The 144,179-nt window shown below is 33.0% G+C and overlaps 2 protein-coding genes, 2 long non-coding RNA genes and 4 other non-coding genes across 15 annotated transcripts; 5 read left to right on the plus strand and 3 right to left on the minus strand.

Moving 5' to 3' along the window:
* The first annotated feature begins 7,412 nt into the window (after positions 1-7,412).
* On the plus strand, positions 7,413-9,221 carry RFeSP (Rieske iron-sulfur protein). Of its 2 annotated transcripts, none has more exons than XM_075296603.1 (4): positions 7,413-7,541; positions 7,617-7,816; positions 8,123-8,511; positions 8,575-9,221. In XM_075296603.1, the coding sequence occupies exons 2-4, from the start codon at positions 7,645-7,647 to the stop codon at positions 8,791-8,793; spliced, it is 780 nt and encodes a 259-aa protein (XP_075152718.1). In that variant the 5' UTR covers positions 7,413-7,541; positions 7,617-7,644; the 3' UTR covers positions 8,794-9,221. The 2 variants fall into 2 exon arrangements, with proteins under 2 accessions (XP_075152718.1, XP_075152719.1); XM_075296604.1 differs by having other exon boundaries at positions 7,617-7,738.
* Positions 9,222-12,247: 3,026 nt separating this feature from the next.
* Positions 12,248-12,747, plus strand: LOC142224214 (uncharacterized). The gene is made up of 2 exons (XR_012719073.1): positions 12,248-12,476; positions 12,534-12,747. It is a non-coding gene; the product is annotated as an uncharacterized LOC142224214 (long non-coding RNA).
* A 2,509-nt stretch (positions 12,748-15,256) lies between these two features.
* On the minus strand, positions 15,257-15,610 carry LOC142224215 (uncharacterized). The gene is made up of 2 exons (XR_012719074.1): positions 15,513-15,610; positions 15,257-15,445 (listed from the first exon to the last, which is right to left on the minus strand). It is a non-coding gene; the product is annotated as an uncharacterized LOC142224215 (long non-coding RNA).
* A 7,928-nt stretch (positions 15,611-23,538) lies between these two features.
* Hydr2 (abhydrolase domain-containing protein 2) lies at positions 23,539-101,704 on the plus strand. 7 transcript variants are annotated; one of them, XM_075296607.1, is made up of 7 exons: positions 23,539-24,042; positions 24,436-24,701; positions 84,262-84,431; positions 88,413-88,580; positions 88,698-88,884; positions 88,976-89,325; positions 101,067-101,704. In XM_075296607.1, the coding sequence occupies exons 2-7, from the start codon at positions 24,547-24,549 to the stop codon at positions 101,246-101,248; spliced, it is 1,212 nt and encodes a 403-aa protein (XP_075152722.1). In that variant the 5' UTR covers positions 23,539-24,042; positions 24,436-24,546; the 3' UTR covers positions 101,249-101,704. The 7 variants fall into 7 exon arrangements, with proteins under 7 accessions (XP_075152722.1, XP_075152723.1, XP_075152721.1 ...); XM_075296608.1 differs by having other exon boundaries at positions 24,461-24,701; XM_075296606.1 differs by having other exon boundaries at positions 23,539-23,887.
* On the plus strand, positions 93,092-93,173 carry TRNAS-AGA (transfer RNA serine (anticodon AGA)). The gene has a single exon. It is a non-coding gene; the product is annotated as a tRNA-Ser (tRNA).
* Positions 93,654-93,735, plus strand: TRNAS-AGA (transfer RNA serine (anticodon AGA)). Its single transcript has one exon. It is a non-coding gene; the product is annotated as a tRNA-Ser (tRNA).
* Positions 101,705-119,653: 17,949 nt separating the features above from the next.
* On the minus strand, positions 119,654-119,735 carry TRNAS-AGA (transfer RNA serine (anticodon AGA)). Its single transcript has one exon. It is a non-coding gene; the product is annotated as a tRNA-Ser (tRNA).
* A 4,753-nt stretch (positions 119,736-124,488) lies between these two features.
* Positions 124,489-124,570, minus strand: TRNAS-AGA (transfer RNA serine (anticodon AGA)). Its single transcript has one exon. It is a non-coding gene; the product is annotated as a tRNA-Ser (tRNA).
* Between the last annotated feature and the right edge of the window lie 19,609 nt (positions 124,571-144,179).

Raw genomic sequence — 144,179 nt, forward strand, 5'->3', positions numbered from 1 at the left:
GTCACATTATTCGCGATTGCAAAATAATTTTTACTCATAAGTTATTCAGTCAATTACTTAAATTAAAAATGTTTTATATATAAAATATAAATATAAAATAAATGTTTTATATATAAATATTTAACACACAGATTTGAGAGATATTTATAGTCAAACCCTTTTTATGTGTTTCTTTGAAAACAGATTGACTACAAATATAAATCATGCCACAAAAACAGCATGTTTTGAGAGGTACTTGAATTCAAACCGATTTCGTACATATTTCATTGAAAATTTGTTGGCTTCTATTTTTTAATGCATTACATATTTGCCACCCTGCCGATATGTAATGCCACAAAGTAATTTTTTATACCCTAAACCACATAGTGGTCAGGATATCCGCCAAAAAATGTGCCTACCAGAAATATTGACCTCATAAAATATATACCCATCGACTCAGAATCTCCTCCTGAGTAGATCTAGCCTTTGCTGTCCGTTCTTCTGTCCATGTATTTTTTATTCGTAGGATTCCGATCGAAATAATTAACCGAGTTTGGTACAAGTTTCTGTTATTTTTTATACCCTAAACCACATAGTGGTGAGGATATCCGCCAAAAAATGTGCCTACCAGAAATATTGACCTCATAAAATATATACCCATCGACTCAGAATCACCTTCTGAGTACATCTAGCCCTTGCTGACCGTTCTTCTGTCCATGTATTTGTTAATCGCAGAATTCTGATCGCAAATATTAACCAATTTTGGTACATGTTTCTGTGTCACAATGGACTAAATAGTCAAAGTGAAGCAGAATCTAATCTGGCTGCCACATTAACCTATGTCACAAGGATAAACGCTGTTGAATTTGCAAAACATTGATTCAAATTTAGATATAGCTCCTATATGTATGTACCGCTCGATTTCGATAAATGGGGTCAGATTGCACTCCTTCATCAAATTTGGCAACATCAAATTTGGCAAAACGCAATCACCCGTAATCACCACCCTTCAATCAAGGCTGTGGAGTCGGAGTCTGAAGATTTTGCTGGAGTCGGAGTCGTAAAAATTTTGCTCGACTCCGACTCTGGCTAAACTAATTTTTTTTAAAACGCCTCACATTTTGTAATTAAAAAAGTTTTTATGCAAATTAGTTTCGATTGCGTTCTTCATTCGATCATGAAAAGCAACTTCCAATTACGGAATGTAATTGGATATATCCTAGAATGTTAGACTACCACCACCATAAAAATTTATTTAAAATATTTCAAACAATCGATTTTATTTTTTATATACCTATATACATATGTCGAATATTGGCAGAAAATTTTTTCAAAAATTTATTTCTATAGAAAATTTTATCAAAATTTTATTTCTATAGAAAATTTTGTCAAAATTTTATTTCTATAGAAAATTTTTTCAAAATTTTATCTCTATAGAAAATTTTGTCAAAATTTCTATTTCTATAGAAAAATTTGTCAAAATTTATTTAACAGGTTGGCTGATAAGTACCCGGTCTAACAAAGAAAAACACATTTTTTTATCAAAATTCGTTTTTATTATTCAACATAGTTCCCTTCAAGAGCGATACAACGATTATAATGACCTTCCAATTTTTTGATACCATTTTGGTGGTACTCCTTCGTTTTTGTTTCAAAATAGGCCTCAGTTTCGGTGATCACCTCTTCATTGCAGCCAAATTTTTTCCCTGCGAGCATCCTTTTGAGGTCTGAGAACAAGAAAAAGTTGCTGGGGGCCAGATCTGAAGAATACGGTGGGTGGGGAAGCAATTCGAAGCCCAATTCATGAATTTTTGCCACCGTTCTCAATGACTAGTGGCACGGTGCGTTGTCTTGGTGGAACAACACTTTTTTCTTCTTCATATGGGGCCGTTTTGCCGCGATTTCGACCTTCAAACGCTCCAATAACGTCATATAATAGTCACTGTTGATGGTTTTTCCCTTCTCAAGATAATCGATAAAAATTATTCCATGCGCATCCCAAAAAACAGAGGCCATTACTTTGCCAGCGGACTTTTGAGTCTTTCGAAGACGGTTCACCGGTCGCCGTCCACTCAGCCGACTATTGGACTCAGGAGTGTAGTGATGGAGCCATGTTTCATCCATTGTCACATATCGACGGAAAAACTCGGGTGTATTACGAGTTAACAGCTGCAAACACCGCTCAGAATCATCAACACGTTGTTGTTTTTGGTCAAATGTGAGCTCGCGCGGCACCCATTTTGCACAGAGCTTCCGCATATCCAAATATTGATGACCAACACGTTCCTTTGAAATCTTTAAGGCCTCTGCTATCTCGATCAACTTCATTTTACGGTCATTCAAAATCATTTTGTTTTTTTTTATGTTTTCGTCGATAACCACCTTTTTCGAGCGTCCACAGCGTTCACCGTCCTCCGTGCTCATTTCACCACGCTTCAATTTTGCATACCAATCAATTATTGTTGATTTCCCTGGGACAGAGTCCGGAAACTCATTATCAAGCCAAGTTTTTGCTTCCACCGTATTTTTCCCCTTCAGAAAACAGTATTTTATCAAAACACGAAATTCCTTTTTTCCATTTTTTTCACAATAACAAAAGTTGCTTCACAAAAGACGCTCTATCTCACCCAATAATGGACTTACAGACGTCAAATTTTGACACGAATCATTTGAAGGTTGGTACTATATAAAAATAATATGCATTTAATACTAGTGACGCCATCTATGTGTCAGACGGGGACTTATCAGCCAACCTGTTATTTCTATAGAAAATTTTGCAAAATTGTATTTCTATAGAAAATTTTTTTAAAAAGTTTATTTCTATAAAAATTTTGTCAAAAATTTATTTCTATAGATATTTTGGTCGAAATTTTATTTCAATAGAAAATTTTGTCAAAATTTTATAGAAATAAATTTTCTCATTTTCTTGCGGACATAGGTCCGCAATTTTTTTTTAATGCGTCAAATTGTATATGCATTTAAAGAAAAGGAAACAAGGATCCGCCAAATATACTGAACCCACTATGCTAAAATTTTGCAAAAAAAAAATTAATTGTGTGGCCCATATCTCGCAAACTATAAAAAATATTTGCACATGCAGGGACATTTTTTTGAGGAATTCACAAGTACTATCCATCAAAGAAAAAATCATCGAAATCGATTTATGACAGCTAAAACAAAATTCCATACCCTCGAGGTGACCAATTTCAACGCCTACAAGTCAGTCCGTGGACTCACTAGAGACTCGGAAACTTAGATTAAAACATCTTAGCTTTCACACATAGAAAAATTTATGTTGAGATCTTTATCCGTTCAAAAGCTACAGAATTATCTAAAAACAAGTAGTAAAGTGGTAGCTACCGTGGTGCAATGGTTAGCACGCCCGTCTTGCATACACAAGGTCGTGGGTTCGATTCCTGCTTCGAACGAACACCAAAAAGTTTTTCAGTGGTGGATTATCCCACCTCAGTAATGCTGGTGACATTTCTGAGGGTTTCAAAGCTTCTCTAAGTGGTTTCATTGCAATGTGGAACGCCGTTCGGACTCGGTTATAAAAAGGAGGTCCCTTGTCATTGAGCTTAACATGGAATCGGGCAGCAAGCAGTGATAAGAGAGAAGTTCACCAATGTGGTATCACAATGGACTGAATAGTCTAAGTGAGCCTGATACATCGGGCTGCCACCTAACCTAACCTAACCTAAGTAGTAAAATAGAAAGTCAGGCGAGGCCGACTACATCATACCCTAAACCACCACTACTAAATTAGTAGTCATTGTTTGTATCAATGGTATAGGTTTGGCAGATAAACCGCATTTCCACATTTCAGACCATTAAGCGGTACATGTTTATGGAAGTTTTAATATAATCTAAACAGAAATGTCTGATATTAGGAGCTATAGTTGATTCTGCACCTACGGAGTTAGTATGCCACTAATATTGATTCCATCATTAAAAAAAGAGGAAAACGCTCAATTAGTGTGGGTAATAAAGGGTGATACGGTCAAAATTTGGTCAAGGGAAAACGCGTGTAAATCGGTGAAATCGTTTATTTAAAAAATCAAATTAAATTTCTTTTTCAAGTTCAATTAGTATAAAATTCGGGAAAAATATTCAGTTAGGCTTTCGCTTTTCCAAATCCGAATTGCCGGGCCTCACGCTTGACACCTGCCATCAGATTTTGTACAGCCACCTTGTCCACCTTCTTCGCCGCAGAAAGCCAGTTTGCCTTGAACTGCTGCTCGTCCTTAGCAGTTTTTTTGGTCTTCTTTAGGTTCCGCCTGACAATAGCCCAGTATTTCTCAATTGGGCGGAGCTCTGGCGTGTTGGGAGGGTTCTTGTCCTTGAGAACCACCTGCACGTTGTTGGCGGCGTACCACTCCATGGCCTTTTTACCGTAATGACAAGATGCCAAATCCTGCCAAAACAGTACGGAACAACCGTGTTTCTTCAGGAAAGGCAGCAGACTCTCTTTCACGTAAATTTCTTGGTTGACAGTCCCGGAAGCTACGAAAATGCTGCTTTTCAAGCCACAGGTACAGATGGCTTGCCAAACCAGATATTTCTTTGCGAACTTTGACAGTTTTATGTGCTTGAAAATATCTGCTACCTTTCCCCTTCCTTTTGCCGTATAAAACTCCTGTCCCGGAAGCTGCTTGTAGTCGGCTTTGACGTAGGTTTCGTCGTCCATTACCACGCAGTCAAACTTCGTCAGCATCGTCGTGTACAGCCTCCGGGATCGCGCTTTGGCCGTCGTATTTTGTTTATCATCGCGATTTGGAGTCACTACCTTCTTGTAAGTCGATAGTCCGGCTCGTTTTTTGGCTCGATGCACGCTTGTAGATGATACACCCAGCTTATTTTCGGCATCTCGGAGAGAGAGGTTAGGGTTTCGCTTGAAACTACCGGCAACTCTCTTTGTCGTCTCAGCGGCTTCCGGTTTTCGATTTCCCCCCGATCCAGACTTCCTGGCTGTCGACAAACGTTCCCCAAACACTTTAATTACATTTGTAACGGTTGATTTGGCAACTTTTAGCGATTTTGCCAGCTTTGCGTGCGAGTAGCTCGGATTTTCGCGATGCGCGAGCAAAATTTTGATACGCTGCTCTTCTTGCTTGGACGGCATTTTGACAACTGAAGAGTGAATTCCAAAATCAAAATAGGAGCAACATTCTACACACACACACCTTCAAAATGAGGGGTGTTCAGGTTTTTTAAATGCAAAATTGAAAGAAATACGTCAAGTTTATATTGACCAAATTTTGACCGTATCACCCTTTACTTCAAAATTTGAGTAACATATTAACCAATGTTAGAGTAGAGTAGAGTAAGAGTTAGAGTATTATGGTCAAATTTGGGCAAATCGAGCGATGCATATATATGGGTGCTATATCTAAATCTGAGCCAATTTGGATGATAATTTGCAGGTTTGGTTGATACCACTGAAGGTTACCTTTTGCTAAAGAAGAGATTATGGTCAAATTTGGGCGAATCGAGCGATGCATATATATGGGAGCTATATCTAAATCTGAACCGATTTGGATGATATTTTGCAGGTTTGGTTGATACCACTGAAGGTTACCTTTTGCTAAATTTGTTTAAGATCGGTTAATAAAAAAGACAATTATGGCCAGAAATGAAGTTATTAGGAATAAATTTTTCAAAAACGGTCGATACATATATATGGGAGCTATATCTAAATCTGAACCGATCTCGATGATATTTTGCACATATTGCTATTACTACAAATGATTTTAGTAAGTCAAGTTTGAGTAAGTTCGGTTAATAAATAAGGGTGTTATGACCAAATTTTGGAAAATCGGACGATACATATATATGCTATAGCTAATTCTGAACCGATCTCGACATGCAGACTTGAAGAGTGATAAAAAATATTATATTGTGCCAAATTTGAAAAAACAAATATTATATTGTGCCAATTTTGACGACGATCGGTGAGTAATAAAGCGCAACGTGACCTCATTTGTCGAAATCGGGCGATACATATATATGGGAGCTATATCTAAATGTGATCCGATTTCTTCCAAATTCAATAGCGTTCGTCCTTATGCTAAAAAAACAGTCTGTACCAAATTTCATCGAAATCGGTTAATAATTGCGACCTGAATCCCGCGAACAAGAAATACATGGACAGACGTATGTACGGACACCATACACTAGATCGGCTCAGGAGGTGATTCAGAGTCGATCGGTATATATTTTATGGAATACATGGACAGACGTATGTACGGACACCAAGCACTAGATCGGCTCAGGAGGTGATTCTGAGTCGATCGGTATATATTTTATGGGGTCTAAAATCAATATTTCTATGTGGTTTAGGGTATAAAAAGAATCGATATAAAACTCCTGTGTGTCAGACGAGCGGTTTAGAAATGATAGTAATCTGAACTTTGTTTCAATACATATCAACCACCCGGTATGCGTAGTTGTGATGGTCAATGCTTTTATACTATTTAATAAATTTGCAATTACATTGGTAACGCAACGGAATATTGATTTATGATCATTTTTATAACGTATTTTTCAGTCCATTTCCTGGAGTTGCGATACTCTTTTTTTCGAACGGCCCCAACGACCAGTTTCCCGCACTTTCTCAGTATCGTAGGGACAACATACATACCATAAACATCGATAATTAAATTAATATCAATTAAATGATAAAGTGAATAAAAATCAAAGCACATCTTACGGGTAGACTGATGTACTGATGCATTATGAAAGTCAATGAAGGTGATTCCCAAATATCCCTTTATCCTAATCCTAGATATCAATTCTGAGCATGGAGTATCACAACTAACTAACCTATACATCATCATAGAGCTCAACATACAATCTAGAAGTGTAAGGGGGAAAATCAGAGTAACTGTTCCAATGAAAATAACTCAAAGAAAAACAAGAACTTCTTCTGCACTGAATCAGCCAAAAAATTCACCGATTGTTGGTCCACTAGAGAAAAAAAAAACAAAAACGTTATTGGAAACCGCCAACGACCCTTGAGAAGAAAAAATTGGTGAATCCAATTCTATATCATAGCAATGGGCAATTGAAAACAACTTTAACACCATTAATTTCCAAACAAACCAATGCTTCCTATGACTCTGACAATTAATCCGCATAGAATTTTCACTTTGTTACCGGTATTGGAAATGCTGTACTCACCATATACTAAATTCGCACTTCGCACACAACACACAATTTCACAATATAAGTCTGAAACGAAGTATTCGATTAACTCCCCACCACACCCACGTATCATATAATTCATGCAATTATTATTCTTTCTTTTAATAAGTTTTGTTTTTTAAAGGAAAGTGGCACACTAAAAAGCTCAATTTTCCTACCAAAATTCAAAATTATAAAGGCTCCATCATATTTTCCATTTATTGGTGCTGCCAAATTTTTCAATTAAATGTCATGAGTCGATTATCAGACTCGATAACTGTGTAATCGATAAATCCTCCAAACATATGTTCGTGTGTATGTGAGAGAGCAAAAAACTGAGCTGTCAACTGTCAAGTGGGCAAAAGTACGGTTGGGAAAAGGTGAGAGTCGTCACGAATGTAGTTTTTTCGAAATCGCCAGAATATTAGAAAATTAATTATTTACATTATTTTTAGATAATCTAAATTAAATAAAGCGGAAAGAATGATTAACTCAGTGTCGCGTGCTTATTTGCGTGCCAGCAGCCATGCTGTTCCCAATGGTTTGAAACCAGCAGCCGTCCTCAGTGCGGCTCAGGGTAAGAGAGTTGTGGTGCCCAGCAAATCGGAAAAGAATGCTCCTTGCGGCCACACCAGAGCCTCAACATCACTACAATGTGAATATTTTGTTACTAACCAGTGTAGAGAACATTGTTAGAAAAAAAATGCAAAACTAAAACGGGCAAAATTCGTTGGAAAATTAGTTACAAGTTTGCAATTTTTTCTCCAATTATGTAATTTTTTGAGGTTATGAAATTGAGGCAAGAAAACGACTGTATTTACTCCAGTGTTATGACAACAACGGTCGGGAAATTCAAAAACAGCTGTTTTCTTGTGGAACAAAACCTGGAAAATCCATGAAATTGTTTTATGTGATTTCAAATATTGATGACTTTGTTAATGTTTTCATTTTTTTCTTTTAGCTGTTCACCAGGTCCGTATGGCCCATACCGATTTGCAAGTTCCCGACTTTTCCGCTTATCGTCGTGATTCCGTGAAGGATGTCAACCGCAAAAACACCACCGCCGAGGAACGCAAAGCTTTCTCCTACATGATGGTAGGTGCTGGTCTCGTTGGCAGTGCTTATGCTGCCAAGGGTTTGGTTAATACCTTCTTAGGCTCAATGAGCGCTTCCGCTGATGTGTTGGCCATGGCCAAAATCGAAATTAAATTGGCCGATATTCCAGAAGGCAAATCGGTGACATTCAAATGGCGTGGTAAGCCTTTGTTCATCCGTCATCGTACCGCTAGTGAAATTGCCACTGAACGTGGTGTACCCACAGCCACTTTGCGTGATCCTCAAACTGATGATGTGAGTTGAATATTTATCATAGCTGAAAACGATTTCAATCTATAGTTCTCTTCTTTTTGATAGGAACGTGTTACAAAACCTGAATGGTTGGTCGTCATTGGTGTCTGCACACATTTGGGTTGTGTACCAATTGCCAATTCTGGTGATTTCGGTGGCTACTATTGCCCCTGCCACGGTTCTCACTACGATGCCTCAGGACGTATTCGTAAAGGTCCCGCTCCCTTGAATTTGGAAGTACCCGCTCATGTATTCCCTGATGAAGGTACCTTGGTTGTTGGTTAATTTCTCACTTAACCAGAGGCTCGATAATGTCAAAAAACTGTGTTTTAAACTGAATCATCTTGTTCAGGCCATAAGATAAAAACAACAACCATAACATCCTAGCAAAAACAAAAGTATGATATGCAACTGAAGGTGACCACCCTCAGACATCTCGATAAATATGTTATAGTTAATTGAACCAAAAACAAAATAAAAACAGTAAAAAAAAACAACCAAACAAGGACTATAAAACAGCATAAAAAATTGAGATCCAGAACAATGAAAGGGAAGTGTAATATATTGGTGTAACATAATTGATGATAAGAAACAGTACAGTATAAAACATTCGCGGAGGTAAGATGTTTTACTTCGCGCAACAACGTATATTATGTTTCTCATGACATTTGTTGAGGGAACTTAATAAAAGTATTCTTTTTGAGCTAAAATAACTAGCTTCTTCCATACCAAAATGCCAAATTAAATTGTAAAAGATTTGTTCAATATAATATTGCCTAGGTCTCTATGGAATACCCAATCTCGTACATTGATAAAATTGTCCGTTTTTAATCATATTACCCGTGTAAAAATAGATGGATCAGACAATATACATCCAAAGAAATTTGTTAGTGGACACAGCAGAAAATCTGCTTAAACAACCGAAAGTCTTATAAAAAAGCAGTCAATTAATTGAAAAAGCAACCACAATCCTAATTGTTAAACTCAAAAAAACTTTTTGTTTGGCTGGCAAACATAAAAGTTAAGAGATAAAACTCTTAAATTGTGGTCGCATATAGAGGGTAGGAATATACTATACAAGTATAGACGGCCAAAAGTCGCCGATCCATACATTGGACATAGTTCCTGTTGGATCTAAAATATCTCCAGATATTAAACTTTAAAGCAAATATATACCAAATTTGGCATAGCTTTTTACAATCGTACGATATCAGTCTGTTTGGGAGCTATAACGAAACGGATCAATATTTACCAAATTGAGTACACCTCTTAACTGACTTAAAATTATTCTAGATATCAAATTTATATCCATTGTCTCTAGATGTAAAATCGGGAGATTGGTCTATATAGGGGCTATATCAAAACATGGACCAATATATACCAAAATTGGTACAACTCTTTACGACTCTAAAATACCTGTACATTCAAAAAGTCTTAAAAATGGAATAAAAGTAGCGGCGTATAAATGATCAATTAGTCAAATCGATGGATACACTAGTAGAAAAGATAGCAATCACAGACAAAACTAACTTTGCCTGCAAAAAAGTATTCGCAGGCAGTATTCTGATTTCCTTTGGAGTGTAAAACTGTACATGACATAAAGGCCTAAATTTCGCGTGAAATTGGGAGATCGTTAATATACATTAAAAAAAGAAGAGGACCGAGAATTGATCCCTGTGGAACACCTCGTTTTAACCGCCGTTGGGTCTGACATTTTGTCCCCGGTAACATTTTTTTAGTTTACGAAAGGCCGCATCACCCACTTTCTCACGCTTTCGGACCCTGGCGGGGTTGAGGCAAAGGGATGTAACCAACTACAGAGAAGGACTCATCAGCCGGACTTATTATAATATAAGACTAAATACCAGCATATCCAATAAAAAATATTACAGTCATAGAAAAAAGTTTGCTAAAAATAGCTGTCGATGTCTGCTGTTATATTTGTATACCCTCCACCATAGGATGGGGGTATATTAACCTTGTCATTGTAACACATCGAAATATTGCTCTAAGACCCCATAAAGTATATATATTCTGGGTCGTGGTGAAATTCTGAGTCGATCTAAGCATGTCCGTCCGTCCGTCTGTTGAAATAACGCTAACTTCCGAACGAAACAAGCTATCGACTTGAAAGTAGTTGTTATTGATGTAGGTCGGATGGTATTGCAAATGGACCATATTGGACCACTTTTACGTATAGCCACCATATAAAGCGACCCCCCAGATTTGGCTTGTGGAGCCTCTTAGAGAAGCAAATTTCATCCGATCCGGTTGAAATTTGGTACGTGGTGTTAGTATATGGTCTCTCACAACCATGCAAAAATTGGTCCATATCGGTCCATAATTATATATAGCCCCCATATAACCCGATCCCCAGATTTGACCTCCGGAGCCTTTTGGAAGAGCAAAATTCATCCGATCCGGTTGAAATTTGGCACGTCCTGTAAGTATATGATTTCTAATAACCATGCAAAAATTGGTCCATATCGGTCCATAATTATATATAGCCCCAAAAAAACCGATCCCCAGATTTGGCCTCCGGAGGCTTTTGGAAGAGCAAAATTCATCCGATCCGGTTGAAATTTGGTACATGGTGTTAGTATATGGTCTCTAATAACCATGCAAAAATTGGTCCATATCGGTCCATAATTATATATAGCCCCCTTATAAACCGATCCCCAGATTTGGCCTCCGGAGCCTTTTGGAAGAGCAAAATTCATCCGATCCGGTTGAAATTTGGAACGTGGTGTTAGCATAGGGCCGCTAACAACCATGCCAAAATTGGTCCATATCGGTCTATAGTTATATATAGCTGATCGCCAATCACACAAAAATTGGTCCATATCGGTTCATAATCATGGTTGCCACTCGAGCCAAAAATAATCTACCAAAATTTTATTTCTATAGAAAATTTTGTCACGATTTTATTTCTATAGAAAATTTTGTCAAAATTTTATTTCTATAGAAAATTTTGTCAAAATTTTATTTCTATAGAAAATTTTGTTAAAATTTTATTTCTATAGAATACTTTGCTAAAATTTTATTTCTATAGAATATTTTGTCAAAATTTTATTTCTATAGAAAATTTTGTTAAAATTTTATTTCTATAGAATATTTTGCTAAAATTTTATTTCTATAGAATATTTTGTCAAAATTTTATTTCTATAGAAAATTTTGTCACAATTTTATTTCTACAGAAAAATTTAACAAAATTTAATTATATAGAAAATTTTGTCCAAATTTTATTTCTATAGAAAATTTTGTCAAAAATTTATTTCTATAGAAAATTTTGTCAAAATTGTATTTCTATAGAAAATTTTGTCAAAGTTTTATTTCTGTATAAAAATTCGTCACGATTTTTTCATAGAAAATTTTGTTACGATTTTATTTCTATAGAAAATTTTGCCAAAATTTTATTTCTATAGAAAATTTTGTCAAAATTTCATTTCTATAGAAAATTTTGTTAAAATTTTATTTCTATAGACAATTTTGTTTCTATAGAACATTTTGTCAAAATTTTATTTCTTTAGTAAATTTTGTTAAAATTTTATTTCTGTAGAAAAATGTATTAAAATTTTATTTTTATAGAAAATTTTATTTCTTTAGAAATTTTTGTCAAAATTTTATTTCTATAGAAAATTTTGTCAAACTGAATTATATACGTATTTAACCGGCCTTTTTTAGTTTAATATATACCACGTATAGACTAACTTACAATTTAGAAGACGGTCCCTGCCAGCATTTCAAAGTTCCATTTCAACCTCATCGTTACCACAGACTCGTAAATGTCACTTCAACCATCATGAAAAGGTACATCAAAAAGTACATGCAAGTAATTTGCCATCCCTACTGTTAAAAAAGCCATTTTTTTGTGAAACGCCAAGCGCAACCAGCTTGTTATATTTTAATTAAATAAAAACGAAAATAAAGTTCTGAAAACATTGATTATACGCTTAAAATTGTGAAAGGTATATTGGTGAACAATTTGGTGATTTTCCAAATGGAATAAAGTGATTGTTTTTCAGATATTTTACAGACACGCTGCCTCCATGGAATAAAAACACTGGTTGATAGACGCAGCAATATGTAAATCGCTACTTGTAACTCAACATCATCATTAATGCCAAAAATTATGTTAAATGTAATGTGATAGTGGTATAAATGTTATATTTTTAAGAATTTGTAAATGTTTAATCAAATTAATAAATATCTAAACAAACGTGTTTTACTCGACCACAATGATTCTTTTACAACTATCTTAAAATGCACTTTTTCTGATTGTTTGGAGGGTCCTTTATTGGCGTAGTTCTAAATTGATCTATAAAGGCACCTAATAATTGCACTCATGCGAAACATTTTTGTAGTAACTTGGCGTGGTACAACTTCTCAATAGTGACGGCGCTTTTCCGACGAGTTTTTGATGTCGTATATGATTGTTTTCGACGTAGTGGGGATTCTCAAAAGAGTCCCCAAATTCAAAAAATGTTGGCAGGGATGTTAGGAAGTTTTAAGATACCTTGCCATCGGCAAATGTTACAGCAACCCAAGTAATTCGATTGTGGATGACAATTTTAGGGTACATAAGCTTCGGCCTGGCCGAACTTACGGCCATATATAATTGTTATACTTCAGAATCTAACGAACAACAAATTATAAAATTTTTAGGTTATAAATTTTTCCCCAAAGCATATTTATGTATTTATTTCTTTCTTTATTGTAATAAAATATATTTTTAAGAACCAAAAGTAGTTTTTGGTATATTTTTGCACTGTACTATACTTACAAGCTTCTAAATACGATCAGCAAACATTTTGTTTGCTTCCCTGCCAGCATTTCAATGTTCCATTTCATCCTCATCGCTATCACAGACTCGTAAGTGACACTGCAACAATCGCCAACTGTGATTGTATTTTGCCATCACTATTCGCATGACAGTATTTTGCCATCACTATTGTTACAAGAGCCATTTTATATTTTGTGAAACACTAAGCGCAACTGGCTTATTATAATTTATTTCAATGAAAACGAAAATAAAGTGCTGAAAACATAGTTATTACGCTTAAAATTGTGAAAAGTAAATTGGTGAACAAATTTTGACTTTCCAAATGGAATAAAGTGATAGTTTTTCAAATATTTTTCCAGACACGCTGCCTCCATTGGGAATAAAAGTACTGGCTGATAGACGCTACAACATTTAATTTACAACTTGTAACTCAACATCAATCTAATGCATGAAAATGTGTTAAATGTGATGTGATAGCCGTATAAATGTTATATTTATGAGAATTTATAAATGTTTCATAAAATTAGTAAACATCTAAACAATCGTGTTTTACTTGACCACAATGATTCTTTTACAACTATCTTAAAATGCACTTTGGCTGATTGTTTGAAGGGGCTCTTATTGGCGTCCTTCTAAATGTATCCAGAAGGGCTCCTAATAATTGCACTCATGCGATACTTTTTTGTAGTAACTTGGCGTGTTACAACTTCTCAATAGTGACGGCGCTATACGACTGTTTTCGACGTAGTGGGGATTCTCTGAAGCGCCTCCAAATTCAAAAAATGTTGGCAGGGTTTTATGCCTTAATTTGATAAATATTGAGATTTTTGGGCAAATACTATAGATATTCATAAAATATTGTGTTAGGATAGCTTTTAAGTTGACATTTTTATTTGCTTCAGCCAAACTAAAACAGTGTAATCGAGCTTTAAAAATAGCAGACAATGATTGCTATTGCGGCAACCAGTGGCTGCTTTCCCTTTTTAAGCATACTTTTTGCTGTTTTAGCAGACTTTTCTGCTGTCCCTACTAACAAATTTCTTTGGGTGTAGTTATCCAAATGTGTTAAAATCCTTGACTTCATCACATCAATACTTCAGTTAGTGTCAATTATCCTACGGATAGGCTCTACCGAAGCATAATTCGACCGTTGAACGTCAATGAAAAGGAACTGGTAATTCCTAGCAGCCCTTAAAGGGATATTTATCCTCGCCCTGCTAGCATTTCAAAGTTCCATTTCATCCTCATCGTTACCACAGACTCGCAAGTGACACTGCAACAATCGCCAACTGTGATGGGGGAAGCGTATCAAAAATTATGAATTTTACATCAAAATATTTTGCCATCACTGTTGTTAGAAGAACCATTTTATACTTTGTGAAATGCGTATATGAGCGCAACTAGCTTATTATAATTTATTTAAATAAAAAGGAAAATGAAATGCTGAAGACATAGTTATTATGCTTAAAATTGGTATATTGGTGAACAATTTGCAAATTTCCAAATGGAGTAAAGTGATAGTTTTTCAGATAAAAACACTGATAGACGCTGCAACATGTAACTCAACATAATTATTTTATTAATGCAAAAAATTATGTTAAATGTGACGTGATAGTCGTTTAAATGTTATATTTATAAGAATTTAAAATGTTTAATCAAATTAATAAACATCTAAACAATCGTGTTTTACCCTGCCAACATTTTTTGAATTTGGGGGCGCTTCTGAGAATCCCCACTACGTCGAAAACAATCATATACGACATCAAAAACTCGTCGGAAAAGCGCCGTCACTATTGAGAAGTTGTACCACGCCAAGTTACTACGAAAAAGTTTCTCATCAGTGCAATTATTAGGTGCCTATTTAGATCAATTTCGAAGGACGCCAAGAAGAACCCCTGCAAACTATCAGAAAAAGTGCATTTTAAGGTAATTGTAGAAGAATCATTGTGGTCAAGTAAAACACGATTGTGTAGATGTTTATTGATTTGATTAAACATTTATAATTTCTTATAAATATAACATTTTTCGGTTTATCTCATCACATTTAACATAATTTTTTGCATTAATAAAAGTATGATGTTGAGTTTTAAGTAGCAAGTTACATATTGCAGCGTCTATCAGCCAGTTTGTTTATTTTCGATGGAGACAGCGTGCCTGGAAAAATATTTGAAAAACGATCACTTTATTCTATTTGGAAAGTCGAAAATTGTTCACCATATACCTTTCACAATTTTAAGCGTAATATCTATGTTTTCAGAACTTTATTTTCCTTTTTTATTTAAATAAAATATAACAAGCTGGTTGTGCTTGGCGTTTCACAAAAAATAAAATGACTCTTCTAACAGTAGTGATGGCAAAATACTTTCATGTACATTTTGTACTTTTGATATGCTTCCCCCATCACAGTTCGCGATGGTTGTGGTGACATTTACGAGTCTGTGGTAGCGATGAGGATGAAATGGAACTTTGAAATGCTGGCAGGGTACTTGACCACAATAATTCTTTTGCAACTATCTTAAAATTCACTTTTTCTGATAGTTTGAAGGGGCTCTTATTGGCGTCAACGCAAAGGGAAACAAATTTTTAAGTTATTTTCACATGTCCATGTTCTTCAAAGCCTTTGTTTATTCCTTTCTTTTTCTATGAAATTTATTTCAATATTTTGAAATATAGGCCGGTATGCACCTCTAGCGAAAAATTTCATTCCCATAAGAAATGCATTGCTATTTATGCTAACGAAATTTTCGGTAGCGTTCAATTTCGTAGGCTGGTACGCACCTCTAATGAAAATAACAGGGTTGTCAAAAGCATATTTTTGCAGCAAACATTAATTTATTACAATCATTGTGTGCGTAAAAGTTTTAAAAGTTCTGTAAATAATAAACAATTTATTTGAGGAATATTTGGAACATATATTAACAATTTTTAAAAGCGATTAGTTGGTTTAAAATTTGTGTACACAGCCCTGTTTTTTTGTTGTAGACTTAAATAAATTTTTGCTACCGAAAATTTCGCTAGAGGTGCATACCGGCCTTAACGAAATTTTCGGTAGCGTTCAATTTCGTAAGCTGGTACGCACCTCTAATGAAAATAACAGGGTTGTCAAAAGCATATTTTGGCAGCAAACAATTTATTACAATCATTGTGTGCGTAAAAGTTTTAAAAGGTCTGTAAATAATAAACAATTTATTTGAGGAATATTTGGAACATATACTAACAATTTTTAAAAGCGATTAGCTGGTTTAAAATTTGTGTACACAGCCCTGTTTTTTTGTTGTAGACTTAAATAAATTTTCGGTAGCAAAAATTTATTTAAGTCTACAACAAAAAAACAGGGCTGTGTACAAAAATTTTAAACCAGCTAATCGCTTTTAAAAATTGTTAGTATATGTTCCAAATATTCCTCAAATAAATTGTTTATTATTTACAGACCTTTTAAAACTTTTACGCACACAATGATTGTAATAAATTAAATGTTTGCTGCCAAAATATGCTTTTGACAACCCTGTTATTTTCATTAGAGGTGCGTACCAGCTTACGAAATTGAACGCTACCGAAAATTTCGTTAAGGCCGGTATGCACCTCTAGCGAAATTTTCGGTAGCAAAAATTTATTTAAGTCTACAACAAAAAAACAGGGCTGTGTACACAAATTTTAAACCAACTAATCGCTTTTAAAAATTGTTAATATATGTTCCAAATATTCCTCAAATAAATTGTTTATTATTTACAGAACTTTTAAAACTTTTACGCACACAATGATTGTAATAAATTAATGTTTGCTGCAAAAATATGCTTTTGACAACCCTGTTATTTTCATTAGAGGTGCGTACCAGCCTACGAAATTGAACGCTACCGAAAATTTCGTTAGCATAAATAGCAATGCATTTCTTATGGGAATGAAATTTTTCGCTAGAGGTGCATACCGGCCTTTAGCATAAATAGCAATGCATTTCTTATGGGAATGAAATTTTTCGCTAGAGGTGCATACCGGCCTTATATTGGGAATAGGGTATGTAATTCGGGGTATATTCCAAATTAGGTGGGTTCACATTCTAAAATTGACGTGTTTTGGAGGAAAACTTGTGCTTTGAACTTGTTTTTTAGTATGGCGAAAACGACTCGTTTTGAAGTGCTTATAAAGGGAAAACATTTCAAACCTCAAAACATGTTCGGTAAGAACACCATATAACTCCATTCGTTCGCATTTTGTCGAAAAGAAATGTAAAGTCCACTCACTTTGCACAAACCTTTCGTTTTGTGGGAAGAGGCATTCATAAATAAAGAAAAACTTAATAATTGATGATTTGATTAACGCTTTTTGGTGAAAATATATGATAAAAGTGGTTTATTTCGATCTATTTCTCTTTATAATCGCCATATAGACCGTTTAAAGGAAATTCTAAAACGAACAAACACATACATTTGGAATGAAACACTCATTAAAAGGAAACCCGAAAAGTAATTATTGCAGATATTTAGAAATACAAATACATCCCAATAAACAAAAGCATTGGAGAAATGCTTATATTCAATACGCCTTCAAACATTTTTTCAAAGAATTAGATTAGAATTAAATTTGAGAAATTGTTGAGAAAATCGCGTTCTCAACAAAAAACAGACATTACCCTCAACAGTAGAGTTCAACACGTTATGCTTAGTACTAAGTTCGTTTCTGCGAAAAACGAAACTACACCCAGAGAAATGGTTGGTTGTAATTCGATAATTACAATTAGGAAATGATGTCAGTAACTTATTTTTTGTTACAAGAACAATGTTTTGATTATTTTCCCCATTATACATTCAAAACGACCATAAAAAAGTTCACAGGATCAAAACGAAATTCCCATAACCATTCAATTGGTTACAATAACCAATGCCGATAAATTTGGTTTTATGCTGCACAAAATTGTTGAGCTAACCACCAGCGTAGTGCGACCTACATCATGGGAATCAACAAATGGTTGGTACAACCTAAAGTTGAGTATACTAATAGAATCTTAGTTCAATTATAGGACGGGCGTAAGGTAGTTGTTGCAACAAATAAATATTTATATCAACATCGACATACCATGTCGACGCTACAAAATTTGCAAAACGGGGAACAACATTTACTTTATAATAGTCCGCAATACATTGAATAAAGTTTATCCCATAGAAAATAAGTTGCCTTCAGGTAAGTATCGCACCGATTTATAAAAAAGGAATATTACAAAAGCTTCCATAAAAATTGCAGGCTTCATACACCAACAAACACAAATACTTTTTACGGCAGGCGAGCTTTTTTATTGTATTAAGACTACAGGAAGAGTCTAAGTCGATCTGTATTTATATCTAGAGGCTTAAGGAAGAAATTTCTGGCAAGTATATATTGAATTAGGTTCTGTAGTTTGACCACATAATTGCAACCTAATAACCATCTGTCATTGGTATACAAACATTACCTATAAAAAATTGTAATGTAAATTGATCTCACATATATGTAGATCAAAAGCCTTTGTTGTTAGCACCTTTTGTATTTATTTTCGTAGTTTATTATGATTGTAAATCATGTAATAAATTAATAAAATCTCAATATAATCTGCCATTTCATTTGATATTGGAATTTGGTTAGGATAATAGTAAAGAAAATCGAGGGCGGTTGCACCAACGAACAAAACAATTAATATGAAATTGCGACAACCAATGCAAAGTTGATCCAACACACTACCATGTAGTTACAATTGCCAATGTTAGTTATGCTGACAGATATCATTAATAGTTGATGGAACCACCTGCTTTCGGTTGGCAAATAATTCGGTTGAGACAACGAATTTGTTTTCTGGGTGTAGGCTTTAGCAACAACTTTTCAAACTAAATCTCATTTTAATGCTTCAAATCTATTGGAAAATTTGTTGAAAGCAAGCAATTTGCAAGGCCATTTACTTTAATGTTGAAGATGGGATTCGCTATCAAATTGATATGGCGTTACCTACACCCAGAGAAATGGTTGGTTGCAATTCGATAATTACAATGAGGAAATGATGTCAGTAACTTATTTTTTGTTACAAGAACAATGTTTTGATTATTTTCCCCATTATACATTCAACACGACCATAACAAAGTTCACAGGATCAAAACGAAATTCCCATAACCATTCAATTGGTTACAATAATCAATGCCGATAAATTTGGTTTTAAGCTGCATAAAATTGTTGAGCTAACCACCAACATAGTGAGACCTACTTCATGGGAATCAACAAATTGTTGGTACAACCAAAAGTTGAGTATACTAATAGAATCTTAGTTCAATTATAGGACGGGCGTAAGGTAGTTGTTGCAACAAATAAATATTTATATCAACATCGACATGGTAAATGGTATGACGCTACAAAATTTGCAAAACGGGGAACAACATTTACTTTATAATAGTCCGCAATACATTGAATAAAGTTTATCCCATAGAAAATAAGTTGCCTTCAGGTAAGTATCGCACCGATTTATAAAAAAGGAATATTACAAAAGCTTCCATAAAAATTGCAGGCTTCATACACCAACAAACACAAATACTTTTTACGGCAGGCGAGCTTTTTTATTGTATTAAGACTACAGGAAGAGTCTAAGTCGATCTGTATTTATATCTAGAGGCTTAAGGAAGAAATTTCTGGCAAGTATATATTGAATTAGGTTCTGTAGTTTGACCACATAATTGCAACCTAATAACCATCTGTCGTTGGTATACAAACATTACCTATAAAAAATTGTAATGTAAATTGATCTCACATATATGTAGATCAAAAGCCTTTGTTGTTAGCACCTTTTGTATTTATTTTCGTAGTTTATTATGATTGTAAATCATGTAATAAATTAATAAAATCTCAATATAATCTGCCATTTCATTTGATATTGGAATTTGGTTAGGATAATAGTAAAGAAAATCGAGGGCGGTTGCACCAACGAACAAAACAATTAATATGAAATTGCGACAACCAATGCAAAGTTGATCCAACACACTACCATGTAGTTACAATTGCCAATGTTAGTTATGCTGACAGATATCATTAATAGTTGATGGAACCACCTGCTTTCGGTTGGCAAATAATTCGGTTGAGACAACGAATTTGTTTTCTGGGTGTAGGCTTTAGCAACAACTTTTCAAACTAAATCTCATTTTAATGCTTCAAATCTATTGGAAAATTTGTTGAAAGCAAGCAATTTGCAAGGCCATTTACTTTAATGTTGAAGATGGGATTCGCTATCAAATTGATATGGCGTTACCTACACCCAGAGAAATGGTTGGTTGCAATTCGATAATTACAATGAGGAAATGATGTCAGTAACTTATTTTTTGTTACAAGAACAATGTTTTGATTATTTTCCCCATTATACATTCAACACGACCATAACAAAGTTCACAGGATCAAAACGAAATTCCCATAACCATTCAATTGGTTACAATAATCAATGCCGATAAATTTGGTTTTAAGCTGCATAAAATTGTTGAGCTAACCACCAACATAGTGAGACCTACTTCATGGGAATCAACAAATTGTTGGTACAACCAAAAGTTGAGTATACTAATAGAATCTTAGTTCAATTATAGGACGGGCGTAAGGTAGTTGTTGCAACAAATAAATATTTATATCAACATCGACATGGTAAATGGTATGACGCTACAAAATTTGCAAAACGGGGAACAACATTTACTTTATAATAGTCCGCAATACATTGAATAAAGTTTATCCCATAGAAAATAAGTTGCCTTCAGGTAAGTATCGCACCGATTTATAAAAAAGGAATATTACAAAAGCTTCCATAAAAATTGCAGGCTTCATACACCAACAAACACAAATACTTTTTACGGCAGGCGAGCTTTTTTATTGTATTAAGACTACAGGAAGAGTCTAAGTCGATCTGTATTTATATCTAGAGGCTTAAGGAAGAAATTTCTGGCAAGTATATATTGAATTAGGTTCTGTAGTTTGACCACATAATTGCAACCTAATAACCATCTGTCATTGGTATACAAACCTTACCTATAAAAAATTGTAATGTAAATTGATCTCACATATATGTAGATCAAAAGCCTTTGTTGTTAGCACCTTTTGTATTTATTTTCGTAGTTTATTATGATTGTAAATCATGTAATAAATTAATAAAATCTCAATATAATCTGCCATTTCATTTGATATTGGAATTTGGTTAGGATAATAGTAAAGAAAATCGAGGGCGGTTGCACCAACGAACAAAACAATTAATATGAAATTGCGACAACCAATGCAAAGTTGATCCAACACACTACCATGTAGTTACAATTGCCAATGTTAGTTATGCTGACAGATATCATTAATAGTTGATGGAACCACCTGCTTTCGGTTGGCAAATAATTCGGTTGAGACAACGAATTTGTTTTCTGGGTGTAGGCTTTAGCAACAACTTTTCAAACTAAATCTCATTTTAATGCTTCAAATCTATTGGAAAATTTGTTGAAAGCAAGCAATTTGCAAGGCCATTTACTTTAATGTTGAAGATGGGATTCGCTATCAAATTGATATGGCGTTACCTACACCCAGAGAAATGGTTGGTTGCAATTCGATAATTACAATGAGGAAATGATGTCAGTAACTTATTTTTTGTTACAAGAACAATGTTTTGATTATTTTCCCCATTATACATTCAACACGACCATAACAAAGTTCACAGGATCAAAACGAAATTCCCATAACCATTCAATTGGTTACAATAATCAATGCCGATAAATTTGGTTTTAAGCTGCATAAAATTGTTGAGCTAACCACCAACATAGTGAGACCTACTTCATGGGAATCAACAAATTGTTGGTACAACCAAAAGTTGAGTATACTAATAGAATCTTAGTTCAATTATAGGACGGGCGTAAGGTAGTTGTTGCAACAAATAAATATTTATATCAACATCGACATGGTAAATGGTATGACGCTACAAAATTTGCAAAACGAGGAACAACATTACTTGATAATAGTCCGCAATACATTGAATAAAGTTTATCCCATAGAAAAGAAGTTGCCTTCAGGTAAGTAGCGCACCGATTTATAAAAAAGGAATATTACAAAAGTTTCCATAAAAATTACAGGCTTCATACACCAACAAACACAAATACTTTTTACGGCAAGCGAGCTTTTTTTATTGTATTAAGAATACAGGAAGAGTCTAAGTCGATCTGTATTTATATCTAGAGGCTTAAGGAAGAAATTTCTGGCAAGTATATATTGAATTAAGTTCTGTAGTTTGACCACATAATTGCAACCTAATAACCATCTGTCATTGGTATACAAACATTACCTATAAAAATTGTAAATTGTAATGTAAATTGATCTCACATATATGTAGATCAAAAGCCTTTGTTGTATTTATTTTCGTAGTTTATTATGATTGTAAATCTTGTAATAAATTAATAAAATCTCAATATAATCTGCCCTTTCATTTGATATTGGAATTTGGTTAGGATAATAGTAAAGAAAATCGAGGGCGGTTGCACCAACAAACAAAACAATATGAAATTGCGACAACCAATGCAAAGTTGATCCAACATACTACCATGTAGTTACAATTGCCAAATGTTAGTTGTGCTGACAGATATCATTGATAGTTGATGGAACCACCTGCTTTCGGTTGGCAAATAATTCGGTTGAGGCAACGAATTTGTTTTCTGGGTGTATGAAAATTGATCATCCTTGTGTTTGTTGGGATATCCCTCTACGAGGGCTAATTTCTTAAAAAAAATATTGAGCTAAACCAAATATCAACAATGAGAAAAATTTGCAAAATAAACGGCGATGCCATTTTGAATTTTATGGAAAATAATTTTTAAAATGTATGGGCCTTTTTCAAGTACTTGAAATAATTGAGATCTGGTAATATTAGCTTTGACAGCAGCGTAAGCCATGCGAACGAACAGATGGAAGTTAGAGAAACCCAAATCTAGACGAAAGTGAGTGACTGCCGTTCGTTAGCAATTGCTTTCTTTCGAATATCAGAAATAGGCTGTTAAAGTTTATAAATTCCTAGGACTATAGCGTCATAGACAACCATCTTATATTTGCGATCCAAGTTTGCGCGTACTGCATTTTGTCTTACAGATAATTTGGTACATGTGATCCACCCTAGTATCGAACCAAAGGCGCTCTCGTATTTGTACATTCCATCACGGGATGTACCGAAAAGTACTTTTCGTTTGACTACAGCTGTTTTCCCATGAAATTTTCCAACAAGCAAAAATAAAAACAACTTCAATGGGCTCGCTTGCATTCATTGAATTGACCGACCACAACAAAGCTGCAACAGCGACAAAATTGAATAAAATAAAATAAAAACGAAAACAAACACAAATACCAATACCAATACAAATTACTTTTAAAGTTCCATGCAAAATTAAATTCTGTGTTCATCTATATATACAAATTAAAAACTTCTTTTAGGGAAAGTTAACGAAAAAAATCTAACAGACAACGAAAAGAAGTTTCTGGAAGTTGAAAACGCAAAATTTTATATCGTATACAGTTACATACAAGAAAAAGTAATAAAAACAAAAAACACAAATAAAAGCAATTGAAATAGTAATTACAAAAAACAAAACGAGAGTGAGTAAATGCCGTGAGTTAGCGACATAGAAAATCTAAATTGCAATAAATTAATATTGATATGTAATGTTGGTGTGTCACTTCAAATAAATCAAAGTGGTGAAAGAAAGACAGCCCCCTCCCCCTGTGGCAAACGAGAAATAGAACAGAAAAAGGTTTACGGAGAAAAAAGAAAAACACATACACACAAAACAAAAACAACAGAAACAAAACCGCACACACCATACAAACAAACAACAAGCCCACATCTAACGCCTATCACAGTCGGTCTCTCAACGAAGAAGAGGTCATTCGTCACAAGAAGAGAATCGAAACAAAAAAAAACTTTGCGAAAACAGTCGGTGTTTCCTCAAAGTTGCTATTGCTACAAAATATTATCCTTCCCAGAAAGGATTTCCCTTATAACCTAATTTGTCCCACCCTCACACACACACCTCAAATCCCACATAGCCCCAATTTAATATTTTTTTTTGTTTATCCATCTTTCCTATCTCCTTTCATTTCCTTGGAAACGTACCTGCATGCTCTTTTACTATCCGCTGATACAGTGTTCTCTCTATGACCGTTTACCAGAATCACAGTTCATACGAGAAGTGTTCGCACAATTTCCATTTATCAATCCCTACGACCGGCAGCATTTAGTACAAAGTCTATTAACAATGTCAACCGCTTTCTTGACCGCTATTGCGGTGATACTTTGCATTTTATTCCGCATTTTGAATGTCAACAGTCAACCGTTGAAGCCGAGTGTTTGGTGTTTGGATCAACAGTTCCTCGATTGTCTATATAAAATAGCACCAGTTTTGAAAGAACCGTAAGTACTAAGAAAATTTATTTAAATTGTTATTTAATATACCTTGTATTGCGGACAGAAACATGAGATGTGTGCAGAGATAAATTTTGAAATTTTGCAAACTAGACCTTAAGACTCCTCAAATCGAGATTTCGAGTCCAGTGTGAACGAAGTATAACAGAGCTATTTTAACAGCTTGCAGAGCTATGTTAACGGTTAACAGAGACTAAAGTAAAAAAGTAATCAAAGTTTTTGATGCATCTCAAATACTACAAATTTTATGGGAGCTATATAACAGTTCATAATTCCATATAAAATATTTGAATCTAAACTAAATTTTAATACTCCTACGAAGTCTCTGGAAATCGTACCGGTTAACGCGCTGGTACGTAATCCAATGTTTGTAAAAAAAAAACTAAAGCTAAAGGTGGGTTTTGGGGTAAATCGGAACCCTTTACACAAGGCGGGGTCATATCTAAATCATAACCGATACTGTGAATTTTCTGTCTGTCTGTCGAAATGGCTGTGGAGTAGAAGTCTGAAGATTTTGCTGGAGTCATAAAAATATTGCATGACTCTGACTCCGGCCGAACTTAATTAAAACAAGTAAGGAAAGTCTAAAGTCGGGCGGGGCCGACTATATTATACCCTGCACCACTTTGTAGATCTAAATTTTCGATACCATATCACATCCGTCAAATGTTTTGCGTGCTATATATGTTATAAAGGTTTGTCCATATACATACATTTAAATATCACTCGATCTGGACAGAATTTGATAGACTTCTACAAAATCTATAGACTCGAAATTAAAGTCGGCTAATGCACTAGGGTGGAACACAATGTTAGTAAAAAACAAGTAAGTAAAGTCTAAAGTCGGGCGGGGCCGACTATATTATACCCTGCACCACTTTGTAGATCAAAATTTTCGATACCATATCACATCCGTCAAATGTGTTGGGGGCTAAATATAAAGGTTTGTCTCAAATACATACATTTAAATATCACTCGATTTGGACAGAATTTGATAGACTTCTACAAAATGTATAGACTCGAAATTTAAGTTGGCTAATGCACTAGGGTGGAACACAATTTTAGTAAAAAATATGGGAAACATTTAAATCTGAAGCAATTTTAAGGAAACTTCGCAAAAGTTTATTTATGATTTATCGCTCGATATATATGTATTAGAAGTTTAGGAAAATTAGAGTCATTTTTACAACTTTTCGACAAAGCAGTGGCGATTTTACAAGGAAAATGTTGGTCGAAATCAGAAAAACATATATATGGGAGCTAAATGTAAATCTGAACCGATTTCAACCAAATTTGGCACGTATAGCTACAATGCTAATTCTACTCCCTGTGCAAAATTTCAACTAAATCGGAGTTAAAAATTGGCCTCTGTGGTCATATGAGTGTAAATCGGGCGAAAGCTATATATGGGAGCTATATCTAAATCTGAACCGATTTCAACCAAATTTGGCACGCATAGCTACAATGCTAATTATACTCCCTGTGCAAAAAATATGGGAGCTATATCTAAATCCGAACCGATTTGGCTGATATATTCCAAGTTTTTCGAGAGTCATAAAATATTCGGATGTACGGAATTTGAGGAAGATCGGTTGATATACACGCCAATTATGACCAGATCGGTGAAAAATAAATATGGAAGTTATATCTAAATCTGAACCGATTTTTTCCAAAATCAATAGGGATCGTCTTTGAGCCGAAACAGGACCCTATACCAAATTTTAGGACAATCGGACTAAAACTGCGAGCTGTACTTTGCACACAAAAATACATCAACAGACAGACGGACAGACAGACAGACAGACAGACAGACAGACAGACAGACAGACAGACAGACAGACAGACAGACAGACAGATAGACAGACCTCGCTAAATCGACTCAGAATTTAATTCTAAGACGATCGGTATACTAAACGATGGGTCTCAGACTTTTCCTTCTTGGCGTTACATACAAATGCACAAACTTATTATACCCTGTACCACAGTAGTGGTGAAGGGTATAAATATGGGAAACATTTTAATCTTAAGCAATTTTAAGGAAACTTCGCAAAAGTTTATTTATGATTTATCGCTCGATATATATGTATTAGAAGTTTAGGAAAATTAGATTACTCCCTGTGCAAAATTTTAACTAAATCGGAGTTAAAAATCGGCCTCTGTGGTCATATGAGTGTAAATCGGGCGAAAACTATATATGGGAGCTATATCTAAATCTGAACCGATTTCAACCAAATTTGGCACGCATAGCTACAATGCTAATTCTAATCCCTGTGCAAAATTTCAATTAAATCGGAGTAAAAAATGGGCCACTGTGGTCATATGAGTGTAAATCGAGCGAACGATATATATGGGAGCTATATCTAAATCTGAACCGATTTCTATAAAATTTGGCACACTTGACCACACTACTAATTGTACTCCTAGTGGAAAATTTCAACCAAATTGGGGTAAAACACTGGCTTATGGGACCGTATTAGTCCATATCGGGCGAAAGATATATATGGGAGCTATATCTAAATCTGAACCGATTTCTTCCAAAATCAATAGGATTCTATTCTGAGCCAAAACACATACTTGTATTAAATTTCGATTGGACTAAAACTGCGACCTAGACTTTGATTACAAAAATGTGTTCACAGATAGACGGACATGGCTATATCGACTCAGGAGCCCACCCTGAGCATTTTTGCCAAAGACACCATGTGTCTATCTCGTCTCCTTCTGGGTGTTGCAAAAATATGCACTAACTTATAATACCCTGTTCCACAGTGTGGCGCAGGGTATAAAAAAAGAGTTTATATTTATATTTTTTTAACTAAACAAATATTTACAAAAATTTGATTCATATGGATCAATGGCTGTAAATTCGGTGCAACTTCCAATGATGGAGATTATTCTATGTTTTCTAGAAGGTAAGAATATAAGATGCCAACCACCATAAAATTCTATTTGTAACATTGCGAAATACTTATCTTAATTTTTAACTTTTTTTTTTAATTTAGTTGTAGACTTCACGCTCACATATAAACCGATCTTCCGATTTGGTTTCTTGACCGTTTATTGCAGTTTATGTTAGTCTGGTCTATCATTTTTGCCAGCTTGAAATTTGCCAGAATTTATGATCCCTAAAGTATTGACAAATTGAAATTAAATTGAAATTGATCGTAACTTTATTTTGGCACCACAAAATCAAATTAGTGTAGTTTTGTAGATATCGGCTATTTATACCCTGCGCCACACAGTGGAAAAAGGTATTACAGTGATGCCAAATCCCGAAGGGCAAAAAGAACCACTCCTTCCTTCAATGCTCTACTAAAAAAAAAAAACAAAAACAAACAAAAAACTTCCAACTTTTGTGTATTAATTTCACGCAGTTTTAATTTTTTCTCAACCACTATTTTCTGAACCATAATTGTACATAATATAATAGTTCTTATTTGTAAGAAATTTAATTGGTACAAATTTCATGACTAAACTTGGAATGGTTCAAAAGTTATTGAAAATGCCAAAGTTTTCGTTTTTCGAATTCGTATGAACCTCTATTTTCATCTCTTTCAAATTTCACAATATTTTTTTCAGACGTTTAAATGACATCTTTATCACGTTCAGAAATTCGTCACTCCTCCCTTGACATTTCTAAAGAAAAAGCACCAAAATCACTAAATGAAAATGTCAGAAAGCACCAAGTTGGTGCTTTTTTTGAAAAGGCACTATAAAGGCAAATTGGTGCTTTTTGGAAATCAAAAAGCACTCACATTGGTGCTAAAAGCACCAAATTGGCATCACTGGGATATTATAAGTTAGTTCATATGTTTGCAACAATAAGAAAGAGACGAGATAGACACATTGTGTCTTTGACAAAAAGCTTCAGGCCTGGCCTCTCAGGCGATCTAGCCATGTCCGTCTATCTGTGAACACAAGATTGGGATCTAAGTTTATGTCGCATTCTTAGTCCAATCGAACCTAAATTTGCCATAAGAAGTTTTGGGTCAGAATAGAACCCTAATGATTTTGAAAGAAATCGGTTCAGATCTAGATATAACACCCATATATATATTTCGCCCGATTTACACTCATATGACCCCAGATGCCAAAGTTTTACTGCGATTTACGTGGAATTGTGTACAGGGACAAATGAATGTAATTAAAATTTGATTTAGTTCTATTACCCGGAGTCGAGGCTGATAAAAAATACTGAAGTCGGTGTCATAGTCAAGCAAAATTGGCTCGATTCCACAGCCCTGGTCATTACAATGAGTAGGATGATAAGACTACAATATGGGCAAATCATTACTGAAATTGCGTGTAAAATGTGCATATTCTGGTAATATTTGGCTAATCAAATTCAACGCCAATTTGAGTAAAATCCTGTTGAAAATATATGTAAGGTTAGGTTATGTATTGTGACAGACCGATATTTCAGGTATTCAGTCGATTGTGATACCGCAGTGGTTAACTTCTTTCTTATCACTGAGTGCTGACCGATTCTATGTTATGCTCAATGACAAGGTTAGGTTAGGTTAGGTGGCAGCCCGATGTATCAGGCTCACTTAGAATATTCAGTCCATTGTGATACCACATTGGTGAACTTCTCTCTTATCACTGAGTGCTGCCCGATTCCATGTTAAGCTCAATGACAACGGACCTCCTTTTTATAGCCGAGTCCGAACGGCGTTCCACATTGCCGTGAAACAACTTAGAGAAGCTTTGAAACCCTCAGAAATGTCACCAGCATTACTGAGGTGGGATAATCCACCGCTGAAAAACTTTTTGGTGTTAGGTCGAAGTTGGAATCCAACCCACGACCTTGTGTATGCAAGGCGGGCATGCTAACCATTGCACCAGCCACCGTGGTGCTCAATGCTCAATGACAAGGGACCTCCTTTTTATAGCTGAGTCCGAACAGCGTTCCACATTGCAGTGAAACCACTGAGAGCTTTGAAATACCCAGAAGTGAATTGGAAGAATCTTCCGCTGAAAAACTTTGTGGTATTTGGTCGAAACTGAGTTTAAACCCACGACCATGTGTATGCAAGGCGGGCATACTAACCAATTGCATCACGGTGGCTCCCATTGCACTACGGTAAAAACTGTTCCATAATATTTCCCCAAATGTGGTGTACGTATATACATGAGCTATATATAAATCTTAACCGATTGGAATCAAATTTCGCACATATTGCTAAAATGTTAATGATACTCCCTGTGCAAAAAAAAATCGAAACGATTTACTTGATTTGGCTGATATGTTGCTGAGTTTACGAGACAAAACATTCGGATGTATGAAATTTGAGATGATCGGCTGATAAGAACGTCGATTATGACCAGATTGGTGATTAATATATACGGCAGCTATATCTAAATTTGAACCCATTTTTTCCAAAATCAATAGCTATTGTCTTTTGCGATGTTGGTACATCAGCCTGTCTCCAGATCGAGGAATTCTACGACTAAGATAGGATGCATGCAGATTGATCTGGTTGTGAGACGAGTAGGTTTGCTTGGGCAAACAAAAGTCAATGCTTGGGCAAACAAAAAATCGATAACTGATAGTAGGTAGAAACTGCGGCACTTGCCTGATATTAGTTGGACCTTTGTCTGCCGTGGGAGGTCAATTTCCTCCGGTGATATGGGCGGTGGTCGGACTGCGCCTGTTGCTTTTCATTTCTGCAGCTACAGTATCCTCATGAACTCTGTTGATCCGTCGTAGTAAGAACTATCGGACTTAAACTGCGAGCTGTACTTTGCATACAAAAAATTTAATTTCAAATTTTGTTCTAAGGTCCTTCTTGGCATTACATACAACATGCACAAACTTATACCCTATGCCGCGGTAATGGTTTTAATAGAAGAGTATATACATTATTAATCGATATGAACCAATTTTGAATTATAGGGCCAAACTACAAAAGGGTCGCATGAAATTTGTTCCTCCACGAGGCTTTAAAAAACAAATTATATGGGGTCGGTTTATATGGGGCCTACATATAAAATTATGAACCCATATGTGCCAATTTTTGCACGGGCATATCATTATCACTAATATCATGTACCAAATTTATCCCGGATCGGGTGAAACACACCCTGGGACAATGTTACCGTTGAACATTTTGAAAAGGTTATAAAAATTTTCTTTAAAAAGTCGCACAAAAGAGTTGCTTTTATTGGTAAAGGGTAATTTCATATAATCTGTTAGTTTACTTCATTACATTACCTGGAGGACAATCTCATATATCCAGTCAATTTACGGCTAATAACATTAACCAGAAGGTTTAAAGTTTTAACCTATTATAATAATTAAGGAATTATTGCAAAAATCATTAATTTTTAATTTATTTCTATTGGAGCTCCCACTCATTTTCGTAATTTCTTGAATCTTTGCTTTTTTTCGTATTCGACATCATAATTTTCCATTTTAGAAACAGAGTATTCTATATATGAGATATTGGGAGTAAATTTCATTGCAGATTTTTGGATTGATAATTGATCAAAAATTTGTGCGATTAAAGTCGCACATTTCGGAGATTAAAAATAGACGCATGGCTCCAAAAAGGTTGCAATATGCGACTAAAGTCGGTAATACTGTCCTGGGACCGGAACTAACCCACGGGAGCCACCGCGGTGCAATGGTTAGCATGCCCGCCTTGCATACACAAGGTCGTGGGTTCGATTCCTGCTTCGACCGAACACCAAAAAGTTTTTTCAGCGGTGGATTATCCCACCTCAGTAATGCTGGTGACATTTCTGGGGTTTCAAAGCTTCTCTAAGTGGTTTCACTGCAATGTGGAATGCCGTTCGGACTCGGCTATAAAAAGGAGGTCCCTTGTCATTGAGCTTAGCATGGAATCGGGCGGCACTCAGTGATAAGAGAGAAGTTCACCAATGTGGTATCACAATGGACTGAATAGTCTAAGTGAGCCTGATATATCGGGCTGCCACCTAACCTAACCTTAATGAAGAACCATGATGTAAGATATCATCATGGTTCTTCATGTCCACAAAAATTAGATGATTTTGTTTCACTCTGTTACTGAGGTTCTTTTCATAAATACTAGGGGACATATTCATATGATTTTTGATACGATTTATTTTAATCCAAAATCATACACCTTTTTTAATATATGAAATATTTTCGTAGAAAAAGTAATTATCAAATTTTCTATAAAGCTTCTAATTGTACCCACGAATTCTAGTTGATTTCCAAAGACCATTTCAGAGAGTAAGCGTCAAACTACATTTGTATTGTTTTTATGTGTTGCTGTGGGAACAGTATATACACCTTATTTTTCAAGTGCCACTTTGGGGTAATTAAGAAAGCAGTCTAACAATCTATACAACCATGTTTGTATTGATATTTAAACAATATTATTAACGTTTATACTAATCTTGCTAATCTTGCACCCATGAGTCACTCAATATCCACTAATATTACCCCATCTTCCAGTCTCTGTATGATGTGACGTCTTTATGTTAGAATCCGGCCGGTTCAAAATTCCATTGGTATTTGTTGTACGAGTATTATGTAGTTGATTACTATGTGCTTATCAAACCGTGACATACCGCATACATACATATGTACTTAAGTTGAAATTAAAAATTGCAACTGATGACGGAATTCTATTTATTTACACAGCTTTCGTTTCAGAGTATATTTGTTGAATTTTTTGTTGTTTTTTTTTCAAAATTAGGAAAAATAATTTAAATACTACTTACTTAGAATTGCTACCGGTTAAATATTATTTATCTTGCTGATTTTCTCAGTTATACTACATGGATAAAAGAAGTACACCGGCGATCCAATGTCACAGTCGATGAGGTAATAATTCCTACAACAAACTACACCCAAAGAAATGTGTTACTAGACACAGCAAAAAAATCCCCAAAATTACAAAGTGGGGACATAACAGGTTGGCTGATAAGTCCCCGGTCTAACGAAGAAAAACACTTTTTTGTCAAAAATCGTTTTTATTATTCAACATAGTTCCCTTTAAGAGCGATACAACGATTATAACGACCTTCCAATTTTTTGATACCATTTTGGTAGTACTCCTTCGGTTTTGCCTCAAAGTAGGCCTCAGTTTCGGCGATCACCTCTTCATTGCAGCCAAATTTTTTCTCTGCGAGCATCCTTTTGAGGTCTGAGAACAAGAAAAAGTCGCTGGGGGCCAGATTTGGAGAATACGATGGGTGGGGAAGCAATTCGAAGCCCAATTCATGAATTTTTGCCATAGTTCTCAATAACTTGTGGCACGGTGCGTTGTCTTGGTGGAACAACACTTTTTTCTTCTTTATATGGGGCCGTTTTGCCGCGATTTCGACCTTCAAACGCTCCAATAACGCCATATAATAGTCACTGTTGATGTTTTTTCCCATCTCAAGATAATCGATAAAAAATATTCCATGCGCATCCCAAAAACAGAGGCCATTACTTTGCCAGCGGACTTTTGAGTCTTTCCACGCTTCGGAGACGGTTCACCGGCCGCTTTCCACTCATCCGACTGTCGATTGGACTCAGGAGTGTAGTGATGGAGCCATGTTTCATCCATTGTCACATATCGACGGAAAAAAATCGGGTGTATTACGAGTTAACAGCTGCAAACACCGCTCAGAATCATCAACACGTTGTTGTTTTTGGTCAAATGTGAGCTCGCGCGGCACCCATTTTTCACAGAGCTTTTTTTTTTTGTAATTTGCATACATATGTCCCTGCTGTTTAGAATGGTACGATGTGCTTTTACTGTGGGTTAGAGGGCATATGAGGCTTTTTTGAAAGGCGGTCGGCTTAGCAATCGGTATTTTGCCAATTTCGGCATGAAAAGAACTCATATACCACTTCATGTTCTCAAAGAAACAAGCAAAACAAATGGAGGGAAACCTAAAAAAAAAAGAATGTTACGATAGAGCATAATGTTACTAATGAAACAATTGGTCGAAATCCAGTACTTTTTTAAAATTCAAAATTATGGAGTCTACAACTTTTAATATATAACATATAGGCACCCAAGTGTTTCTTAAAGGGTGATACGGTCAAAATTTGGTCAAGGGAAAACGCGTGTAAATCGGTGAAATCGTTTATTTAAAAAACCAAATTAAATTTCTTTTTCAAGTTCAATTAGTATAAAATTCAGGAAAAATATTCAGTTGGGCTTTCGCTTTTCCAAATCCGAATTGCCGGGCCTCACGCTTAACACCTGCCATCAGATTTTGTACAGCCACCTTGTCCACCTTCTTCGCCGCAGAAAGCCAGTTTGCCTTGAACTGCTGCTCGTCCTTAGCAGTTTTTTTGGTCTTCTTTAGGTTCCGCTTGACAATAGCCCAGTATTTCTCAATTGGGCGGAGCTCTGGCGTGTTGGGAGCGTTCTTGTCCTTGGGAACCACCTGCACGTTGTTGGCGGCGTACCACTCCATGGCCTTTTTACCGTAATGGCAAGATGCCAAATCCGGCCAAAACAGTACGGAACAACCGTGTTTCTTCGGGAAAGGCAGCAGACGTTTATTCAAACACTCTTTCACGTAAATTTCTTGGTTGACAGTCCCGGAAGCTATGAAAATTCTGCTTTTCAAACCACAGGTACAGATGGATTGCCAAACCACATATTTCTTTGCGAACTTTGACAGTTTTATGTGCTTGAAAATATCTGCTACCTTTCCCCTTCCTTTTGCCGTATAAAACTCCTGTCCCGGAAGCTGCTTGTAGTCGGCTTTGACGTAGGTTTCGTCGTCCATTACCACGCAGTCAAACTTCGTCAGCATCGTCGTGTACAGCCTCCGGGATCGCGCTTTGGCCGTCGTATTTTGTTTATCATCGCGATTTGGAGTCACTACCTTCTTGTAAGTCGATAGTCCGGCTCGTTTTTTGGCTCGATACACGGTTGTAGACGATACACCCAGCTTATTTGCGGCATCTCGGAGAGAGAGGTTAGGGTTTCGCTTGAAACTACCGGCAACTCTCTTTGTCGTCTCAGCGGCTTCCAGTTTTCGATTTCCCCCCGATCCAGACTTCCTGGCTGTCGACAAACGTTCCCCAAACACTTTATATACATTTGTAACGGTTGATTTGGCAACTTTTAGCGATTTTGCCAGCTTTGCGTGCGAGTAGCTCGGATTTTCGCGATGCGCGAGCAAAATTTTGATACGCTGCTCTTCTTGCTTGGACGGCATTTTGACAACTGAAAAGTGAATTCCAAAATCAAAATAGGAGCAACATTCTACACACACCTTCAAAATGAGGGGTGTTCAGGTTTTTTAAATGCAAAATTGAAAGAAATACGTCAAGTTTATATTGACCAAATTTTGACCGTATCACCCTTTATAACCGCATTTCAACTCCTATAGTTGCTTGATCAGCCCTTTGTAAACGTCCCGAAAATGAAGTTACAATTATACCATGGACCGATCGCAAATGGACATTTAGACCGTATCGCTGTAGAAAAGCTACACAACATTTATCACGTTGACCAGTATGACGTTTTATATGAGCCTTAAGATCATTACTCTAGGTAAAGGTTTTATAGGTTTATAAGTTTTTTCACCAGTACATACCCCATGTGTATAGTGAGGTTGTAAGGACGATGGAATCCTTTGCCACATAAATTACAAACATTCTTTCTAGTTTTATGGAAAACACGAGTTAATTAAAAAAATCTATATATTTCCCGAAAAATGGTTGCTTACTCACCTTTCGTGCATTTTCAGAACCGTACTTCGAGGAAATCCTTTCTTACAGATCGACATTTATATGGTTTTTCGCCTGTATATCGTCGCATATAGATCTTGAGATATTCTCCACGAATGCTAAATAGAATCTCCACGCATGCCACATAGGAAGTTTCGCGGCTGAAATACTATTTCTTTTGGTGTTCCTTCATTTGCTTTTTCTTAGTGAAGGCCAGTCCGTTGACCTAGTGGACCCACCACTTTGCAAACTTAGAAGGAACCACCTTAGCCATGTTTCAAAAAGAAAAAATTATGTTGATATCTTTATCCATTCAGCAGATGTAGAATTATGCCCGAAAGAGGGATGTGGAACCACATACAAAAAATAATTTTTGGATTTAATCACGAAATTGATTGATCCAATTAATTTTAAATTGAAGTGGTTTCAATCACCGAAGTCAATTAAAAAATTAATTGATCCAGTTAAAAAATTAATTGCTACTATTAATTTTTTGTGAGTGAGTTTTGTTTCAATTAAAAAATTTATTGATTCGATTAAATTTTTACGTGAATATTTTTGGTGAATTTTTTTTCTATGCATTGTGTCGTTATTTATATAAATTTTTTAAAAAAGTCGGAAGTCAAAATCATTGAATCCACCTTATTGTATTTCTAATTGTATAAACTTCATTAGTGATTTGCGTGCAATAGATTTAGTACAGTTAATAAACATAAAATCCGATTAAACTGTATTTATGATGTTTTTCATGGAGTAATCAAAATAGTTGACACGTGTTGAATATTGGATTTAATAGAGCGATGAGTAGAGGAACACTTCCACAACCGTCTTATGGATAATTCATAATGTGAACAATACGTGCTTCTAGATAATTCTACATAATAAGAAAATTGGATTTTCATGAGAATATGATAATACATATAACACAAGCAGAGTGGACAATTTAAATTGACTATATGATTTTCAATTTGTATGGAATTTTTAATTCGAATTACAAAGTCTGAATAGGATTTTAAGATGTTACGATAGACTTATCGAATTAATGTAAACTTTTTAAATTGAATTTGATGATAAAACTACAATGAGCTTAACACAAAAAACATAACATAAAAAATATAAACATAAAAATGGAATCCAGGTAACGACATATGCTACAAACTATACATAGGTACAAATAACTTTCTTGTATCTATCGCTAAGTTAATTTAGTTTTTGTATGATAGAATATTTTATTTTTATTTTCTAGTATCTTCATTGTGGTATAAAGTGATTCAATACAATTTCTGTATAATTTTTCTATTTCGGTTTATGGGCTACTTATTGTTATAAATCAATATCGTCTTTTTTTTGCAATACGTGTCTGACACATTAATTTTCTTTGTCTTCAAGTTATGCAAGCAATTGCTTAGAAATAATTCCCATAATGAATTTAATATGACTTGGTTGTATTTTTACTTTATATCAGATAACCCGTGTTGAGTGCATTTTTATACCCTTCACCATAAAATGGGCATTATGCGATCTTGATCATTCCGTTTGTAAAATATTCCTCGTTAACTAAGAGATACTCTACAAATTTTCTATAGATAAAAAATTTTGAGAAAATTTTCTATACCAATAAAATTTTGTCAAAATTTACGATAGAAATAAAATTTTGTCAAAATTTTCTATAGAAATACAGATTTGACAAAATTTTCTATAGAAATAAAATTTTGACAAAATTTTCTATAGAAATAAAATTTTGACAAAATTTTCTATAGAAATAAAATTTTGACAAAATTTTGAAATAAAATTTTGACAACATTTTCTATAGAAATAAAATTTTGACATAATTTTCTATAGAAATAAAATTTTACGAAAATTTTCTATAAAAACAAAATTTTGATAAAATTTTCTATAGAAATAACATTTTTGGAAATAAAATTTTGAGATAATATTTTATAGCAATAGAATGTTGGCAAAATATTCTATAGAAATAAAATTTTACGAAAATTTTCTATAAAAATAAAATTTTGATAAAATTTTCTATAGAAATAAAATTTTGACAAAATATTCCATAGAAATAAAATTTTCACAAAAATTTCTATAGAAATAAAATTTTGACAAAATTTTCCATAGAAATAAAATTTTGACATTTTCTATAGAAATAAAATTTTGACATAATTTTCTATAGAAATAAAATTTTACGAAAATTTTCTATAAAAATAAAATTTTGATAAAATTTTCTATAGAAATAACATTTTTGGAAATAAAATTTTGAGATAATGTTGTATAGCAATATAATGTTGGCAAAATATTCTATAGAAATAAAATTTTACGAAAATTTTCTATAAAAATAAAATTTTGATAAAATTTTCTATAGAAATAAAATTTTGACAAAATATTCCATAGAAATAAAATTTTCACAAAAATTTCTATAGAAATAAAATTTTGACAAAATTTTCCATAGAAATAAAATTTTGACAAAATTTTCCATAGAAATAAAATTTTAACAAAATTTTCTATAGAAATAAAATTTTGAGAAAATTTTCTATATAAATGAAATGTTGACAAAATTTTCTATAGAAATACAATTTTGACAAAATTTTCTATAGAAATAACATTTTTAGAAATAACATTTTGAGATAATTTTGTATAGCAATAGAATGTTGGCAAAATATTCTATAGAAATAAAATTTTACGAAAATTTTTTATAGAAATAAAATTTTGACAAAATTTTCTACAGAAATAAAATTTTGACAAAATTTTCTATAGAAATAAAATTTTGACAAAATTTTCTATAGAAATAACATTTTTAGAAACAAAATTTTGAGATAATTTTGTATTGCAATAAAATGTTGGCAAAATATTCTACAGAAATAAAATTTTGACCAAATATTCTATAGAAATAAAATTTTGAGTAAATTGTTTCAAAATTCAAACCTTCAATCAAAGAAATAAAATTTTGACAACTTTTTCTAATAAAATAAAATTTTCATATAATTTTTTATATAAATAAAATTTTGACAAAATTTTCCATAGAAATAAAATTTTGACAAAATTTTCCATAGAAATAAAATTTTGACAAAATTTTCTCTAGAAATAAAATTTTGAAAAAATTTTCTAAAAAACAAAATGTTGACAAAATTTTCTATAGCACTAAAATTTTGTCAAAATTTTCTATAGAAATACAATTTTGAAAAAACTTTCTATAGAAATAAAATTTTGTGAAAATTTTCTATAGAAATAAAATTTTGAGAAAATTTTGTATAGAAATAAAATTTTACGAAATTTTTCTATAGAAATAAAATTTTGAGAAAATTTTGTATAGCAACAAAATTTTCTCAAAAATTTTCTGTGGAAATAAAATTGTCAACAATTTTCTATAGAAATAAAATGTTGCCTAAACTTCTCTATAGAAATAAAATTTTGTCAAAATTTTCTATAGAAATAACATTTTGATATAATTTTTTATATAAATAAAATGTTGACAAAATTATCCATAGAAATAAAATTTTGACGAAATTTTCTATAGAAATAATATTTTGAGATAATTTTTTATATAAATAAAATGTTGTTTTCTTATTGTTGGTGTTTTTTCGAATGAGAAACAGAGGAAGCACGCTCAAAATAAACCCAGCCAACTGCACTCAAATCGATGATTTGTACGAATTTATTTCGGTATAAACCGGCTATCATATAAAACCTTTTTTCGGAAGGTTCAAGTGTGGTTCATTGTTGGGTTTAGTAAACTGCCTGAATTTATTCTGATAATTGGTTGATAGTTTTGCTGCAAGTAGATGATGCTGGTGAGGAATGTGGTAATTCCGAAACGTGCGTCCATCCAACCATCTTGCAATCTATAGGGCTTTGCCCAAATAAATTTGACAAACATTATTTTTCTCTGTTGGTTAAGCTACACTTGTAGTTTAGTCAATGCATGGTTTTAATCTGAAATCAAAAACAACAACAATAAATAAATTTTTGTCAAAAAATTTCTATAGAAATAAAATTTTGACTAAAACTTTCTATAGAAATCAAATTTTCCAAAAAGTTCTATAGAAATAAAATTTTCCAAAAAGTTCTATAGAAATAATTTTTTCCAAAAAGTTCTGTAGAAATAAAATTTTGACAAGATTTTCTATAGAAATAACATTTTTAGAAAATTTTATTTCTATAAAAATAAAATTTTGAGATAATTTTGTATAGCCATACAATTTTGAAAAAAAATTCTACAGAAGTAAAATTTTGAGAAAATTTTCTCAAAATTCAAACCTTCAATCAAAGAAATAAAATTTTGACAACTTTTTCTAATAAAATAAAATTTTATTTCCATAGAAATAAAATTTTGACAAAATTTTCCATAGAAATAAAATTTTGAGATAATTTTTTATATAATAAAATTTTGACAAAATTTTCCATAGAAGTAAAATTTTGACGAAATTTTCTATAGAAATAAAATTTTGATATAATTTTTTATATAAATAAAATTTTGTCAAAAAATTTGTATAAAAATAAAATTTTCCAAAAAATTCTGTAGAAATAAAATTTTGACAAAATTTTCTATAGAAATAAAATTTTGTGAACAATTTTCTATAGAAATAAAATTTTCCAAAAAATTCTATAGAAATATTTTTTTCCAAAAAGTTGTAGAAATAAAATTTTGACAAGATTTTCTATAGAAATAACATTTTTAGAAAATTTTTTTCTATAGAAATAATATTTTTAGAAAATTTTATTTCTATAGAAATAACATTTTTAGAAAATTTTATTTCTACAGAAATACAATTTTGAGATAATTTTGTATAACAATAAAATTTTGACAAAATTTTCTACAGAAATAAAATTTTGAGAAAATTTTCTCAAAATTCAAACCTTCAATCAATGATTATTATAAAGTAAATGATAGAAAAATCTTTCATTTTTCAAATTCATGTTTATCTTTCTAATTGCTCCGGAATATTCCTGACGGAATACCATTCCCCAAAAATGTTATACACACCGATATACATGCTACATAATTTTACTAACTATTGGTTGGCAAGTAAACCCTTATCTGAAGTACATTAACACCCACATATGTACATAAAGTTTCCCAGCGGGAAATGGAAGGGACGTGGAATCGATGATGGAAGTGCTGTCCGGGTAGCTATAAGGCCTGGGCGCTGCATTACGTGTTCATTTCAAAATAACATTGGATTGGATTGGAGACCAAGGCCTTGCCTCTCGCTTCTATTCGTATGCCTTCTAGAGGTGGTGTCGTCGATGCCATGTTATCAGGCCTTCATACTAAGTACAAAAATTATGCCTTCCAAAGAAGGCCCTCAAACAGGACTGGTCAGGAAGGCGTAAAAGAAAGCGTGTAAAAATAAATATTTTGAAGGCAAGGTTGTCTATGAACTGAACATTTGCCCTCATACCTTTTACGTTAGAATTTAATTTGACTTACTTTTCCTATACAGTTTATCTTCTTTTTTTGATTTTAATATTTACCTCAAGTGTATTTTTATTTTTCTGCTCCGTCGGGATTTGAACCGGGGTCCTCGTTATTGGTAGTCCTACACTCATCCACTGGCCTACGACACATATATGTGATGTGGGCACCAAAAGGTGAACTTAAGCTACACGTGAGGTCATTCCGCGTTCCCTTCTGTTGGAAGTAAACGTGTAATGGGTATCGGATCTTTTATATGTTACAGAGAATGACTTCTAGAAGGCCAAAGTTAGGAGTAACTAGACATAAGCAAATTAATAGCTTGGCAGCCAACAAATAATGAGTATGGGATCATTGGTGGGTTCGAACAGATTCTACCATAGGCAAAGTTATAGATTTTTGTTATTATTAATTTAATTATTAATTATTTAGAAAGATTTATGTTTATTTATTTAACCGCACTATAAAAATAAGTAAATACGACCGGAATGTCAGGCAGGCCGAGTCTTATGGACCATCCACCATGTATTACGAAGAAAGTTCTACTAAAGACAAGGTATCTTAAAACCTCTTAACATTGCCTTAATGTACATGGAGGTAGATTAAATACCTATATAAGCTAAATCAGTTCTTGATCGGTTAACATAAAAATTTACAATTTCGATTGGATCGTATGAAATATGCCCCTGCAGAAGCGCAGGAAACCAAATATGGAAATTGCTTAGGCAGATAGCCTCTAGTTGCTAGTGCCCGTATAAATAAGTTTATTGTAATTTGTAATTATAATAAATTAAATAATAAATAAATAATGTAAATTGTTTTTTATGGAGGCTACATATATCTTTGGAACGATATGGGCCACATTTGCATCGTTGTTAGAGGCCAGTTACTAACACCACGTACCACATTTCAACTGGATCGAATGAATTTTTCATCTCCAGAAAGCGCAGGAAATAAAATCGGGGGATCGGTTAGGACTAATTTTTTCCTGGTTGTTACAAGCCACGGATGTGATAAAATTGTCTCCTCCAAGAGGATCGTGGGCTACACCTAAATGTGGTCCGATATAGCTCATTTGCAATACCATCCGACCTACATAAATAGTAGCTACTTGTACAAAGTATCCCGTCGCACAGTGGGGTATTTGACCCCCAAACTGGTATTAATTCAAGGGAACAACCGATTTACATGAAATTTGCCAAAACGTTTTCTTGTTAATAGTAGTATCTCTGTCAATTTTCAAAAAGATCGTGTCAGGTATATATATAGCGCCCGTATATTTAATCGTCCGATTTGAGTTTATATCCCATATTACTCAGCCAATTTTTTGAAATTTTGAACAAACTTTGTTTTGAGTGGCAAGCACTTTTACTATGTTCAGTTCAAACCTGATCGGAGTTATATATACCTACCCATATGTACAGGGTGGCTGATATGTAATGCAACAAGTGCTATACTTTTTATTTTTTTAATTGTATTTTTCAAAAACAAGGGAGAACAAACTATAGTGACCATGTAGAGATAAAACTGCACATATACAAACAAACAATAATTGAAAAAAGTTCATAATCTTAAACTAAAATCTATTTTATTTAAATTTAGTACACGAATCTTTGAAATGATCGTGCCTATATCAAAGTTATAGGACCTTAAAGTAAGGCCGATTTCACTTAATATAAAGAAGAAAAAATGATTTAAGTGAATAATCTTTTAATTAACTGTGATATTGAACCCTTGTATTAAAGATAAAAAAAAAAAAATCAAAATAGGCTAATACCTATTTGGAGAATTTTGCATTTTTGGTTAAACATTTATTTGAAAATCCGAAAACATTTGTTGCATTAAAATGTATTTTTTATTCGAAATTTATTTATAGCTGTATACCTGTGTTGATATATCGCAAAAAGTGAACGAAAATTCAATAAATGAGACCTGTATCCTAGCTTTAAATTCACAGAGCCTAGATCTAGAGCTAGTTAACTTCCAAAAAGTGACTTTATATAAAAAAAACAATATTTCAGATTCAATAACGAAATCCTTAAGGAAAGTTCAAAAGATTTGAAGTCAAATAAATTATTCTGTGTGTATGTTCTCACAACAACATTACAAAACTGTAATATAACAACAACAAATAATATATGTTAGAAGACAAATAGAAAAATATCACGATCAAAACAAACGTATAAAGTAAAACCAATGGAAAATATGTGGGTAAATTGATCTACAACTAACTATATGTCCAACTTAATCCCAAAAATAAGTAAATTTTAAGACATCGTCAGAAATGCTGTTTCGAATACAAAACTTCACTTTCCTGATTTGTTTGTTCCTATGGTGGAGGGTAAAAATATATATTCTATTTTAAATACATTGGAAGGGATACTAATTTCCAAATATCTGGCAAATGGATGAGAATAGCGCATTACATGCTCTAGAACTAAAATCAACAACTATATCTAAATATAAATTATCTTGCGAAATAACAGCAAATTCTAATTTTGAGGCAAATCGGATTAAAACCGTGTCCTGTTAAAAATGTTGATACAAATGTTTGTTTGATGATTATATAAAAAAAACTGAATTTTCATTCTTATAACAACAATGTAGGTCCTTCTTTTTCCAATTCCCAAAGAAGGCACAGAATAATGTTTGCGGGCATTTTTTAGAAAGGAAGTGCAAGGCATTTTAGCATGCATGATAGGAGAAGGCATATGGGAAGGTGTTAAGGATCCCAAAATCATGGGTTAAGAAGGCATGATTTTTGCGGTACTTCGCAATTTTCCCGCTGGGTTATAATAGAAATGAGTCATGGTAGTGGTGGTGGTAATGTCCCTACAAAAAAAACCAAAACAAGTAGATAATGGCCTATGTTTTCAGTTATATTGTTTGTATTGAAGCTTTGGTAAAGAGCTCAACTAAATAGACACAATGTAATATAAGGGTCATTGGCAGATTTTTTTTGTTTTTGTAAAAGGTCAAGAGTTAAAGCATTTTCTTGGCAATGAGAAATTATATTTCTAGAACTTTGTACCTTAATGAAGAAAGATGACCCAAAATGAAACTGACAACACCGAGATTACTTAATTTAGTCGCTATGCATCGCATAGCATAGTTTTTTTGCCAAAAAAATTTTATAAAATGGCTGAAAGAAAGTGTTTGGCAAATCAAATCAGGAAAAAATAGATTTACTTTTTTATTTGAAATTATTTTTAGACAGCACAATAAAATTAAAAAGAAATATACTAGCATGATAGTTTAATGTGTTGGTCCACAAATGTAATGGGAACTGTTTTACAAATTTCACAATTCATCAGCATCAGCATCTCTTCAGATGAAGTCATCTCAATGAGCATTCATGGCGTTTGAAAAGATATGTTAAACATGGAAATTTGGATTTTGGTGTCCATACACAGAAAGAATATCACCAAATTATTTTCCAATTAAAAATTTGAATGGGACTAAAAAAGCTAATCAATTAAAATATGAACTGCTACAATTAAATTTTTAATCAAATTAATAAATCAAATCTAATCAAATTACAATAATTAATCAGTTAAGAATATGAGTGAACTTGTTTTTACGTTTTTAATTAAAATATTAATTGACACAATTAACAGCCTAATTAAATTATTTTGCCGAAATTTGTAATAAATTACTTGTAGCAAAAACAACAGAATCTGCTTTTATACACTCCACCATGTGATGGGGGGTATACTAACTTTGTCATTCCGTTTTTAACACAACGAAATATTGGTCTCAGACCCCGTGGACATACACGATTCCACACGCAGAGAAGGATAATGATCATCTTAAACATGTTTCACGAACACAATGTTATTTATGGATGGGGAAATTGTAACATGTTTGTTGCAACCATGTTATGTTCTCGAAAATTATTTATCTGATTTCAGCAATCATGTATATGTTGGCCTAGAAAACAAAATTTTTGGTACAAAAATGTTCCATATTCACCGTTTGCTCTTGAATCATGTTTGGTGTGATCATATTGCTTCTCTGCGTGTATGGCCGTCCTCGGCCGAGGTTCAGGACTTTTTCCTGTGGTCAGAGTCCAAAGTGGATTAATTTGATTTCAAAGTGAACTAATTGGTCGGCCTTTGGTCGGGGTTTTAGACTCTTTCCTATGGACAGAGTCCAAAGTGGGCTAACGCGAATATAAACTGACTTTTATGGTTCCATTTTAAAAAGGTTAAGTATAATTTCCTGACGTAAAACAAAAATAATATTTTTCGTACTCAGTAATACATAATTAATTTTCTATCAGTTAGTGTTCATTTTCACACACAGTCGATAAGATTCAAAGTGAAAATCAGCCATAATTTTGCAGCAGATACATTCTGTTTCGAGTTTATTTCCATGGCCCCAATATTCATTATGATGCGTCACCTCATTTTTAAGGCCTTTTTTCATTTGGGTTTTGGGGCTCATTTTCCTGGGGCCCATTTTCATAACGCCCCTCATATAAACCGATCCCCATCCGAATCGATTGAAATTTGGTAAGTGATGTCAGTACAAGCTCTCTATACTAATCTCAGTAGCGTTCGCCTTTGCAATAACAATTAAGAGAAATATGACCCAGAGAAACTTCCTAGTTATGACAATGTGAAGATTAGATGAGAATTACGACAAAACACGGGCTGAAGCCGGACTGAAAGATGGACTGCCAGGGCGACAATGGACCGATCAGTGTATTTGCTATTAGGTTCCCAGTTTCCAAAGCTAAACAAATCGTCTAAAGTGGAGCTTCGAGTACAATGTTATTACTGCATCTTTACCCAGCATGACCTATCTCACTTCTATCAAATAATCTAAATCATCCCATATAGGAAATCATTTAAAAATTTTTACTAATCCAAAGTAATTAGAAACAATACGAGAGATTTTAATTGCAACAAACCACCAAATAAAAATAATCGATTTCTGATTGTTTTTGTTTTTTGCATTTGTTTAAGGTTTCATTGCCGGCTGACCTCATAAATTGATTCAATTTAATGTAATATGAATACCATCGAATACCATCTGTTAGCAACAAAAGCAAAAGTAAAGTACAGAAAGTCTCCATATAGCCTCCATGTGAGACATATGAATGAATGAATGATTGAAGTGAATGATTTATATAGGTTCTTCGTAATCAATTCATGATAAAGTCATACAGTGAACAAAACAACCTTCAATTTATGTAATCAACTTTCTCAAGTTTACGTAGTATGGTAGACATAAGACAAATTGAAAGTTGTTCTAAAGGCACAACTTTAAAAGCGCTTCCAAATATGTCCTCCCAAAGATGTTCTTTATTTTAACTACAGGACGTTTTTTTAATACAATTTTTTATAACATGCTTTTTATACCCTCCACCATAGGATGGGGGGTATATTAACGTTGTCATTCCGTTTGTAACACATCGAAATATTGCTCTAAGACCCAAAAAGTATATATGTATTCTAGGTCGTGGGGAAATTCTGAGGCAATCTAAGCATGTCCGTCCGTCCGTTTAAATCACGCTAACTTCCGAACAAAACAAACTATCGACTTGAAACTTGTCACAAGCATTTGTTATTGATGTAGGTCGGATGGTATTGCAAATGGGCCATATTGGTCCACTTTTACGTATAGCCCGCATATAAATGGGCCCCAGATTTGGCTTGCGGAGCATCTAAGAGAAGCATATTTCATCCGAACTGGTGGAAATTTGGAATATGGTGTTAGTATATGGTCTCTAACAACCATGCAAAAATTGGTCCATATCGCTCCATAATTATATAAAGCCCCCATATAAACCGATCCCCAGACTTGGCTTGCGGAGCCTCAAAGAGAAGCAAATTTCATCCGATCCGGCTGAAATTTGGTACATGGTGTTGGTATATGGTCTCTAATCGGTCCATAATTATATATAGCCCCCATATAAACCGATCCCCAGATTTGGCTTGCGGAGCCTCAAAAAGCAGCAAATTTCATCCGATCCGGCTAAAATTTGGTACATGGTGTTGGTATATGGTCTCTAACAAGCATGCAAAAATTGGTCCACATCGGATCATAATTATATATATAGTAGCCCCCATATAAACCCAGATTTGGCTTGCGGAGCCTCTAAGAGAAGCAAATTTCATCCGATCCGATTGAAATTTGGTACGTGGTGTAAGTAAAAAATCACGATTGCCACTCGAGCCAAAAATAATCTACCAAAATTTTATTGCCATAGAAAATTTTGTCAAAATTTTATATTTCTATAGAAAATTTTGTGAACATTTTATTTCTATAGAAAATTTTATCAACATTTTATTTCTATAGAATATTTTGTCAACATTTTATTTCTATAGACAATTTTGTCACAATTTTATTTCTATAGAAAATTTTGTCAAAATTTTGTCAAAATTTTATTTCTATTGAAAATTTTGTCAACATTTTATTTCTATTGAAAATATTGTCAAAATTTTATTTCTATAGAAAATTTTGTCAAAATTTTATTTCTATAGAAAATTTTGTCAAAATTGTATTTCTATTGAAAATTTTGTCAACATTTTATTTCTATTGAAAATTTTGTCACAATTTTATTTCTATAGAAAATTTTGTTAAAATTTTATTTATATAAAAAATTTTGTCAAAATTTTATTTCTATAGAAAATTTTGTCAAAATTTTATTTCTATAGAAAATTTTGTTAAAATTTTATTTCTATAGAAAATTTTGTCAAAATTTTGTTTCTATAGAAAATTTTGTCAAAATTTTATTTCTATAGAATATTTTGTCAACATTTTATTTCTATAGACAATTTTGTCACAATTTTATTTCTATAGAAAATTTTGTTAAAATTTTATTTATATAAAAAATTTTGTCAAAATTTTATTTCTATAGAAAATTTTGTCAAAATTTTATTTCTATAGAAAATTTTGTCAAAATTTTATTTCTATAGAAAATTTTGTCAAAATTTTATTTCTATAGAAAATTTTGTCAAAATTTTATTTCTATAGAAAATTTTGTCAAAATTTTATTTCTATAGAAAATTTTGTCAAAATTTTATTTCTATAGAAAATTTTGTCAAAATTTTATTTCTATAGAAAATTTTGTCAAAATTTTATTTCTATAGAAAATTTTGTCAAAATTTTAATTCTATTGAAAATTTTATTTCTATTGAAAATTTTATCAAAATTTTATTTCTATAGAAAATTTTGTCAAAATTTTATTTTTATAGAAAATTTTGTCAAAATTTTATTTCTATAGAAAATTTTGTCAAAATTTTATTTCTATAGAAAATTTTGTCAAGGATTTATTCTATTGAAAATTTTGTCAAAATTTTATTTCTATTGAAAATTTTGTCAAAATTTTATTTCTATTTAAAATTTTGTCAAAATTTTATTTCTATTTAAAATTTTGTCAAAATTTTATTTCTATAGAAAATTTTGTCAAACTGAATTATATACGTATTTAATGGCCTTTTTTGTTTAATATATACCACGTATGGACTAACTTACAATTTAGAAGACGGTGTTAACAAGTTTTTCGATACCTTTCCATCGCCAAATGTTACCGCAACCCAAGTAATTCGATTGTGGATGACAGTCTGTAGTAGAAGTTTTCTACGCAATCCATGGTGGAGGGTAAATAAGATTCGGCCGTATATATTTGTTAGTTTCTTTTTTCTTTTCGGCATATTTTGTATATATTTTTTCCATTAAAAATCAACAAAAAGTGAAAATTTCTCGTAATTTGCAAAACCTTCTCAAATGAACATCCACGGATGTGAAAAAGTCAAACGGCACTGGTTCAAATCTCAGCGGGGATGATTTTTTATTTCTTTTTTTTTAATATTTTTTTTAGTATTTTATCGATTTTCTGTTCTTTTTTGCAAAACTTAATTATCCAAAACATCAATTTTCATTTAAAACAGCCTAATTCCGTACTTTCTAAGGCTATGGTCGCACTAGGCAACATTAACATTTATGAACAGACTTATTTAAAACATAATAAATATATATGCTTGAAGCAGAATATGTTTGGGAGTATATCTTACAGAGGCGATTTTTTTGAGGGTGTACCAGTCGAAAACTCGAATTTTCAATCTTTGAAGAAAAACCTCTAAGGACAACTTTTTGACAAGTCAAAAAGTCGACTTCTTGATTCTGATTACAATTCTAAGAAAGTATGGAACTCTATATATCGAATCAAATATAAAATTCTCTGAATTGGCATGTCGTGATTAGGCCACTGCATATTATTTCTTCACAAAGATTTTTATGGAGAAAATGTTATTATAGTAATATCTCAAGGTTTTGTTTCGAAACATCGACTAAGCAGATGTTTATCAGTGTACATGATTACGTTAATTTTTTTACGAGACACTCATTCAAATATGATTTCCATATATTTTGTTTCTGTTTTTTTTTTATCGATACCATCATTGTTTTTTGTTTATAAGAGAGAAGGGAGTGTAAATCGGAATTCAACTGAATAAAGATTGCTTTGGACTTTATTCCGATAACCAAAAGAGTATAGGCTATATATACTAAAGCTTTGCCATAAACAAATTATAATCATGATATTTGGTTTACCTAAAATAAATCAATATTAGTTCTGCTATAAAATCGTATGTTTTAATTTTCCAAAAAATTTGGGGGAAGAATCAGAAAAGGTTATCAAAATTTTCAGTCACCTTTAGCAAAATGTGATATTTCAGTTGCTATAGTGATCTCATGTGAAAATCGGGCAATCATATGATCCTAGTAAAAAATTTAAAATTCTCAAATATATAATGATATAGCAAACAAGAAATGTTTCTTTCTTCATCTCTTTGGGACCTTATTTCATGGGATCAAAATCGGGAATATAACAGGTTGGCTGATAAGTCCCCGGTCTAACAAAGAAAAACATTTTTTTTTAAGTCAAAATTCGTTTTTATTATTCAACATAGTTCCCCTCAAGAGCGATACAACGATTATAACGACCTTCCTCCTTCGGTTTTGCCTCAAAATAGGCCTCAGTTTCGGCGATCACCTCTTCATTGCAGCCAAATTTTTTCTCTGCGAGCTTCCTTTTGAGGTCTGAGAACAAGAAAAAGTCGCTGGGGCCCAGATCTGGAGAATACGGTGGGTGGGGAAGAAATTCGATCCCCAATTCATGAATTTTAGCCATCGTTCTCAATGACTTGTGGCACGGTGCGTTGTCTTGGTGGAACAACACTTTTTTCTTCGTCATATGGGGCCGTTTTGCCGCGATTTCGACCTCCAAACGCTCCAATAACGGCATATAATAGTCACTGTTGATGGTGTATTACGAGTTAACAGCTGCAAACACCGCTCAGAATCATCAACACGTTGTTGTTTTTGGTCAAATGTGGGCTCGCGCGGCACCCATTTTGCACAGAGCTTCCGCATATCCAAATATTGATGAATGATATGACCAACACGTTCCTTTGATATCTTTAAGGCCTCTGCTATCTCGATCAACTTCATTTTACGATTATTTAAAATCATTTTGTGGATTTTTTAGATGTTTTCTTCGGTAACCACCTCTTCCGGGAGTCCACTGCGTTCCCCGTCCCCCTTGCTCATTTCACCACGCTTGAATTTTGCATACCATTCAATTATTGTTGATTTCTCTGGGGCAGAGTCCGGAAACTCATTATGAAGCCAAGTTTTTGCTTCCACCGTATTTTTCCCCTTCAGAAAACAGTATTTTATCAAAACACGAAATTATTTTTTTTCCCATTTTTTCACAATAACAAACGTTGCTTCACAAAAGACGCTCTATCTCACAAACTTATTGACTTACAGACGTCAAATTTTGACACGAATCATTTGAAGGTTGGTACTATAACATATAAAAATAATATGCATTTAATACTAGCGACGCCATCTATGTGTCAGACCGGGAACTTATTAGCCAACCGTTACCAGGGATGGAAAACACAATTTTTTTAGAAAGTACATAAAAGGTATTTTTTTTACCAAAAAAGTAATTTTCATTAAATTTCAACAAAAATTCCATTGGAAGATTATTGTCAAGAGCTCCTTAAGACTTTTTATAGAAATAAAATTTTGACAAAATATCCATCAGAAATAAAATCTTGACACAATTTTCTATAGAAATAAACGTTTGACAACATTTTCTACAAAAATAAAAATTTAGAAATAACATTTTGACAAAACATTCTTGAAATTCAAAAACATCGTATTTTTGAACTTTTGAAATGAACTGTCAAAAATTTTTGTAGAAATAAAATTTTGACAAAATTTTCTTTAGAAATAAAATTTAGACAAAAATTTCTATAGAAATAAAATTTTGACAAATTTTTCTATAAAAATAAATATAAAAATAAAATTTTGACAAAATTTTCTATTAAAATAAAATTTTGACAAAATTTTCTATTAAAATAAAATTTTGACAAAATTTTCCATAAAAAAATGACATTTTGACAAACCATTCTTGAAATTCAAGAAAATCGTATTTGTGAACTTTTGAAATAAACTTTTGCAAAAATTTCTGTAGAAAGCAAATTTTGACAAAATTTTCTTTAGAAATAAAATTTTGACAAAAATTTCTATAGAAATAAAATTTTGACAAAATTTTCTATAAAAGTAAATATAAAAATAAAATTTTGACAAAATTTTCTATTAAAATAAAATTTTGACAAAATTTTCTATAGAGATAAAATTTTGACAAAATTTTCTATAGAAGTAAAATTTTGACAAAATTTTCCATTAAAAAAATTTTTTGCCATCATTTTCTATAAAAATAAAATTTTGACAAAATTTCTATAAAAATAAAATTTTGAAAAAATTTTCTATAAAAATAAAATTTTAAAAAAAATTTTCTATAAAAAAAAAATTTTAACAAAATTTTCTATAAAAATAAAATTTTGACAAAATTTTCTACAGAAATAAAATTTTGACAAAATTTTCCATAAAAATAAAATTTTGACAAAATTTTCTATAAAAATAAAATTTTGACAAAATTTTCTATAAAAATAAAATTGTGACAAAATTTTCTATAAAAATAAATTTTGAAAAATAAAATCTTGAGACAATTTTCTATAGAAATAAACCTTTGGCAATATTTTCTAGATATAAAATTTTGACAAATTTTCCATCATCTTGATGGAAATTGATAAAATTTTCTATAGAAATAAAATTTTGACTTTTACAAAATCGAGATTTTCTTCCCTCATGAATTTGTCTGTTTTGCCAAATTTGACTTTAAAATTTTTGTCAAAACTTATGTACCGTATCATTCGCGGGGGTATTACGGTACTCACCAGGGTGAAAAAGTATGGAAAAAATTACTATAGTACTGCATTTTCCATCCCTGATATATATGAAATATTTCATCAAATTGAAGAAAAATTTTACCCTGATGAAACACTTCATAGACATTATGAAAATTCATAAAATTTGAAGAAACATTTCATATATAATATATGAAACATTTAATCAAACTGAAGAAGTTTCTTACATTATATGTAATGTGTCGTATATTTTGAGAAATTTCATCACAATTTATGGGAATTTTTGATGAAAATATACTTCAACTTTGATGAAAGAACATCATTTTGAATAAATTTCATAAATATTGATGAATAGTTGCATAAATATTGATGAACAGCTTCCTAAATATTGATGAAGAGGTTCATCAGTTTTGATGAAGAAATGTTCAATTGATGACGATAACTGTATCAATTTCTAAGAAAATTTCTTCAATTTGATGAAATATTTCATATCTCCGGATTTTGATGAAAAGCATTTCATAGAATTGATGTAAAAACAGGGTTGGCCTGCACAAACTGTGACTTTTGCGACATACATTTGCGACAGTATAAAACGTATGTCGCAAAAGTCGTAAACCTACTGTAGAAAACATAATTTTGAATAGAAGAAATCCTGAACATTTTTTAATTTTGCTTGACAGCATTCGCTGTGAGTTTCTGCAAAAATTTGTGAAAGTTTTCCCACGGTCAAGCCTATTTTCTTAGGTGGTATCGAAATTCCCGTTGGGGAGTGTGCAAAATACCTTGGGGTTATATTGGACAGGAGACTGAACTTAAAGCTAAGAAAGGACGAGAAAATCCACGGTTATCCTGTACTCGTGCAAAAGGCAATAGGGAAAATGTGGGGACTAAAACCTTCTCTTTGCTGCCTAGCTGACGCGACTAAAGTATTTTGAATTTGCGACTTTTGTTACTTTTTCTACATTTACGACACGTATGTGACGTTTACGACGTTTGCAACTTTGCGACAGTCGCAAACCTAAAAAAGTTTGATACAGACCATCTCTGTGTAAAAATCATTGGAGCCATATTAAGATATTTTTTCATCAACTTGATAAAGAAATTCTTCAATTTGAAGAATTTTTTTTTTCAGAGTACACCCATATTCATAAAAGTTCAAGTAAAGCTACTATACCATACAAATTCCTTCAAAAAACTGTCAGTAAATTATTATGAATAAGGGCAATATTCTTTAAATATATCTTTATGATTACTGGACCCACCTTAATATGCAACATTCAGTACTCTTAACTTACTGAACTAGAAAATTATTTATAACATTTTTGCCGGTACATTAAATTGAGATATGTAATTGTTCTCATTGTGAGAAGCATCAGAAATGATGGCGAAAACGTTTTTTGTATTCAAATCACGTGTTTTGCTGGTCTGTATTTGTGCCTGCCATTGTGTCTGCTTGTCAATGAATTAAAGCTCAGTTTTCAATTGAGAATTTCAAAAAGATCATTTGTGCTAAGGGTAGCAACATAAAATATCAATTCAATGGTGGATATATAGTAGTTCATCAAGGGAGAATAGTTGATATGAAGTCAATTGGAAGAGAATTAAAATATTATATTACATAAATATTATAATTCTATGAAAAAAATATTTAAAAAAAAGTATATACGGCCGTAAGTTCGGCCAGGCCGAATCTTATGTACCCTCCACCATGGATTACGTAGAAACTTCTACGAAAGACTGTCATCCACAATCGAATTACTTGGGTTGTGGTATCTTAAAACTTCTTACACTCAAAAAAAAGTGAACTCTCTATTTCACTAAAGCCAATTTAACTTTATTTTAGTTCATAGACTTATTATGTTTGGAGAAAGTTTCCTTTACTCTAGTAATTTTTTGTTTACGTTAGTTAAATTAACTAAAACCGAGAAAAAAAATATACTCAAATGAAGCATAAAGATTAACTAAATTCGTGTCTTCCACAAAATAGGTCAGAATTTCTTTAAATTGGTAAATTTTACCAAAAAGTCGTCCATCATGAACTTCGTATGTCACTAAAGACATTCTTGCAATTTTGAACTACAAGTTTTTCCTTCAAACTACAAAATTTTCTTTAACAAGTGAAAAAATTTTGTTATGTCTAATAAATTTTCTTGAATTTGTCGAAAAATATTTACTTATTTTTATGACATCGGCGTGATGCCAACGTTTGTAATACCGTTTAGTTAAAATTTTCTACAAATATTCAAAATTTTCTAAAATTAACCGAAAGTTTTCTTCCTGGTGGGTTCACTGTTTTTTCAGTGTAACATCGTTTTCTAAATTGGGAGTTAGTCCATACGTGGTACATATTAGACAAAAAAGTTATGTAAAGGTAAGCCTACAAATAATTACGAATCGACATGGAAATTGAAATATGGGTGTCGCTTATATGGGGGCTATATAGAATAAGGATATGGACCAATTTTTGTGTGATTGGGGATCGATTTATCCGAGGGCTATATATAACTATAGACCGATATGGACCTAGTTAGGCATGGTTGTTAACGGCCATATACTAGCACAATGTACCAAATTTCAACTGACTCGGATGAAATTTGCTCCTCCAAGAGGCTACAAAACCAAATATCGGGATCGGTTTATATGGGGCCTATATATGATTATGGACTGATATGAACCACTTTTGGCATGGTTGTTAAATATCATATACTACCGCCACGTACCAAATTTCAACCAGATCGGATGAATTTTGCTTCTCCAAAAGGCACCGGAGGTCAAATCTGGGCATCGGTTTATATGGGGGTTATATATAAATATGGACTGATATGAACCAATTCCTGCATGGTTGTTGGATACCATATACTAACATCACGTACCAAATTTCAACCGAATCGGATGAATTTTGCTCTTCCAAGGGGCTCCGGAGGTCAAATCTGGGGATCGGTTTATATGGGGGCTTTATATAATTATGGACCGATTTCGACCAATTTTTACATGGGTGTTTGAGGCCATATATTAACACGACGTACCAAATATCAAATGAATCAGATGCATTTTGGTCTTCCAAAAGGCTCCGGAGGTCTAATCTGGTGATATATAATTATGGACCGATGTGGTCCAATTTTTGCATGGTTATTAGAGACCATATACTAACACCATGTACCAATTTTCAGCCGGTTCTATTAGAGGCTCCGCAAGCCAAATCGGGGGATCGGTTTATATGGGGGCTATATACAATTATTGACCGATGTGGACCAATTTTTGCATGATTGTTAGAGCCCATATACTAACTCCATGTACCAAATTTCAGCCGGATCGGATGAAATTTGCTTCTCTTAGAGGCTCCGCAAGCCAAATCGGGGGATCGGTCTATATGGGGGCTATATATAATTATGAACCGATGTGGACCAATTCTTGCATGGTTGTTAAAGACCATATACTAACACCACGTACCAAATTTCAGCCGGATCGGATGAAATTTGCTTCTCCTAGAGGCTCCGAAAGCCAAATCGGGGGGTCGGTTTATATGTGGGCTATATATAATTATGGACCGACGTGGACCAATTTTTGCATGGTTGTTAGAGACCATATACTAACACCATTTCAGCCGGATCGGATGAAATTTGCTTCTCTTGGAGGGTCTGCAAGCCAAATTTGGGGGTCCGTTTATGTGGGGGCTATACGTAAAACTGGACCGATATGGCCCATTTGCAATACCATCCGACCTACATCAATAACAACTACTTGTGTCAAGTTTCAAGTCGATAGCTTGTTTCGTTCGGAAGTTAGCGTGATTTCAACAGACGGACGGACGGACATGCTCAGATCGACCATATACTGACACAACGTACCAAGTTTCAACCGAATCGGATGTAATTTGCTCCCCCAGGCTCCGGAGGTCAAATTTGGGAATCGCTTTATAAGGGGGCTATATATAATTATAGGCCGATACACGGATGAAAAAGACTGTTTTTCATATGTTTGGCTATAAACATTATATGTTTGGAACACAAATTTTTAAACACAATATTTTTGAGTGCAAGCATATAATGTTCATAAACTAGCATAACATGTTTGGGACATATATGTTAATATGTTAGAACATATTATGTTTGGGACATAAAATGTTTGTAAATATAATATGCTTGGATGCAAACATATATTAATTTAGAAATAGCCTATAAACATATATGTGTTTAGTAGCTTGGAGCGCTATTTAACAGGGAGCGATATTGAATTAAGTTGGTGGTTGTTGCTTGTTATTACAAAATGAACATTTTATTTTTCCTTGGGCAATTGATCAGCTACTTCTTTGATCCTTACAAACTGTGTGGTCCGCTGTTCGAATCCCCGTCCGGCAAAAGGTAAAATTAAAATAAAAAAATCATAAAATTGAATAATTTCTTCTACAATGTTTGTATTACAGAAAAAGGTGCTAAGAACTAAAAAATCTCGTGGAAGTGAGAAAGATGTGAGGGAATATACAATTGGGCAGAAACAAAATTTTGAGCATTCAGGTCGAAAACCTATGTTGTTAGCACCTATATTACCTGTTTATTTTCATAATTCATTATGATTGTAAATATATAAATAAATAAATAAAATTTTGAGCACAATATTGTTTGGGAGACTTTTTTTTAAGCATATAATATTTTTGGGTGCAAAATGCTTCCAAACATATTATATGTTCACATAATAACATATTGTTTTTTGGAAGACAACATTATTGAATTTGGATGCAAAAATACAAAATGTTTGGAACTTAGACTACCCATGCTTTCAAACATATATATTGGAAGAGATCAAACATATAAATGTTTGGGCAATACCCAAAAATGTATATGCTTGAAGCAAAATATGTTTGGGAGTATATGTTACAGAAGCGATTTTTTGTGAGGGTGTATGGACCAATTATTGCATAGTTGTTAGTAGCCATATACCAAATTTCAACCGGATCGGATACTCTGGAAGCAAAATCTGGGAATCGGTTTATATGGGTTTCAGCTCGTTTTATACCACTGCACCACAGATTTCGATTAAATCTGGCCTTCACTTTTCAGATCATTTCTGAAGTTGTCACCAGAAATCATATTTATTTTCCATTTCCTTTTTGAAGTATTATGACAAAGGGATTTACAAATACGTAAATAGTCACATAAATTTTTAACCCCATATACAAAAAAGTTAAAGACAACTACAAACCTACTTTTGTCGTATAAATTCATTCGATAAACTGTCAATAAACTGTTTTGCATATGGACATTAAAGTTTAAAATATATGTACATAATGTGAGTTTAAATCTCTATATAAAACCCCTAAAAATCTCAGTTAATTTAGAGATTAGTTTTTATAGTCAAGAAAAATTGTCATTACATACTAGTTCAATGAAAACTAGCAATTCAAGTTTAATTAAAATAATGGCAAATTTTTCATATACAGTCAGGTGATTAACTTCTACCCACTATGATCATTTTCTGTTCCGTGCACACCTCTTGTTTCAAATTTTTATTTAATTTGTTAATTACATCAATTGAACGTTTACCGCTCATCAATAATCCCATTACATTTGTTAGTATTGCATTATTCATAATGTATATGGGACAATATGTTTTGTATTCATAATTTTACCAATAACACGTGCGCCAAAGACCATATTTTTCTCAAGACGTGTCACCTATTATGGCTAACCTTGTCCATATAAGATACTTATCCACTTAGCTCTATGATAGCGATATAATAAATAATTAATTTGAGTTTTTATTAAAAATTGACAACAAGCCATAACTCTACAAAAAAAAAAACGAATAGGTGAAAATAAGGAAAATATTAAAATACGAGAAATGGTATCTAAAATTTAGACACTTAAAAGTGGGATTGTAATAACTGCATTGAAAAAATATTGAAATACAGTAAAAAAATCTATATATTTTTTAAAAGATTTATCTGCTTATTTCACGTTAGAAAGATTTTGCACTAAAAAAACTTTTTTGTCGGTTTTGTGTTGGTTGATGCGGCTTTGCTTGAGCGTGCGTCAAAGGATAACTCAAGCAAACATAACTTTAACTTTTTCTTCCCTCACCGCGTTTTGGTCCCGAAAGTTTTCGGTAAGACCCAGATTTAATATTGAGCTCTTTCCCTATAATATCTTTATTTAAAAACAAGTATATACAGTAGTAAGTTCGGCCGGGCCGAATCTTAAATACCCACCACCATGAATCAAATATAATAGTTTCCTTTGAAAATTTAAGGGGGGTTTGATGACAGATATTTTCCCAAGCAGATCAGTTGAACCAGTACGCTTCCCACAGATAAATGTAAAGATTTTACCTATGAACACTAGATCAGATTCTGAAGTTATAAGAACCATTTTTTGTTTGAGTTTTAGAGGAATCATAAAAATCTCTTGTAAGTGTGCAAGAAAATGATGAAATAATGCCTTGATTTGAAATCTATAATCTGTGGATTTTCATCCCAATTATTTAAATGACTACGAGAAGTAAAATCTGGAAATTTTGCATTCAGTTTCAAGCAATTTTCATGATCAGTGCGCCTTCTATACCCTCAATAAGTCAAATCGGTCCATATGGAGGCCTTACCAAATGGACCGATAAAACTAAATCATATACACTTTGTTATGGGTCTAAAATGCCAGTATATTTTCAATTTGTGGCATATCGGATAAAAACTAAGGATTCTAGAAGCCTAAGAAGTAAAATCGGGAGTTCGGTGTAACGGAGCTATACCAAAGCTTGGAAGGATACACACAGTATTCAGCACATTTAATTGTAGTTCTAGAATCTAGGCCCCAAATCGGAGGGCCGGTTTATAAGGGGGCTATATATAAACGATACTTAATATATTCGGCACACCCCTTTATGGTCCTAGAATACCTCCTAGAATTTCCAATTTCAGGCAAATTGGATAGAAACTACGGATTCTAGAAGCCCAAGAAGTAAATCTGATGATCGGTCTATATGGGGCTATATCGAAACATGGAACGATAATCTCCGTTTTCGGCATATCTCTTTATTTTCCTAAAATACCTCTAGATTTCCAATTTCAGGCAAATTGGGTAAAAACTACGGATTCGACAAGAAACCCAAGAAGTAAAAGCAGGAGATCGGATTATATGGGGTCTACATCAAAACATGGACCGATAATCACAATTTTCGGCACATCTCTTTATTTTCCTAGAATGCCTCTAGATTTCCAATTTCAGGTAAATTGGGTAAAAACTACGGATTCTAGAAGCCCAAGAAGTAAAATCGGGAGATCGGTCTATATGGGGGCTATATCAAAACATGAACCGGTACTCACCATTTTCGACACATGTCTTTATGGTCCTAGAATACCTCTAGATTTCAAATTTCAGGCAAATTGGACAAAAACTACGGATTGTAGAAGCCCAAGAAGTAAAATCGGGAGATCGGTCTATATGGGCGCTATATCAAAACATGGACCGATACTCACCATTTTCGGCACACCTTCTTAAGGTCTTAGAATACCTCTAGGTTTAAAATTTCAGGCAAATTGGGTAAAAACTACGGATTGTAGAAGCCCAAGAAGTAAAATCGGGAATACCTCTAGATTTCAAATTTCAGGCAAATTGGATAAAAACTACGGATTCTAGAAGCCCAAGAAGTAAAATTAGGAGATCGGTCTATATGGGGGCTATATCAAAACATGGACCGATACTCACCATTTTCGGTACACCTTCTTAAGGTCTAAGAATACCTCTAGATTTAAAATTTCAGGCAAATTGGGTAAAAACTACGGATTCTAGAAGCCCAAGAAGTAAAATCGAGAGATTAGTCTATGTCTTTATGGTCCTAAAATACCTCTATATTTCAAATTTCAGGCAAATTGGATAAAAACTATGGATTCTAGAAGCCCAAGAAGTAAAATCGGGAGATCGGTGTATATGGGGCCTATATAAAACCGATACTCACCATTTTCGGCACACTCGTTAAGGTCCTAAAATACCTCTAGATTTCCGATATCAGGCAAATCGGATAGAAAATACACTTTCTAGACGCCCAGAAGCAAAATCGGGAAATCGGTCCATATGGGGGCTATACCAAAACCGATGGACCGATAGACACCATTTTCGGTACACTTTTTGATGGTCCTAAGATACCTCTAGATTTCCAATTTCCGGCAAATTGGATAAAAACTACAGTTTTTATAAGCCCAAGACCCCAAATCGGGAGGTCGGTTTATATGAGGACTATATCAAAACTTGGACCGTTATAGCCCATCTTCGAACTTGACCTGCCTGCAAACAAAAGACGAATCTGTGCCAAATTTCAGGACGATAGCGCCATTATTGAAGGTTGTAGCGTGATTACAACAGACAGACGGACATGCTTATATCGTCATAGAATTTCTCCCTGATCAAGAATATATATACTTTATATAGTCGGAAATCGATATTTCGATGCGTTACAAACGGAATGACAAACTTATTATACTCCCGTCACCATTCTATGGTGGTGGGTATAAAAAAAGCCTTTGGGCTTTTTGGTCAGTTGGTTTTTGTATGAATTAAATAAAACTAATTTATTTCATATTTTACTCAACGTTTCGTTGGTTCTTTCCATCTTCATCAGGAGTGTTTTATTGAAAATCAATTAGTTTTACGACTTCTTATTAATTAAAATAAAACTGGATATCACGACACATATTTTAATAACAATTAATAATAATAAGTAAAATTATTGCAGCGAAACCCCTTATACTATTATCATAGAACTGAACACTTTAAAATATTGCAACTGAATTATAGTTTTTCTGCGAACACGAACGATTTCGCTAGATTTGTTATTGGGTTCTTTCCTTAAAATCTATTTATATTAAAGAAGCCGCGGCTTGGAATCAATACTAAGAATCTTCAGTAAAGGTCAAAATCTATGGATCACTAAAGAAAATGGTCACGGCAACAAAAAAATATCAGATATACCGGAATGAAATGAGTTTTTTTTTTGAAAATAAATACTAACTATTAATGGGAGAGTAAAAACATTTTATTCAAAGTATTGGCCGCCATTGTTTTCTACACATTTTGACTACCTTTTTTGGCAATTTGTGAATACAACGCCAATAAAATTGTTCGTCTTTTAAAGCAAATCAATCAGATACCCAATTTTCGACCTACTCGTAAGAATCAAAGTGCTACTCAGCCAATGCGTGTCCCATCGATGTAAACAAATGGTAGTCGGAAGGAACCAAGTCTGTTTAATACGGCGGGTGGGGTAGCTGCTCCCAGCCAAGTGTTTTGATTGTATCCTGAACCGGTTTTGCTTTGTGTGCAGGTGCATTGTCATGAAGCAAAATTACCTTGCCGTGTCTCTGGCCCATGCTGGTGGTTTCTCATGGCTCAAATTGATCATTTGTTGTCGGCAGCGAGCAGTACTAACGGTTTCACCAGGTTTTAGGAGGTCGTGGTATACCATACCTTTCTGGTCCCACCAAACACAAAGCATTGTCTTCTTGCCGAATCGATCTGGTTTTGCAGTCGATGTTGATGGTTGTCCCGGATAAACCCATGATTTTTTCCGTTTAGAATTCTTAAAATAAATGAATTTTTCATCGCCACTAATAATCCGATGCAAAAAAGATCTTCTTTCGTGTCTTTGAAGCAAAATGCCACAGGTCTTGTTTTTGGTTTTTCATTTGTCTTTCATTCAATTCATGTGGCACTCAATTTCCACACTTTTGGATTTTTCCCATAGCTTTTAAACGGTCTGGAATTGTTTGTTGTGCAAAATTTAACATTGCTGCCGTTTGCTTTTGACTCTCTATCCAATATCGTTTGCAATTCGGCGTCTTCAAACTTTTTTGGTGGTCTTCAACGTTCTTCATTTCTCACATCAAAACCATTATTTCTGAACCGTCGTTGAATGTTGCATTTTTAACACGATGGAAAAAAATGATGTCTGTTCAATAAGTTGATGCATACTAAAAATATTTCACAGATGTCATAGCAAACAAATAAAAAAAAATAAGGGGACAAGAAATGTTCCCTGTCGAGACATTTGTATCTTGACGCTTACTTAATACCGGTAGTCGCTAACAGAGAACGGCTGCGATCTACCGCAACCGACCACTGTATTTAGTAAACACCAATATTTGCAATCTTAAAACACCAATTGGTAAAAACAAATTCAACCACCAATATCCAATGCAACCGACGACTGTCGGTGTTTGTTAGTATGAGTGTTGGTCTCTCGAAAACACCGTAGTAAAGCAATCACACAAATTGGTTACCCATATCTCAGCAATTTGGTATTCTCTTATTTGGTACTCTGTCAATTCTCTTGAGCTAATGCCAACTGCTAGTAATTGTTGTTGTTGAGTGCAATCACACTTAAGTGCCGCACTCGTTTTTTGTTTACCGAGCGTTGTTACGATGTCGATTGGTTTAAGATTGCAAGATACTAAAGGGTGATTTGTTAAGAGCTTGATAACTTTTTTTTTTAAAAAAAACGCATAAAATTTGCAAAATCTCATCGGTTCTTTATTTGAAACGTTAGATTGGTCCATGACATTTACTTTTTGAAGATAATTTCATTTAAATGTTGACCGCGGCTGCGTCTTAGGTGGTCCATTCGGAAAGTCCAATTTTGGGCAACTTTTTCGAGCATTTCGGCCGGAATAGCCCGAATTTCTTCGGAAATGTTGTCTTCCAAAGCTGGAATAGTTGCTGGCTTATTTCTGTAGACTTTAGACTTGACGTAGCCCCACAAAAAATAGTCTAAAGGCGTCAAATCGCATGATCTTGGTGGCCAACTTACCGGTCCATTTCTTGAGATGAATTGTTCTCCGAAGTTTTCCCTCAAAATGGCCATAGAATCGCGAGCTGTGTGGCATGTAGCGCCATCTTGTTGAAACCACATGTCAACCAAGTTCAGTTCTTCCATTTTTGGCAACAAAAAGTTTGTTAGCATCGAACGATAGCGATCGCCATTCACCGTAACGTTGCGTCCAACAGCATCTTTGAAAAAAAACGGTCCAATGATTCCACCAGCGTACAAACCACACCAAACAGTGCATTTTTCGGGATGCATGGGCAGTTCTTGAACGGCTTCTGGTTGCTCTTCACTCCAAATGCGGCAATTTTGCTTATTTACGTAGCCATTCAACCAGAAATGAGCCTCATCGCTGAACAAAATTTGTCGATAAAAAAGCGGATTTTCTGCCAACTTTTCTAGGGCCCATTCACTGAAAATTCGACGTTGTGGCAGATCGTAAGTCTATTCATGATGAAATGTCAAAGCATACTGAGCATCTTTCTCTTTGACACCATGTCTGAAATCCCACGTGATCTGTCAAATACTAATGCATGAAAATCCTAACCTCAAAAGAATCACCCTTTATATACGATCATTGTTATATACTAATGGTGTTTTTATTCTCGCAGTTGTATCAATGTAAAAGATCGAATGGTAGTTGGTGTCTTACTCACTGCCACCGACATTTTGTGGGTAAGATTGCAATATGAAAAAAAAAACAAGTATATAAAGCAGTAAATTCGGCCGGGCCGAATCTTAAATACCCACCACCATGAATCAAATATAATAGTTTAGTTTGAAAACTCTTCGTCGTAGTGGGTTCCTTGATCATATATAGAAATGTAGGAGGTTTGATGACAAATCTTCTCCCAAGCAAGTCAATGAAGACCAGATCAGATTCTGGATTTATGAGAACCAATTTTGTTTGAGTTTTAGAGAATTATAAACATATCGTGTATATGATGAAATTACGACTTGATTTGAAATCTTAAATCTGTAGATTATTTCCGCCATTATTTAAACAAATACGATGAGTTAAATCTGGAAATTCTACTTTCAGTTTCAAGCAATTTTCATGACCATGAAATAAGTGTTTTCTTTTTTGAGAAACGTAATTTTAGGCAAGCAAAGTTTTTTTTTTTTTTTTTTGACATACATTTTAGAGACAATCGTTGAATAAACGAAAATACTTTATACGAAAAGGAAATTTCGTTTGTCTAAAATTTCATTATAGATTACTAATTTCCAGCAAATCGTATAAAAACTACGGATTCTAGAAGCCCGGAGATCGATCTATATTGGGGCTATACCAAAACATGGACCGATAGGCATCATTTGCTACTCACATATATGTGTTCTTAAAATACCTCCTGATTTTCAATTTCAAACAAATCGGCTAAAAAATATAGTATCTAGACGCCCATGAAGTAAAAATCGAGAGATCAGTCTATATGGGGGTTATACCAAAAAATGGGCCTCGATATACCTCAATTTCGGCACACTTATTAGTGGTCCAAAAATACATCTCGATTTCGAATTTCAGGCAAATCGGGTAATAAATAAAGTTTATAGAAGCTCTAGAATTTCAGGCAAATCGGATGGTAAATATAGTTTTTAGAAGCCCAAGAAGCAAAATCGGGAGATCGGTCTATATGGGGGCTATACCAAAACATGGACCGATGGGCACCATTTTCGACACACCTTTTTATGATCCCAAAAGAACTCTAGATTTTCAATTTCAGGAAAATCGGATAGGAAATATAGTTTCTAGAAGCCCAAGAAGCAAAATCGGGAGATCAGTCTATATGGGGGCTATACCGAAATATGGACCGATCAGCACCATTTTCGGCACACCTTTTTATGGTCCTCAAATACCTCTAGATTTCCAATTTCAGGCAAATCGGATGGTAAATATAGTTTCTAGAAGACCTAGAAGCAAAATCGGGAGATCGGTCTATATGTGGGCTATGCCAAAACATGGACCGATACGGACCATTTTTGACACACCTCTTTATAGTCCCACAATACCTCTAGATTTTCAATTTCAGACAAATCGGATAAAAAATACTGTTTCTAGACGCGTAAGAAATAAAATCGGGAGCTCGGTCTATATGGGGGCTATACCAAAACATGGACCGATACTCACCATTTTTGGCACACCTCTTCACAGTTCTAAAATACCTAAAGATTTCCAGTTTCAGGCAAATTGGATAAAAACTACGAATTCTATAAGCCCAAAAAGAAAAATCGGGAGATCGGTTTATATGGGGACTATACCAAAACATGGACCGCTACTCACCATTTTTGGCACACCTCTTCAAGGTTCCAAAATACCTCTAGATTTTCAATTTCGCGCAAATTGGATGAAAACTACGGTTTCTATAAGCGAAAGACTCCAAATCGGGAGGTCGGTTTATATGGGGGCTATACCAAAACATGGACCGACACTCACCATTTTTGGCACACCTCTTCAAGGTCCCAAAATATCTCTAGATTTTCAATTTCGCGCAAATTGGATGAAAACTACGGTTTCTATAAGCGAAAGACCCCAAATCGGGAGGTCGGTTTATATGGGGGCTATACCAAAACATGGACCGACACTCACCATTTTTGGCACACCTCTTCAAGGTCCCAAAATATCTCTAGATTTTCAATTTCGCGCAAATTGGATGAAAACTACGGTTTCTATAAGCGAAAGACCCCAAATCGGGAGGTCGGTTTATATGGGGGCTATACCAAAACATGGCCCGATATAGCCCATCTTCGAACTTGATCTGCGCGCAGACAAAAGACGATTCTGTGCCAAATTTCAGGACGATAGCTCCATTATTGAATGCTGTAGCGTGATTACAACAGACAGCCAGACATGCTTATATCGTCTTAGAATTTCTCCCTGATCAAGAATATATATACTTTATATAGTCGGAAATCGATATTTCGATGCGTTACAAACGGAATGACAAACTTATTATACCCCGTCACCATTCTATGGTGGTGGGTATAAAAACACCGGTTGCAGTTCTCTGGTCGCTAATGCCACCACAAACCAAATTCTTTAAATAATATAACAGAATATTTGCTGCGCACTTTGTAACAATGTTTATAATTGTTGCAACCACAATTTATTCAAATGATCATTATACAATTGCTACAAAAATAATTTTTTGTTTTTGACCTTCGGTCGAAATAGTTGGCATATGAAAATTAGTAGAATTTTTTATTTACCTTTCATGAAGAAAAGTTTTGTCATAAACAAATTTATCGTAAGTGAAAGCTTAACAATTAATTTTTTTCAATATCTTATCATCAAAAATTCTTCACATTTCAATCACAATATTATCACAAACAAAAAAAAAATATAGCCTCAAAAAATCCATTCATTAAAATTTGAATGAAGTTTTTCGCCCAGTTTTATATATGGAAGTTCGTTTGATAAAATTGTTATACAATTTAAATTCGTTGTTTTTTCATTTTGTTTTGTATGCATGACAAATTAGTTGATAAATCATGTCGGGTTTGCTATAAGAAATGCGAATTTATAAATTATAGAACAAAGGCAATATCTTCTTCTCTATCATTATTGAAAAGTTGTTGTTGTTGAGTAATGTTCTATGATTATTTAGTTAATGACAGTGTTTTCTCTTTAATATGCTGCTTAGAGTTGAAGTTGATAAAATTTTTGAATTTTGAACTTTAAGCTCCCCCATTTGTGAGTGATTACGATAATTTGTCCGTAAATTTTACTACAATTTTACAAAATGACAATAGAATATCAAAAGTTGTTTTTCATATCGCATTATTGTGGATGACAACTAAAACAGGTAGATGGGATCAATTCTTTTACTCAACTGAATTCTATACGCTCTTAACAAAAAGTCTGATAACAAGAAGTAGTTGGTTTTTGCTGTTATTTATGTAACTCAGGGTCTACAAATACCCAATTCACACATTTTAAATTTTGAAACGTCACCCAAAGCAAAATGAAGTGCCAAAAATTGGCCTAAGTATAAACGATCTTAAAGAATAGCAGAAAATGTTTAATATTTCAACAGTGATTCTTTTCAGCAGACTTTTCTGCTGGGTCTTCTAGCAAATTTCTTTGGGTTTACATTTCACAAGAAAAATTTGGAGATGGACATCAAAACATTACTGTTTGGGTAAATTGTTCCAGGTTAAAAAATTCGATGCGAGTTTCGTCATTATATTCAGACACTGAGAAAATGCTTAATATTTATAACAGGTTTTCTGGGAGGAAGTTTTCGATGTATCAGTCTTGTAAAAGTTCTACATGGGTGGTGATCGCCGTTGTCCTTGGCTATAAGTGACAGTTAATGTCAAACTTCTCAGTCATGTCGTTAAAAGATGAAAAAATCGAACAGAATCGGGTAATCAGGGTGGCTAAACCTCTCGTCTGACAGCTGAAGATTTATTGCAGTAACATTTCATTTTATTGTGTACAAGCCTACAAAAGCATTAATATTTATAACAGGTTTTCTGGGAGGAAGTTTTCGATGTATCAGTCTTGTAAAAGTTCTACATGGGTGGTGATCGCCGTTGTCCTTGGCTATAAGTGACAATTAATGTCAAACTTCTCATTCATGTCGTTAAAAGATGAAAAAATCGAACAGAATCGGGAAATCAGGGTGGCTTAACCTCTCGTCTGACAGCTGACGAGTTATTGCAGTAACATTTAATTTTATTGTGTACAAGCCTACAAAAGCATTTTAATCTAATGCATTTGGAAGTACAGTTATTCATGATGGAATTCAAACGTGATAATGTGATTGATTTATAATTGGTTTGATAATCACAAATACCTATCCTTAGAGCACGTTCAGTGTTAATGTGAATAAATCGTTTGTTTCTCGTACCATTGCTCGTTACCGTGATAGAGGCAGTGTTGCATCACCATACTCGTGAATAGAACATATTGCGAGAACGGATTTAACACATATTAAACAAGTATATATGGCCGTAAGATCGGCCAGGCCGAATCTTATGTACCCTCCATGGATTGCATACTAAAGACTGTTATCTACAATCGAATTATTTGGGTTGCGGTAACACTTGCCGATGGCAGATACCTTGCACCACCGTGGTGCAATGGTTAGCATGCCCGCTGCATACACAATGTCGTGGGTTCGATTCCTGCTTCGACCGAACACCAAAAAGTTTTTCAGCGGTGGATTATCCCACCTCAGTAATGCTGGTAACATTTCTGAGGGTTTCAAAGCTTCTCTAAGTGGTTTCACTGCAATGTGGAACGCCGTTCGGACTCGGCTATAAAAAGGAGGTCCCTTGTTATTGAGCTTAACATGGAATCGGACAGCACTCAGTGATAAGAGAGAAGTCCACCAATGTGGTATCACAATGGACTGAATAGTCTAAGTGAGCCTGATACATCGGGCTACCACCTAGCCTAACCTAACCGAATCGGATGAATTTTGCTCCTCCAAGAGATTCCTGAGGTAAAATCTGGGGATCGATTTATATGGGGGCTATATATAATTATAGACCGATGGGGACCATTGTTGTTAGAGAACATATACTAACACCACGTACCAAATTTCAATCGGATCGGATGCATTTTGCTTCTCCAAGAGGCTCCGGAGGTCAAATCTGGGGTCGGTTTAAATGGGGGCTACATATAATTATGGATTGATATGGACCAATTTTTGCATGGTTTTTAGAAACCGTATACTAACACCATGTACACGCTCACAAAAAATCGCTTCTGTAACATATACTCCCAAACATATTTTGCTTCAAGCATATACATTTTTGGCATTTGCCCAAACATTTATATGTTTGATCTCTTCCAATATATAATATGTTTGAAAGCACATTGGTCTAAACAATATATGTTTGGGTAGTCAATTTCCAAACATTTTGTATTTTTGCATCCAAATTCAATAATGTTGTCTTCCAAAAAACAATATGTTATTATGTGAACATATAATATGTTTGGAAGCATTTTGCACCCAAAAATATTATATGCTTAAAAAAAATTCTCCCAAACAATATTGTGCTCAAAATTTTATTTATTTATTTATATATTTACAATCATAATGAATTACGAAAATAAACAGGTGCTATATATATAACAACATAGGTTTTCGACCTGAATGCTCAAAATTTTGTTTCTGCCTAATTGTATATTCCCCCACATCTTTCTCACTTCCACGAGATTTTTTAGTTCTTAGCACCTTTTTCTGTAATACAAACATTGTAGAAGAAATTATTCAATTTTATGATTTTTTTATTTTAATTTTACCTTTTGTCGGACGGGGATTCGAACAGCGGACCACACAGTTTGTAAGGATCAAAGAAGTAGCTGATCAATTGCCCAAGGAAAAATAAAATGTTAATTTTGTAATAACAAGCAACAACCACCAACTTAATTCAATATCGCTCCCTGATAAATAGCGCTCCAAGCTACTAAACACATATATGTTTATAGGCTATTTCTAAATTAATATATGTTTGCATCCAAGCATATTATATTTACAAAAATTTTATGTCCCAAACATAATATGTTCTAACATATTAACATATATGTCCCAAACATGTTATGCTAGTTTGCACTCAAAAATATTGTGTTTAAAAATTTGTGTTCCACATATAAAGGGTGATTTGTTAAGAGCTTGATAACTTTTTTTTTAAAAAAAACGCATAAAATTTGCAAAATCTCATCGGTTCTTTATTTGAAACGTTAGATTGGTCCATGACATTTACTTTTTGAAGATAATTTCATTTAAATGTTGACCGCGGCTGCGTCTTAGGTGGTCCATTCGGAAAGTCCAATTTTGGGCAACTTTTTCGAGCATTTCGGCCGGAATAGCCCGAATTTCTTCGGAAATGTTGTCTTCCAAAGCTGGAATAGTTGCTGGCTTATTTCTGTAGACTTTAGACTTGACGTAGCCCCACAAAAAATAGTCTAAAGGCGTCAAATCGCATGATCTTGGTGGCCAACTTACCGGTCCATTTCTTGAGATGAATTGTTCTCCGAAGTTTTCCCTCAAAATGGCCATAGAATCGCGAGCTGTGTGGCATGTAGCGCCATCTTGTTGAAACCACATGTCAACCAAGTTCAGTTCTTCCATTTTTGGCAACAAAAAGCTAGCATCGAACGATAGCGATCGCCATTCACCGTAACGTTGCGTCCAACAGCATCTTTGAAAAAATACGGTCCAATGATTCCACCAGCGTACAAACCACACCAAACAGTGCATTTTTCGGGATGCATGGGCAGTTCTTGAACGGCTTCTGGTTGCTCTTCACTCCAAATGCGGCAATTTTGCTTATTTACGTAGCCATTCAACCAGAAATGAGCCTCATCGCTGAACAAAATTTGTCGATAAAAAAGCGGATTTTCTGCCAACTTTTCTAGGGCCCATTCACTGAAAATTCGACGTTGTGGCTCGTTAGTAAGTCTATTCATGATGAAATGTCAAAGCATACTGAGCATCTTTCTCTTTGACACCATGTCTGAAATCCCACGTGATCTGTCAAATACTAATGCATGAAAATCCTAACCTCAAAAGAATCACCCTTTATAATGTTTATAGCCAAACATATGGAAAACAGTCTTTTTCATCCGTGTACCAAATTTCAACCGGATCGGATGAAATTTGCGCCTTCCAAGAGGATCCGCAACCCAAATCTGGGGATCGGTTTATATTTTTGGTTCCTTTAGGGGCTCCGCAAGCCAAAACCGGGGGCCCGTTTATATGGGGGCTATATGTAAAGTGGACCGATATGGCCCATTTGCAATACCATCTGACCTACAACAATAACAACTACTTGTGCCAAGTTTCAAGTCGATAGCTTGTTTCGTTCGGAAGTTAGCTTGATTTCAACAAATGGACGGACGGACGTGGCTAGATCGACTTAGAATTTCACCACGACCCAGAATATACTTTATGGGGTCTTAGAGCAATATTTCGATGTGTTCTATGTGTCCTACGGTGGAGGGTATAAAAATGAACTTGGACTATAGCCATTGAAGTTCCAAAAAAGTGCAAAAGCTCATTGATGCATTATAAACAGACTGAAAAGAGCCAAGGAGTTGGTTCGAAGTGCTCGAAAGTGACTAGTTACTGCATTTGAGTTTTTCTGATGGGAAGCCATTCCAAACTGAGCAGTGTGTAGACAAACAAAATGATCGGGTTTACTTGTCAAAGAGATAAGCTGAAAATGTACACCTTTGACGGGCCACCAGAACTCAAGCGGCGCCAATGATAAGGGTGTGGGCCACCATAACGACCGATGGTCCTTCCTCGCTGGTAATTCATTAACCTTGGGTTAAAAAAAATGCCGAATATTATAGGAAAATCGTCCAAAAAAAAACCTATTTAAGCCCAGGACAAGGAACTGTTTCGGCCGCTGATCATGGACATTCCAACAGGACTCAGCACCATCCCACTCCAATAATGGATTCAATTCTACCGCACAATGGCCACCAAAATCTCCGAATCGGTTGGATTTTTGTGCCTGGAGCATTTTAGAGAGTAATGTTGGCACTAAAAAAATACCAAAGTGTCGATCATTTCAAGGCGGCGTTTCGGCGAGAATGGACCAACATCTTTTTGAGTGCGCAATCGTAATTCAAATAACTTCAATTTTCTGTTGTCCTGATAACAAAGCAAGTGGGTTTAATGTCCAAATGGGTCGTGGGTACAATCTCTGCTTCAAACGAAGACCAACATATTTTTCAGCGGTGGACTATCCCCAAAATCGGTGACATTTCCAAGCTTCTCTAAGTGGTTTCAATGCAATGAGAAAAGCCGTTCGTTCTAGGCTATAGAATAGAAGGTCCCTTGTCATTGGGCTAACCGTGGAATCGAACAACACTCACTGTGGTGTCACAATGGATTGAATAGTCTAAGTGAGACTGAAATATCGGGCTGCCACTATAATTAACCTAAGTAACATAATGTCGAAATTACCTATACTACACATTGTGACAATATTTATTGGAGCTTATTGGACAAGAATATTAAGGGAATTAATACTATAAAGTTATTGCAAAGAAAATGCCAGATACCAATCTACACAAGCCTGAATATACACATGTTTCATCGCTGAATAATTCGAATTTCGATATTAGTTCGATAGTATAGATCGGGAGGGGTGGCATGATCTTAATAAGACCCAAAATGAATAATGAACAATTCCAAGGACAAATTGAGGAGTATGGTCAAGTACTCAAATCACAGTATTCCCTGATGCTTCAACATTAACAGGTTGGCTGATAAGTCCCCGGTCTAACAAAGGAAAACACATTTTTTGTCAAAATTCGTTTTTATTATTCAACATAGTTCCCTTCAAGAGCGATGCAACGATTATAACGACCTTCCAATTTTTTGATACCATTTTGGTAGTACTCCTTCGGTTTTGCCTCAAAATAGGCCTCAGTTTCGGCGATCACCTCTTCATAGCAGCCAAATTTTTTCCCTGCGAGCATCCTTTTGAGGTCTGAGAACAAGACTAGATCTGGAGAATACGGTGGGTGGACAAGCAATTCGAAGCCCAATTTATGAATTTTTGCCATCGTTCTCAATGACTTGTGGCACGGTGCGTTGTCTTGGCGGAACAACACTTTTTTCTTCTTCATATGGGGCCGTTTTGCCGCGATTTCGACCTTCAAACGCTCCAATAACGCCATATAATAGTCACTGTTGATGGTTTTTCCCTTCTCAAGATAATCGATAAAAATTATTCCATGCGCATCCCAAAAAACAGAGGCCATTACTTTGCCAGCGGACTTTTGAGTCTTTCCATGCTTCGGAGACGGTTCACCGGTCGCTGTCCACTCAGCCGACTGCCGATTGGACTCAGGAGTGTAGTGATGGAGCCATGTTTCATCCATTGTCACATATCGACGGAAAAACTCGGACAGCTGCAAACACCGTTCAGAATCATCAACACGTTGTTGGTTTTGGTCAAATGTGAGCTCGCGCGCCACAGAGCTTCCGCATATCCAAATATTGATGAATAATATGACCAACACGTTCCTTTGATATCTTAAAGGTCTCTGCTATCTCGATCAACTTCATTTTACGGTCATTCAAATTCATTTTGTGGATTTTTTTTTTATGTTTTCATCGGTAACCACCTCTTTCGGGCGTCCACTGCGTTCACTGTCCTCCGTGCTCATTTCACCACGCTTGAATTTTGCATACCAATCAATTATTGTTGATTTTCCTGGGGCAGAGTCCGGAAACTCATTATCAAGCCAAGTTTTTGCTTCCACCGTATTTTTTCCCTTCAGAAAACAGTATTTTATCAAAACACGAAATTCCTTTTTTTTCCATTTTTTTCACAATAACAAAAGTTGCTTCACAAAAGACGCTCTATCTCACAAACTAATTGACTTACAGACGTCAAATTTTGACACGAATCATTTGAAGGTTGGTACTATATAAAAATAATATGCATTTAATACCAGCGACGCCATTTATGTATCAGACCGGGGACTTATCAGCCAACCTGTTATGAATGTCAAATTTAGTCAAAATCGGTTCAGATTATATATAGCTCCCATATATTTGTACACCAGAGTTGGGGAAATATGGTAGACTGTTTCACATTTTAGACCCATTGTCAATGGAATTTTCCTCCAATTAACTGGGTAGCGTTAGCCGATTTAAATTTTAATTCTAGAGATTTTGTAGAAGTACAAAAAATTGTCTCCATTATAAGTATTTGCATCTGGAAATGCAAACCTTTATATAGCTTCCAGCAAATTTGAAGTAGTTGGTTTTTGAAGTAGTTGATTTTGGTCTACATAGTGGTGAACGGTATAATATAGTCGGCCCCGCTCGACTTAAGACTTTACTTACTTGTTTGAAGTTAGTCGGGATTTTTTGTATAAGTTTTTGTTGAATGAATAAATCAACATCAAAACTAATGCGTGTCATCTACGATGAATTGGATGAAAGTAAAAAAAGAACTTTAAATGAACGGGTGAACTAACTGATCGAACTAGTTCACTAATCGGAAAAGAGCTGAAGTGAGCGATCATTTCATTGAACTACAATGAAGAGAGAAGTTCACCAATGTGGTATCACAATGGTCTGAATATTCTAAGTGTGCCTGATACATTGGGCTGCCACCTAACCTAATGTCCAACACTAGGACTTATATGCAAACTTCTTATGGAAATTACATACTAATTCTCGTATGTTACTTCTCCCAACATTTAACCCTTTTTCACCGTCACTGTGCATCATCTTCTCATATAACTACAATCCCTTACTCGTATTTCTTGATTTTTTTACTTTATAATTTAAATAAAAGTTCTTTCGATAGCCAACAATTCTTTAAAGGTCTCTTCTCAAATTTGCCTTCAAGAAAATAATGAATCTCATATATCACAAATATCAATAATGACATTAAATTGCATATTATATGCCAATGACAATGAAATCATTATCCTTGCATAAACTTTATTTTTCCGGAAATATCTAACGTTGTAAAAGCAATAACAACGCCAACGATAGTGAAGAAAAACACTAAATTACTGTTATTATGAAATTTGACAACAGAGAAAGCCATTTAAATGTACAAACAATTCTTTTGAAAATATTCCTCCTTGTCATTCTTGTTGTTTCTTCAGTCTCATTTCATTCATTGGCTCACATTCATATCCTGTAAGTTTTCCATTGAATTGAATATCCTTCCTTTGTTGTACATTAGTTCTATTGTGTTCAATGGGTGAAGGTCAAGGCATTGTACAATAACACCCAACTTTCATATGTATACTGCACGTTGCTTTCCTGCTAAATAAATCCTTTTAGAGTTCGTTCATTTGCACTTTGGCACGGAATGAATGGAGAAGAAACTAGTAGAAGGCGGCAAAACTATTGAGTCTTACAAGAACCTTCGAGAAGAAAGCTGAGCAAAAGTAGCACTAAAATGAGTTTCATTAGCACTTGTTACGCTTTTCAATGACTTAGTTAGTTGAATTAAAGGATACACAGTTGAAAATAAAAGACTTTGGATTTTTTTTTTGAAATTAAGTTAATTTTATGTGACAAAATATTACTAATTGATACTACATACAGGAAGGCTTTTATTTTATTGCTTTTTATTTATTTTATTTTTTATTATATTTTTTAAAGCCATAAATGTCGGAAATAACATCAAATTTTAGAATCAGTTTAGATTTGTTCAAATTGGCTACTTTGCGAATTATGGCCTTCCAACCGCCGACAAATTCATCACACGCAGGCTGCACGAAAGTGGCTCTTCCGTTTTTTTGGCCCGTTCCTGGCGAATCGATGTCTTGAGGTACTCGACTCTTTAGAATATTTTAGTTCAAAATCTCCTCTCCAAAATGGCAAAGGCGAAAAAGTATAACGGATTAAATTCCGCAGATTTTGGTGGCCATTGTGCGGTAAAAATGAAGCGAGAAACCTTTTTTAACCCATTTGTCGTTGACGTGGGCTGATTGCGATGGTGCAGAGTCCTATTGGAAAGTCAATGGTTTTCAGCCGATATGTATGTCTGTTTCAGTCTTTAGGTTTTCGATAATATTCGACATTTATGTTGACTTAACTTTTTTGTGCATCGTTAAGCTATTGTACTTTTTGGAACTTGAATGGCTTTAGTCCAAGCCATTTTGCAATATGTGTTGCATTCGTTCTGGCGATATGTTCAGCTAACGAGATAGTCTTCATATATCGACCAAATTTGACCTTCACTTTTCGGATCATTTTGGGTTTTGTTAAATTCAGTTTTTGGGCGCGATCCAACACTCACACAAAATTTTTTTCTGATTCAATCACAAAATTAATTGATCCAATTAATTTTTTTAATTGAAATGTCTTCAATCACAGACAAGATAGTATCAATTAAAAAATTAATTGACAGTCAATTAAAATATTTATTGATCCAATTAAAAAATTAATGTATACTATTAATTAGTGTGATTGATTTTTGTTTCAATTAAAAAATTTGTTAAATCAATTAAATTTTTAAATGAATATTTTTTAAATTCAATTAAGATTTTAATTGGAAAAATGTTCGTGAAATTTGTTTCTGTGCTGCCAGTTTTATTCACATGTATGTTAAATGTTGGTGGGTCTAACGATAGTCTCTTGTGGTTTTCCAGCCAAATATATAGCAATCACACTATCACGCTTTATTTCGGAACACACAAATATTTTTTGTCTTCAATCACGAAATTAATTGATCCAATCAATTTTCAATTGAAATAACTTCAAACGCAGAAATGATGGTATCAATTAAAAAAAATTGATCCGATTAAAAAAATAATTGATACTATAAATTTTTTGTGGATGATTTTTGTTTCAATTAAAAAAAAAATTGTTGAATCAATTAAATTTTAAATTTAATATTTTTTAAAGCTCAATTAGAAACATTTTCTTGAAACTTTTTTCTGTGAATGTAATCAATCTAAATGCGTTTGTGAGCTTGTAATCAATAAAATAAATTATCACTATCATCATATATCTGTGATGTGTCGTTAGACAAGCGGTTTAGATATGATAGCAACCTGAAGTTGGTTGCAATGCATATTATCCACCCTTTATATGGGAAAATTTTATATAGAAATAAAATATAGCCAAATTTCCTATAGAAATAAAGTTTTGACAAAATTTTCTATAGAAATAAAATTGTCACAAATTTCTCTATAGAAATAAAATTTGGACAAAATTTTGTATAGAAATAAAATTTTGACAACATTTTCTATAGAAATAAAATTTTGGCCAAATTTTCTATAGAAATAAAATTTTGACATAAGTTTATATAGAAATAAAATTTTGACAAAATTTTATATAACATAGAAATAAAATTTTGACAAAATTTTCTAGAGAGATAAAATTTTGACAAAATTTTCTATAAAAATAAAATTTTTACAAAATTTTCTATAGAGATAAAATCTTGACAAAATTTTCTATAAAAATAAAATTTTGACAAAATTTTCTATGGAAAATAAAATTTTGATAAAATTTTCCATAGAAATAAAATTTTGACAAAATTTTCTATAAAAATAAAATTTTGACAAAATTATCAATAGAAATAAAATTTAACAAAATTTTCTATAGAAATAAAATTTTGACAAAATTTTCCATAGAAATAAAATTTTGACAAAATTTTCTATAGAAATAAAATGTTGACAAAATTTTCTATGAAAAATAAAATTTTGACAAAATTTTCTATAAGAATACAATTTTGTCAAAATTTTCTACAGAAATAAAATTTTGACAAAATTTTCTATAAAAATAAAATTTTGACAAAATTTTCTGTAAAAATAAAATTTTGACAAAATTATCAATAGAAATAAAATTTTAACAAAATTTTCTATGGAAATAAAATTTTGACAAAATTTTCTATAGAAATAAAATTTTTACAAAATTTTTATAGAAATAAAATTTTGACAAAATTTTCTATAGAAATAAAATTTTTACAAAATTTTCTATGGAAATAAAATTTTTACAAAATTTTCTATAGAAATAAAATGTTGACAAAATTTTCTATAGAGATAAAATTTTGACAAAATTTTCTATAGAGATAAAATTTTGACAAAATTTTCTATAGAGATAAAATTTTGACAAAATTTTCTATAGAGATAAAATTTTGACAAAATTTTCTATAGAGACAAAATTTTGACAAAATTTTCTATAGAAATAAAATCTTGACAAAATTTTCTATAAAAATAAAATTTTGACAAAATTTTCTATAGGAATAAAATCTTGACAAAATTTTCTATAGGAATAAAATTTTGACAAAATTTTCTATAGAAATAAAATTTTGACAAAATATTCTATAGAAATAAAATTTTGACAAAATTTTCTATAGAAATAAAATTTTGACATAATTTTTTATAGAAATAAAATTTTGACAAAATTTTCTATAGAAATAAAATGTTGACAAAATTTTTTATAGAAATAAAATATTGAAAAAATTTTCTATAGAAATAAAATTTTGACAAAATTTTCTATAGAAATAAAATTTTGACAAAATTTTCTATAGAAAGAAAATTTTGACAACATTTTTTTATAGAAATAAAATTTTTACAAAATTTTGTATAGAAATAAAATTTTGACAAAATTTTCTATAGAAATAAAATTTTGACATAATTTTTTATAGAAATAAAATTTTGACATAATTTTTTATAGAAATAAAATTTTGACAAAATTTTCTATAGAAATAAAATTTTGACAAAATTTTCTATAGAAATAAAATGTTGACAAAATTTTCTATAGAAATAAAATTGTCACAAAATTTTCTATAGAAATATAGTTGTCACAAATTTCTCTATAGAAATAAAATTTTGACAAAATTTTCTATAGAAATAAAATTTTGACAAAATTTTCTATAGAGGTAAATTTTTGAGAAAATTTTCTATAGAGACAAAATTTTGACAAAATTTTCTATAGAAATAAAATTTTGACAAAATTTTTTATAGAAATAAAATTTTGAAAAAATTTTCTATAGAAATAAAATTTTGACAAAATTTTCTACAGAAATAAAATTTGGACAAAATTTTCTATAGAAAGAAAATTTTGACAACATTTTTTATAGAAATAAAATTTTTACAAAATTTTCTATAGAGATAAAATTTTGACAAAATTTTCTATAGAGATAAAATTTTGACAAAATTTTCTATAGAGATAAAATTTTGACAAAATTTTCTATAGAGATAAAATTTTGACAAAATTTTCTATGGAGATAAAATTTTGACAAAATTTTCTATAGAAATAAAATCTTGACAAAATTTTCTATAAAAATACAATTTTGACAAAATTTTCTATAAAAATAAAATTTTGACAAATTTTTCTATAGAAATAAAATTTTGACAAAATTTTCTGTAGAAATAAAATTTTGACAATTTTCTATAGAAAGAAAATTTTGACAACATTTTTTATAGAAATAAAATTTTTACAAAATTTTCTATAGAAATAAAATGTTGACAAAATTTTTACAAAATTTTCTATAGAAATAAAATTTTGACAAAATTGTCTATTTTTTCATGTGTACGAACTCATTTCCATTTCATTGAAAATATTCTTGCTCTGCGCCGTATTTAGTAGTAATAAAATCTAAGTGTTTTCCCATTATTTTGTTTGGATTTTTTTTCTAATGATATCATTTGGAATAATAAAGTGTTCGAGTACGGAAAACATGGCGACACGCTAACTCACTGGAAAATTCAATATTATTCCTAAAAGTTCAATGTCATTAGATTTAGATATAAGTTATTGATGGTAATTAAAATAATCGGATTTCACCTAGCCATAGGCTTTTGGTTATTCCATGTATTTGCGAAAAATTACATAGGGAAGAGTAATAAAATTGGAAACATTTTTAAAAGCATTGCAAGGAAGAAAGTTTTATGCATTTCGGGTATACGAATTTGTTGGTTGGTAAAATAGGAAGATTATTTCATACGCTAAAAGAAAAAATGTTTTTCTAAATCGTAAACTACTTTACCCGATTCAGGCTCACTTAGACAATTCAGTCCATTGTGATACTTTACTCACTTGGTTTCTTAATTTTATTGTTCAAAAGCACAAAATGCCGGAAACCACATCAAATTTTAGAATTAGTTTGGAAAAGTTATCACACGCTGGCTGAGTGCGAAGGTGCAAAGTCCTATTGGAATGTCCATGGTCTGTGACCGAAATGTTTGTCTGCCAATACTTTTGTCTTTAGGTTATTTTCCCGATAATATTCGCCATATATTTTGACTCCACGTAATTGGAGTCAAAATATATTGGAGTCAAAAGACAACGAAATTTTTTATAACCGTTTAAACTTTATTTTAGTTCATGAAAATTAGTTAATTTTAGTTCAATTTTGCCAAATGTGAACAAATGTTCTTATTTTAATTACTGTTTGCTTACTATAATGACGTGAACTAAAAATGAGAAGAAAAAAAAGTTTTATACAAATGAAGTACACAATTTTACTATTTATGAAAATAGTGCATATTTTCCTAAAAAAGGGTGAAGTTTGTTTCAATTGAGTTCGTAAGTTTCTCAAATAAGTAAATGTTTCTTGAAATTCGTATAGCGCTAAAGACATTTTAACAATTTTCAATTCCAATTTTTTTCTTCCAAAATGTTATTAAACAGCAGAAAAAAATATAATTTTTAATAAATTTTCTTCAATTTGACAAAAATTAATAACTTATTTGTATAATGTTGTAATTACTAAAATATTTTAGTTAAAATTTTCTAAAATAAACCTACGTGTTCGTTCATTGTGGGTTAACTTTTTTCTGGGTGAGTGCAAGAACACAAGTGCAGGTGCTCACCGTTGCACAAAAAAAGTTTGAATCGCCGCCGATGGTAATGGTGTGGACCAACGTAATGGCTGATGGTTTGGAATTAATACCAAAATTCTTAAGTGAAGGTCAACAACTTTGGATCCCATAATTTTTTTTTAAATAAGCTAGTATGCAGTTCATATGCTGACTATGCAAAAGTCCTAAACATACATTGGGGTGGTATCACTTGGAAAAATCTAGTCGAATTGCAGCTGTTGACTTAAGCCAACTGTTAAATTATTGAAAAAAAAAACAAGGTGTTATAACTGGGAAGGGAATACTTGTCTATTTACGACCATTGACTTTTATTGTTTTTTTTATATGAAATTTTTTACACTCATCACTACGAGTACATACTACTTTTTAGAAACAATTCTGTTGCGTTTAATTATGTATAGACAATAGTAATCAAATTACAAGTGTGTATCGCCATCATCATCATATATGATGAATTCAAATAAATTTCGAGGAGGTATATTTTAACGTGTCTTGGTGTCATAGCAATTAGAATGGGAATTGTTTTTGCCATTGTTCCAAATCAGAGATTCCCAATCTGTCCGAATTCTAATATTTTTATAACCTGCGTCACATTATCGAACAGGGTATTGTAGGATAATGCATATGTTTGTAACACCCCGAAAGAGACGAGATATACTCATGGTGTCTTTGGAAATAATGCTCAGGGTCGTCTCCTGAGCACGGTTGCCACACGAGCCAAACAAAAAAAAAAACAAAAACTACCAAACAAACAAATCTTATATTGCAAAGTTTTATTTCTATAGAAAACTTTGTCAAAATTTTATTTCTATAGAAATTTTTGTCAAAATTTTGTCCCAATTTCAATTATTTCAAAACAAAAACTTTACAAAATTTAATTCCTATTGAAAATGTTGTCAAAATTTTATTTCTATAGAAACTTTTGTCAAAATTTTATTTCTATAGAAAAATTTTGCGAAATTTAATTTCTATAAAGAATTTTGTCCAAGAAAGTTTTATAAAAATGTAATTTCTAAAATTTTATTTCTATAGAAAATTTTGTCAACATTTTATTTCTAAGAAAATTTTGTCAAAATTTTATTTAAAATTTGTCAAAATTTTATTTCTATATGAAAATTTTACAAAATTTAATTTCTATAGAAATTTTTTTCAAAATATTATTTCTATTGAACATTTTGTCCAAATTTTATTTCTATAGAAAATGTTGTCAAAATTTTATTTCTATAGAAAATTTTGTCCAAATTTCATTTCTATAGAAAATTATGTCAAAATTTTATTTAAAATTTGTCAACATTTTATATCTATAGAAAATATTGTCCAAATTTTATTTCATAGAAATTTTATTTCAATACAAAAATTTTACAAAATTTAATTTCTATTGAAAATTTTTTCTAAATATTATTTCTATTGAAAATTTTATCAAAATTTTATTTCTATAGAAACTTTTGTCAAAATTTTATTTCTATAGAAAAATTTTACGAAATTTAATTTCTATAAAAAATGTTGTCCAAATTTTATTTCTATAGAAAATTTTGTCAACATTTTATTTCTATAGAAAAATTTTACAAAATTTTATTTCTATAGAAATTTTTTTCAAAATATTATTTCTATTGAAAATTTTGTCCAAATTTTTTTTCTATAGAAAATATTGTCAAAATTTTATTTCTATAGAAAATTTTATAAAAATTTTATTTCTATAGAAAATTTTATAAAAATTTTATTTCTATAGAAAATTTTGTCCAAATTCATTTCTATAGAAAATTATGTCAAAATTTTATTTAAAATTTGTCAACATTTTATATCTATTGAAAATTTTGTCCAAATTTTATTTCATAGAAATTTTATTTCAATACAAAAATTTTACAAAATTTAATTTCTATTAAAAATTTTTTCAAAATATTATTTCTATTGAAAATTTTATCAAAATTTTATTTCTATTGAAAATTTTATCAAAATTTTATTTCTATAGAAAAATTTTACGAAATTTAATTTCTATAAAAAATTTTGTCCATATTTTATTTCTATAGAAAGTTTTATAAAAATTTAATTTCTATAGAAAATTTTGTCAAAATTTTATTTCTATAGAAAAATTTGACAAAATTTAATTTCTATAGAAAATTTTTTCAAAATATTATTTCGATTGAAAATTTTGTCCAAATTTTATTTCTATAGAAAATGTTGTCAAAATTTTATTTCTATAGAATATATTATAAAAATGTTATTTCTATAGAAAATTTTGTACAAATTTCATTTCTATAGAAAATTTTGTCAAAATTGTATTTAAAATTTGTCAATATTTTATTTCTATACATAATTTTGTTAATTTTGTTTTATAAAATTTTATTTTTATAGAAAAGTTTGTCAAAATTTTATTTTTATAGAACATTTTGTAAGTACCTTCTTGTTGGAGAGGAAAATCTTGCAAAATCTACGAAACCATCAAGAATTCTACCAATCTACCAAACAGTAAAAAATCTAAAATTTTTGGTAGAATTCTACCAACTGTGGCAACCGTGCTCCTCAGACGGATATTGCTACATCGATTCATCTTTTTATTGAAGGTATGTTCACTGAAAGAAGAGTTTTCTTTTTTGAGGAACGACATTTTAGGCAAAAGGCATTTTCTTTTGGCCTTACAAAATGTTTTTTAAAGTAAATAAAAAAGATTAGAGAAAATTGTGACAAAAATTATATTATACAGTATCCCAGCAAAAAAAGGAATGAAAATGGTCTTTTTGGATCCCGAAGAGGAGCAAAATTGAGAAGCGATGAATTTAACATGGGCGTGTCATAGGACGGAAGTCCTCTATTTCAACAGCCATTGCACTGAATTTGCATCAATTTTTTAGGTGTGATCCGAATTCAATGTTTTGGATGTAAATTAAAAAATTCTGTGATATTTTGTCAATTAAATAATTTTTATAATTTTTTATAATTTTTAATGGATTCTAACGCTTGTTGGAAACGTTTGACCTCAAATATTTTTAAAAATGCACAATTTTTTCATATTGAATTTAGCATTTTTTCGACAAAATTTAAACGTGTAGTACCATTTTATGAATTCCTACTCTGTTTTTAACCTATTTGAAACAAAAAAAGTTAAAATTACCCATTAAAAATATGAAAAAACCAAGTTATAAAAAATTGAATTAAAAGATCTTCCTGGGTAGTTAAAATAACGAACATCATTGGAAGTGCATCTTCTGGAAGTGCTTTTAAAGTTGTGCCTTTGGAAGAAATTCCAAATTTTTTTTTGCTAGGTATGTTACAATGATAATCGGACTAAATTCTCTTATATTTGACGAAAAATTAATTTAAAATTTGCCCTCAATATTATATTGGGCAATTACGTTAGTCTAAATTTTTTCCCAAAGGAAAGTAGTTTTTTCTTTGTGTGTAAAACTTCCTCTTCTAGATGGTTATTTACGTGGTATTTTCTTTTGGCCTTACAAAATGCTTTAAAGCAAATAAAACATATTAGAGAAAATTGTGACAAAAATTCGAATAATCAGTATGTTACGATGTATTCGGACTAAATTCTCATATAAAAAAATAATTTGCCCTCACTATTATATTGGGCAATTACGTTAGCCTAAAATTTTTTCCGAAGGAAAGTAGTTTTTTTGTGTGTAAAACTTCCCCTTCTACATGGTTATTTACGTGGTTGAGGAACCTCTGAAGTTTTGTTTCATCCATTCATTTTGTTATTTAAATTATAAGTGATTTGTGACCACAACAATTACCATATCCACGAACAGTAATTACGGTTGAAAGTTAAAAACAATTATTTGATAAAGAATAGAAAGAAAAATACTTTGGGAACTTGTTGAATGCTAAACCGATTGTTGATGCCAAAGGCGTAGATATTTAAATACAATTTTTTGAAAGCCTCTTGTTAATTATAATATGTTGTTGAATGAAGCTACCTCTTCACTACACTCAAAACAATGTTTCATAATTGTTTTTCTCTCTTGCATAAAGTCTCCTTAATTTATTTTCTATTCCCCAAGGTCTTATTAAATAAATAAATATGTCAAGGAATTTTCTTGTCCATACGTTATATTATTCATCACAACAGTTTCAACTCCATTAGTAACCATTTTCAATGAATTCATATTTTTTTTTTGCTTCCTTTACAGATACATTCCAACTCGTTTATGGGGTTTCAGCGGTCACGTTCAAACTGTCCTGCATAGTATTGTGGGTCGTGTCAAATGCCCCTGGCCTTTGGGTGAAAGAGTCTACTTATCCCTGGAGGATGGTTCTACGTTAACGTATGATTTGTATCAACCATTAAAAGAATTTGAAGGTAAGTTTTGAAAGTTACAATAAAAACATTACATTTCCTTTAAACAAAAAAATATTTAAATAGAATAAAATATTATAGAATAAAGCAATTCACCTTATTAAAACAAGAATCATATCACAGACAAAATATGACGAGCATTTTTATACCTACAACGATAGAATGGGGATGGGGGTTATTATAGTTATTAGTTATTATTATATTCCCTTCGTAACACATCGAAATGACGTTTTCCGACTATATAAAGTATATATACTTTTGATCACGGAGAAATCCTAAGATGATCTGGCGATGTCTGTCTGTCTATCTGTTGTAATCACACTACAACATTCAATAATGACGCTATTGTGCTGAATATAGACCGATCTTCGAATTTCACTTCTGGAGGACATGTGAGCACGGTTGCCACATTTAATAGAATTCTACCAAAAATGGTAGAGTTTTTTCTATTTCCCAATTATAGAAATAAAATTTTCTTCCCCAATGGTAGAAAAAAATTTTGACAAAATTTTCTATAAAAAATAAATGTTGACAAAATGTTCTATAGCGATAAAATTTTCTATAGAATTCTATAAAATTTTGACAAAAGTTGCTGTAGAAATAAAATGTCGACAAAATTTTATGTAGAAATAAAATGTTGACAAAATTTTCTATAGAAATAAAATTTTGAAAAACTTTTTTATAAAATTAAAATTTTGACAAAATTTTCGATAGAAATAAAATTTTGACAAAATTTTCTATAGAAATAAAATTTTGACAAAATTTTCTATAGAAATAAAATTTTGACAAAATTTTGTATAGAAATAACATTTTGACAAAAGTTTGTATAGAAATAAAACTTAGAGAAAATGTTCTATAAAATAAAATTTTGACAAAATTTTCTATAGCAATAAAATTTTGACAAAATTTTCTATAGTAATAAAATTTTGACAAAATTTTCTATAGAAATAAAATTTTGACAAAATTTTCTATAGAAATAAAATTTTGACAAAATTTTCTATAGTAATAAAATTTTGACAAAATCTTCTATAGAAATAAAATTTTGACAAAATTTTCTATAGTAATAAAATTTAGACAAAATGTTCTATAGAAATAAAATTTTGACAAAATTTGCTATAGAAATAAAATTTTGACAAAATTTTCTATAGAAATAAAATTTTGACAAAATTTTCTATAGAAATAAAATTTTGAAAAACTTTTCTATAAAATAAAATGTTGACAAAATTTTTTATAGAAATAAAATTTTGAAAAACTTTTCTATAAAATAAAATTTTGACAAAATTTTCTATAGCAATAAAATTTTGAAAAAATTTTCTATAGTAATAAAATCTTGACAAAATCTTCTATAAAAATAAAATTTTGACAAAATTTTCGATAAAAATAATATTTTGACAAAATTTTCTATAGAAATAAAATTTTGACAAAATTTTCTATAGAAATAAAATTTTGACAAAATTTTCTATAGAAATAAAATTTTGACAAAATCTTCTATAAAAATAAAATTTTGATAAAATTTTCTATAGAAATAAAATTTTGACAAAATTTTCTATAGAAAATAGAAATAAAATATTGACAAAATTTCCTATAGAAATAAAATTTTGACAAAATTTTCTATAGTAATAAAATCTTGACAAAATCTTCTATAAAAATAAAATTTTGACAAAATTTTCTATAGTAATAAAATCTTGACAAAATCTTCTATAAAAATAAAATTTTGACAAAATTTTCTATAGAAATAAACTTTTGACAAAATTTTCTATAGTAATAAAATTTTGACAAAATCATCTATAAAAATAAAATTTTGACAAAATTTTCTATAGAAATAAAATTTTGACAAAATTTTCTATGGAAAATCGAAATAAAATATTGACAAAATTTCCTATAGAAATAAAATTTTGACAAAATTTTCCATAGACATAAAATATTGACAAAATTTTCTATAGAAATAAAATTTTGACAAAATTTTCTATAGCAATAAAATTTTGGCAGAATTTTCTATAGAAATAAAGTTTTGACAAAATTTTCTATAGAAATAAAATGTTGACAAAATTTTCTATAGAAAAAAAATTAAGAAACTTTTCTATATGGAAATAAAACTTGACAGTCTTAGAATAGAATAGGTAATAAAGGATGATACTAATCCGTAGAAAACGTATTGTTTTCCACTTGCTTTTTCAAACAAGTTTTCTAGGCCTTCCATCCAGAGGACAAGTATATTCATCAGGTTATAACCTCGTACGTCAGTAACATCCTGAAAGAAAAAAGAGCCCAGTGTCTTGTTTCTTCTAAATGATAATGCCGGATACTGGCACAGAAAGTGGTAGGAGTCTTTCCTCCGGGTCCACACACCATCTACAAATATTACCAGTCATTAAGCCAATCCTTACCATGTGTTTTCCAAGTGTGTTATGTCCTGTTAATATGTCCATTAAGTCTTAACCCTTTCACTACCGATGTCCACCTAGGAGGACATTCGAAAACGACACCAAACTCTATTTCCCCATTTAGTTTCGATTTATTTCTCGATGTTATTTTAAAGTAGAAGCTTTAATGTAAATAAGCTATAAATATTTTCCATATTTCCAAATAAAATTTTGACAAAATTTTCTATAGAAAATAGAAATAAAATATTGACAAAATTTCCTATAGAAATAAAATTTTGATAAAATTTTCCATAGAAATAAAATATTGACAAAATTTTCTATAGAAATAAAATTTTGACAAAATTTTCTATAGAAATAAAGTATTGACAAAATTTTCTATAGACATAAAGTTTTGACAAAATTTTCTATAGCAATAAAATTTTGACAAAATTTTCTATAGAAATAAAGTTTTGACAAAATTTTCTGTAGAAATAAAATGTTGACAAAATTTTCTATAAAAAAAAATTAAAAAACTTTTCTATATGGAAATAAAACTTAGAGAACATTTTCTATAGAAATAAAATTTTGACAAAATTTTCTATAGAAATAACATTTTGAAAAACTTTTCTATAAAATAAAATGTTGACAAAATTTTCTATAGAAATAAAATTTTGAAAAACTTTTCTATACAATAAAATTTTGACAAAATTTTCTATAGAAATAAAATTTAGACAAAATTTTCTATAGTAATAAATTTTTGACAAAATCTTCTATTAAAATAAAATTTTGACAAAATTTTCTATAGAAATAAAATTTTGAGAAAATTTTCTATAGAAATAAAATTTTGACAAAATTTTCTATAGTAATAAAATTTTGACAGAATTTTTTATAGAAATAAAATTTTGACAAAATTTTGTATAGAAATAAAATTTTGACAAAATTGTCTATAGAAATAAAATTTTGACAACATTTTCTATAAAAATAACAGTTTGAAAAAATTTTCTATAGAAATAAAATTTTGACAAACTGTTATTTTTTGGTTCAATCTAAAATCGTTAAAACATTTAAAATTCGACACATATAAAATTGGATATTTATATACCAAAAAGAATTATAGCATATTATATTGCAAATACTGAAACAAATTTCAAGATAAAATATGAAAATATATCGAAGAAAAATAAAAAGAAAAGAGTTCATACTAACCACAAAATTTTGTTTTTTGGTAAAATTTTCTTCAAATTTTGTTAGATTATATTTGGCGCAGGTGGCATTTAAGGTGCATGGAAAGCTGTGCTAAATATTACTTTCTAGAATAGTAGGTTTTTAAAATCCTCGATATTTTTTTGTTTCAATAAACTTTCTTCCAATTATTCGAAATTCTTTTAACTCACGAAATTTCTCATACCCCATAAACATTTTTGTAATTAAAAAATTATTAAAATATTGTTTGCCAATACTTTGATAAGCGTTATTGAATTCAATTTGATTGGATTCTGGTCTGGTCGGTTTTTATAAACCTGATTACCTATAGCAACCTATTTTTTTTAATTAAATATCTTTCACCAGATTATATTAATTGCAATTCTATATTTTTGTTCTTCTCTTTCTCCGACTACAGATGATATTACTGTTGCTATATGCCCTGGTATTGGAAATACATCCGAGAGTGTTTACATACGCACATTTGTTCACTATGCACAATGTCATGGCTACCGCTGTGCGGTACTTAATCACATTGGAGCCTTAGGCAGTGTTCAAGTTACCTCCAACAGGATATTCACATATGGTAAGTAATGGCAAGGATATTCACATTGCAGGAAGAGCAAACAATGATGTCGATTTAATGAGATTCTTTACACAATCCTACTCATTGATTAATAATATGACTTTATTCCTTCTCAAGGACACACCGATGATTTTGCCGTGATGATTGAACATCTATCACAAAAATATTCAAATTCTCACATTGTGGCCTGTGGCTTTAGCTTGGGTGGTAATTTGGTTACCAAATATTTGGGAGAAAAACAAAGGATAAAACCATCCAATATCATTGGTGGTATCTCTATATGTCAAGGATACAATGCGGTTGAGTATGTATTAATTATTTCGTTGTTTTTTTCCTATTTTATTTATTTATTTTACCCTAATTGTTGATTTTTATCAATTTTAATCGTTTAACAGAGGCACCAAATGGCTATTGAATTGGCAAAATTTCCGTCGTTTCTATTTGTATGTTATGACTGAAAATATGAAGAATATCATATTGAAACATCGTCATGTTTTACTATCGGAGGAGTGTCGTCAGCGTCATAATTTAAATGAACGTGATATTATTGCTGCAGCCACATTGCCCGAACTGGATGAAGCCTATACACGACGTGTCTTTAATTTCCCATCAACTCATGATTTATACAAATGGAGTTCATCGATAAACTATTTCGATAACATAGAAAAACCTATGATTTTCATCAATGCCAAAGATGATCCCTTAGTACCTGAAGATTTACTTTCACCAATCAAAGACTTTGCTCGTAAGTATTAGCTAACTACACCATGTAACAAAAACTACATCAAATAAAAATACCTAGAATCATAAAAGATTTTTAAACAGATTTGTATATTAGCCTGATAATAATGTAGACTGGTTTTAGGTTCAAAAAATATTTACAAGTATGTATATACATATAAGTTATTGAATGAAAAATGCCTGATACAAAAGTGTAGATATACATGTTTCATCGCCGGCGTGGTGGAATTTCCATAGCCCTCAGTATAAATCTGGCGGAGAAGACCAATTTTCATCATATTCTAGATATTCACCAAGTTTAATTGGCCTTTATCAGTTTAGGAGTTGCAATTAACATACAATTTTGAAAATCTGTCCCATCGAAAATGAACTGATGTAAACCATTTTCAGCATATACTTCATACACTGAAAACAAAGATGTTCTTTATTTTAACTACATAGGAAGTTCCTTTAATTAAATTTTTTATAGCTCCCTTCTATCATATTAATTATGGGTAACCAACTTATGGGTAACTTTAACTTTTTTTGTTTCAAATATGCTATAAACAGAGTAAGAATTAATAAAATGGTACAAATTATTAAAATTTTGTCGAAACAAATGCTAAATCTATTCTAGAATAATTGCACATTTTGGAAAATATTTGAAGTCAAACGATTCATATAAACGTTTGAATGCAATTAAAAATCATGAAAAATTATAAAAATTATTTATTTGGCAAAATATCACAAAATTGTTAAATTCACATCCAAACCACTGAATTCGGATCACACCATAAGAAGTGAGGCAAATTCAGTGCAACGGTTGTTGAAATGGTGGACATCCATCCTATGACAAGTCCCTGTTAAATTCATCGATTCTGTGCAAATCTTGCAACACTTCAGGAACCAAAAATAACATTTTCACTATTTTTTTGGCGACGCTTTTTTGCTGAGCTATTTAACTTAGCATATGGTAGAAGACACCTTTCTCTAATAAAATCTTGCTTTCTTTGGCTCAGATTCGATTAACTTTTCCATAAAGGCGTTTCGTCTTCAGAGTTAGGAGAATTAGCCTTACATGAATACGAGCAGGAACCGACCATCGTCCGTCACGGCGACCCTCACACCACTACCACCGGTGGCGCCTGAGGTCTGCTGGCCAATCGAAGTTGTGAATTTTCAACGGACCTCTTTGACAAGTAAACCCGAACATTTTGTTTGTTCACAAATTGCTCAATTTGGAATGGCTTCTCATGGCCACTTTCGTGCAAGAGAAGCAACGCCTTGGCTCTTTCCCTTCTAATTTTTTTTGTGCATGGGTGAGCTCTTGTACTTTTTGAAATTTCAATTTCTTTAGATAAAGCTCATGGCCATATAGGACAACTTTTAGGTATAGCCCCCATATAAACTTTGAGAGTAGTAATCAATTCCTAAATTTTTATATTTATATATCAAATGGTTTTTGTAACGTAGTCTACATATAGTAGTAAGATATATACTTTGTAATAATGTCAAGTTTTTGCAGTCCTTGATTGTAGTCCTAATTATTTTTATAATTTCTTTTTTAAGTAAATTTAATGTAATTCCTTATTTTGAGTATCCCTGTAACCGTATATGGCCATTTCGGCTTGGTTGTAAAATGAGTTAAATAAACAAATAAAAATAAACTGACTCCCAGATTTGACTTGAAGAGCAAGTATCAACCGACTCGTTTGCACCGGTACACGATGTTAATATATGCCCACTAACTAATATTGGTCCATACAATCAATTCCCAGATTTGACCTATGGACTCTCTTGGAGGAGTCTCTGTATCTAACATAGACTCCAAATGACTTAACTTACAATTTAAAAGACAATATTAAGAAATAAAAGTACATCTTAGCATCGGCAACTGCCACACAACCCAAGTAATTCGATTGTGGATGACAGTCTTAGAATAGAATAGGTAATAGAGGATGATACTAATCCGTAGAAAACGTATTGTTTTCCACTTGCTTTTTCAAACAAGTTTTCTAGGTCTACAAGTATATTCCTCAGGTTATAACCCCGTATGTCAGTAACATCCTGAAAGAAATAGAGCCCAGTGTCTTGTTTCTTCTAAATGATAATGCCGGATACTGGCACAGAAAGTGTTAGGAGTCTTGCCTCCGGGTCCACACACCATCTACAAATATTATCAGTCATTAAGCCAATCCTTACCATGTGTTTTCCAAGTGTGTTATGTCCTGTTAATATGTCCATTAAGTATTAACCCTTTCACTAGCGATGTCCACCTAGGAGGACATTCGAAAACGACACCAAACTCTAATTCCCCATTTAGTTTCGATTTATTTTTCGATGTTATTTTAAAGTAGAATAAATAAATAAGGTATAAATATTTTCCATATTGGTGAGCACTAACATTCTTTTTTTTTTAATTCTTTAACAATAAACGAAAAATACGAAATTTTGAGTCAATTTTTCTACTGTATATCTCCAGTAAATGGACATTCGTACAAAAACTATTGCTGATATTTTTTCGGATTCTTTTTTGTATTTTTTCTCACACGTCGATAGACATAATAGGTTAAATAGAGCTTATTTTCAGAGAGCTATTTCGTCACAATTCAAAAATCAAGTTTTCAAACTCATATAGCTCTTGAAGTAATTGAAGTGGTTCTCAGAATTACAAGTTTTATTCTACATGCTGTTAATACAAGTAAAAACAGAAGAAAAATTAAAGTTTGTAACATTAGGTTTATTTCGATGGTGAAAGGGTTCAATCCTCTCAATGTGTTGTCATTAGAAATCCAGAGTTCTTATTACTCTTGTTGTCGCCTATCAGTTTGGTTTGCTCGTAGTCCACCGAGGAAGCCCAACATCCTTGCCATAAATCATTGTATTTGAATCTGTAAACAAAATAGCGGGGGAAATATCCGTAATGATGCTATCCGTGTCGCGTGCGCCTTCTTTAGAGAGCGCATCTGCCTCCTCATTACCCATTATTCCATAATGTCAAGGTATCCAGCACAGAATAATATTATTCGAGCTCCGAGCTCTCCACGACAGCGGCTGACTACCTTCGACGTTCTGTTCGGATTACCCAAGGCCTTTATTGCTGTCTGACTGAAACTACTGACATCACTTCTGAATATCAGCCTCATCAACAGGAGTTCTGTAGATTTTGCAATGAGAATCTTAAGTAGAATTTTGTACACAGGGTATATAAGATTCAACCTGGTCGAACTTACCGTCGTATATACTTGTTATTGCGTTACAATAGCTCATAACTTTTAACTTTTTGTTTGTTTCAGTCAAAACTAAAATATGTTTAAAAGTAATCGAGTTAAAAAGCAATTGCAGACGATGTTTTCAGACTTTCTGCTGATTAAGCTGATTTTTCTGTTGTATTTTCTAACAAATTTTTTGGGGTGTAAAAAGCTTATAATGATGTATCCTATCTTCAAAGCTGTCCTACAAGATTTCAAATCTACGAGTATACTAAATTTCCTCACGAAATATTTAATATTTAAGACTGAAGCGATATTAAAATAGACAGATGGACGAACATTGATATTTTGTCTTAGAATTCTATTAATACATATGTAATACATACACTTTACTAGTTTGTTGAAATCAAAAACAAACAAAAAAACTTATCAAAGTGTCTCTACTTAAAAGTTTAAATTAATATACCCATTGCAAAAAAGTGGCGAATTGCATTATCAATCATTTATTATTTATTGTTTTAAGTGGAGTTATCTTAATCATATTTGGACTAGAATATCTCTTCGGGCTGTCTTCAATGTGCAGTCGTGGCCGAGCGGTTAAGGCGTCTGACTAGAAATCAGATTCCCTCTGGGAGCGTAGGTTCGAATCCTACCGACTGCGTGATAAAGTATTCTTTTTATTAAACAAAATGTTTTTATTTGTCAAAAGTTGTTTGCCGATATAGAAATGTTTATCTTATGAAGGAAAAAATAAATCTGAAATTTCTATCGATATACATGAAAAGCACACAATATAGGGCCAAAAATTATATCGTTGGTCATATTATTTAGTTGGATGTGAAAGACAATATCGAAAAAATGTAAAATTAATTGGATATGATCGAAATTTGCCCTACTTCTGGATAAAATGATGGGGATCTAGACTCTTTGTTTTGGTAGCTATTTTTTCTGGGAAACATGATACTCAAATGGTTCATTTTTTTCTACCTCATAAGGTAATATTTACCATTTATTTCTACAAAAAATTTTTAATTTTTAGTTAATTTACTCAGAATGAAATTATGACTGCTTTGTATCATAAATTTAATTAACTCAATGAATTTTTGTAGCATTTTGTTCTCGCTCTAATAGCCTCCAATATGCAGTCGTGGCCGAGCGGTTAAGGCGTCTGACTAGAAATCAGATTCCCTCTGGGAGCGTAGGTTCGAATCCTACCGACTGCGTGCAAAACTACTTTTTTGCATTTTAATTAACTATGAGTAACAAGAAGAACTATGTTTTTTTGTTAGTAATAAGAGATATTCTATTTTGAATGGCTCAGTATTCCTGTAGGTGTCACGGCTAGGTACCTTCGATTTGTATACCCTTCACCATAGGTTGGCGGGTATATTAACGTTCTCATTCCGTTTGTAACACATCGAAATATTGCTCTAAGACCCTATAAAGTATATATATTCTGGATCGTGGGGAAATTCTGAGTCGATCTAAGCATGTCCGTCCGTCCGACCGTCCGTCCGACCGTCCGTCCGTCGTTCTGTTGAAATCACGCTAACTTCCGAACGAAACAAGCTATCGACTTCAAACTTGGCACAAGTAGTTGTTTTTGATGTAGGTTGGATGGTATTGTAAATGTGCCATATCGTTCCACTTTTACGTATAGCCCCCATATAAACGGGCCTCTAGATTTGGCTTGTGGATCCTCTAAGAGAAACAAATTTCATCCGATCCGGCTGAAATTTGGTACATGGTGTTAGTATATGGTATTTAACAACCATGCAAAAATTGGTCCACATCGGTCCATAATTATATATAGCCCCCATATAAACCGATCCCCAGATTTGGCTTGCGGATCCTCTAAGAGAAGTAAATTTCATCCTATCCGGCTGAAATTTGGTACGTGGTGTTAGAATATGGTTTCTAACAACCAAGCAAAAATTGGTCTACATCGGTCCATAATTATATACAGCCCCCCCATATAAACCGATCCCCCGATTTGACCTCCGGAGCCTGTTGGAGGAGCAAAACTCATCCAATCTGGTCAATATTTGGAATGTGGTTTTAGTATATGGTCTTTAACAACCGTGCAAAAATTTATCCATATCGGTCCATAATTATATATAGTCCCCATATAAACCGATCCCCAGATTTGACCTCCGGAGCCTCTTGTTAGTATATGGCCGCTAACAACCATGGCAAAATTGGTCCATATCGGTCTATAGTTATATATAGCCCCCACATAAACCAAACCCTAATCACACAAAAATTGGTCCACGTCGGTTCATAATTGTATATAACCCCCTTATAAAGCGACCCCTATAAAGGGTGGTTAAATTTTGAAGGGCCGATGTTGATTTTGAATAAGACACAAACTATTTAGGAAATTATTGTAATTTTATTTTATTATGATATATTGGTATTACTCAATTATGTATGGAACAAAATATCGGCCAAATGGGCGCCGCGACCTCGGTGGCACACCTTCATCCGATGGTCCAAATTTTCGATGACGCTGAGGCATAATGGAGGTTCTATGCCGTTAATGTTCCGAACTATCTCATCCTTTAGCTCTTGAATTGTTGCTGGCTTATCGACGTACACCTTTTCTTTCAAATAACTCCAAAGAAAAAAGTCCAACGGTGTCAAATCACATGATCTTGGCGGCCAATTGACATCGCCATTACGTGAGATAACACGGCCATTGAATTTGTTGCGCAAAAGAGCCATTGTTTCGTTAGCTGTGTGGCAAGTGGCACCGTCCTGCTGAAACCACATATCGTCCACATCCATATCTTCCAATGCGGGCCATAAGAAGTTCGTTATCATCTCACGATAGCGAACATCATTCACAGTAACTGCCTGACCGGCCTCATTTTGGAAAAAATACGGCTCGATGATGCCGCCAGGCCATAAACCGCACCAAACAGTCACACTTTGTGGGTGCATTGGTTTTTCGATAATCACTCTTGGATTCTCATTCGCCCAAATGTGGAATTCTGTTTATTGACGAATCCACTGAGGTGAAAATGTGTCTCATCACTGAAGATGATTTTCTTCGAAAATTGATCATCCACTGTTGCCATTTCTTGGAACCATTCTGCCCACACACATTCAGCCCTTACAATTTAACCACCCTTTAGAAGCCCAAGAAGTAAAATCGGGAGATCGGTCTATATGGGGGCTATACCAAAACAGGGACCGATATTCACAATTTTTTCACACCTCTTTATGGTCCGAAAATACCTCTAGATTTTCAATTTCAGGCAAATTGGATAAAAACTACGGTTTCTATAAGCCCAAGAAGTAAAATCGGGAAATCAGTCTATATAATGGCTATGCCACAAAATGTACCGATACTCACTATTTTCGGCACACGTCTTTATGGTTCTACAATACCTCTAGATTTCCAATTTGAATAAATTGGAAAAAATACTGCGGATTCTAAAGGGTGGTTGATTTTAAGGGTCAATGTTGATTTTGAATAAAACACAAACTATTTAGGAAATTATTGTAATTTTATTTTATTATGATATATTGGTATTACTCAATTATGTATGGAACAAAATATCGGCCAAATGGGCGCCGCGACCTCGGTGGCACACCTTCATCCGATGGTCCAAATTTTCGATGACGCTGAGGCATAATGGAGGTTCTATGCCGTTAATGTGCCGAATTATCTCATCCTTTTGCTCTTGAATTGTTGCTGGCTTATCGACGTACACCTTTTCTTTCAAATAACCTCCAAGAAAAAAGTCCAACGGTGTCAAATCACATGATCTTGGCGGCCAATTGACATCGCCATTACGTGAGATAACACGGCCATTGAATTTGTTGCGCAAAAGAGCCATTGTTTCGTTAGCTGTGTGGCAAGTGGCACCGTCCTGCTGAAACCACATATCGTCCACATCCATATCTTCCAATTCGGGCCATAAGAAGTTCGTTATCATCTCACGATAGCGAACACCATTCACAGTAACTGCCTGACCGGCCTCATTTTGGAAAAAATACGGCTCGATGATGCCGCCAGCCCATAAACCGCACCAAACAGTCACTCTTTATGGGTGCATTGGTTTTTCGACAATCACTCTTCTCATTCGAACATGTGCCTCATCACTGAAGATGATTTTCTTCGAAAATTTATCATCCACTGTTGCCATTTCTTGGAACCATTTAGCACGTTGTTGGATTGTGTATCTCTCCATGGTTCAAATTGAGTAAGTCTGAAATAGAGAAATGTCAAATAAAATTCGGAAAAAAAACTTGGCGTTTAGGTGTGGTTCACATTCAACATCGGCCCTTACAATTTAACCACCCTTTATTTCAATCCGGCTCTCTATTTACCTATCAAAACTTCATATCCGTTGGTAATAATTTATACACTTCCCTATATACCATATACCGGGTCAAGAACTGAATTATATACTTATTTAACCTGTTTTTTTTTTTCTAATATATACCACGTATGGACTAACTTTCTATTTAGAAGACGATGTTAAGAAGTTTTATGATACCTTGCCATCGGCAAGTATTACCACAACCCAAGTAATTCGATTGTGGATGACAGTCTTTAGTAGAAGTTTCTACTCAATCCATGGTGGAGGGTACATAAGATTCGGCCTGGCCGAACTTACGGCCATATATACTTATTTAACATTGTCTTCTAAATTGTAAGTTAGTTCATAAAGACCTATATTTAGTCATATTAATTCTTGATCGGTCTATATAGAGGATATGGATAATTATGAACCGATATGGGTCAATTTAGAGGGAATGTAATAACATCATACGCCAAATTTCAACCCGATGTTTCAAGTCAAAATACCGGTTTTTATGGGGGCTATGGACCTTATTAACTTTGTTTCTCAAGAACCTAAATCTGGAAGTTAGCCAGGTGGATGTCCGCGTGGTTGTTAGAAGGCATCTATTGACCCCACGTAACAAATTTCATCCTGATCGGACGAATTTTGCTCCTCTAAAAGGATTCGGAAGTCAAATGTGAAGACCTGTTTATCATTAAAAAGGGGGCTATACATCATCATGGACCTATATGGACCAATTTTTGCATTGCTGTTAGAAGGCCTATATTGATACTATTGGATGTTGTTTTGTAAATTTCGTTACTTAAAAAAAAGAACGTAAAAAAGATATTTTGGGTAATTTTTAATAATATGTTAAAGCTTAAAAACAATTTAGTAAAGCGAATTCCATCTTCAAAGTTTTGTTCTAGTGTTATAAAATGTGCTATGTTGGATATATTGGTGTCGTTAGATACAGATACCAACCAAGTTTAGCTCATTGTCCAACTTGCTTACAGCCAGAAGAAGAAAAACAAGGGTATAATAAATAGTCAGTAACGAGTACTTGTAATCAAATACTCGTTACTTTCCCAACTCTAATCGGCTGGACTGTGCTCTTCGAGTAGGATTTAGAATGGGAGCAATATGTCACCACTCGACTTACGTTAATACTAACTACATGCTTGTGCCAAGTTTCAAGCCGATAACTTATAGCGTTTTGAAGTTAGCGTGATTTCAACCGATGGACGGACGTACATTGCTAGATCGACTCGGAATTTCACCATGGCCAGGAATAAATACTTAATCGATCACAGACCAAGATTTCGATACGTAACCGGAATTACAAATTAGTTATGGTGAAGGATATCAAAATGGCGCGACAATCCTTGTATTTAGATATCACATATTTTCACAAAGCACGTATTTGGAATTAAAATTAACTTTTCTAGAGGCAATTTTAAATTATAATTTTTTTTTTGAGGAAAGCTTAGGTTAGGTTAGGTTAGGTTAAAGTGGCAGCCCGATTAAGTTTCATGCTCACTTATAACAGGTTGGCCGATAAGTCCCCGGTCTAACAAAGAAAAACACATTTTTTTCAAAATTCGTTTTTATTATTCAACATAGTTCCCTTCAAGAGCGATACAACGATTATAACGACCTTCCAATTTTTTGATACCATTTTGGTAGTACTCCTTCGGTTTTGCCTCAAAATAGGCCTCAGTTTCGGCGATCACCTCTTCATTGTAGCCAAATTTTTTCCTGCGAGCATCATTTTGAGGTCTGAGAACAAGAAAAAGTCGCTGGGGGCCAGATCTGGAGAATACGGTGGTTGGGGAAGCAATTCGAAGCCCAATTCATGAATTTTTGCCATCGTTCTCAATGACTTGTGGCACGATGGGTTGTCTTGGTGGAACAACACTTTTTTCTTCTTCATATGGGGCCGTTTTGCCGCGATTTCGACTTTCAAACGCTCCAATAACGCCATATAATAGTCACTGTTGATGGTTTTTCCGTTCTCAAGATAATCGTTAAAAAATTATTCCATGCGAATCCCAAAAAACAGAGGCCATTACTTTGCCAGCGGACTTTTGAGTCTTTCCACGCTTCGGAGACGGTTCACCGGTCGCTGTCCACTCAGCCGACTGTCGATTGGACTCAGGAATGTAGTGATGGAGCCATGTTTCATCCATTGTCACATATCGACGGAAAAACTCGGGTGTATTACGTGTTAACAGCTGCAAACACCGCTCAGAATCATCAACACGTTGTTGTTTTTGGTCAAATGTGAGCTCGCGCGGCACCCATTTTGCACAGAGCTTCCGCATATCCAAATATTGATGAATGATATGACCAACATGTTCCTTTGATATCTTTAAGGCCTCTGCTATCTCGATCAACTTCATTTTACGGGCATTCAAAATCATTTTGTGGATTTTTTTTTTTTGATGTTTTCGTCGGTAACCACCTCTTTCGGGCGTCCACTGCGTTCACCGTCCTCTGTGCTCATTTCACCGCGCTTTAATTTTGCATACCAATCAATTATTGTTGATTTCCCTGGGGCAGAGTCCGGAAACTCATTATCAAGCCAAGTTTTTGCTTCCACCGTATTTTTCCCCTTCAGAAAACAGTATTTTATCCTTTTTTTCTATTCTTTTCACAATAACAAATTTTGCTTCACAAAAGACGCTCTATTTCACAAACTAATTGATTTGACACAAATCATTTGAAGGTTGGTACTATATAAAAATAATATGCATTTAATACTAGCGACGCCATCTATGTGTAAGACCGGGGACTTATCAGCCAACCTGTTACTATTCAGTCCACATTAACTAAAAGTACCTATTGCATATGGGCACTTCTAGTTTTAACCGCTGAACCTTCTCGATTATTATGGAAATCTGACGTCTTGAGAACACTAGCATATCTAGAGTGCGGTTTAAGTCTAAATGTGGCCATATTTGCTTGGTGTCGTTGCAACCCTTGTAATTCTCCCATCGAACATTTGCCATCATAACAGCCTTCTCACGCAGTAAGAGCTTGCAGGTAGCCAGAGGCATACCAACAGATTCTAGTTCCCCTGGATGTATGTAAAATAGTTTCTAGCCTTGCTAACTCATCCGCTTCCAATATTAGGTGAATATTGTACTGCTCAGCCATCTCGTTGAGAGATTTGCGGCAGTTGATGGCCGTTTTCGAGTTAAGGAACACAGAGTCCAAGGATTTTATTGCAGGTTGACTGTCTGAGTATATATTAATGCCAACATTTTTTGGAACATTACTTCTCAGCCAATTCGCCACCTCTCTTGTTGCTAATATTTCAGCCTGATACACACTACAGTGATTAGGTAATCTTTTCGATATTCGAAGTTTCAAATCTTTAGAATATACTCCGAAACCCACTTGTCCGTCCATTTTGGAGCCATCAGTGTAGAAATCTATTTTACGTGTATTCCCTGGGGTCTGTGTACACTAGAGGTGTGCACGTGAGTAATAGCATACTCACGCTCACGCACACTCACGACCGAAAAATCATACTCACACACACTCACGGACGATATTTTTTGGTAGGACTCACGCACACTCCCGAAAAGAAAATTTGTACTCACGCACGAAAACGTCGTGACTCACGAAAAATACCGTGACTCGCGAAAAATATCGTGACTCACGAATAATTTTATGATTTATTCACCTTACCGAAGTGTATGAAAACATGAGCATTATTAACATCCCAGGTGTCACCAAAATTGTAATTGAATTTAGCTCTTAAGCGTTTTATGTTGGTGAGCAGGAATAGTTTGGTGAGTGTAATTCGTTACTCACGCACACTCACGAAGATATTATTTTCGTGACTCACGCCCACGCATGACATTTTGGTTTGTTAATCACTCTCACGCTGTTGTCATGAGCGTGACTCACGACTCACGTACGAATCACGAAAATTTTCGTGAGTCACGACAATTTCGTGTCACGTGCACACTTCTAGTGTACACCAAGCCTCACTGTTCGGAATTAGAGTTTCAAACTTTTTGTCGAAAAGTGGTTTCGACAGAGTGTTATCCACTAGGTTTGGCACATCTGACATTATTTTGAGAACCGAACTGTGTAGAGGAGAGCTTAGCGATGTAAATTCATGGAGTAAATATACATTAGATCTGATTGAAAATGTATGCATTTCTATATTAGTACAAATTTTAAGTGATTTCCCAATATTTTCTATGAAATTATATTTTAATCAATATTTTTTTTGCTCTTTTCAGTTTCACGCGAAAAAACTTGCTACATCGAATTGGCTCATGGTGGTCACTTGGGCTTCTACGAAGGTGGTCTCATCTATCCCAATCCTGTGACTTGGCTAGATCGTACATTAATAGCAATGATTGGATCTCTAGTTATGACTCACATAGATCCCACAAAGCAAGCGATGATCTCAACCATATAAAAAGAGCTTAAATTTCTTAATTCCATCAACTCTTTTTTTCTGTTCTTCACTGCTCCAACTCTCAAGATATGTAGCTGTATATGTATTTATTTTGTTTTTGTTTTTTAGCAATTGAATGTATAGCTAGAAAAGTGGATTTTTTTTTAAGAGAGCAGATAGAGATTGAAAAACCAAACACATTCGTAATAGTATTTAGGCTATTTTTTACCAGGTGAAAAAAAACAAAAAAATTAATATTTAGAAAATAACAAATTTAAATGTTTTATAAGAAGGCAAGCATGCATTGCAAATGATAAATAAACCACATAACAACAAATTAACAAATAATGTGCTATAGCAAACAAAAAAGTATTGTATTTACTATAATTTATAAATCGTTTAGGAGGATATATAGGCCTTTAATGAAAAAGACGAAAACGCATATTTATTGGGAAAATAAACCAAAATGAAAAGAAATTAATATATATTGACTTGTGTAACAAATCAAAACATACAAAACAAAAAATATTTATATATATTAAAAAAGTCTGTTTTTTGCTATGATATCGATCAATAATAATGGAATCAAAAACAAATTTTTTTGAAATTTTTACAAATGTTAAAAAAAAGAACAAAATGTTCACAACCAATAACGTTTCCTTATTTTAATATATAGTACATAGCCACACAAATGAAACATTGCCCATTATATAACATGTATATATATTTATATATGTAGAAATATCTAAATTCCAATGTAGAATAAGTGGACACATTTTTTTTGTTTTTTTTTTTTTTTTTTAATTTATGTTTTATATATTTTTTTGTTTTTTATTTTTTTTTTTAATTTATTGAAGTTAATGTTCAAAACTAATTAAAAATTAATTTTAAAAAATCTAAATGTACTTTTCTTATTTCTACATCTTTGATTTAAACAGATTTTGAATAATTTATTGCTAAACTCCTAGGGGAAGTAACCAATCCCTTTGCATTGGCACTAATTTGCCATAAATGAATGTAAATGGTGACAGAGGATATAACTGGGACTTATCTAAAAATAGCAGTCCATGCTACAGGGTTTGAAAGATATGCTTGAAGATCGATTTCAAAGACAAATTAAAGTCCATAGGAGTTTTTTCTTTCGAACTGGATTATAGCTTCAATTTATCTAGATGTCCTTGTTCGATGCCACTAGTTTTTTTTTTTTTTTTGACTGGTCCCCATAAACCAATTTATGTTGTATTTGAAGGTCCATTTCAAAGATATTTATATTGTCCATACTAATTTGTCATTAATGACAAATTAGATGTCCTCGATAAGTTCGATGCTATGTTTCAGTGTTAAATGCAGAGATATTTAATTTGTCGTCCCACTATGTAAAGTAAATTTTTTTGATTATGGCAAAAATAGAAGATAATCTAACGTATCCCACTCACGGTTACCACAGTTGATAGAATTCTACCAAAAATTATAGATTTTTTATTGTTTAGTAGATTGTTAGAGTTCTTGGTATTTTTTTAGATTTTTCAAATATTCTTCACCGGCGAATATATACTTCAATTACTTTTCTGTTCCATTTATGATCTAGACTATTCCATTTGTATTGATACTGCAATGTCCGTAATGTTTTTATGGAAATATAAAAGGAGATTTTTGGGGCGCTACTTAGGCAGCCTTATAAATCCGAAATGCTTCATGATTATGCTTCTGAATTATCGAAATATTTAATCATTTCATTTTAACTGTCCTTTGATAAAGACAGCATATTGTAACACCACATGGTAAGTGTGCTCTTTTTGTTGAAGTAGATACTTTTCTTGTTTGGTCCAAACTAAAATTGTCAAAATTTCGACACATTCACAATTCAAAAGCTACTTTTTAGTCGCTATTGAGAGTGCTCGTTTTCTGCGAATATATAATGTTTAATTTTGAATTTAATGTTGCAAAACTCTAAGATTTTTTAAAAATATATAAAAATAAAATTTGATAATTGAGATTTTTTTATTTGGTAGAGTTTTCGTAAAATTTGGGTAGAATATATTTTACTCGTGTTTACACGGTTGCCACGAACGCCACAAAAAATCTACCAAAATTTGGAGAAGATTTTACTAAACAAAAAAGTTTTATTTTGAATATAGAAATATTTTGTAAAAAAATATTTCTATATATATCTATTCTATAAATAAGGATTAATAAAATTAATTAGATATGAAAAGAAAAACAATTTTCTATAGACAATTTTGTCAAAATTTTATTTCTATAGAAAATTTTGTCAAAATTATATTTCTATTGAAAATTTTTGTCAAAATTTTATTTCTATAGAAAATTTTGTCAAAATTTTTTTTCTATAAAAAATTATGTCAAAATTTTATTTCTATAGAAAATTTTGTCAAAATTTTATTTCTATAGAAATTTTTGTTAAAATTTTATTTCTATAGAAAATGTTGTCTAAATTTTATTACTTTACTTTTGTCAAAATTTTATTTCTATAGAAAATTTTGTCAAAATTTTATTTGTATAGAACATTTTGTCAAAATTTTATTTCTATAGAAAATTTTGTCAAAATTTTATTTCTTTAGAAAATTTTGTCAAAATTGTATTTCTATAGAAAATTTTGTCAAAACTTTATTACTATAGACAATTTTGTCAAAATTTTATTTTTAAAGAACATTTTGTCAAAATTTAATTTCTATTGAACATTTTTGCCCAAATTTTATTTCTATAGAAAATTTTGTCAAAATTATATTTATATAGAACATTTTTGTTAAATTTTATTTCTATAGAACATTTTGGGCAAAATTTTATTTCTATAGAAAATTTTGTCAAAATTTTATTACTATAGAAAATTTTGTCAAAATGTTATTCCTTTAGAAAATTTTGTCAAAATTTCACTTCTATAGAAAAATTTTGCCAAAATTTTATTTCTATAGAAAATTTAGTCAAAAATTTATTTCTATAGAAAATTTTGTTAAAATTTTATTTTTATATAAAATTTTGTCAACATTGTATTTCTATACAAAACGTTGCCAAAATTTTATTTTATAGAAAAGTTTTTCAAAATTTTATTTCTATAGAAAATTTTGTCAAAATTTTATTTCTATAGAAAATTTTGTCAAAATTTTATTTCTATAGAAAATTTTGTCAAAATTTTATTTCTATAGAAAATTTTGTCAAAATTTTATTTCTATAGAAAATTTTGTCAAAATTTTATTTCTGTAGAAAATTTTGTCAAAATTTTATTTCTATAAGAAATTTTGTCAAAATTTTATTTCTATAGAAAATTTTGTCAAAAGTTTATTTCTATAGAAAATTTTGTTAAAATTTTATTTCTATAGAAAATTTTGACAACATTTTATTTCTATAGACAATTTTGTGAAAAGTTTATTTCTATAGAAAATTTTGTCAAAATTTTATTTCAAAATTTTATTTCTATAGAAAATTTTGTCAACATTTTTACTATAAAAACTTTTGTCAAAATTTTATTTCTATAGAAAATTTTGTCAAAATTTTATTTCTATAGAAAATTTTGTCAAAATTTTATTTCTATAGAAAATTTTGTCAAAATTTTATTTCTATAGAAAATTTTGTCAAAATTTTATTTCTATAGACAATTTTGTGAAAAGTTTATTTCTATAGAAAATTTTGTCAAAATTTTATTTCTATAGAAAATATTATTTCTAAAGTTTATTTCTACAGAAAATTTTATCATAATTTTTTTACTATAGAAAACGTTGCCAAAATTTTATTTTATAGAAAAGTTTTTTATAATTTTATTTCTATAGAAAATTTTGTCAAAAGTTTATTTCTACAGAAAATTTTGCCAAAATTTTATTTCTATAGAAAATTTGTGAAGTACCTCTTAGGTGGAGAGGAATATTCTGCAAAATCTACCAAAGTATCAAGAATTCTATCAATCTACCAAACATTAAAAAATCTACCATTTTTGGTAAAATTCTACCAACTGTGGTAACCGTGGTGACAAACCGTGTTTACTCTACACATTCAAATTTTCCACCGAGAATACTTTGTGTTTTTGTCTTCTGGTATCATTTACATTTTTTGAATAACGGGAGGCGATATCTCAGAAATTGTGGAATTTATTAAACATAAAACTTAACACTTCTGGACCACGATGTAGTAGTCAATGTTGAAAAATTTATATTTCCGAGTATACAATTGAACGCATACTTCGTTAGTCGAAATCGTCTTTTGATCCTGCAAGGAGACTTTTTCAAACAGTGCTCAGATGGTTTACACAAAAAAAGTCTGTTGTAAAACTCATGCTAAAATGAACTAATATTTATTGCAAACATTTTATTTTGTTTTAGTTCATTTTTAAAATTTTGTAAGAAATTTTCCCCAGGCCAACGATTTTTTCTTTATTCCAAATATGTCTCAAAAATTTTATGAATTAAATGGCAGTAAAATTTTAATCGCATACAAATTAGTTCAATTCTAACTAAAACAGAAGAAGTTTTTCGTACACTTCTCAAAAATAGTAAGAATGAACTACAGCGTGGTTAAAATGGGTATGATCTGACGCTAAAGATTTTTTCTTTATTTTTAGTTAATTTTTTCTTTTCGAGGAAGATGAATTTCGTAAATGGTAATTAAAAATCTAAAAATATCAGAAAATCTTCGTTAGTTTAATGAATCTCAAAATTTGGAATACAATTTAGTTCAATTTTCGCACGAGATAGTTCATTTTTCCCATAATGTAGTTTTCTTTGTTTTGTGTGTAGATTGATCTTATACCTTACTTTTCACCGCATTAATTTTATATTTATCTAGTTCTCCAATTCGGAATATACGTGCCTGTTCTGGTACACATATCTATCGCTTTCGTAAGATGTAACACCTAAGAGGTGTTCTGGACTACACTTTACACCGTCTCAGTCCGGAAAAATGTATACGAACATTTTTTCTGTATGGACCAAGTGTACAGCTATCGTATGCAAAATTGGAAGATTTTTAACAAAAATAAATAACAGATTCTGAAACTTTAATGTGTTTTTTTTAATATATATTTTGCCAATTTTGTTAACTGAAATCACTTGCCTACACAGAAAAAATTTTCACGAAAAATTTTCCAATTAAAATTTTAATTGAGTTTGAAAAAACATTCAATTAAAAATTTAATTGAATCAACAAATTTTTTAATTGAAACAAATATCAATCACAAAATTAATAGTATCAATTAATTTTTTAATTGGATCAATTAATTTTTTAATTGGATCAATTAATTTTTTAATTGGATCAATTAATTTTTTAATTGACCTTCAATTAATTTTTTAATTGGATCAATTAATTTTTTAATTGACCTTCAATAATTTTTTAATTGACCTTCAATTAATTTTTTTAATTGATACTATCATTTCTGTGATTGAAGACATTTCAAATAAAAAATTAATTGGATCAATTAATTTCGTGATTGAATCAGAAAAATGTTTTTTGTGTGTATGGCACGAATTACAATCTGGAAAAAACATCTAAAATTTCAACAAAAATTTATTCTAGGATTGGTTTTTACTTTTCCATAGTCTAACGTAATTTTAGCCGAATAATAGATTTAGTTTATAGTATCTGTATGCAACTAAAATGCCTTGCCTTTTTGCGATCAGAAATCCGATAAAGTGTTCCCACGTGTGAGTCAGAACAACTAACTTTTGTGAGATGTGAATAATGTGTGTTGTGTGGTGTACAGTGCGGTGAGACCCAGAATAGCCGTGGTGGTCACAAAAGACACAATTTACTACACAGAAAAAAATATCACCAAAATATTTCCAATTAAAAAGTTAATTGAAGTTGAAAATTTTTTCAATTAATAAATTAATTGATACAATTAACTTTTTAATCATGATAGAAACATTAAGTTAATTATGTCAATGATTGAAAATTTTAAAGTTTGTAATTAAAAAATCAATTGATACAATTAACTTTTTAATCTAATTCGGAAGACTAATTAAAAATGTATTTCAAACAATCATTTGTTAATCCAAATAAAAACTCTAAGCCAATTCAGAAAGTAATTAAAAATAGTTACCTTTTTTAATTAATAAATTAATTGAGTTTTGCAATCAACATCAATTAAATTTTTAATTGAATCAATTAAAAAATTAATTGAAATTTGCTGAAAAAATCAATTAACTTTTTGATCAAGAATTTTTTCTATGCCCAATTAAAACTGTGATTGATACTATCATTTTCGTGATTGAAGACATTTCAATTAAAAAATTAATTGGATCAATTAATTTGGTGATTGAATCAGAAAAAAAATTTTTGTGTGTACCTATCTAGGCGAGAACTAGCCCGTATCCACTGCTAAGTAGAAAAATCGTAAAAATGCCCCAACAAATTTGGAGCACTTCAGATGGTATCAAAAACTTTGGAATCGTGCAGGGTATAAAACAATGAGCTCTGCCCGATTTTAGACTTACCTTACTGGGAGCCACCGTGGTGCAATGGTTAGCATGCCCGCCTTGCATACACAAGGTCGTGGGTTCGATTTCTGCTTCGACCGAAAACCAAAAAGTTTTCCAGCGGTGGATTATCCCACCTCAGTAATGCTGGTGATATTTCTGACGGTTTCAAAGGTTCTCTAAGTAATTTCACTGCAATGTGTAACACCGTTTGAACTCGGCTATAAAAAGGAGGTCCCTTGTCATTGAGCTTAACATGGAATCGGGCAGCACTCAGTGATAAGAGAGAAGTTCACCAATGTGGTATCGCAATGGACTGAATAGTTTAAGTGAGCCTGATACATCGGGCTGCCACCTAACCTAATCAAACCTACTGGTTTTTATTGTGTTTGTATAGGCTACACAGAAAAAAAAATCACGAAAAATTTTCCAATTAAAATTTTAATTGAGTTTTAAAAAATATTCAATTAAAAATTTAACTGAATCAACAAATTTTTTAATTGAAACAAAACTCAATCACAAAAATTAATAGTATCAATTAATTTTTTAATTGATACTATCATTTCTGTGATTGAAGACATTTCAATTAAAAAATTAATTGCATCAATTGAATCAGAAAAAAAATTTTGTGTGTATGTTTAAATAAAATTTAAATTAAATTATTTTAAATTACAATATTAACAAATTCATAGAATTTGGGTATTACTACATATGTATATAGTATATGTTTTATAAAAATTTATAATAATAAAGTAATAACTTGCATTTCTTTTTGTTTTTTTTACAACATCAACAAATTTAGTTGTTGGGCAACAAATTATTTATTTTTAATATAATAAAAAAAAAAACAAAAGAATCAAAAATAATATAACATACAATCTTTTTGTACTTTTTATAGCATATAAATATATGTATGACATAGTAAATAACAAAAATTATTAAAATAATTACACAACAACGCTTTTGACCTATAAAGTATAATGCTTCTTTTTCGTTTAATTAGTGTTAAATGTTAATTAAGTTAGTTAATAGATATTATAATTTATTTTTATTTAAAACCATAATTTAACTATATATAGAATTTACATTGGAATAATTTTGTTGAGAGATATTAAATATAATTATAAATAATGAAGTTTATATATTCGGAACATTGTTGCTTAGAGGTCCGATCCTAAAACAAGGGTTCTTAATTAATTAAAACGCCTTTTGTAATCGAGCCATTAATGTTATCTTCGTGATTTATATATAAATAATAACCAAGATAATGTTTTCTTTTGATTATTTAAAAAAAAAAAAAAAAACTAATAGATATGAACAAATACTTTTGAGTTGAAATAAGATAAGAAACACCTATCAAATTTAATTACACAGAAAAAAATATCACCAAAATATTTCCAATTAAAAAGTTAATTGAAGTTGAAAATTTTTTCAATTAATAAATTAATTGATACAATTAACTTTTTAATCATGATAGAGACATTAAGTTAATTAAGTCAATGATTGAAAATTTAAAAATTTTTAATTAAAAAATTAATTGATACAATTAACTTTTTAATCAAATTCGGAAGACTAAGTCAGTTAAAAAAGTGATGAACATTTTTTAAAATTTTTAATTAAAATTTTTTTTCAATCAATTGTTAATCCATATAAAAATTCTAAGCCAATTCAAAATGTAATTGAAAATAGTTACCTTTTTTAATTAATAAATTAATTGATTTTTGCAATCAACATCAATTAAATTTTTAATTGAATCAATTACAAAATTAATTGAAATTTGGTAATGAAATCAATTAATTTTTTAATCAAGAATTTTTTCTATGCCCAATTAAAACTATGATTGATACTATAATTTTCGTGATTGAAGACATTTCAATTAAAAAATTAATTGGATCAATTAATTTCGTGATTGAATCAGAAAAAAATTTGTTTGTGTGTATGTGTTATAAAATAACTAGAATTATTATTTTGGTAATAAATAATATAGTTTTAAAATATGATATATCCTCGAAATCGAATCGGAACTTCAAAATAATTTTAATTTATTATGCATAAGACCCTTCTATCTTTATCCTAGGTAAAGCTTTACACAAAAACATGCCCACACTCAAAAAAAAAAAATATATAGAAAGATACAAAAAATAAAAAAAAATAAATAAAAGAATAATAGTAATTTATAAATATCTTATTCATAGATAAGATAGAAATTGAAGAAAATTCAAGGAAAATATTTGTATATGGGACATCGTATATACAATGACAATATTTCTGTATAATAATTGGTCACTAAATGGTGTTTTGTATGTTACAAAAATGGATAACAATAAAATAAAAAGTATTTATTACAACAATAAATGTGGTTTTAATAAAAAAGATACGGGGTGTTATTTTGGTATTGAAATACAAATGTATGCCCATGTTCCCAAATCCACTTCCAGGTGAATGTGAATCAATTCCACGATTTTCGTGTGCTACAATCCACTTTCACCAGAATTTTCGTGAAATCAATTCACTTGCAAAAGTCTTGGTGAAAGTTGAATTATGTCCAAGATGGGTGTATTTCCGGTTAAAAAAAAAAGTAATCGCATAAAAAAATTGAAATGTTTTATATTTAATACATGAGTTTTATTAAAACTGCGTTATTTTTAATTAAAAAAATAATAAATTGTAATAAGGCTATTGATTAGTGAATTTTTGGGTGATTTGTGCAACCCAGCTGGTTACAGAAAAGTTCAAAAAAGAGCGTGGAATTAAGAACACCAAATTTTCACGTTCGTGGATTTGACGTGAATAGTGGAAGTGGAATTGAAGTGGATATCGGAACATGGGTGGTAATATCGGAGATATCTTTTCGTATATTAAAAAGAGAAGGGTATGTCTTTTAGTAACAACAAGTATATATGGCCGAAAGTTCGGCCAAGCCGAATCTTATGTACACAGAAAAATAAATAAACTACATTATGGGAAAAATAAACTATCTCGTGCGAAAATTGAAGTAAATTGTATTCCAAATTTTGAGATTCATTAACTTAACGAATATTTTCCGATATTTTTGGATTTTTAAATACCATTTAGGAAATTCATATTCCTCGAAAAGAAAAAATGAACTAAAAATAAAGAAAAAAATCTTAAGCGCCAGATCATTCCCATTTTAAAGGGTGATACGGTCAAAATTTGGTCAATATAAACTTGACGTATTTCTTTCAATTTTGCATTTAAAAAACCTGAACACCCCTCATTTTGAAGGTGTGTGTGTGTTGAATGTTGCTCCTATTTTGATTTTGGAATTCACTCTTCAGTTGTCAAAATGCCGTCCAAGCAAGAAGAGCAGCGTATCAAAATTTTGCTCGCGCATCGCGAAAATCCGAGCTACTCGCACGCAAAGCTGGCAAAATCGCTAAAAGTTGCCAAATCAACCGTTACAAATGTAATTGAAGTGTTTGGGGAACGTTTGTCGACAGCCAGGAAGTCTGTATCGGGGGGAAATCGAAAACCGGAAGCCGCTGAGACGACGAGGAGAGTTGCCGGTAGTTTCAAGCGAAACCCTAACCTCTCTCTCCGAGATGCCGCAAATAAGCTGGGTGTATCGTCTACAACCGTGCATCGAGCCAACAAACGAGCCGGACTATCGACTTACAAGAAGGTAGTGACTCCAAATCGCGATGATAAACAAAATACGACGGCCAAAGCGCGATCCCGGAGGCTGTACACGACGATGCTGACGAAGTTTGACTGCGTGGTAATGGACGACGAAACCTACGTCAAAGCCGACTACAAGCAGCTTCCGGGACAGGAGTTTTATACGGCAAAAGGACGGGGAAAGGTAGCAGATATTTTCAAGCATATAAAACTGTCAAAGTTCGCAAAGAAATATCTGGTTTGGCAAGCCATCTGTACCTGTGGCTTGAAAAGCAGCATTTCCATAGCTTCCGGGACTGTCAACCAAGAAATTTACGTGAAAGAGTGTTTGAATAAACGTCTGCTGCCTTTCCTGAAGAAACACGGTTGTTCCGTACTGTTTTGGCCGGATTTGGCATCTTGCCATTACGGTAAAAAGGCCATGGAGTGGTACGCCGCCAACAACGTGCAGGTGGTTGCCAAGGACACGAACCCTCCCAACACGCCAGAGCTCCGCCCAATTGAGAAATACTGGGCTATTGTCAAGCGGATCCTAAAGAAGACCAAAAAACTTCTGAGGACGAGCAGCAGTTCAAGGCAAACTGGCTTCTGCGGCGAAGAAGGTGGACAAGGTGGCTGTACAAAATCTGATGGCAGGTGTCAAGCGTGAGGGCCGTCAATTCGGATTCAGAAAAGCGAAAGCCTAACTGAATATTTTTCGTGAATTTTATACTAATTGAACTTGAAAAAGAAATTTAATTTGATTTTTTAAATAAACGATTTCACTGATTTACACACGATTTCCCTTGACCAAATTTTGACCGTATCACCCTTTAACAATGCTGTAGTTAATTCTTACTATGTTTGAGAAGTGTACAAAAAACTTCTTCTGTTTTAGTTAGAATTGAACTAATTTGTATTTGTATTACTGCCATTTAGTTCATAAAATTTTTGAGACATACTTAGAATAAAGAAAAAATCGTTGGGCAGGGGAAAATTTATTATAAAATTTTTAAAAAGTGAACTAAAACAAAATAAAATGTTTGCAGTAAATATTAGTTCATTATACCCTAAACCACATAGTGGTCAGGGTATAATAAGTTTGATCTGCCAAAAAATGTGCCTACCAGAAATATTGATTTTAGACCCCATAAAATATATACCGATCGACTCAGAATCACCTCCTGAGTCGATCTAGCGCTTGGTGTCCGTCCGTCCGTCTCTCCATGTATTTGTTGTTCACAGGATTCCCGTCGCCATTATTAACCGATTTTGATGAAATTTGGTACAGGGAGTTTTTTGGGAAGAAATCGGATCAAATTTAGATATAGCTTCAATATATATGTATCGCCCGATTTCGACAAATGGGGTCACGTTGCACTTTTTTACTACCCGATCGTCGTCAAATTTAGCTTCTTTTAGCTTAATCTTCTGCATCCCCCTTTAAGTCTGCAAAATTTCATAGAAATCGGTTCAGATTTAGATATAGCTCCCATATATATGTATCGCCCGATTTTGACAAATTAGGACATTAAACCCTTATTTATCAACCGATCTTACTCAAACTTGGCTAAATGTAATCTTCTACAGCACTAACTGTATGTGCAAAAAATTGTCGGTATCGGTTCAGATTGAGATATAGCTCTCATATATACGATAGCCCGATTTTCCCAAATTTGGAAATATAACCCTTATTTATTATCCGATCTTACTCAAAATGGGCTAGATCCAGTCCTCTATAGTACTAACGGTATGTGAAAAATTTCATCGAAATCGGTTCTGATGTAGATATAGCTCCTATATATGTATCGCCCGATTTTGCAAAATTTGCCCCTAATAACCTTATGTTTGACCATAGAGGTATCATTTCTTAACTGATCTTACTCAAATTTTGCACAAGGTAACCTTTTGTGGTATTAATCAAACCCGCAAAATATTATGCAAATTGGTTCAGATTTAGATATAGCTTCCATATATATGCATCGCTTGATTTTCCACAAATTTGGCCATAATACTCTTATTTATTAACCAATGTTATTCAAATTTCAAATTTTGATGTACTAGCCGATCGTATTTATACGTGCTTGTAGCTCTTACACAAGAATATTACTCAACTTTTACAAATTTGGATTTATTACCCACACTAATTGAGCGATTTTCTCTTTTTTAATAATGGGCTCAATATTAGTGGCATACTAACCCCGTAGGTGCAATATCAACTACAGCCATGTTGCTAGAAGTAGGAGAAATTCCCTATATGTAGGTTTTTTCTAATATTTAGCGTCTTGTAGGAATGTAGGGCCATAATGTAGGGTCATTTTGTAATAATTTTACATTTTGGTGGCTCTAGAGGAGGAAATTAGAAGCCGGCAAGGCTTGATCCTTAACAATGTGTGGTAACAACAGTAAACACTTGTGCCAAACAAAAATCTAACAAAATTAGAAGATTACCACAAATTATCACAAGTCTACCAAACAAATATTTCTATAGAAATTTTTGTCAAAACTTTATTCCTGTAGAAAATTTTGTCAACATTTTATTTCTATAGAAAATTTTCTCAAAATTGTATTTCTATAGAAATATTTCCCAAAAAAATTGTTTATAAAGGGTGATTTGTTAAGAGCTTGATAACTTTTAAAAAAAAAAAAAACGCATAAAATTTGCAAAATCTCATCGGTTCTTTATTTGAAACGTTAGATTGGTCCATGACATTTACTTTTTGAAGATAATTTCATTTAAATGTTGACCGCGGCTGCGTCTTAGGTGGTCCATTCGGAAAGTCCAATTTTGGGCAACTTTTTCGAGCATTTCGGCCGGAATAGCCCGAATTTCTTCGGAAATGTTGTCTACCAAAGCTGCAATAGTTGCTGGCTTATTTCTGTAGACTTTAGACTTGACGTAGCCCCACAAAAAATAGTCTAAAGGCGTCAAATCGCATGATCTTGGTGGCCAACTTACCGGTCCATTTCTTGAGATGAATTGTTCTCCGAAGTTTTCCCTCAAAATGGCCATAGAATCGCGAGCTGTGTGGCATGTAGCGCCATCTTGTTGAAACCACATGTCAACCAAGTTCAGTTCTTCCATTTTTGGCAACAAAAAGTTTGTTAGCATCGAACGATAGCGATCGCCATTCACCGTAACGTTGCGTCCAACAGCATCTTTGAAAAAATACGGTCCAATGATTCCACCAGCGTACAAACCACACCAAACAGTGCATTTTTCGGGATGCATGGGCAGTTCTTGAACGGCTTCTGGTTGCTCTTCACTCCAAATGCGGCAATTTTGCTTATTTACGTAGCCATTCAACCAGAAATGAGCCTCATCGCTGAACAAAATTTGTCGATAAAAAAGCGGATTTTCTGCCACTGATTTTGGTAATAAAATTCAATGATTTGCAAGCGTTGCTCGTTAGTAAGTCTATTCATGATGAAATGTCAAAGCATACTGAGCATCTTTCTCTTTGACACCATGTCTGAAATCCCACGTGATCTGTCAAATACTAATGCATGAAAATCCTAACCTCAAAAGAATCACCCTTTATTTAGCGTCTTGTAGGAATGTAGGGCTACAATGTAGGGACATTTTGTAATAATTTTTACATTTTGGTGGCCCTAGAGGATGAAATTAGAAGCCGGCAAGGCTTGATCCTTAACAATGTGTGGTAACAACAGTAACCACTTGTGCCAAAAAAAAATCTAACAAATTTAGAAGATTACCACAAATTATCACAAGTCTACCAAACAAATATTTCTATAGAAATTTTTGTCAAAACTTTATTCCTGTAGAAAATTTTGTCAACATTTTATTTCTAAAGAAAATTTTCTCAAAATTGTATTTCTATAGAAATTGTTTTCAAAATATTATTTCTATAAAAATTTTCTCAAAATTTTATTTCTGTGGAATTTTTTCTCAAAATTTTATTTCTATAGAATTTTTTTCTTAAAATTTTATTTCTATAGAAATATTTCTCAAAAAAACAATGTTTATAGAAACTTTTTCCAAAATTTTATTTCTATAGAAATTTAACAAAAAAAACCGTGGTGGTAATACAAATTTATTTTCTTGGTTATATACGTTGCGTTTTCATGTTTTAAGATAATAAGGTACTTACTTGTTTTGTAAATTTTTTTTAAATTTAACGAAAATTGTTTGGGAATGTATGGGAAAGTAGGGAACTTTTTTTGTACTTGTAGGGTAAACCGAACATTTTCCCTGGCAACACTGATTATGAGCTATAGTCAGATTGAGACAAAGCACCCCACAAATACTTATGATTACTAATTCAGTAAGGGTGGTTTAGGGTATGATATAGTCGGCCCCGCCCGACTTTCTACTTTACTTACTTGTTTTAGCATCAGTTTTGCAACAGACTTTTTTATACCCTCCACCAGAGAATGGGGGTATATTAACTTTGTCATTCCGTTTGTAACACATCGAAATATTGCTCTAAGACCCCATAAAGTATATATATATATATATATATTCTGGGTCATGGTGAAATTCTGAGTCGATCTGAGCATGTCCGTCTGTTGAAATCGCGCCAACTTCCGAACGAAACAAGCTATCGACTTGAAACTTGGCACAAGTAGTTGTTAATGATGTAGGTCGGATGGTATTGCAAATGGTCCATATCGGTCCACTTTTACGTATAGCCCCCATATAAACGGACCCCCAAATTTGGTCCGGTTGAAATTTGATACATGTTGTTAGTATATGGTCTCTAACACCTATGCAAAAATTGGTCCACATCAGTCAATAATTATATATAGCCCTCATATAAACCGATCCCCAGATTTGGCTTGCGGAGCCTCTAAGAGAAGCAAATTTCATCCGATCCGGCTGAAATTTGGTACATGGTGTTAGCATATGGTATCTAATGACCATGCAAAAATTGGTCCATAATTATATATAGCCCCCATATAAACCGATCACCAGATTTGACCTCCGGAGCCTCTTGGAAGAACAAAATTCATCTGATTCAGTTGATATTTGGTACGTCGTGTTAATATATGGCCTCAAACACCCATGCAAAAATTGGTCGAAATCAGTCCATAATTATATATAGCCCTCATATAAACCGATCCCCCGATTTGGCTTGCGGAGGCTCTAAGAGAAGCAAATTTCATCCGATCCGCCTGAAATTTGGTACATGATGTCAGCATATGACATCTAACAACCATGCAAAAAGTGGTCCACATCGGTTCATAATTATATATAGCCCCCATATAAACCGATCCCCCGATTTGGCTTGCGGAGCCTCTTGGAAGACCAAAATTCATCTAATTCAGTTGAAATTTGGTACGAAATTTGGTACATGATGTCAGCATATGACATCTAACAACCATGCAAAAATTGGTCCACATCGGTTCATAATTATATATAGCCCCCATATAAACCGATCCCCCGATTTGGCTTGCGGAGCCTCTTGGAAGACCAAAATTCATCTAATTCAGTTGAAATTTGGTACGAAATTTGGTACATGATGTCAGCATATGACATCTAACAACCATGCAAAAATTGGTCGAAATCGGTCCATAATTATATATAGACCCCATATAAACCCTTGGAAGAGCAAAATTCATCCGATTCGGTTGAAATTTGGTACGTGATTTTAGTATATGGTATCCAACAACCATGCAGGAATTGGTTCATATCAGTCCATAATTATAACAGGTTGGCTGATAAGTCCCCGGTCTGACACATAGATGGCGTCGCTAGTATTAAATGCATATTATTTTTATATAATACCAACCTTCAAATGATTCGTGTCAAAATTTGACGTCTGTAAGTCAATTAGTTTGTGAGATAGAGCGTCTTTTGTGAAGCAACTTTTGTTGTTGTGAAAAAAATGGAAAAAAGGAATTTCGTGTTTTGATAAAATACTGTTTTCTGAAGGGAAAAAATACGGTGGAAGCAAAAACTTGGCTTGATAATGAGTTTCCGGACTCTGTCCCAGGGAAATCAACAATAATTGATTGGTTTGCAAAATTGAAGCGTGGTGAAATGAGCACGGAGGACGGTGAACGCTGTGGACGCCCGAAAAAGGTGGTTATCGACGAAAACATAAAAAAACAAAATGATTTTGAATGACCGTAAAATGAAGTTGATCGAGATAGCAGAGGCCTTAAAGATTTCAAAGGAACGTGTTGGTCATCAATATTTGGATATGCGGAAGCTCTGTGCAAAATGGGTGCCGCGCGAGCTCACATTTGACCAAAAACAACAACGTGTTGATGATTCTGAGCGGTGTTTGCAGCTGTTAACTCGTAATACACCCGAGTTTTTCCGTCGATATGTTACAATGGATGAGTGGACAGCGACCGGTGAACCGTCTTCGAAGCGTGGAAAGCCTCAAAAGTCCGCTGGCAAAGTAATGGCCACTGTTTTTGGGGATGCGCATGGAATATTTTTTATCGATTATCTTGAGAAGGGAAAAACCATCAACAGTGACTATTATATGGCATTATTGGAGCGTTTGAAGGTCGAAATCGCGGCAAAACGGCCCTATATGAAGAAGAAAAAAGTGTTGTTCCACCAAGACAACGCACCGTGCCACAAGTCATTGAGAACGATGGCAAAAATTCATGAATTGGGCTTCGAATTGCTTCCCCACCCACCGTATTCTCCAGATCTGGCCCCCAGCGACGTTTTCTTGTTCTCAGACCTCAAAAGGATGCTCGCAGAGAAAAAATTTTGCTGCAATGAAGAGGTGATCGCCGAAACTGAGGTCTATTTTGAGGCAAAACCGAAGGAGTACTACCAAAATGGTATCAAAAAATTGGAAGGTAGTTATAATCGTTGTATCGCTCTTGAAGAGAACTATGTTGAATAATAAAAACGAATTTTGACAAATAATGTGTTTTTCTTTGTTAGACCGAGGACTTATCAGCCAACCTGTTATATAGCTCCCATATAAACCGATCCCCAGATTTGACCTCCATAATCATATATAGCCCCCATATAAACCGATCCCGAGATTTGGATTTGGAGCCTCTTGGAGGAACAAATTCCATCCGAGTCAGTTGAAATTTGGTACGTTGTGCTAGTATATGGCCGTTAACAACCATGCCTAACTAGGTCCATATCGGTCTATAGTTATATATAGCCCTCAGATAAATCGATCCCCAATCACACAAAAATTGGTCCATACCAAGTTCATAATTATATTAGCCCCCATATAAGCGACCCCCCATATTTCAATTCTGGCTCTCTACGTACCGTGCAAAAGTCTGTATCGATTCGTAATTATTTGTAGACTTACCTATATGTTAGCTCATCTAATGGCTGATCTCTAGTTCCTTTTTTTCCATGTTATTTTTTGTAATTGTTGAAGATTAGTCACTTTACCTCTTACCAATTTCCATTTTTTAAATTTATTTTTCAATTGTTCGATTAATAAAGTCTAAAGAACTTCTTCAAAAATTAATCACTAAACTCGTGGCTGGTAAATTTAACGGCGACAAAAAGCGACGATATTGGCTACAAAAAGCGACACCAGGAATACCGATTTTCGTCGATAGCAGAATATATCGACGAACGGAATACCAATTAGTGGCGACAGACGAAAAGCAACGGCGACTTCAGGAATACGGGTGAATAATTCCATGAACTAATATAGAATTAAATTGACTTTAGTGTCAACTAGGACTCAGTTTTCTTTGAGTGTAGCTTTAAATCTAGGCTTTATAAAATCGATATTAGGATACAGACCTCATTTAAGAAATTTCATTCATATTAACAAAACAATTCAATTAAAAACAAATGTCTCCACCAAAACCTGGGTAGTTAGTTGAGATCAAAAACTGCTTACCAAAAGCATTTGTGTCATGTCCGCATTCTTGAGAATAATCACTTACCATCACCGGACAGTTTCTATTACTACACATCAAATTTTCATGAGTCATACCACTTTGTTTTGCTTTTTTCACACTTACAATATAGTTTTTGGCAATGCTGCAGACAAGTACTGTCCTTATAGGAAATGTCCTGCAATCTAGATTTCCATTTAATAGTAATTACTTACAAAGACTTTATGCCAAATCCTCAAAATAAGTCTTATAACGGCGTTCTCACCAATCATGTTTTGGGGTTTAAAATGTTTTCCCTTTATAAGCATTTCAAAACGAGTAGTTTTCCCAATACAAAAAATGAAGTTCAAAACATAAGTTTTCATCAAAAACACGCCAATTTTACAATGTGAACTCCCTTAGTTTGGAATATGCACTGACTAAACTTACCCTATAGAGGCTTTTTTTCTAGCGTAGACTCAATATGGACTAACTTACAACTTAGAAGACAATGTTAAGAAGTTTTAAGAAATTTAAATAATCTCGCATAATGTTAATTTTTTTAATTAAATGCCACATTAACGAAAAAAAGAAGTTTCTTCGCAGTCGGTAGGATTCGAACCTACGCTCCCAGAGGGAATCTGATTTCTAGTCAGACGCCTTAACCGCTCGGCCACGACTGCTTCATGATGGTGTTTGTCAAAAATACAATATGATTATTCTAGATGCTGCCATCTTTTGATAATGTTACTAATTCATATCATATTTAGCACAGACAACAACCATCCAAAAGAAGTTCCAAAGACATAAATTGTCCCAAGATGGCGTACTTCAGATGTATAATATGAACAACAGTGAATATTGTTCTAATTTTTAACTCATTGGGAATATTGATTTCTGAACCAGAGAATGAAACTGCTGAGTCGCGCCAAATTTTGAACCTTCCACACATAATCAATCAGTATCAAGTTGCTTTAATTCTGCACAAATTTAGCTCAGAAAATTTTAATGAAATGTACAATTGATTTTAAGATTGGTTATACAACAAAACTCATTACCATTCGGATAGGTTAGGTTCAGAGAATGAAGCCGCAGAGTCGCGCCGCCGACCCGTTTTTGACAGTCGACGCCGCCGTATATGTCGACGCCGCCGTATATGTCGACTAAATCTTAGCCGACAATTAATCAAAAATATTGATTTATATCAGAAAAAAATATTAACAGTTATATTTTTTGCCAAAAATTGCCAACTTTCCACCTACAATCAATAAGTATCAAGTTGCTATAAAAATATTACAAAAATTTTACTCAGAAAATTTGAATGAAATATAAATTAAATTGCAAGATTGGTTGTACAATTAGTCTCATTAAAATTCGGTAAACCTCAAATTGATTTTATAATAGATAATTGTGTGCCGCCGAATAGACAATTTTATACCGGATTAAACGTCAAGCTTCCGCCGCCAGAGACAAAAATTTTGTATCATTCGCCGCCGACAAAAATGGGTTGGCTTCATTCTCTATTTCCACATTAGCTAAAAATACCTATTACATATGGGCACTTCTAGTTTTTACCGCTGAACCCACCCGATTATTTTCTTCTGTTAAACCAACCAGATTGTTTCAAAAACATTAGCAGACACCTGATGTTAACATTTTCCCGGTCCGTCAGTAATAAAAAGCTGTATGCCCCTAAAATTCGCTTACGCCTTACACAAAATGCAGGACACTCATACAAGAGGTGATTCCTTTTCCTCCACATTGTTACATCTAATGCAGTGGTCATTATTTTTCATGCCAATAGTTTTTGCAAACTCGCCTATCAGATCAGGGATATCAGGGGAGATATATGACGTCTTGAAAACACTAGCATATCTAGTGTGCGGTTTAAATTTAGATGGGGCCGTAATTCGCCCTAATAACATTTCGATGGGGCCATATTCGCGGTAATAACAGCCTTCTCACGCAGTATGAGCTTTCAGGTAGCCGGGAACAGATGCTAGTGCCCCTGGTAAGGTAGTACTTAGCCTAGCTATCTCATCCCCTCGCTGTTCCATGGTATTTTTCCGTCACCATGTTAGGTGAGAATTGTACTGCTCAGCCATCTTGTTGGGGATGGCTATGGTTGATATTTTTCAGTTTGAAGCACTTTCACAAAACTGTTGCTTTCAAAGAGAAAATTGAACTCTGCAATCAACGGACGCACTAACGCATGTTATGTAACTCAAGCTTAAGCCAGGCCAGGCCGAATCTTATGTACTCTTCACCCTGGATTACGTAGAAAATTCTACTAAAGGCTGTCATCCACAATCGAATTATTTAGCTTGTGGTAATATTTACCGATGACAAGGTATCCTAAAACGTCTTAAAATTGTCTTCTAAATTGTAAGTTAGTCCATACGTGGTATATATTAGACAAAAAGGTATATATAGGTAAATCTACAAATAATTACGAACCGATATGGACTTTTGCGCGGTAATTAGAGAGTCAGAATTGCAATATGGGGATCGCTTTATATGGGGGCTATATACAATTATGAACCGATATGAACCAATTTTTGTGTGATTGGGGATCGGTTTATCTGAGGGCTATATATAACTATAGACCGATATAGACCTAGTTAGGCATGGTTATTAACGGTCATATAAAATTTCAACTGAATCGCATGATATTTGCTCCTCTAAGAGGCTCCAAAACCAAATCTGGGGTTCGGTTTATATGGGGGCTATATATGATTATGGACCGATGTGGACCAATTTTGGCACGGTTGTTGAAGACCATATACTAACACCACGTACCAACTTTCAACCGGATCGGATGAATTTTGCTTCTCCAAAAGGCACCGGAGGTCAAATCTGGAGATCTGTTTATATAGGGGCTATATATAATTACGAACCGATATGGACCAATTTTTGCACGGTTGTTAGAGACCATATATCGTACTAACCTCGTACTAAGTTTCAAGCGGATCGGATGAATTTTGCTCCTCCAAGTGGCACCGGAGTTCAAATCTGGGGATCGGTTTATATGGGGGCTATATATAATTATGGACCGATATGGACCACTTTTTGCATGGTTGTTAGTGTCCATATACTTACCCAAAATACCAAATTTCAAATGAATAGGATGAAATTTGCTCTTCCCAGAGGCACTTTTTGCATGGTTGTTAGTGTCCATATACTTACACAAAATACCAAATTTCAACTGAATAGGATGAAATTTGCTCCTCCCAGAGGCTCAGGAAGTCTAATATGGGGATCGGTTTATATGGGGGCTATGCATAATTATGAGCCGATATGAACCAATTTTTGCATGGTTGTTAGATACCATGTATTAACACCTCGTACCAAGTTTCAAGCGAATCGGATGAATTTTGCTCCTCCAAGAGACTCCGGAGGTTTATAAGGGGGCTATATATAATCATGAACCGATATGGACCAACTTTTGCTTGTTTGTGAGAAACCATATTCTAACACCACGTACCAAATTTCAACCGGATCGGATTTTGCTCCTCCAAGAGGCTCCGCAATCCAAATCTGGGGGTCAGTTTATATGGGGGTTATACGTAAAAGTGGTCCAATATGGCCCATTTGCAATACCATCCGACCTACAGCAATAAAAACTACTTATGCCAAGTTTCAAGTCGATAGCTTGTTTCGTTCGGAAGTTAGCGTGATTTCAACAGACGGACGGACGAACGGACATGCTTAGTAGATCGACTCAGAATTTCACCACGACCCAGAATATATATTTTATGGGGTCTTAAAGCAATATTTCAATGTGTTACACCCTATGGTGGAGGGTATAAAAAATATAAAAGTTATATAAGTCATACCAGCTTGCGAGCTCCATTAAGATCAATATTTCGAAACACAAAACCGGCAATCCTTGATCGTCTTCCAATTTCTCGAGAAATGGAAATAACCACACCTAAACGCCAAGTTTTTTTCCGAATTTTATTTGACATTTCTCTATTTCAGACTTACTCAATTTTAACCATGGACGTCGTGAATGGGCGGAATGGTTCCAATAAATGGCAACAGTCGATGATCAATTTTCGAAGAAAGTCATCTTCAGTGATGAGGCACAATTTCACCTCAGTGGACTCGTCAATAAACAGAATTGCCGCATTTGGGCGAATGGGAATCCAAGAGTGATTGTCTAAAAACCAATGCACCCACAAAGAGTGACTGTTTGGTGGGGGTTATCGGCTGGCGGCATCATCGGGCCGTATTTTTTCCAAAATGAGGCCGGTCAGGCAGTTACTGTGAATGGTGTTCGCTATCGTGAGATGATAACGAACTTTTTATGGCCCGAATTGGAAGATATGGATGTGGACGATATGTGGTTTCAGCAGGACGGTGCCACTTGCCACACAGCTAACGAAACAATGGCTCTTTTGAGCAACAAATTCAATGGCCGTGTTATCTCACGTAATGGCGATGTCAATTGGCTGCCAAGATCATGTGATTTGACACCGTTGGACTTTTTTCTTTGGGGTTATTTGAAAGAAAAGGTGTACGTCGATAAGCCAACAACAATTCAAGAGCTAAAGGATGAGATAATTCGGCACATTAACGGCATAGAACCTCCATTATGTCTCAGCGTCATCGAAAATTTTGACCATTGGATTAAGGTGTGCCACCGAAGTCGCGGCGCCCATTTGGCCGATATTTTGTTCCATAAATAATTGAGTAATACCAATATATCATAATAAAATAAAATTACAATAATTTTCTAAATAGTTTGTGTTTTATTCAAAATCAACATCGGCCCTTGAAATTTTAACAACAGTGTGTTATTGTTCATCACTGATTGTTCAATAAATAATTTCAGTTTTAGAAAAGCTGTGCTCACTCATGAACTTTATCTAAACTTGTCGGCTGCTGAAGTGCCACCAGAACGCAACACCATATATTATTGTAGGTCTGACCACTGCAGTGTACAGCCAATACACAATTTTCGGCTTTAACCTCTCTATTGCCTTTTTACACCAGGCTACCGTGTCTCTTCTCGGCCTTCCTTCAATAGTAAGTTTAAAGTCGAAAACTTGAAAAGTCAACATTTTAAATTTGATTTTGTATTCATCCGCTATATTAAATTATTCATTTCTGGTTTACTTCATTTTGTAAAAAAAAAAGTAAAATGTAGACCAATAAATTACTTTTCAAGACATATTTCTTCGAAATGCACATTTGGACCGTTGGACGGTTTTGGAAAAAAAATTGGTCCAAAATAAAATACATTGCCATTGCCGGTAAGTATTTGTTGTTATGTTTTACAAACAAAAGGTTACGGTTTTGAAGGTTCTATAAAAATGCAAGCTATTTGAACTAGCATTCAATTAACAGGCCAGATGCCTACTTTCTAGTACACGAGTAGACCTTAAAAAAATTTTAAATATCTTCCTATATGCGAAAAAAAAGTGTAAACTTCGCAGTCGGTAGGATTCGAACCTACGCTCCCAGAGGGAATCTGATTTCTAGTCAGACGCCTTAACCGCTCGGCCACGACTGCTATATTCAGATTTGTACTAAATTTCAGATAAAAAGTTGAATTATTTTTTAATAGCTTAACTTCAAAATTTTTCACCACTTTACACTTCGACTTCTTAGTATAGACAAAAACCAACAGAGTACTAAATTTTTACTAAGTTGACTACTGTGAATTGACAGTTAATAATGTAGTTTTCTCTACTCAATACAGATGGCGCTGATTTGCATCCATTTTATTTTGAAACTTACGAATGGTGTTGAAGGGGAAATTATGGTAATTAGGGATAAACAATTTTATTTTTATATCCTAAACCACATAGTGGTCAGGGTATAATAAGTTTAATCTGCCAAAAAATGTGCCTACCAGAAATATTGATTTTAGACCCCCATAAAATATATAGCGATCGACTCAGAATCACTTCCGGAGTCGCAATTATTAACCGATTTTGATGAAATTTGGTACAGGATGTTTATTAGGCACAAGGACGAACGCAATCGAATTTGGAAGAAATCGGATAAAATTTAGATATAGCTCCCATATATATGTATCGCCCGATTTCAACAAATGGGGTCACGTTGCGCTTTTTTACTAGACGATCGTTGTCAAATTTGGCACAAAGTAATCCCTTTCATCACCCTTCAATTCTCCAAAATTTCATCGAAATCGGTTCAGATTTAAATATAGCTCTCACATATATGTATCGCCCGATTTTGTAAAATTTCGTTATAATAGACTGATTTATTAACCGATCTCAGATGTGTTGAGTAAGGGTTTACAGTATATTTCAGACTGGACCAAAAGGATGTGGTTTGGGTGTGAACCTAGGAAAAACAAAGCTAGAGGAAGACATACCATTGGATAAAAAGAACGTGAATTTCACGCAACGAAGTTGTGTCTCTCGAAATCAGCAAGATACTTGGGAGTTCTCTTGGACTCTAAACTGAACTGGAAAATAACGCATAAACAAGGTCTATGTCAAAACTTAGAAGGAGAACGATGGAGAATGCAATCTTCCCTTTTTATACCCTCCATCATAGGATGGGGGTATATTAACTTTGTCATTCCGTTTGTAACACATCGAAATATTGCTCTAAGACCCCATAAAGTATATATATTCTGGGTCGTGGTGAAATTCTGAGTCGATCTAAGCATGTCCGTCCGTCCGTCCGTCTGTTGAAATCACGCTAACTTCCGAACGAAACAAGCTATCGACTTGAAACTTGGCACAAGTAGTTGTTATCGATGTAGGTCGGATGGTATTGAAAATGGGCCATATCGGTCCACTTTTACGTATAGCCCCCATATAAAGGGACCCTCAGATTTGGCTTGTGGAGCCTCTAACAGTAGCATATTTCATCCGATCCGGCTGAAATTTGGTACATGATGTTGGTATATGGTCTCTAACAACCATGCAAAAATTGGTCCACACCGGTCCATAATTATATATAGCCCCCATATAAACCGATCTCCGATTTGGCTTGCAAAGCCTCAAAGAGAAGCAAATTGCATCCGATCCGGCTGAAATTTGGTACATGGTATTGGTATATGGTCTCTAGCAACCGTGCAAAAATTGGTCCACATCGGTCCATAATTATATATAGCGCACATATAAACCGATCCTCAGATTTGGGTTGCGGAGCCTCTAAGAGAAGGAAATTTCATCCGATCCGGCTGAAATTTGGTACATGGTATTGGTATATGGTTTCTAGCAACCGTGCAAAAATTGGTCCATATCGGTCCATAATTATATATAGCCCCCATATAAAACGTTCTCCAGATTTGCCCTCCGGAGCCTCTTGGAGGAGCAAAATTCATCCGATCCGGTTCAAATTAGGAACGTGGTGTTAGTATATGGTCGCTAACAACCATACCAAAATTGGTCCAATCACACAAAAATTGGTCCATATAGGTTCATAATCATGTTTGCCACTAGAGCCAAAAATAATGTACTAAAATTTTATTTCTATAGAAAATTTTGTCAAAATTTTATTTCTATAGAAAATTTTGTCAAAATTTTATTTCTAGAGAAAATTTTGTTAAAATTTTATTCGGTTCATAATAAAATTTTCATCATTGTCAAAATTTTATTTCTATAGAAAATTTTGTTAAAATTTTATTCGGTTCATAATCATGGCTGCCACTCGAGCCAAAAATAATCTACCAAGATTTTATTTCTATAGAAAATTTTGTCAAAAATTTATTTCTATAGAAAATTTTGTTAAAATTTTATTTCTGTAGACGTTTTTGTCAACATTTTCTTTCTATAGAAAATTTTGTGAAAATTTTTATTTCTTTAGAAAATTTTGCTAAAATTTTATTTCTGTAGAAAATTTTGTCAAAATTTTATGTCTACTTTGTCAAACTGAATTATATACGTATTGGATCGATCTTTTTTGATTTAATATATACCACGTATGGACTTACATACAGTTTAGAAGATGGTGTTAGGAGGTTTTAAGATACCTTGCCATTGGCAAGCGTTACCGCAACTTAAGTAATTCGATTGTGGGTGGCAGTGTTTAGAAGAAGTCTCTACGCAATCTATGATGGAGGGTACATAAGCTTCGGCCTGGCCGAACTTACGGCCGTATATACTTGTTAATTGGGTTTTAACTACTAGAAACTTCTACGAAAGACTGTCATCCACAATCGAATTAATTGGGTTGTGGTATCTTAAAACTTCTTAACATCGTTTTCTAAATTGTGAGTTAGTCCATACGTGTTATATGTTAGACAAAAAAGGTACGTAAGTCTACAAATAATTACGAATCAATATGGACTTTTGCACGGGATCGGTTTATATGGGGGTTATATATGATTTTGGACTGATATGGATCACTTTTGGCATGGTTGTTAAATATCATGTACTAACATCACGTACCAAATTTCAACCGAATCGAATGAAATTTTCTTCTCTTAGAGGCTTCGCAAGCCAAATCGGGGGATCGGGTTATATGGGGCTATATATAATTATGGACCGATGTGGACCAATTTTTGCATGGTTGATATATACCATATATCACCATTTCATCCGATCCGGCTGAAATTTGCTTCTCTTAGAGGCTCCGAAAGCCAAATCGTGGGATCGGTTTATATGGGGGCTATATAAAGGGTGATTCTTTTGAGGTTAGGATTTTCATGCATTAGTATTTGACAGATCACGTGGGATTTCAGACATGGTGTCAAAGAGAAAGATGCTCAGTATGCTTTGACATTTCATCATGAATAGCCGAACGATCTGCCACAACGTCGAATTTTCAGTGAATGGGCCCTAGAAAAGTTGGCAGAAAATCCGCTTTTTTATCGACAAATTTTGTTCAGCGATGAGGCTCATTTCTGGTTGAATGGCTACGTAAATAAGCAAAATTGCCGCATTTGGAGTGAAGAGCAACCAGAAGCCGTTCAAGAACTGCCCATGCATCCCGAAAAATGCACTGTTTGGTGTGGTTTGTACGCTGGTGGAATCATTGGACCGTATTTTTTCAAAGATGCTGTTGGACGCAACGTTACGGTGAATGGCGATCGCTATCGTTCGATGCTAACAAACTTTTTGTTGCCAAAAATGGAAGAACTGAACTTGGTTGACATGTGGTTTCAACAAGATGGCGCTACATGCCACACAGCTCGCGATTCTATGGCCATTTTGAGGGAAAACTTCGGAGAACAATTCATCTCAAGAAATGGACCGGTAAGTTGGCCACCAAGATCATGCGATTTGACGCCTTTAGACTATTTTTTGTGGGGCTACGTCAAGTCTAAAGTCTACAGAAATAAGCCAGCAACTATTCCAGCTTTGGAAGACAACATTTTCGAAGAAATTCGGGCTATTCCGGCCGAAATGCTCGAAAAAGTTGCCCAAAATTGGACTTTCCGAATGGACCACCTAAAACGCAGCCGCGGTCAACATTTAAATGAAATTATCTTCAAAAAGTAAATGTCATGGACCAATCTAACGTTTCAAATAAAGAACCGATGAGATTTTGCAAATTTTATGCGTTTTTTTTTTTAAAAAGTTATCAAGCTCTTAACAAATCACCCTTTATAATTATGGAGCGATTTCAACCAATTTGTGCATGGGTGTTTGAGGCCATATACTAACCCCACGTACCAAATTTCAACTGAATCAGATGAATTTTGGTCTTCCAAGAGGCTCCGGAGGTCTAATAAGGTGATCGGTTTATATGGGGGCTATTTATAATTATAGATCGATGTGGGCCAATTTTTGCATGGTTGTTAGAGATCATATACTAACACCTTGTACCAAATTTCAGCAGGATCGGATGAAATTTGCTCATCTTAGAGGGCCTGCAAGCCAAATTTGGGGGTCCGTTTATATGGGGGCTATACGTAAAAGTGGACCGATGTGGCCCATTTTCAATACCATCCGACCTACATCAATAACAACTACTTGTACCAAGTTTCAAGTCGATAGCTTATTTCGTTCGGTAGTTAACGTGATTTCAACAGACGGACGGACGGACATGCTCAGATCGACTCAGAATTTCACCTCGATCCAGAATATATATACTTTATTGGGTCTTAGAGCAATATTTCAATGTGTTACAAACCGAATGACAAAGTTAATATACCCCCATCCTATGGCGTAGGATATAAAAATATCTGGTGACAATATTGAGACTTAAAAGCTTAGATACACTGGTAAGTACTGTTTACAGGCATGTGGTTTGGTTGTGAACACCTGAGAAAACAGAGCTAGAAGAAGAAAAATCATTGTATACAAAGCTCCTGAATTTCAAGGGACGATGTTGAATATATCGAAATCAGAAAGATACATGGGAATTCTCTTCGCCTCTAAACTGAACTGGATGGAAAATACCGTAGACCGCATAAAACAGAACTATGCGGCATCGTACTCTAATCAGAAATTAGGTGTGGAATGCGTTCTTCCCCTTTTAATTGGCTTTATACTGCGGTTATAAAACGTGTGGCTACATATGGCTTCCATGTTTGGATCACAATCGTGAGCCATCAAAATCAGATATCGAAAATTAGAGGTATTCATGAGAGTCTGCCCACTCGATTTGCACATAAAGAAAACAGTAGAGGTGACACTCGTGAGACATAAAAACATAGATACACTGCAAAGCCCTGTTTGCAGGCATACAGAACTTCTTGCCGAGCGTAATATAGAGACGGACCATATGGCAAATGAGTATGTTTATCACGACAAGCCGAAATATAGTGGTAGGATATCTTTGCGAACTCTGAATTCGGATGCGAAGTTTACAAAATTTCACACACATTTCTTTAAAATAATGAAATTTTAATTAAAATAAAGTATATGATCTTTGCTTCAACATTTTTTTTTCATTAAATTTAGGACACAAATTTTGTAAATTTGCGTCCCTCCGTTAAAGTCCCATGTCTTGGAATTAAGTCTACTTTTTCTTAAAGTAAAGAAACGCATTTTTGATTTAAAGAAATTGTCCTTAAATTAACTGAAATATTGATACTTAAGATTTAAGATAAAAACGCTGCAAATATAGGCTAAGACTTATTTTGAGGATATAGCGTCTTTGGTTTAAAGTTTCCTTGGAATTACGAAAACATTTTTTACTTTGAAGTATCAGTTATAATTTGGATTTTTAAACTGGCATTTGTTTGTACGTGAGTACCTTTATTATAATGAACCGCGAAAAGAGAATGGAAATTTGATAAATGAGATCTGTAACCTAATTTTAATTGGTCCTAAATTTAAAGCCAGATAGGTCGCTTAAAAATTTCTTTATTTTAAAGAAGCTGCATCTTTGGTTGGGAATCAATACCAAAATCCTTAAGGGAAGGTCAAAATCTTTGGATCCAAGCAAACTTTTTTGAGTGTAGGAAGGCATTTATTGCTGTGAACTAGGAATACAAGAGTCGTACAAGTTAGGTGGCGATTGCAGTATCTTTCTGAGTCTCTGCTGAGGGCGTTATTCAGCAGCGATATCAGTTTCTCCATTGCCAGTCAAGCAGTTATAAAGGCCTTGGGAAATACAGGTATAAGGTCTAAGGTAGTCAGCCCCTATTGTGGAGAGCTTAGGGTTCTCACCGCACAGCATAATGCAATTCTGTGCTGTGCGCATGGTTACTATGGAATAATGGGAAATAAAGAAGCAGATGTGCTGGCTAAGCAGAGCGCTCGTAGAATGAATAAGTCCTTGTGAACGTGTTTCCTCAGCTGTCTCCATATCATTGCAGGATCCATGTCAAATATGACGAACTATGGCGTGGACGTTGGGTCTCTTCGGAAGATTGTAAAGACATCAATTGATATGACATGAAAAGAACTTTAGGAATAGATAGGTATATTCATATACAGTTCCTACAACCATCAGTGCCTATGGTTGGATGTTTTAAGCAACTTTAACGAATATGGATAAAAGAAAGCTCATGAACGACTTGATAAGAGACCACCTCAAGAAGAAGAAATGGAAAAAATTATCTCGAGGGATTACAATAGACCTATAGTGGTCTTAGTGAACATCAATCCGATTAAAGAATCGTTGTCATCCTCTGCAACTTCGTAAGGCATGGGTTCATGTCAAATATGACCAACTTTGGCTTTATCACTGGGCAACACACTTGGGAAACATATGATTTGAATAGGCCATAAAGATGATGACATTTGCGAATGGTCTATGGATTTGGAAGTTGCGGAAGACTCATAACAGGTTGGCTGATAAGTCCCCGGTCTAACAAAGATAAACACATTTTTTTGTCAAAATTCGTTTTCATTATTCAACATAGTTCCCTTCAAGAGCGATACAACGATTAACGACTTTCCAATTTTTTGATACCATTTTGGTAGTACTCCTTCGGTTTTGCCTCAAAATAGACCTCAGTTTCGGCGATCACCTCTTCATTGAAGCCAATTTTTTTCCCTGCGAGCATCCTTTTGAGGTCTGAGAACAAGAAAACGTCGCTGGGGGCCAGATCTGGAGAAAACGGTAAGTAGGGAAGCAATTCGAAGCCCAATTCAAGAATTTTTGCCATCGTCCTAATGACTTGTGGCATGGTGCGTTGTCTTGGTAGAACAACACATTTTTCTTCTTCATATGGAGCCGTTTTGCCGCGATTTCGACCTTCAAACGCTCCAATAATGCCATATAATAGTCACTGTTGATGGTTTTTCCCTTCTCAAGATAATCGATAAAAATTATTCCATGCGCATCCCAAAAAACAGAGGCCATTACTTTGCCAGCGGACTTTTGAGTCTTTCCACGCTTCGGAGACGGTTCACCGGTCGCTGTCTACTCTGCCGTCTGTCGATTGGGCTCAGGAGTATAGTGATGGAGCCATGTTTCATCCATTGTCACATATCGACGGAAAAACTCGGGTGTATTACGAGTTAACATCTGCAAACACCGCTCAGAATCATCAACACGTTGTTGTTTTTGGTGAAATGTGAGCACGCGCGGCAACCATTTTGCACAGAGCTTTCGCATATCCAAATATTGATGAATGATATGATCAACACTTTCCTTCCTTTGATATCTTTAAGGCCTCTGGTATCTCGATCACCTTCATTTTACGGTCATTCAAAATCATTTTGTGGATTTTTTTATGTTTTCGTCGGTAACCACCTCTTTCGGGCGTCCACTGCGTTCACCGTCCTCCGTGCTCATTTCACCACGCTTGAATTTTGCATACCAATCAATTATTGTTGATTTCTCTGGGGCAGAGTCCGGAAACTCATTATCAAGCCAAGTTTTTGCTTCCACCGTATTTTTCCATTCAGAAAATAGTATTTTATCAAAACACGAAATTCCTTTTTTCCATTTTTTTTTTCACAATAATAAAAGTTGCTTCACAAAAGACGCTCTATCTCACAAACTAATTGACTTACAGACGTCAAATTTTGACACGAATCTGATGAAGGTTGGTACTATAAAAAAATAATATGCATTTACTACTAGCGACGCCATCTATGTGTCAGACAGGGGCCAGTGTCCACCATTATCCTTTACAAAAAACAAGATACTGGTATGTTTTGTTCTTTCAGGTTCTCATCGATCTACGGGAGACTCGTCATTCATCAGGGCCTCTATTTAGATTTGTTAAGCAAATTTAAAGAAGACGGATGGAAGTTCTTGATTGACTACAAAGGAGACCACCTCAGGAAGAAGAAATTGAGAATATTAACTCCAGGAGTTAAAATGGACCTATAGTGGTCTAAGTGGACATCAATTCGATTTAAGAATTGTTATCATCCTCTACAACCTAACCTAACCTTGTAAATTCATGTCAAATATGACGAAGACTCGTAACACTTCCAGTAACCAGCATAATCTTTTAGAAGAAACATGATACTGGGCTCCTTTCTTCAGGCTCTCACCGATCTGCGGGAGTGTGGTTTAAGGAACATAATAGCCTTCATCGGGGCCCCTGGTTGGAGGTTTGAAGCTACTTTAAGGAAGACGGATATATGGAAGTTATTGAGCGGCTTTAAAAAAGACTAGGAAGAAGAAGTTGGGAAAATTACCCTGAGGAATTACAATGGACCTATATAGGTCTAAGTGGGCAACAATTCGATCCAAGAATTGTTGTCATCGTCTACATTGAAAGAAGAGTTTTCTTTTTTTGAGGAACAAAATTTTAGACAAGCAAAGTTTTCTTCTGACGCTAAAATATTTTCTTTCAAAGTAAATTAAAAAATTTAGAGACAATCGTTGCATCGTTTATCATAAATTCGGATTTATTTGCTCTAAACGAAAATACTTTATATGAAAGGCGAATTTCGTTTGTCAAAAAATTTCGTTCAGGAGGAAAGTATTTTTTCTTTGGGTGTAGTACCTAACATAACCTAACAGGAAAAATTCGAACGTAATTCAATATTCTCCAAATTCACCCCAATGTGCATGGTTGATAGCCTCTGCGAGAGACATATGAATGTTTTTTTATGACATATTGTCATTTGAAAAGAAATTGAAATCTCGTCGGTTTTTTGTGTTTTTGTCCCCTTTTTGCATTTGTTGGCTCTCGCAGTGGGCCAGTATAGAAGCCCCCACACAAAATGCTGCAGTGCATTAGCAGCATGTTGACCCTGTGTTTTACGTGATGACTGCGTGCATTCATGTCCATTTATTTATGCGGTGGTCTTTGCCAGCCAGAACATTGTCATCAGTTAAGATGGTGAAAAATACTTTCAGAGGTTTCAGTTTTTTGTTTTTGGCAAACCTCTGCATATTTGGCATAGAAAACTGCTTATCCTGAATGTTTTACTACATACTTCGTTTTTAACGCAGCCCCATATATCCTTGGTCATATTTTCCAATCACTAGAATGGCTTGCTTTGCATCTTTGTGATTTACCACAAAATCTTATTTAAATATTTTTCACTTTTTGCCTTTGTTTAATTTGTTCTTGCTGGGAGTATAGTGGAAACAATGTGGTGAAAAGTGTGGTTTGGCTAAAGAAGTTGCCATTTTTGCGGTGATTATTCTTAGGGTGATGGGTTATGCCGTAATGCTCATCGCCATCATATACAAAGGAGAGACACTTTCTGCGTCTGGAGTATGAGCCTCGTATTTAGTAATGGGAATATTGTTTATGTCCCAAATTTAACGAAAACAATATTTAAAGAAAAGATTATGGATTTTCTTTGAACTAAATCTTTCCTATTAGGTAAACTTTTTTTTCAAGTGCAATGGATATGTATGAATTTGTCTAAGGAACTAAGTCACATAAGCAAATAATACAACAGGGCTAAGTAAAGCCTAACAGGTAAACGATGTTGCAAAACGGTAAATGGATGTTTACAAAGTCAACAACTGATGTTTGCGGAAAATCAAATCCTAAAATTATACCTTATTTTTTTTTAATTCAAGCTCGAGGTCAAACTTTTATTTTCTGTTTTATTTTTTTATAATTCGATATTTCGATCTCCTTCGAAAATCATCGACGGGAATCTATATTGTATTAAAAGCAAATATGTAATAATGACACAAGATTTCGTTTAACATTGCAGACTTACAAAACAAGTATGTACGCCCGTAAGTTCGGCCAGGCCGAAGCTTATGTACCCTCCACCATGGATTGCGTAGAAACTTCTTCTAAACACTGCCATCCACAATCGAATTACTTAAGTTGCGGTAGCGCTTGCCGATGGCAAGGTATCTTAAAACCTCCTAACACCGTCTTCTAAATTGTACGTAAGTCCATACGTGGTTATATTAAATCAAAAAAGATCGATCAAATACGTATATAATTCAGTTTGACAAAATTTTCTATAGACATAAAAAAATTTTAACAAAATTTTCTATAGAAATAAAAAAATTTTAACAAAATTTTCTATAGAAAGAAAATTTTCACAAAATTTTCTATAGAAATAAAATTTTAACAAACTTTTCTATAGAAATAAAATTTTAACAAAATTTTCTATAGAAATAAAATTTTGACTAAATTTTCTATAGAAATAAAATTTTGACAAGATTTTCTATAGAAATAAAATTTTTACAAAAAATTTTCTATAGAAATAAAATTTTGACAACATTTTCTATAGAAGTAAAATTTGGAAAAAAATCTATATAAATAAAATTTGGAAAAAATTTTCTATAGAAATAAAATTTTGATGAAATTTTCTATAGAAATAAAATTTTGACAAAATTTTCTATAGAAATAAAATTTTGACAAAATTTTCTATAGAAATAAAATTTTGACAAGATTTTCTATAGAAATACAACTTTAACAAAAATTTTCTATAGAAATAAAATGTTAACAAAATTTTCTATAGAAATAAAATTTTGGTAGATTATTTTTGGCTCGACTGGCAACCATGATTATGAACCCATACATATGCTGACACCACGTACCAAATTTCAACCGGATCGGATGAAATTTGCTTCTCTTAGAGGCTCCGCAAGCCAAATCTGGGGATCGATTTATATGGGTGCTATATATAATTATGGACCGATATGGACCAATTCCTGCATGGTTGTTGGATACCATATACTAACACCACGTACCAAATTTCAACCGGATCGGATGAATTTTGCTCCTCTAAGAGGCTCCGGAGGTCAAATCTGGGGATCGGCTTATATGGAGGCTATATATTATTATGGACCGATGTGGACCAATTTTTGCATGGTTGTTAGAGACCATATACTAACACCATGTGCCAAATTTCAGCCGGATCGGATGAAATATGGTTTTCTTAGAGGCTCCGCAAGCCAAATCGGGGGATCGGTTTATAAGGGGGCTATATGTAATTATGGACCGATATGGACCAATTTCTGCATGGTTGTTAGAGACCATATACTAACACCATGTACCAAATTTCAGCCGGATCGGATGAAATTTGCTCCTCTTAGAGCAATCGCAAGCCAATTTTGGGGGTCCGTTTATATGGGGGCTATACGTAAGAGTGGACCGATATGGACCAATTTTTGCATGGTTGTTAGAGATCATATACTAACACCATGTACCAAATTTCAGCCGGATCGGATGAAATTTGCTTCTCTTAGAGCAATTGCAAACCAAATTTGGGGGTCCGTTTATATGGGGGCTATACGTAAAAGTGGACCGATATGGCCCATTTGCAATACCATCCGACCTACATCAATAACAACTACTTGTGCCAAGTTTCAAGTCGATAGCTTGTTTCGTTCGGAAGTTAGCGTGATTTCAACAGACGGACGGACGGACGGACGGACGGACATGCTCAGATCGACTCAGAATTTCACCACGACCCAGAATATATATACTTTATGGGGTCTTGGAGCAATATTTCGATGTGTTACAAACGGAATGACAAAGTTAATATACCCCCATCCTATGGTGGAGGGTATAATAAATAAATAAAGTTAAAACCTATGTCACTGGTGTTGTCCTCTCATTTCTGTTATGCTACCACACCGGCTTATTTGTTTGGTTTGTCTTGCAATTATAAGCTTGTAACTCTTTTCGAAAATTTCGTCAAAATTTTATTTCTATAGAAAATTTTGACAAAAGTTTATTTCTAGAAAATTTTGTCAAAATGTTATTTCTATAGATATTTTAGTCAATATTGTAGTTCCATAGAATATTTTGCCAATATTTTATTTGTATGGAAAATTTTTTCAAAAAATTTTTTTCCGTAGAAAATTTTCTCAAAATATATATAGAAAATTTTTTCAAAACTTTATTTCTATAGAAAATTTTGTCTAAATTTTATTTCTATACAAAATTTTATTTTTATAGAAAATTTTGTCAAAATTTTATTTCTATAGATATTTTTGTTAAAATTTCATTTCTATAAAATTGTATCAAAGTTTTATTTCAATAGAAAATTTTGTAAAAATTTTATTTCCAAAGAAAATGTTGTAAAAATTTTTTTTCCATAGAAAATTTTGGCAAAATTTTTCTTTCTATAGAATATTTTTATCAAAATTTTTTTTCTATAGAAAATTTTGTCAAAATTGTATTCCTATTGAATTTTATTTCTATACATATTTTTGTTAACATTTTATTTCTATAAAATTGTATCAAAATTTTATTTCTATAGAAAGTTTTGTCAAATTTTTATTCTTTATAGAATTTTATTTCTATAGAAAATTTTGTCAAAATTTTATTTTTATATAGAATTTTGCCAAAATTTTATTTTTATAGAAACTTTTGTCAAAATTTTACTTCCGTAGAAAATTTTCTCAAAATTTTTGTAAAACATTTTTATCAATTTTCCATAACATCATAAAGAAAATGAGTAATGATAGGCTATAGAAAATTTTGTCTAAATTTTATTTCTATACAAAATTTTATTTTTATAGAAAATTTTGTCAAAATTTTATTTCTATAGATATTTTTGTTAAAATTTCATTTCTATAAAATTGTATCAAAGTTTTATTTCAATAGAAAATTTTGTAAAAATTTTATTTCCAAAGAAAATTTTGTAAAAATTTTATTTCCATAGAAAATTTTGGCAAAATTTTTCTTTCTATAGAATATTTTTATCAAAATTTTTTTTCTATAGAAAATTTTGTCAAAATTGTATTCTTATTGAATTTTATTTCTATAGATATTTTTGTTAACATTTTATTTCTATAAAATTGTATCAAAATTTTATTTCTATAGAAAGTTTTGTCAAATTTTTATTCTTTATAGAATTTTATTTCTATAGAAAATTTTGTCAAAATTTTATTTTTATATAGAATTTTGCCAAAATTTTATTTTTATAGAAACTTTTGTCAAAATTTTACTTCCGTAGAAAATTTTCTCAAAATTTTTGTAAAACATTTTTATCAATTTTCCATAACATCATAAAGAAAATGAGTAATGATATATGAGCCATAATATCATTACATGTACTAGAGTACAATAATGTACTTCGTACAACAACAGTCTCGAATGCGCGCATCATGGCTGATCAATGCATTTTGAAGCAAACAGACTGAATAAAAACGAAACAAAAACAATGGAAGAAGGTAGCAATACGGCCGTTGAATGTCATTACATGGCTTTCATACTATAGTAAATAAATTGTCGACGGCAATATACTAGAGTGGTGTTAATTGGAAGGCAAAAATGTTTCTTTTTTTGAACATTTTGGATTGTTTGAAGCTCATTCTTTGCAATATAAGAAAGCTTTACTAATATTGTCTAATAATTGAAATGAGTAGATCGTCTAATAAAGGGAACTGATGAGGATGTGGAAATCCGAAACAGCTGTCTTCCCTACCATTTTGGACAAAATTTTTGCTCTTCCATAACATCATAAAAAAAAGGAGTAATGACAGGCTCATATATATGAGCCATAATATCATTACATGTACTAGAGTACAATAATGTACTTCGTACAACAACAGTCTCGAATGCGCGCATCATAGCTGATCAATGAAAATTTTATTTCTATAGAAAATTTTATCAACATTTTTAGTTCTATAGAAAATTTTGCCAATAATTTATTTGTATAGAAAATTTTGTCAAAAAAAATTTTTTTTTCAAAATATATATAGGAAATTTTTTCAAAACTCTATTTCTATAGAAAATTTTGTCTTAATTTGATTTCTATACAAAATTTTGTCAAAATTTTATTTTTTATAGAAAATTTTGTCATTCGTTTTGTTTGTTATTGTTGGTTTATTCTTCAATCATTATTGTTGTTTTTGATTTCAGCTTAAAACCATGCTTTGACTAAACTAAAAGTGTAGCTTAACCAACAGAGTAAAAGTATACTTGTCAAATTTATTTGGACAAAGCTCTATAGACTGCAAGATTGTTGGATGTACAGCTGCTTTGGAATTACCACATTCCTCATCAGCATCCTCTACTTGCAGCAAAACTATCAACCAATTATCAGAATAAATTCGGGTAATTCACTCAACCCAAAGTGAACTACACTTGAACCTTCCGAAAAAAGGTTTGATAGTCGGTTACTGCCCAAACAAATTTGCCAGCATATATCAATTTTGTTAAAATTTTATTTCAATAAAACATTTTGTTAACATTTTATTTCTATATAAAATTGTATCAAAATTTAATTTCTAAAAAAAAATTTGTCAAAATATTTCTATAGAAAATTTTGTCAAAATTATATTTCTATAATTTTTTTTTTCAATTTTTCAATTCGTCTTTATTAATCTTCATTTCTTTTTATACCCTTCACCACTACTGTGGTACAGGGTATAATAAGTTTGTGCATTTGTATGTAACGCCAACAAGGAAAAGTCTGAGACCCATCGTTTAGTATACCGATCGTCTTAGAATTAAATTCTGAGTCGATTTAGCGATGTCCGTCTGTCTGTCTGTCTGTCCGTCTGTCTGTCTGTCTGTCTGTCTGTTGGTGTATTTTTGTGTGCAAAGTACAGCTCGCAGTTTTAGTCCGATTGTCCTAAAATTTGGTATAGGGTCCTGTTTCGGCTCAAAGACGATCCCTATTGATTTTGGAAAAAATCGGTTCAGATTTAGATTTAGCTGCCATATATATTTTTCACCGATATGGTCATAATTGGCGTGTATATCAACCGATCTTCCTCAAATTCCGTACATCCGAATATTTTATGAGTCTCGAAAAACTTGCAAAATATGAGCCAAATCGGTTCAGATTTAGATATAGCTCCCATATATAGCTTTCGCCCGATTTACACTCATATGACCACAGAGGCCAATTTTTTGCTCCGATTTAGTTGAAATTTTGCACAGGGAGTAGAATTAGCATTGTAGCTATGCGTGCCAAATTTGGTTGAAATCGGTTCAGATTTAGATATATCTCCCATATATAGCTTTCGCCCGATTTATACTCATATGACCGTAGAGGCCAATTTTTAACTCCGATTTAGTTGAAATTTTACACAGGGAGTAGAATTAGCATTGTAGCTATGCGTGCCAAATTTGGTTGAAATCGGTTCAGATTTAGATATAGCTCCCATATATAGCTTTCGCCCGATTTACACTCATATGACCACAGAGGCCAATTTTTTGCACCGATTTAGTTGAAATTTTGCACAGGGAGTAGAATTAGCATTATAGCTATGTGTGCCAAATTTGGTTGAAATCGGTTCAGATTTAGATATATCTCCCATATATAGCTTTCGCCCGATTTACACTCATATGACCCCAGAGGCCAATTTTCAACTCCGATTTAGTTGAAATTTTGCACAGGGAGTAGAATTAGCATTGTAGCTATGCGTGCCAAATTTGGTTGAAATCGGTTCCGATATAGATATAGCTCCCATATATATGTTTTTCTGATTTCGACTAAAATGGTCAAAATACCAACATTTTCCTTGTAAAATCGCCACTGCTTAGTCGAAAAGTTGTAAAAATGACTCTAATTTTCCTAAACTTCTAATACATATATATCGAGCGATAAATCATAAATAAACTTTTTCGAAGTTTCCTTAAAATTGCTTCAGATTTAAACGTTTCCCATATTTATACCCTTCACCACTACTGTGGTACAGGGTATAATAAGTTTGTGCATTTGTATGTAACGCCAAGAAGGAAAAGTCTGAGACCCATCGTTTAGTATACCGATCGTCTTAGAATTAAATTCTGAGTCGATTTAGCGATGTCCGTCTGTCTGTCTGTCTGTCTGTCTGTCTGTCTGTCCGTCTGTCTGTCTGTTGATGTATTTTTGTGTGCAAAGTACAGCTCGCAGTTTTAGTCCGATTGTCCTAAAATTTGGTATAGGGTCCTGTTTCGGCTCAAAGACGATCCCTATTGATTTTGGAAAAAATCGGTTCAGATTTAGATATAGCTGCCATATATATTTTTCACCGATCTGGTCATAATTGGCGTGTATATCAACCGATCTTCCTCAAATTCCGTACATCCGAATATTTTAGGAGTCTCGCAAAACTTGCAAAATATCAGCAAAATCGGTTCAGATTTAAATATAGCTCCCATATATAGCTTTCGCCCGATTTACACTAATTTGCCCACAGAGGCCAATTTTGTGCTCCGATTTAGTTGAAATTTTGCATGGGGAGTATAATTAGCATTGTAACTATGCGTGCCAAATTTGGTTGAAATCGGTTCAGATTTGGATATATCTCCCATATATAGCTTTCGCCCGATTTACACTCATATAACCACAGAGGTCAATTTTTACTGCGATTTAGTTGAAATTTTGCACAGGGAGTAGAATTAGCATTGTAACTATGCGTGCCAAATTTGGTTGAAATCGGTTCAGATTTGGATATATCTCCCATATATAGCTTTCGCCCGATTTACACTCATATGACCGCAGAGGCCAATTTTTAACTCCGATTTAGTTGAAATATTGCACAGGGAGTAGGATTAGCATTGTAACTATGCGTGCCAAATTTGGTTGAAATCGGTTCAAATTTAGATATAGCTCCCATATATATGTTTTTCTGATTTCGACAAAAATGGTCAAAATACCAACATTTTCCTTGTAAAATCGCCACTGCTTAGTCGAAAAGTTGTAAAAATGACTCTAATTTTCCTAAACTTCTAATACATATATATCGAGCGATAAATCATAAATAAACTTTTTCGAAGTTTCCTTAAAATTGCTTCAGATTTAAACGTTTCCCATATTTATACCCTTCACCACTACTGTGGTACAGGGTATAATAAGTTTGTGCATTTGTATGTAACGCCAAGAAGGAAAAGTCTGAGACCCATCGTTTAGTATACCGATCGTCTTAGAATTAAATTCTGAGTCGATTTAGCGATGTCCGTCTGTCTGTCTGTCTGTCTGTCTGTCTGTTGATGTATTTTTGTGTGCAAAGTACAGCTCGCAGTTTTAGTCCGATTGTCCTAAAATTTGGTATAGGGTCCTGTTTCGGCTCAAAGACGATCCCTATTGATTTTGGAAAAAATCGGTTCAGATTTAGATATAGCTGCCATATATATTTTTCACCGATCTGGTCATAATTGGCGTGTATATCAACCGATCTTCCTCAAATTCCGAACATCCGAATATTTTAGGAGTCTCGAAAAACTTGCAAAATATCAGCAAAATCGGTTCAGATTTAAATATAGCTCCCATATATAGCTTTCGCCCGATTTACACTAATTTGCCCACAGAGGCCAATTTTGTGCTCCGATTTTGTTGAAATTTTGCATGGGGAGTATAATTAGCATTGTAACTATGCGTGCCAAATTTGGTTGAAATCGGTTCAGATTTGGATATATCTCCCATATATAGCTTTCGCCCGATTTACACTCATATAACCACAGAGGTCAATTTTTACTGCGATTTAGTTGAAATTTTGCACAGGGAGTAGAATTAGCATTGTAACTATGCGTGCCAAATTTGGTTGAAATCGGTTCAGATTTGGATATATCTCCCATATATAGCTTTCGCCCGATTTACACTCATATGACCGCAGAGGCCAATTTTTAACTCCGATTTAGTTGAAATATTGCACAGGGAGTAGGATTAGCATTGTAACTATGCGTGCCAAATTTGGTTGAAATCGGTTCAAATTTAGATATAGCTCCCATATATATGTTTTTCTGATTTCGACAAAAATGGTCAAAATACCAACATTTTCCTTGTAAAATCGCCACTGCTTAGTCGAAAAGTTGTAAAAATGACTCTAATTTTCCTAAACTTCTAATACATATATATCGAGCGATAAATCATAAATAAACTTTTTCGAAGTTTCCTTAAAATTGCTTCAGATTTAAACGTTTCCCATATTTTTTTACTAACATTGTGTTCCACCCTAGTGCATTAGCCGACTTAAATTTTGAGTCTATAGATTTTGTAGAAGTCTATCAAATTCTTCCAGATCGAGTGATATTTAAATGTATGTATTTGGGACAAACCTTTATATATATATATATATAGCCCCCAACACATTTGACGGATGTGATATGGTATCGAAAATTTAGATCTACAAAGTGGTGCAGGGTATAATATAGTCGGCCCCGCCCGACTTTAGACTTTCCTTACTGGTTTTTTACTAAAATTGTGTTCCATCCTAGTGCATTAGCCAAGTTAAATTTTGAGTCTATAGATTTTGTAAAAGTCTATCAAATTCTGTCCAAATCGAGTGATATTTAAAAGTATGTATTTGGGACAAACCTTTATATATAGCACCCAACACATTTGACGGATGTGATATGGTATCGAAAATTTAGATCTACAAAGTGGTGCAGGGTATAATATAGTCGGCACCGTCCGACTTTAGACTTTCCTTACTTGTTATAATTACAATGTTTTGGGTGAGATTTTATCTTTTGGATATTGCCACAAATAAGATTTTTCATCAGAGATATTTACAATATGTTTTAATCTATATTTATCTATATATTATCAAAGGGAAAAAATAGATAAAATCGTAATCTAAATTTTCATAATTTCTATAAAAATTTTCATAATTTTGTCAAAATATTATTTCTATTATCGGAATTTTATTTTTATAGAGAATTTTTATCAAAATTTCTATATATAATTCTATAGAAAATTTTGCTAACATTTTATTTCTATATACATTTTTTTTTTAATTTTATTTCTATAGAAAATTTTGTCAAAATTATATTTCTATAAAAAATTTTGTTAAAATTATATTTCCATAGATTCCTTTTAAATTTTTTTCTATAGAAAATTTTTATCACTGTTTTATTTCTATAGAAAATTTTGTCAAAATTTTATTTCCATAGAAAATGTTGTCAAAATTTTATTTCTATAGAAAACTTTGTCAAAATTTTATTTCTATAGAAAATTTTGTTAACATTTTTATACCCATAGAATGGTGATGGGGGTATAATAAGTTTGTCATTCCGTTTGTAACACATGGAAATATCGATTTCCGACTATATAAAGTATATATATTCTTGATCAGGGAGAAATTCTAAGACGATATAAGCAGGTCCGTCTAACCGCCTGTCTGTCTGTCTGTCTGTCTGTTGTAATCACGCTACAGTTTTTTGAATAAAGGAGATATCGTCCTGAAATTTGGCACAGAATCGTCTTTTGTCTGCACGCAAGCCAAGTTCGAAGATGGGCTATATCGGTCCAGGTTTTGATATAGCTCCCATATAAATCGATCACCCGATTTGGGGTCTTGGGCTTATAGAACCCGTAGTTTTTATCCAATTTGCCTGAAATTGGAAATCTAGAGGTATTTTAGGACCATAAAGAGGTGCGCCGAAAATGGTGATTATCGGACCATTTTTTGATAAAGCTCCCATATAGACCGATCTCCCGATTTTACTTCTTGGGCTTTTATAATCC

The sequence above is a fragment of the Haematobia irritans genome, chromosome 2, assembly GCF_050003625.1.
Source record: "Haematobia irritans isolate KBUSLIRL chromosome 2, ASM5000362v1, whole genome shotgun sequence".
Taxonomy (NCBI): Eukaryota; Metazoa; Arthropoda; class Insecta; order Diptera; family Muscidae; genus Haematobia; species Haematobia irritans.

What these genes read in the sequence shown, in the direction of transcription:
- Hydr2 (XM_075296605.1), top strand. Translation starts at nt 24,409, where the DNA reads ATGCTCTTTTACTATCCGCTGATACAGTGTTCTCTCTATGACCGTTTA. An exon ending in ACCATTAAAAGAATTTGAAG is followed by an intron (nt 84,432 to 88,412) that starts GTAAGTTTTGAA and finishes CTCCGACTACAG; the next exon opens with ATGATATTACTGTTGCTATA. An exon ending in ACCAATCAAAGACTTTGCTC is followed by an intron (nt 89,326 to 101,066) that starts GTAAGTATTAGC and finishes TGCTCTTTTCAG; the next exon opens with TTTCACGCGAAAAAACTTGC.
- RFeSP (XM_075296603.1), top strand. Translation starts at nt 7,645, where the DNA reads ATGATTAACTCAGTGTCGCGTGCTTATTTGCGTGCCAGCAGCCATGCT. An exon ending in AGCCTCAACATCACTACAAT is followed by an intron (nt 7,817 to 8,122) that starts GTGAATATTTTG and finishes TTTTTCTTTTAG; the next exon opens with CTGTTCACCAGGTCCGTATG. An exon ending in GTGATCCTCAAACTGATGAT is followed by an intron (nt 8,512 to 8,574) that starts GTGAGTTGAATA and finishes TCTTTTTGATAG; the next exon opens with GAACGTGTTACAAAACCTGA.